The following is a 143353-nucleotide window of genomic DNA, read 5'->3' on the forward strand; positions in this document are numbered from 1 at the left end:
GTGACATCTACTACATTATCTGTACTCAGAGAGTTATCACTGTGTTATCTGTGGTGTTACATAGGACTGCAGGTGACATCTACTACATTATCTGTATATAGAGAGTTATCACTGTGTTATCTGTGGTGTTACATAGGACTGCAGGTGACATCTACTACATTATCTGTACTCAGAGAGTTATCACTGTGTTATCTGTAGTGTTACATAGGACTGCAGGTGACATCTACTACATTATCTGTACTCAGAGAGTTATCACTGTGTTATCTGTGGTGTTACATAGGACTGCAGGTGACATCTACTACATTATCTGTACTCAGAGAGTTATCACTGTGTTACCTGTGGTGTTACATAGGACTGCAGGTGACATCTACTACATTATCTGTATACAGAGAGTTATCACTGTGTTACCTGTGGTGTTACATAGGACTGCAGGTGACATCTACTACATTATCTGTATATAGAGAGTTATCACTGTGTTACCTGTGGTGTTACATAGGACTGCAGGTGACATCTACTACATTATCTGTACTCAGAGAGTTATCACTGTGTTATCTGTGGTGTTACATAGGACCGCAGGTGACATCTACTACATTATCTGTACTCAGAGAGTTATCAGTGTGTTATCTGTGGTGTTACATAGGACTGCAGGTGACATCTACTACATTATCTGTACTCAGAGAGTTATCACTGTGTTATCTGTGGTGTTACATAGGACTGCAGGTGACATCTACTACATTATCTGTATATAGAGAGTTATCACTGTGTTATCTGTGGTGTTACATAGGACTGCAGGTGACATCAACTACATTATCTGTATATAGAGAGTTATCACTGTGTTATCTGTGGTGTTACATAGGACTGCAGGTGACATCAACTACATTATCTGTATATAGAGAGTTATCACTGTGTTATCTGTGGTGTTACATAGGACTGCAGGTGACATCAACTACATTATCTGTATATAGAGAGTTATCACTGTGTTATCTGTGGTGTTACATAGGACTGCAGGTGACATCTACTACATTATCTGTACTCAGAGAGTTATCACTGTGTTATCTGTGGTGTTACATAGGACTGCAGGTGACATCTACTACATTATCTGTACTCAGGGAGTTATCACTGTGTTATCTGTGGTGTTACATAGGACTGCAGGTGACATCTACTACATTATCTGTATACAGAGAGTTATCACTGTGTTATCTGTGGTGTTACATAGGACTGCAGGTGACATCTACTACATTATCTGTATATAGAGAGATATCACTGTGTTATCTGTGGTGTTACATAGGACTGCAGGTGACATCTACTACATTATCTGTACTCAGAGAGTTATCACTGTGTTATCTGTGGTGTTACATAGGACTGCAGGTGACGTCTACTACATTATCTGTATATAGAGAGTTATCACTGTGTTATCTGTGGTGTTACATAGGACTGCAGGTGACATCTACTACATTATCTGTATATAGAGAGTTATCACTGTGTTATCTGTGGTGTTACATAGGACTGCAGGTGACATCTACTACATTATCTGTACTCAGAGAGTTATCACTGTGTTATCTGTGGTGTTACATAGGACTGCAGGTGACATCTACTACATTATCTGTATATAGAGAGTTATCACTGTGTTATCTGTGGTGTTACATAGGACTGCCGGTGACATCTACTACATTATCTGTATACAGAGCGTTATCACTGTGTTATCTGTGGTGTTACATAGGACTGCAGGTGACATCTACTACATTATCTGTATATAGAGAGATATCACTGTGTTATCTGTGGTGTTACATAGGACTGCAGGTGACATCTACTACATTATCTGTACTCAGAGAGTTATCACTGTGTTATCTGTGGTGTTACATAGGACTGCAGGTGACGTCTACTACATTATCTGTATATAGAGAGTTATCACTGTGTTATCTGTGGTGTTACATAGGACTGCAGGTGACATCTACTACATTATCTGTATATAGAGAGTTATCACTGTGTTATCTGTGGTGTTACATAGGACTGCAGGTGACATCTACTACATTATCTGTACTCAGAGAGTTATCACTGTGTTATCTGTGGTGTTACATAGGACTGCAGGTGACATCTACTACATTATCTGTATATAGAGAGTTATCACTGTGTTACCTGTGGTGTTACATAGGACTGCCGGTGACATCTACTACATTATCTGTACTCAGAGAGTTATCACTGTGTTATCTGTGGTGTTACATAGGACTGCAGGTGATATCTACTACATTATCTGTACTCAGAGAGTTATCACTGTGTTATCTGTGGTGTTACATAGGACTGCCGGTGACATCTACTACATTATCTGTATACAGAGAGTTATCACTGTGTTATCTGTGGTGTTACATAGGACTGCAGGTGACATCTACTACATTATCTGTATATAGAGAGATATCACTGTGTTATCTGTGGTGTTACATAGGACTGCAGGTGACATCTACTACATTATCTGTACTCAGAGAGTTATCACTGTGTTATCTGTGGTGTTACATAGGACTGCAGGTGACATCTACTACATTATCTGTATATAGAGAGATATCACTGTGTTATCTGTGGTGTTACATAGGACTGCAGGTGACATCTACTACATTATCTGTACTCAGAGAGTTATCACTGTGTTATCTGTGGTGTTACATAGGACTGCAGGTGACATCTACTACATTATCTGTATATAGAGAGTTATCACTGTGTTATCTGTGGTGTTACATAGGACTGCAGGTGGCATCTACCACATTATCTGAATACAAGTAGCTCAGTAACACTTCCAGCTCTGCTCTATCCGTACATAGACATTGCACACACATCTTACTCACTCATGTCTCTCCTCAGTTCGGGTGGGGTTGGCAGGCAGTAGCCCAGTATTCCTGTAGAGTGCATGGTGGGATCTGACACCCAGCACTGAGGGGGAGAGCTTTATACAGGGGGAGGAGAGACCCTCATAGGGCTGAGAGAGGAGGGGGAAGCAAAAATCCCTCAATGTCCCATTCCATTCACACACTGGTTGTAGATTGTCAGCTCTTGTGACTAGATTTTGTGTCACCCCACCAGTTATAACTGCACAGGTCATTAGTGCATCATTGTGATCCTGCACATGGCATGAGGAGGGGTCGCTGTCTGTACACAGTCTAATTCTATGTTTATATTCACCTAATCTCCATCATTACTCAATTAACACCTTGTTGTCCGCCCCGTCTCCAATAATGTAAGTGACCCTTTATACTGTCCCCAGCTGTTGCCACCACGTCTGCTCTGCCTCCTTGTGCTTGTGTCCTGGCTGTGCTCACACTTTGTACAAAGTACATTTTGGGGGGATAATTGTTAAAAAGGGGTAAAAAAAAACCTTGATCCAACTTGTGTAACAGAATCCAACCCATTTTAGACAAGGATGCTACATATCGGACACTGACCACCAGATCACCAAGGATACAACATTGTATAATGTGATCATGAAGGGGTTAATGATATGGTGCTCAACCATCAAGGAGTCATCAAATTCAATCTGGATCACCAGGAATAGATTTTATTTAAATAGATGACTATAGCATGTCTAGTATCAGAGCGGGCCACCAGGGACCTCATAGCATCACATGAATAGGACACTTTCCCACTGGACCAGCCAGGACAGGGTTATATCCTAACGTTTCACCATAAGCAGATAATACTGAGAAGTATGGGACACCAAGACCAGATAATTCCAAGAAGAATGGGACACCAAAAGAAGTTAAAAGTAGAACTGGTCACTGAGAGCAGATAATACCAAGAAGAACGGGACATCAAGACCAGATAATACAATACGAATGGGGCATCAAGATGATATATTACCAAGAAGAAATGGACATCAAGACTGGGTAATGCCAAGAAGAACTGGACACCAAGACTGGGTAATGCCAAGACAAGACGAATAGAACATCAAGACTACAATACCAAGAAGAACTGGACACCATAAGCCAATAATAACAAGAAGAATGGGTCACCAAGAGCAGATAATACCAAGAAGAACGGGACACCAAGATTGGATAATGGCAAGAAAAACAAGTCACCAAAGCAGATAATACCAAGTAGAACTGTCATGAAGAACATGTAATACCAAGAAGAATGGGACACCAAGATGAGATAATACCAAGACGAATTGGACACCAAAACTGGATAATGTCAAGATAAACAGGTCACCAAAAGCAGATAATACAATACGAATGGGGCATCAAGACTATATATTACCAAGAAGAACTGGACATCAAGACTGGGTAATGCCAAGACAAGATGAATACGACATCAAGACTATACAATACCAAGAAGAACTGGACACCAAGAGATTAATAATAACAAGAAGAATGGATCACCAAGAGCAGATAATACCAAGAAGAATGGGACATCAAGACGATATAATACCAAGAAGAACTGGACACCAAGATTGGATAATGCCAAGAAAAACAAGTCACCAAAAGCAGATAATACCAAGTAGAACTGTCATGAAGAACACATAATACCAAGAAGAATGGGACACCAAGATGAGATAATACCAAGACGAATTGGACACCAAAACTGGATAATGTCAAGAAAAACAGGTCACCAAAAGCAGATAATACCAAGTAGAATTTGTCAAGAAGAGGACATAATACCAAGTAGAATGGGTCACCAAGAGCAGAAAATACCAAGAAGATCGGGTCACAAAGAGCAAATAATATCGAGAAAAACAAGTCACCAAGAGCAGATAATACCAAGTAGAATGGGTCATAAGAGCTCATAATACCAAGTAGAGCATGTCACCAAGAGCAGATAAAACCAATAAGAACGGGAAACGAAGACCAGATAATACCAATAAGAACAGGTAACCAAAAGCAAATAATATCAAGAAGAATAGGTCACCAAGAGCAGATAATTCTAAGAAGAAGGTTTCCCAGTATGTCAGAGGACATTATCTCACTAGATCATGATGAAGAAGATGAAGTTCACTGATCTCTGGTCATGAAGGTATGATCAGCGCATCTTAGTCAGGACAGGTCTGACCATTGATATCCGTGATGTAAATGTTTGAAAAGTAGTAATTTTTAGTTGGACCATACCAAGTATGAAATGGGGGGAGAGACTTTTTGAATATTTTACTACTGATAGTCATGTACTGTATTTTTATCTTGTATTTCAACGTGTCTATATTTTCCCCCTAGGGTGATGTCCTGTGAACGTCCCTGCAGTAGGCCCCATAAATATTTGAGTGCGTACTCCTGCAGCCTGTGTCAATAGAAGTGTTGTCCATTTGCTCAGATCTCTTGGTGTTCTCTCTCTTCAGCTTCCTCTTGGTGTTTTACTTTCTCTCTCCCTCTTGTTATCCCTGCCTGTGATCAGAGCCTGGTCTCCCCTGGGAGGTTGCTGGGTGTGCAGGGTCCTTTAATCTGCATCACACCCCATGTGTCATTATTTGCACCGCTGCAGCAAGTGTGGGAATGTCAAGTGTCCCATCCCAGCAGCAGCAATGACACCAGCTACTCCTGAGTCCTCAGATCTCTGCTTTATGTTTTTCCCAACCCTCATCAGAATGCTCAGCAAAACAAACCCTGGTCCATGAATGATTAAAAATCTGGGATGGTCCATGATGTAAATATGTTCTACAGAGAACCTGGAATGATCAATGATAGGACCTAGAATGGACCATGATGTCATTGAAATCCTGATATGGCCATGATGTAATGTTCTCTGTAGAATCTGGTATGGTCCATGATACAATGTTCAGTGTACAACCTGGCATGGTTCACAAAATAATATTCTATGTACAACCTGGTATGGTCCATAATGTAATGTTCTACACAACCTGGCATGGTCCATGATGTAACAGGGACTACACCAGCAGAATAGTGAGCGGAGCTCTGGAGTTTAATACAAGATGTAAGGGCTCGTTCACATCTGCGTTCTCCTCTCCGTACTGCAGGTTTCCATTTCCTGCATAAAACAGAGCAGGAGACGGAAACCTGCAGGAGTCTCTCTCACCCATTCATTTGAATGGGTGAGAGAGATGTCCAGCCGTGAGCGGCGGTGAGCATTTTATGCTCTCCGGTGCGAAACCGGGTTTTATAATCCGGACACAGAGTCGGACATGCAGTACTCTGTGTCCGGATTTAAAAAAACGGTTTCGCGGCAGAGAGCATAAAACGCTCACCGCCACTCACGGCCAGACCCGGTCTGTGGTTTCCCTCTTCTGGCATGCAGAAGACGGAAACCACAGAACGGAGACCCTGAACGCAGGTGTGAACCTAGCTTAACTCAGGATCAGTACAGGATAATGTAATTTATGTATACACAGTGACTGCACCAGAAGAATAGTGAGTGCAGCTCTGGAGTATAATACAGGATGTAACTCAGGATCAGTACAGGATAAGTAATGTAATGTATGTACACAGTGACTGTACCAGCAGAATAGTGAGCGCAGCTCTGGAACATAATACAGGATGTAACTCAGGATCAGTACAGGATAAGTAATGTAATGTATGTACACAGTGACTGTACCAGCAGAATAGTGAGCGCAGCTCTGGAGTATAATACAGGATAAGTAATGTAATGTATGTACACAGTGACTGCTCCAGCAGAATAGTGAGTGCAGCTATAGAGTATAATACAGGATGTAACTCAGGATCAGTACAGGATAAGTAATGTAATGTATGTACACAGTGACTGCTCCAGCAGAATAGTGAGTGCAGCTATAGAGTATAATACAGGATGTAACTCAGGATCAGTACAGGATAAGTAATGTAATGTATGTACACAGTGACTGCACCAGCAGAATAGTGAGTGCAGCTCTAGAGTATAATACAGGGTGTAACTCAGGATCAGTACAGGATAAGTAATGTAATGTATGTACACAGTGACTGCTCCAGCAGAATAATGAGTGCAGCTCTAGAGTATAATACAGGATGTAACTCAGGATCAGTACAGGATAAGTAATGTAATGTATGTACACAGTGACTGTACCAGTTGTATCTCTACAACTTCAGATTTTGGAGTTGTAGAGATACCAGGTGTAATCCAGTCCAATACATTGGTAGATCTTAGTCCACTCGGCTTCTTATAATAGCAGGATTAATAGAAGGTGGTGCAGTGATCATCACATAGCCCAATTGGATATGGGTTACATCACATGTGGTTATGATGCCCCCTGGTATTTTTATGACAACAATGATGTAAAACTCCATACAACATAGAAATCTAATTTTATGATATAAAATAAGGCATAAACTAAGAACACATCGTAGATCTTATTGTAATCTACATGGGGGTGAGATAGACATAGCTGCGACCTCAGACATCTCGGCACACTCTGGGTGTTGTACAGAGCGGGTGCGATGTCTTCGGGTGTCATGGTAATAATATAAAGTAATTAGCACTAATACAATATACAGTCACTAATTATGTGTGAAGTCCCTAAGAGGGTGTACAGTGAGTACAGGTAGAGCGCCACCTGTCTGCTGGAAAGCCCACACACACTCAGTGCCTGTCTCCTGTCATATAATAGATTAATTTATAGATTGTAAGCTCTTGCGAGCAGGGCCCTCAGTCCGATTGTGTGAAATGACTTTCTTTGTAATGCATCTTTTTGTCTGTATTTGAACCCTACAAATTGTACAGCGCTGCTGAATATGTTGGCGCTATATAAATAAAGTTTATTATTATATTATTATTATACAATATAATCCTTGTACTGAAGTCCTGGCATTATCTCCTGCTCTAAAATTCAACCATTTCTGGGAAAGCTACTTGTGCTAGTTTTTCATATCCATTAAATGTCTGTAGCCTAAGAGCGCCCCCTAGGAGTGGCAGGAACTGCAGATTATAATAGAGATTTCAGAATATATGCATATGCTTTAATATGAGCCTCAGATACAATGTAGACATGATGGAGTCACTAGTCATTGCTGTGTCCAGATGAAACAGATAAAATGACACTATACATGAGTGATATTCTATGGAGAGACATTAAAAGGGATCACGCTACTGAATTAAATGGGAACTATAGTCTGTGGTCACTCCCTCTCTGTAGCTCCCTATTATCCCTATGCTGTGACATCACTGTGTGTATTATCCCTGTACTGTGACATCACTGTGTGTATTATCCCTATGCTGTGACATCACTGTGTGTATTATCTCTGTACTATGACATCACTGTGTGTATTATCCCTGTACTGTGACATCACTGTGTGTATTATCCCTGTACTGTGACATCACTGTTTGTATTATCCCTGTACTGTGACATCACTGTGTGTATTATCCCTGTACTGTGACATCACTGTGTGTATTATCACTGTACTGTGACATCACTGTGTGTATTATCCCTGTACTGTGACATCACTGTGTGTATTATCCCTGTACTGTGACATCACTGTGTGTATTATCCCTGTACTGTGACATCACTGTGTGTATTATCCCTGTACTGTGACATCACTGTGTGTATTATCCCTGTACTGTGACATCACTGTGTGTATTATCCCTGTACTGTGACATCACTGTGTGTATTATCCCTGTACTGTGACATCACTGTGTGTATTATCTCTGTACTGTGACATCACTGTGTGTATTATCACTGTAGTGTGACATCACTGTGTGTATTATCCCTGTACTGTGACATCACTGTGTGTATTATCCCTATGCTGTGACATCACTGTGTGTATTATCCCTGTACTGTGACATCACTGTGTGTATTATCCCTGTACTGTGACATCACTGTGTGTATTATCCCTGTACTGTGACATCACTGTTTGTATTATCCCTGTACTGTGACATCACTGTGTGTATTATCCCTGTACTGTGACATCACTGTGTGTATTATCTCTGTACTATGACATCACTGTGTGTATTATCTCTGTACTGTGACATCACTGTGTGTATTATCTCTGTACTGTGACATCACTGTGTGTATTATCCCTGTACTGTGACATCACTGTGTGTATTATCCCTGTACTGTGACATCACTGTGTGTATTATCCCTGTACTGTGACATCACTGTGTGTATTATCCCTGTACTGTGACATCACTGTGTGTATTATCCCTGTACTGTGACATCACTGTGTGTATTATCCCTGTACTGTGACATCACTGTGTGTATTATCCCTGTACTGTGACATCACTGTGTGTATTATCCCTGTACTGTGACATCACTGTGTGTATTATCCCTGTACTGTGACATCACTGTGTGTATTATCCCTGTACTGTGACATCACTGTGTGTATTATCCCTGTACTGTGACATCACTGTGTGTATTATCCCTGTACTGTGACATCACTGTGTGTATTATCTCTGTACTGTGACATCACTGTGTGTATTATCCCTGTACTGTGACATCACTGTTTGTATTATCCTGTACTGTGACATCACTGTGTGTATTTTTCCTATAGCGTCACATTGCTGTGTGTATTATCCCTGTACTGTGACATCACTGTGTGTATTATCTCTGTACTGTGACATCACTGTGTGTATTATCCCTGTACTGTGACATCACTGTGTGTATTATCCTGTACTGTGACATCACTGTGTGTATTATCCCTGTACTGTGACATCACTGTGTGTATTATCCCTGTACTGAGACATCATAGTGTGTATTATCCCTGTACTGTGACATCACTCTGTGTATTATCTCTGTACTGTGACATCACTGTGTGTATTATCCTGTACTGTGACATCACTGTGTGTATTATCCCTGTACTGTGACATCACTGTGTGTATTATCCCTGTACTGTGACATCACTGTGTGTATTATCTCTGTACTGTGACATCACTGTGTGTATTATCCCTGTACTGTGACATCACTGTGTGTATTATCCCTGTACTGTGACATCACTGTGTGTATTATCCCTGTACTGTGACATCACTGTTTGTATTATCCCTGTACTGTGACATCACTGTTTGTATTATCCCTATGCTGTGACATCACTGTGTGTATTATCTCTGTACTGTGACATCACTGTGTGTATTATCTCTGTACTGTGACATCACTGTGTGTATTATCTCTGTACTGTGACATCACTGTGTGTATTATCCCTGTACTGTGACATCACTGTGTGTATTATCCTGTACTGTGACATCACTGTGTGTATTTTCCCTATAGTGTCACATTGCTGTGTGTATTATCCCTGTACTGTGACATCACTGTGTGCATTATCTCTGTACTGTGACATCACTGTGTGCATTATCTCTGTACTGTGACATCACTGTGTGCATTATCTCTGTACTGTGACATCACTGTGTGCATTATCTCTGTACTGTGACATCACTGTGTGTATTATCCTGTACTGTGACATCACTGTGTGTATTATCTCTGTACTGTGACATCGCTGTGTGTATTATCTCTGTATTGTGATATCACTGTGTGTATTATCCTGTACTATGACATCACTGTGTGCATTATCCCTGTACTGTGACATCACTGTGTGTATTATCCCTGTACTGTGGCATCACTGTGTGCATTATCCCTGTACTGTGACATCACTGTGTGTATTATCCCTGTACTGTGACATCACTGTGTGCATTATCCCTGTACTGTGACATCATAGTGTGTATTATCCATGTACTGTGACATCACTCTGTGTATTATCCTTGTACTGTGACATCACTGTGTGTATTATCCTGTACTATGACATCACTGTGTGCATTATCCCTGTACTGTGACATCACTATGTTTTTTATCTCTGTACTATGACATCACTGTGTGCATTATCCCTGTACTGTGACATCACTGTGTGTATTATCCCTGTACTATGACATCACTGTGTGCATTATCCCTGTACTGTGACATCACTGTGTGTATTATCCCTGTACTGTGACATCACTGTGTGTATTATCCTGTACTGTGACATCACTGTGCATATTATCTCTGTACTGTAACACCACTGGGTGTATTATCCCTGTACTGAGACATCATAGTGTGTATTATCCATGTACTGTGACATCACTCTGTGTATTATCCTGTACTGTGACATCACTCTGTGTATTATCCTTGTACTGTGACATCACTGTGTGCATTATCTCTGTACTGTGACATCACTGTGTGTATTATCTCTGTACTGTGACATCACTGTGTTTATTATCCCTATGCTGTGACATCACCGTGTGTATTACCCCTATACTGTGACATCACTGTGTGTATTATGCCTATGCTGTGACAGCACTATGTGTATTATCTCTGTACTATGACATCACTGTGTGTATTATCCCTATACTGTGACATCACTGTGTTTATTATCCCTATACTGTGACATGACTGTGTGTATTATCCTGTACTGTGACATCACTGTGTGTATTATCTCTGTACTGTGACATCACTGTCTGTATTATCCCTGTACTGTGACATCACTGTGTGTATTATCCCTGTACTGTGACATCACTGTGTGTATTATCCCTGTATTGTGACATCACTACATTAGCATACCTCCCAACCGTCCCGATTTCCGCGGGACATTCACGAATCCGGTGACGTGTCCCGCGGTCCCGGTTGGTGGGAGCTATGTCCCGATCTGAGTTGAATACATACGCGGCTAAAGCAAGGAGCTGTGACAGTTCAGCTCCTTGCTTTGCCGCGTCCTCCGGGCTATTGGCTGTGTAGACGCGATGTGATGACGTCACATCATGTCTACAACTGTGTGCAAGAGAGAGAGAGAGAGGCGCGGAGAGAGTGGCGGGGGAGCGAGGAGAAGGTAAGTGTAATGTGTACACTGAGTTGGAACGTGAAACTGGGGGCAGATGAAGGCGGGGACGGCATGAAACTGGGGGCAGAGATGGAGGGGACATGAATCTGGGGGCAGAGATGTGGAGACATGAATCTGGGGGCAGAGATGTGGAGACATGAATCTGGGGGCAGAGATGTGGAGACATGAATCTGGGGGCAGAGATGGAGACTACATGGATCTGGGGGCAGAGATGGAGAGGACATGAATCTGGGGACAGAGATGGAGGGGACATGAATCTGGGGGCAGAGATGTGGGGACATGAATCTTGGGGCAGAGATGGAGGGACATGAATCTGGGGGCAGACATGGAGAGTACATGAATCTGGGGGCAGAGATGGAGAGGACATGAATCTGGGGACAGAGATGGAGGGGACATGAATCTGGGGGCAGAGATGGAGGGACATGAATCTGGGGGCAGAGATGGAGGGGACATGAATCTGGGGGCAGAGATGTGGGGACATGAATCTGGGGACAGAGATGGAGGGACATGAATCTGGGGGCAGAGATGGAGAGAACATGAATCTGGGGGCAGAGATGGGGGGACATGAATCTGGGGACAGAGATGGAGGGACATGAATCTGGGGGCAGAGATGTGGGGACATGAATCTGGGGACAGAGATGGAGGGACATGAATCTGGGGGCAGAGATGGAGAGAACATGAATCTGGGGGCAGAGATGGGGGGACATGAATCTGGGGACAGAGATGGAGGGACATGAATCTGGGGGCAGAGATGTGGGGACATGAATCTGGGGGCAGAGATGGAGGGACATGAATCTGGGGGCAGAGATGGGGGGGACATGAATCTGGGGACAGAAATGGAGGGACATGAATCTGGGGGCAGAGATGTGGGGACATGAATCTGGGGACAGAGATGGAGGGACATGAATCTGGGGGCAGAGATGGAGAGAACATAAATCTGGGGGCAGAGATGGGGGGACATGAATCTGGGGGCAGAGATGTGGGGACATGAATCTAGGGGCAGAAATGGAGAGGACATGAATTTGGGGGCAGAGATGGGGGGGACATGAATCTGGGGGAAGAGATGGGGGGACATGAATCTGGAGACAGAGATGGAGGGACATGTATTTGGGGGCAGAGATGGGGGTACATCAGCGCCGCACCTCCCATGAGGCGACCTGAAGCGACCGCTTCAGGGCTTCAGGCGGCGCTATGCTGGGGCTCCGGGAGGGGGGGGGGCGGCATTTTTGACGTCCTAAGCCAGTCCAGGACAAGCTGGACTGGCTTAGCGTCACCGAGCGGTGGATTGGGGCAGCCCTGTGGACGCAGCGCTGCTCCAGTGGCCGCCCCTCACGCTTAGCAGAGAGCAGGTCTTCTGCCTGCTCTCTGCCTGTTAACACCGCCCGCTCCGATCCCTCCGCTCCGATCCTCTCCCTACGCTCTGCCCCTTCCACTTGGCTCCGCCCCTCCGCTGGCTCCGCCCCTCCACTCGGCTCAACCCCCTCCGCTCCGCCCCCTCCTCCGGGGGGGGGGGGGGCGGCTTTCTGATGTCCGCCTCAGGCGGCACAAAGACTAGGTTCACCCCTGGGGTACATGAATCTGGTGGCAGAGATGGAGAGGACATGAATCTGGGGGCAGAGATGGGGGGACATGAATCTTGGGGCAGAGATAGGGGGACATGAATCTGGGGGCAGAGATGGGGGGACATGAATCTGGGGGCAGAGATGGGGGGACATGAATCTAGGGGCAGAGATGGAGAGGACATGAATCTGGGGGCAGAGATGGGGGACATGAATCTTGGGGCAGAGATGGGGGGACATGAATCTGGGGGCAGAGATGGGGGGACATGAATCTGGGGGCAGAGATGGGGGGACATGAATCTGGGGGCAGAGATGGGGGGACATGAATCTGGAGACAGAGATGGAGGGGACATGAATCTGGGGGCAGAGATGGAGGGACATGAATCTGGGGGCAGAGATGGGGGGGACATGAATCTGGGGGCAGAGATGGAGGGACATGAATCTGGGGGCAGAGATGGAAGAGGGACATGAAACTGAGGGCAGATGAAGGGTGTATATGAAACTGGGGGAGAGATAGAGGGGGGACATATAATTTACGGGTGACTGTAGGAGGATTATACTGTGTGCGGGCACATGAAAAATTATCGAGTGGGCGGAGTCAACACAAAAGTGGGCGGGGCTAAATTTGCCGCGCACACATTTTGTCCCTCTTTCAGTTCTTCAAAAGTTGGGAGGTATGCAACATCACTGTATACATCAGTATCACACATCATTGGCTTTAATACAATTCAGAAGATAGAATCTCTTATAATATGCTTAGATACAGTACATGCATATCATAGGATTGGATACATGGCTAGGCTTTCTATTGGTTGGTTCGTGTCATTGCCCTTACTCTGTATCTAAATACTTAAAAGTGGCTTGTTGGAGCCTCTGACTCCTTGGCACATGCCCTGATTGCCCAGCTATGCCCCTGGTTTAGCAGACAGTATAATAAAAGGTAATATTAGATACAAAGCTCAGTTGGTAATGTCACACAGCTTAGATACAGCGGCTCATCTGGTGATTTCATGAATCTCATGAACATTACATGATGGGAATGTAGTGATTTGGGTGCTATGAGATTGTATCACACATGGTAAGCTTAGTTACCCCGTATTGTATGAAGAGTTCCAGAATGTACCCCAGTAGAGCAGTCCCCATTCACCCCCATCAGCGCTTATACTAACATGTCTGACAGATGTCCCTAATAACCAGGTGTCATGTGGGTGCAGACTCGGAGCAACTCCTTTGTACTCATTTGACATGTAGGTGCAAACCCCCTCCTGACTACCATGATTAACCCCTCGCTTCCCAATCAGTGCATGACCACAGGACGGCCTGGGGTGAACAAACCGCCAGTAATGAAGCACAAAATGAGCAAGAAATCAGGAGCGTGTAACACCGTACCTCGCACCACCTGCCCGAGAGAGGGCATATCCCCCACAGGACAGGTGGAGACATTATAAAAACTTCCTCATATACAGGGGAATGTGTCAGGGTGCCAACAACATCGCCTGAGCAGTGTATCTAATCCTATCATGTGTGATACTGTATGCATGGCTGATGTATCTAAGCATATCATGCGTGATGCTGTCTGCTGAGCTGTGTATCTAATCCTCTCATGTGTGATGCTGTCTGCTGAGCTGTGTATCTAATCCTCTCATGTGTGATACTGTCTACTGAGCTGTGTATCTAATCCTATCATGTGTGATATTGTATGCATGGCTGGTGTATCTAAGCATATCATGCATGATGCTGTCTGCAGAGCTGTGTATCTAATCCTCTCATGTGTGATACTGCCTGCGGGTTGTGTATCTAATCCTATCATGTGTGATACTGTCTGCTGAGCTGTGTATGTAATCCTATCATGTGTGATACTGCCTCCGGGCCGTGTATCTCATCTTATTCTGTTTGGCACTGTTGCAGAGTTGTTCTATTTTGTCCTATTATGTGCAATACATTCTGCAGAACCAGTGTATCTAAGTAAAACCTGTGTGGTAGGGTCTGTCAGCAGAGACGGGGTTCAGACGGGGTTTTTTGGACCGGAACCTGAAGCGGAGGCTGCCTCAGGTTCCAGTCCAAAAAACAGGTAGCCACGACTGAAAGCCGATGCACTCCACTACGGATTAGGCACAATGACCGGGCCTAGTCCGGAGGAGGGTGTGTCTTCAGGTCGAAACGTGAGGCGAAACGGCCTGAAGAATGAGCACCTCGCCTCGGCTTGTTCCAGTTCCCGGAAAAAAACTCCTGAAATCAATGAGAGCCATCTTTTTGGTCAGGATTTTGAGGCGGATACAGCCTCAAAATCCTGACCAAAAACTATGTGAACTTACCCTTAATACATCCTGTGTGATGTAGTCTGCTGAATTGATGTATCCAAACCTATTACATGTGATACTGTCTGGCCATATATAGGATATGTAATAATGCAGTCCTCTTCTCTTTGCAGAAGGTTCTGTAATATCAAGTTCATTATGAGCCCCTTATCTCCGTTCCCATGTAGCCCCCCCATGTAGTCTGCTCCCATTCCCTCCTCCTCATTCTCCCTGAATTCTGCATTTCCTGACAACTGGTCAAACTGAAGCTCAGAATGGCCATAAAGACCCTTAATAAAGTTTAATTCAGTCCTAATGTGTGAAGAGACTACCCCCAGCAGCCTCCTCTCACCTAGCAGGAGGGTCCCACATCAAAAGGTATAGGGCGGACTTTAAGGAAGAATCCATGTGTTACCCTCACACTAGTGCTTGCCCCCATGAGAAGGACACGCTCATCTTCTGCCTCATTTCTTGCTGGACCTTCATGAAGCTCATACTCCGATCCTACAAACCATGTACCATTCAGAACTTTTCCAGCAATATGGACCATCCTATGCTGTGAGACCACCCCATGCCCTGCCGCCAAATTACCCTGCTACCAGTGGGCACCATGAACCCTACAGATACCCAGGTATGTATGTTTGTATGGAGGCTTAAATTGGAGATGCTGGGGCATCTCTTGAAGTTCCTCATGGTTTTCATGAGATAAATTCTGTATCATACATTCATTCGTGCAGTAGATATAAGATGGGTGTCTGGTGGCCTTGAGTGGCTATAGACAGTCCTTGGACTGGCATCCCATAGATCTGTCAGCCATGTTTCAGTGAGACTCAGATCTTGGTCAGACTAATTTGTCTCAAATCGAGCCGTGGACTTGGTTTTTTTCCATAAGTGATGGTGGGTCTCAACCCAAAAATGGAGTTCATCTGTCAATAAGCAAGGATTGTATCTGAAATGATATATGATATCTGTTCCATGTCCTTATTGGATCCATTTGGTTCTGTCAAGATCACACTAAGGTTATGGGCCATAAAGAATCTTGGGGTAGCAGGCTTCTCCATACTTTCCAGGTTTCATATTTTAAGTTGCTCTGGGGATATAGGAATTTGGTGGTCAGTTACTGGTGGTCCTGAGATATTTGGATCCTCGAGCTGCTGATATTGATGATGGTTTTGATGGAATTGGACCTGTAAGTCCTGTGTTCTTTTAAGGGAATGTTCTGAGGTTCTGGTAAGGTTCTGGTATGGTCAATTCTGTGTGGGATTGTGTTTTACAATATTTTGCCGGCCCTGGACTAATGTTATCGGAGGTTCCATCTTTGTGGTTCTGGTTTAGTTGTAATGTACCACTATATAAGATACAGTATATTAGTGGAGTTCTTCTGGTCTGAAGTCGATGTTGCTCCCGTATTATAGAGGAGTTCTGGTCTCTTGGTAATTGTGTAGATCCAATACAGTAATGAGGTTCTGAGGTCTCTTTGTGGATCCATATAGAAGAAATTCCCGGCGCTGAATAGGTTGAAGAGAATCATAGGACTTCCTCCATACACCCGAAGTGCACCTTTCTCTGCATCCGTATACTGATGAAGGTCATATTTTGACCGAAACGTTTATGTTTGGATGCCCTTAATAAATACGTGATTTCTCTTCAACCTATTGAGTGCCGGGAATTTCTTCTACATGAATATGGCGGCGAGATGCCTTTCCTGAGCACCTGAGTCCCATCATACCGAGTGACAGATCATTATACCCAGGTCTTTGTGGATGCAGTAAGTTATGAGGCTATGGTGTTCCTTGGTTCAGTATAGAGGTGGTTTTGGTGGCCTGAGAACAAAGCTGGTTCAGTCTCAATGGAAGGTTCTGGTGTTTCTTCAAGTCCAGTCCAGACCAGTAGGTCTGAGGTTCTGGTATTCTGATGGTTGGATGGGTCCTGTACAGTTCTGGTATTTTTAGTATTTTATCAGTCCGGGAAAGTTCTGATGTTCTTGTACTTATAGGGTTTTATGGGTCCAGTATAGTTCTGAGACTGTGGTACTCTTATGGGTCTTGTATATTACTGGGGTCCTGTATAATTCTGAAGTTCTGGAACGCCTATATATCTGAGTGTCTGGTTCCATTATAGTTCAGAGATTTTAGGGCCATCTTCAGGATTTGGGTTCTAGGCCATGAATATAGGGTTATCCTGTATTTGACAGTCTTCTATTCCATGTCCTTGTGGTCCACTGTACATTTTGAGGTTCTGGTCTGATGTTCTCTAGTATTGAAGTAGTTGGTATGTGACTTGTTTTGTGAATGTCGCTATTTATTGGGGTTCTGGATGTGCCATTTCAGGTTCAGGTGCTTCCCGGACATCTGGCCTGTATTAGGTTTATTTGGGGAGAGGCGGGGGGGGGGGACGGTGGGGAAGGTTCTCGTGGTTATTACCATAACCCTCTGCAGGGATCCAATTAGCAGGACATGGTGGCCATTTAGCATCTACTTGTCAAGCAGAGCAGCTTGTGAACGACCTGAGGCCTGTGAGACCAAGCCGACCATATTATTCCTTACTGCTATTCTATATTGCTTCCCAGAACAGAAGCGTCACCAGTTGTCACCCAGATTTCCCAGACATCTGACAACAAAACAGTCCATGTAGATACCCATGCATGAGAGGCCAACTCCAGGACCTATGTGGGGGTCCACATTCTGTATGCCATGTTACTTTCATTGCTGTCTGTTCCTACAGAACTTGAGGTCCCACCCAGTCAGCGATATGATGGCCTCTTTAGCGCGCTGGATACTTCCCAAAGGATTCTGGGAGCAGCACCTCTGACACCCCTTTCCCTGCCCCCGGGTCCAGCTCTGAGCTTTGGCCAGCCGCAGCCCCCTTGTGAGGCGCCCCGACTCCCTGGAAACGTGAAGATGACCCTTGAAAACCAAGATCTCTGGAAACAATTCCACGCCATAGGAACCGAAATGATTATCACAAAGTCTGGAAGGTGAGGAAAGCCGAGGCGGGAGAATGACGGAAAGAAAAACGGATTTGTTGTCTGTAGCAACCCATCACCGCGTACACAGAATACAAAATGAAAGCAGCGCTGTGATTGGTTGCTATGGGCAAAAAGGCAGTTTTTGTTTTAGATAGTTTCATAAATCTGCCCCAAATTGTCTTTCTGGCCCTTTAAGATACGGGAATTAGGTCTTTTCTGTGATGGAACGATGGAGGGTTACATTGTCCCCAAAAATGTGCCACTAACAAGCCAATCAGGAGGTGCTGAGACGTGCCCTATCCACCAGGGGGCTCTCTCCTCTACTCCCTCAGTGGGCCCTATAGAGCATATATGCCAACCATAGGGTGCATTCACACTGAGTAAACGCTAGCTTATTCTGAACGTAAAACACGTTCAGAATAAGCGGCGTCTAAAGCAGCTCCATTCATTTCTATGGGAGCGGGGATACGAGCGCTCCCCATAGAAATGAATGGGCTGCTTCTTTCACTCCGTGCAGTCCCATTGAAGTGAATGGGGAGTGCCGGCGTGTACGCTCCGGCATGAGCAGAGCTTGCCGTATACGCCGGCACTCCCCATTCACTTCAATGGGACTGCACGGAGTGAAAGAAGCAGCCCATTCATTTCTATGGGGAGCGCTCGTATCCCCGCTCCCATAGAAATGAATGGAGCTGCTTTAGACGCCGCTTATTCTGAACGTGTTTTACGTTCAGAATAAGCTAGCGTTTACTCAGTGTGAATTCACCCTTAGGGTGCGTTCACATGATGTAACGTGCTGCGTGATATGGCACGTATACGGCGTGTGAGAGTTTGCATGTCATAAACGCATCCAGATTGCAATTGGACTTAGGACCATATACGCCGTGTTAATTTGCGGCCGCAAAATAACGCAGTGTATACGATCCTAACTCCCATTGAAATCAATGGGAGCGTTTACGGCGCGCAAACTCTCACACGCCGTATACATGACATATCACGCGGCACGTTACATCGAGTGAAAGCACCCTTAGCTGGCAGTTGCATAGGAAGGACGGTGTGTCAGATAGGCTAAGCGCCCCTTCCCATGAGACAATGCCCATTCTAGAGACATAATGTGCCCCCTTTTTGTGTCGCAAGTGTGAAAATGAGCTGCCCACTCCCTTTTTTATGAAGTGACTGGTACATACAATGCCCACTTCACATAGACTATCTCCCGGGCCTAGGAGATTTGCCAGCACTTCCAGGAGTCTAGGAGGGCTCCCCTTACTTCAGGAGCCTCTTGCACCTTCCCAGGAGTGTTGACAAATATGCTATAGGGTGTGATTTCATTTCTGCGAGTGAGGGCATTTATAGGGCACCCATTTACGACATGGGCTTAGTACTGGTGCCTGGAATGATAGTAGGATGACCCAATGTTGTTGCCATGTACCCACCATTTTGTCTCCACCTCGTTTCTTCATTTACTCCTTGCGTCTCTTCTAGGAGAATGTTTCCTCAGTGTAAGGTCAGCGTCAGTGGCCTCGAGCCAGACGGTAAATACGTCCTACTCGCTGACATAGTCCCAGTGGACAATTCCCGATACAAGTGGCAGGAAGATCACTGGGAGCCAAGCGGACGGGCCGAGCCGAGGTTACCCGAGAGAGTCTACATCCACCCCGATTCTCCAGCGCCCGGCTCCCACTGGATGAAGCAGCCCATCTCCTTCCACAAGATCAAACTCACCAACAATACCCTGGACCAGATGGGTCATGTGAGTAAAGAATATGGTGGCCATCACAGTGGTCACCAACTATAGCAGTTGTTACCCATTATGGGGTTCCTACTCACGTATTATGTTGTACTTTTGCCTCCTCCTCCAGATTATCCTGCACTCCATGCATCGCTATCAGCCGCGTTTCCATATTGTCCGTGCCCAGGATGTCTTCAGTCGCCGATGGGGTGGCTGCTCCTCCTTCACCTTCCCAGAGACGGTATTCCTGACTGTCACAGCGTACCAGAATGAGAAGGTCGGTAAAAGAAAGGCATATCTTGGAGAATATGGTGGGGGTTCAGGGTTGGCCTAGTGTCAGTGCACACTGATCAACATCTTTTTTCCATAGAAATTAATGGAAATCCTACGAGAAGAGAATTGCATTGGTTACTCTCAGGGTGACTGGGTGAAAATAGACTGTACTGCCTGGCCTCCAAATTGGCCGACAATAACTTTCTGTTTGCTGGAGATCGGGGACGTATTTGGGATTCTGTCACATTTAATATCTTTCCTGTCCCTTGCAGATAACACAACTTAAGATCCAGACAAATCCATTTGCAAAAGGATTCAGGGAAGATGGACTCAAGAATAAGAGGTGGGAAAGTTTATGGCATATAGAACAAAGGTTACAGCATCTTTTTATTGTGGATGGATGGATAGATAGATAAGAGATAGATAGGAGATAGATAGAAAGAAAGAAAGAAAGAAAGATAGGAGATAGATAGATATCAGAGGTTATGGCACCAGCTTGGGATGTGTAGATCAGAAGTTATGCCAGCAGAAGGTGAGGGGAGAGGCCGTTCAGGTGGTGGTGTGGTGACAGTAGTGTTATTGGAGGTTGTGTAGGTGAGTCTTCAGGGCCTTCTTGAAGCTTATGATTGTGAGGATTAGTCTTATATGTCTTGGTAAGGAGCTCCAGAGTATGGAGGATGCACAGGAGAAATCTTGGAGACGGTTGTGTGAGGAGCGGATGAGAGCAGAGCAGAGCAGGAGGTCTTGGGAGGATCGGAGGTTGCGCGTGGGCAGGTAGCGGGAGATTAGGTCAGAGATATATGGAGGGGCCAGGTTATGGATGGGCTTTGTATGTCAGCATTAGTATCTATTCGCTGGGCAACGGGTAGCCAATGAAGGGATTGGCAGAGGGGAGCGGCCGATGAAGAACAGAGGGAGAAATGTATTAAGCAAGCAGCACAGTTTAAGGTGACCTGGAGGGGGGCGAGAGTATTCACCGGGAGGCAATGGAGAAGGGTGTTGTAGTAATCTAAGCGGGAGATAATGAGGGCATGGACTAGCATATTTGTGGTTTCAGGGGTGACGAAGGAGCAGATTTGATGGATGTTCTTGAGTTGGAGGCAGCAGGAGGTGTTGAGGGTTTACATGTGCGATTTGAAGGTCAGAGTCCAGGGTTATCCCGAGGCAGCGGACCCGTAGGACAGGGGTAAACCTGGGTCCATTAACTTTGATAGATGGGTCAGGTAGAGGGGCCGTATGGAGTGTGGCGAAGATGATGAACTCGGTTTTCTCCATGTTGAGTTTGAGAAAGCAGGAGGAGAGAAAGGAGGCTACGGCCACTAGGCACTTTGGCCAATAGAGAGGTAACATCTGGTCCAGAGAGATATATTTGAGTGTCGTCAGCATAGCAATGGTAATGAAAGCCATGAGATTCTATGAGTTGACCGTGGAGGTAGATAGAGAACAGGAGGGGTCCTAGAATGGAACCTTGGCAGAAACCTACAGAAACAGGGCATGGCGAGGAGGTGGTGTGCAAGTGGGAGACGCTGAATGTGCGGGTGGTGAGGTATATACCTTATATTTGATCTAATCCGATATTTTCTTTCAGGGATCGCTCAGTTCGTGTGAAAAGGAAACTGGCAAGTGCAGATCAGGAGGAGGAGCAGGAGCCGTACCCGCCAGGTTGGTGCCACCTATGTCTAAGTCTTATCCCAGAGTAGTCCTTGCAGGTGGAGCTGTGGCTCTCTTTGTACTAATGTGAGGTGTGCAATATGGCGGCCATCATGCCTAGCACCTGTTTTATTTCTGCACATGCCTACCCTCCATTATTCACCATCTACTGTGTTATTTTCTCCTTCACAGCTGAGTGCAAGAGGCCGCTGTATACAGGACCCTGTGACTCCACCCTGGATATAGGAGGGGCTCTTGCTCTGCCACTCCCCAGCCCAGACTGTTCTTTCCACCCAATCACTCCACCAAACCCAACACCCCCCACAAGTGAGGCAGCAGACCCATCCTCAGTCCCAATCACAGCCAATCAGGATCAAGCAGCCAGCTTGGAGCTGAACCCCCAACCTACTGACAACTTCATGCGACCAGAGAGCCAGGCCTACACAGAGATACCAGCCGGCCAAGATGGCAGCATGTACACATGGTGAGTACAACTCTACTGAATGCCGCTGTGCAGATCAGTCATAGTCCTATTTTATTGTATTAAAATACAATTTGCTGCATGATAGGACAACACATAGGGTTTGTCTGTAGTCTGTTACTATGGAGACACTTATATTTACATCACAGCTGCATACACAAAATGGTAGATTTCTATTTTATTATTGGAGCAATACCAATGTACACACCCTTAAAATATTGAACCGTAACACTACACTCTTCTCCATGGACAGCCAAAGTGAATCCCAGGCCCAAGGGATTGGTCGCCCCTCCAACCTCCAGCGCTTCCCGGCCACGTTCCAAGCACCTCCGGAGCCCCCTCAGCTCTACAACAGCCAATCAGAGTACAGACTTTACGGGCAGGACATTGCCTGCCCAGGGGATTATGGCCCCTCCTCCTGCGCCATTCCAGCACCAGGCCGAGAAGAAGAAGGGGGCATCAGAGGATACCCCAAAAACTCTGACATCCGATTCCAGCATTTCCTTCCTAATTCTGGTCCCCAGATTCAGCGCATCTATTCTGGGGGAGGCTGGATATGATCGTAAGAGACGTGTACCTCCGACCGGTGTTCAAGGGTCCAAGATATTGGACGTCATGGGATATCTCTGCCAGAGACTACAAGAAAGCTGCTGCAGAAATGCGATTACTGACCCCATATATGTCACCCCAAGTAGGACTGCTTGGGGACTGGCACATTTGTATGTGACTCTACATGGAAAAAGGAAGATGCTTTACTTTTCTTATCTTCGGTTACATTATGTCTTATCTGCTCCACTCACATCCAGAGCTGCACGCACAAATTTCCTTGCTTCTTCCCTGTACGAAATTCCACCATGGTAGATATGACCTCAATAGCCAAATCCAGCCAGCAGAAAAGCAGATGCAGCTTTGGATGTGACTACAGTAAAAGGAAAGTATTTGTGATGATAGATTTAACCCATAATTTGTTGTATAGAATATATTTTTGATAAACGTTTTGTACTTATTAAGGCGCACACCATCACTACTGTTCTATGGAGACTGTGCCGGATTTAAAGGGCCATTGTTGCCTACAAAGACGACTGGCTGACAACAGCGGACAAATCCTGCATTCACCTTGTGCGTCTTGGAATGCCGCCGCCCTCCGTCTATTCTTGTATTTTATTTATCAGATTTACTTGTTTTTATTCGTTTTGCATTAAAGTGAGACGTTAACCCCGTGTTGTGTGACTAAATCTGGCTGACAGCCAAAATAGGCACCATTAGTGCTCTGACTGTACTGGAACGCAAAGAAAAAGGACTTGGATTGTGAAGTGAACGTGCAGTCTATAACTATCGCCAGAACATTCTGGGAGCTGTAGTTCCCTAGATGACAGATGTTAGTGAGACCCCCAATAGAACAGTCCCTTACACATGTCCGCTCATTAGGATCATCCTGTTTACACCTGCAGCCTCCCAGGCACCATTTGTCCCCCACCCTCCCTCATCCCAGCATCTGTTTTCACACCCCCACATCCTCGCTGCTGCCCCCCACTTCACAGGAACTTGTCAACTTCCCCTCCTCACACCTCTAGGAAAGATGTGAACAGGGTGCTTTAAATACCATCCCACAGTAGACTATGGAAGGAGGTGGGAAGAAATATGGTCTGCAGGGAACCTATACATCTACTGCTAGCACTAAAGGCTCCAGTTTTAAATAAACAGCCCCCCCACATACACACACCTTAATGAAGCAATTTTTTGGATATTTTAAAAGCTCCTGTTGGGTGTAAATTGTATCAGGTGCTTCCACCTGGTGGCCAAATAAGAGAATGCAGCAGCATTCCTGCAGAAAAAGCACAGCATCATGCATTGCAGAGTAGCCATGTTTAGTATTAAAGCTCAATATCATTCATCTCTTATCCTGAACTATATCCTGTATTATACTCCAGAGCTGCACTCACTATTCTGCTGGTGCAGTCACTGTGTACATACATTACTTATCCTGAGTTACATCCTGTATTATACTCCAGAGCTGCGCTCACTATTCTGCTGGTACAGTCAATGTGTATATACATTACTTATCCTGTATTATACTCCAGAGCTGCACTCACTATTCTGCTGGTACAGTCACTGTGTATATACATTACTTATCCTGAGTTACATCCTGTATTATACCCCAGAGCTGCACTCACTATAACACCGCCCCAGACTACAGAACAGACCACAGGACTCTTTCATCTTTCCATTTTTTTTTAATCTTTTTCTCGTTTTATTAGCAGACGTCTGTGGCTTTATCTACCAAAAAAGTAAAATTAAAAATAATAAAAACCTGACTGATCGATGCGCATTATGAGCGGGGGATACTGGAGTCACATGGAAAGAGCGGGATATAAAAGAGAAAAGAGAATAAATTACAAAAACAGGGACCCGGTAGCGTCCCTGGTGGAGAGTTTCAGGCCCTCTAGGGGGAGACACGTGAGAAGTGGGGAGGTGAATGGAAAAGGGGAGAAGTCTGTGGCTTGAGAAGACTTCATATGGCAACGTGTAGGGGACGGCGCACATCTGTCTCAGTCCTGCTGGGGGCGTAGGCCCAGGGTCTGCTTGCACTAAGGCACTCCAAACTATAATCCCAGCAGGGTATAGACCACCACCAGCCGATTCGGGAGGGGAAGGGAAGCTGTGAGGAATGACTGGATTCAGGATTTTTAAAGGGTTGTTTTTTGTTTTTGAATTTATAAAATTGAGAAAAAAAAAAAGTTTCTAAAAGGATTTTGGTTTCCTTGCATAACACTGCCCTGACATACCACCCTTCTTCCCACCTGGTACCATGCTCTGTCACCTCCCCCTCCCCAAACCCAGCAAAAGTCTTGCAGAGCATTGAGAAAACCCCTTTCCTGAGACACGCAGCACATCGCTCCATTCTCCACACTGCAGAGCACTGCTCCTCTAGCCTCAAAAACGAAAAGACTTGTCAAGTGCCCTCCCCACTCAAATGTGCACCCAAGTCAGACGCTCCCCCCTTACCCTTCTCAGCACATTAACCCTAATAAGACTTAAATGAAGAGGAGAGAGGTGAAGTCTGCAGCTCATCTGCCCCCTCGAATCATGTGCTGGTCCCAACGTCAAAAAGAGAGTGGGGGGGAGGAGGAGATGGGGGAAGAGGCCCTTGGAAAAGTTCGAGACACATCAGGAGGAAATAGTGGAGAGGCCCTGGCATGGAAGGGGCAGGTCACAGGAAGTAGTCGGCGACAGGTTTCTTGGAGGGGATGCCCCTGGTCTCTTGCGGTGCAGCTTCAAAAATGATGAATTCCTTCTGAAGGTGCTCGTCCAGCTCAAGAATGGCGGCAACGTTTCCACATCTAGAATGGGTAAAGACAGAGGTGAGAGGGGTAGCCCAGGGAACACAACATGGTCACACAGAACAGGACTGACCTATAGCAGTAGTTTGGCGCAGACCATACAGTCAGGACAGTCTCGTTGAAATGCCATTTATACCCCTCCATAACCAGTTGATGGGCGCGGCAGATCATGTCAATGTTATTCGCCGCATTGAACTGCGCTACGACATCGCTACCGAACAAGTAACCGGCTCCACGAGGGCTCACACCCCACCCAGTGGTATCTGAAGGGTCAAACACAGAGTCAGCAGGAAGCTATGACAAAGATCAGGAGTCACATGGAAAGAACGGGATATAAAGGAGAATAAATTACAAAATCAAGGACCCGGTGGCGTCCCTGGTGGAGAGTTTCAGGCCCTCTAGGGTGAGACCACAGGCAGTGATGAACTCTTACCTTCTGGATCTGACCATAAAAGGTCGCACATGGGGCCGTCGTGAGGGACTTCCTGTTTGCGGTCGATAGTTCGGATCTGGTCCAGGGTCTGTATTGATGGTGAGAGTCCGCCGTGCACACAGAAGATCTGCCATAGGTATAGTCAGATTAAAACATAGAATATGGAGGTTCATGGTGATATTACTTGGGGCGGCCGCGGCACATTTCTCCTGCAGTACTCATTTAGTATTACAGTAATAAATGATTAAGGGCACTAGAAGCCATAAACCCACTGGTATCTGTAAACGTCCTAGTAATCTGTCAGTCACTACCCCCTCCCCACTGGCAGCCAAAAATATGGCAACTAGTCAAACCCCTACTGCCACTGGCAGCCATAAATATAGATCTCAGCTAGTCTCTCCTGTAAATACGCTGGCCACCCCACACAGAAAGCAATTTCTAATGGCTGACCAAGCATGAGCATTCTGGTGCACTCCGCTCATTAGGTGGACGCGCACACGGCTTTACACTCCATACTCTAAATAGCAGAATGTTGGACTAGGTCAGCTGGGTACAGATATTGGTGATTTCTCATTATCTGATCGTCTATGTGTAGCGCTCGGGTGCATCTCAGTCCTTACAATTTCTCACCTTTCCATCAATAATGGCAGACAGGCTAAGATAGTCAAAGATTTCCGTGCAGTACCGCCAAACTGTCACCGAGCCGTATTTGCGCAGACACTCATCGTAGAAACCATACACTTGTGTGATCTGTCGACTTTCATGGTTCCCACGGATAAGAGTGATCCTGTCGGGGTAACGGACCTGTGCAGAGGAAGGATCGCTCATTACTGACAACAAACAAGACAGCATGGCAGTAGAGGAGTAGGCCTGTGTCAGGGTGCGCTGAAGAGTTCAGCCGTGGACATGCCCTTTAACCGGCACTGATAATGTAGTAAGTGGGTACTTTACCTTTAACGCGAGGAGGAGGAGGAATGTTTCGACACTGTAAAAGCCACGGTCCACAAAGTCTCCCATGAACAGGTAGTTTGTTTCTGGGACGTCACCCCCGACCTGAGGCAGAAGGAAGGAGAGGTCAGGATGACATTCTGCAAACACTGGGGGCACGGTGAACTGCTCGGCACCACAGACCATCCATTACACCGGAGACTCACAAAGTGAATACTCACCCGAAAAAGTTCCTTCAGGTCATAGAACTGACCGTGGATGTCACCGCACACCTGACAAGATACAAGAGTATCATATCATCATCACAAGCTAATGGCTGACAAACTGACATGATAGAAGCCCTATATATACAGAAGAGCCATTATATATAAGTTAGCCCCTACCACAAGATAATAGTCAAGATCCGCGCTGATCAAGAGAATAAGGGACTCTATTGACAGAATGGCAGTCCCATATGTCTGTTGCTACTTCATTCTGTTCTATGGGATTGAAGAAAGCAGAGTATAGCGCTCAGCTACCTCCACTAGTCCATAGACTATGACAAGCCACGGGGGCCATCACTGTGCAATAAAGACTTTACCATGTCACTATACAGCTAAACAAAATGGATAGCGTCTCTGTAGGTATAATTGACATACTGTGATTTCCAAAACTACGACGGTTTTGGAAATCGAAGCGTATCCACTACGCATATTTTACTGCACTGTGAGGATGGGATTCCTTAGAATACCATCCACTACACAGTGACTGTAAAATGGTGCATTTTTTCTACGGCGTTCCCCCGCAGGCAAGCCGGCCTTTAGGAGTTCTCAGAATTTTATACTGATGGCCTATGCTGAGTTCAGTCGGGGTCTAACACCCAGCACCCCCAATCAACCATTTTCAATCAGCAGCTGAGCTGCAGTACTCTTGAACGGCCACTAGAGAGCAGACAGAGCATCACCTAAGAACAGCTGAGGGGTTGTGGTGCCAGGTCTTGGACCCCCACCAAGCTGAACTGAGGGGACTAAGTACTTGCAGCGTACTCGGTAAGTAGGGCCATCTACTGCACCAAGTCCACACATGGGGGATGGGGGGGGTAACAATATGTGCGTATAATTTTACGTTACAAGTGTTTGATTTATAAAAACGCATTTGTAAATTTACAAAATATGCTGGGACTTTTGGTTCTCTCTGATCATAGCAGGGGCAGGATTGTGTTTCCAGCGTCGCTCCGACCACTGATGGCCATCTAGGTCATACGTTTTTAGCACTTATTGCCAGGGATCAGAGCGCTTCTTACCGTGACAGGGGAGTCCACCCTCTGGACATTGCTCTCCTCAACCAGAATCTCTCTGTAAAAGAGGAGACATTGTAGTCAGCAGGTCGCACACAGGACGCCATTCTATTACGATATTGATCATACTCACCGGGCCTTGGCACAAAGAGCTTTCACTTCGCTCTCTTTGATAAGCTCACAGCGTCTCAGCTGCTCGATCTGCCGGTCCAGGTCACTGATTTCAGTCATGGCTCCTCCTTACCGAGCCTCTGAAGGGAAAAGAAGAGGAAAAAGTTGTCATGAACAAATAGTCAATACGGCCTCTGCCCTCGTAGTACCTGCTGCCAGGGGTGACACGTGAGCAGCGACTAACATGACTGCGCACTATACGTCTATACAAGTCCACCCCATAGACTTGTCTATATAGTATTCTGCTGGAAGATTCCATCTCAAGACCAAACAAGAGGGGGGTCCCTGATCGCTCAACACTGCAGATATTACAAGAAGTGTTGTCATAGGGACTGATACCCTGACCATGGGGCAGCCAACCATACTAGGACATCAGACCATCATAGAAGTGTCTGCCAGGCAGGACAGTCACCTGTGAGGTGGGACATGAAGGGTTATTCCTCCGCACCTCTATATAACCCCATCAGGTCTGATGCACTCGCTCCTGTATCCGAAACGTGACGCACAGAACTACACAAATAGAAATGAGGCGGGGGAAGAGGTCACAGAGAATAAGGCCTAAACCACACTAGAGGAAAAATAACCTGAAGTCCATGTGTAAGGAGCAGTAAGTCAGCGCCGGCCCCATAATCACAGGCTGCTCCAGTTACATAAGCCGTCACATGCTAGACTGACTACGCCACGGATTAGCCCCCTCCTCAGGCCACAGCTGTGTGTACACAAACAACTCCTTAAAGGGGTGATCCACTTTCTAATATAGATGCCCAATTCTTAGCATAGGTCTTCAATATAAGATCCGTGATGGCCTGACACCTTGGACCACAGAATATCAGCTTCTCCGATGGAAACATGCATTGTACTAAGTGTAATGGAGGCTTTATACACTGCACCACGACCCCATAGACTTCAAGGGGACAGCTGCAGTACCTAAACCCACCACTAGGCTTCTCCTGACATATGGACACTACCAGGAGCTGCTAATGTAACCAAGCTATACCGCACTTAGTGGAGGTCTCCCAGATAAAGCCAAATCCTCACAGAGAAGCGTTCAGGACAGGAGGTAGCTGAGCGGGCATGACCATCGCTAGTCTATTCGTCAGTGGACATCTAAAGTTACGTCCATGGTGTTAACTTCAAAAAGGCTGAATATCACCTGTACCCACTACATCGAGGACACTGCACCCTGTCCCTAGTGTCCCAGAATAACTTAGGCCCCATTCACATCTGCATTCAGGGAATCCACTTGGGGAGTCCACTTATACACATTAAATAGCGGTTATCTAAGGAAACTACACGGACTTCATAGACTATAATGGGGTCCGTGTGGTTTCCGAATGAAACATGCGGAGAGAAAAGCAGCACAGATGCCACACAGATGCCATTATCATCTATGGAGTCCGCGGGTTTCCTTAGGTAACTGCGTATAGGTTTCCATTTGGGGGAGGAGGGTGTCCCCAAGGGGACTCTCCAAACGGAAACCCGAACGCATGTGTGAATGGGGTGCAGTTCAGAAGTGAGATCAGTGAGGGAGGAAGTAGCTAGCTTCTCCTCTATAGAAAAAGGGAATACCCAGGGATGATTCAGACTCTGTCCACACCAGCAGGATTGTATGCCTGGCATCCAGTGATCGGGTAGATTACTAAACCAGTCCAGGTCCTCAATTATTAATAATGAATATGAATATAGGTCACCAGGCTGACGACTCTCACTTACTCCTATCCTAGGTCTGGATGGGTCTAGGTACAGAGGGGGCGTGGTTAATTACTTGTGCACCGCACAGAATCGACTTATCATGCCTGCAATATATGGACAGGAGATTTACAGACCCCAGCAGACATGACTAGTTGATCCTATCAGTGGATAACACTATCTGATATACCCCGGTGTGCGCGCCACTGCCCAGCCATCATAGGGCCTGGACATATTTGAGCAAGGACACCAAGGTGTCCCCATAGATGACCAGTGAGGAATGCAATTTAACCATTGCACCCATCATCCGTGCAGATCACTAGATATTATTGGTGACATGTTTGAAGCCTCCAGGATAAGCCCCAATTACCCCAACTTTCTTACAGGGATTCTATCATTAAAACTAATTTTTTTCTGCCTACCATGTAGGAATAGCCTTAAGAAAGGCTATTCTTCTCCTACCTTTACATGTCTTCTCCGCGCCGCCATTTGGTATATAATCCGGTTTTCCTCGGTATGCAAATGAGTTCTCTTGCAGCACTGGGGGCATTCCCAATGCTGCGATAGAACTCTCCAGCGCCGCCTCCATCTTCTTCAGGAACAGCCTCTTCACGTGTCTTCTTTCGGTGCTGGCTTCAAACTTCTAGGGCAAAGCCAACTGCGCATACCTGCCGGCCACAAGAACGTGGCCGCTTATACAGTATTGTAAGCGGCCATTTCCTTGTGGCCGGCAGGCATGCGCAGTTGGCTGCTGAAGCCTCGAAGTTTGAAGCCAGAGCCGGAAGAAGACGCGCAGAGAGGCCGTTCCTGAAGAAGATGGAGGCGGCGCTGGAGAGTTCCATCGCAGCATTGGGGACAATTATATACCAAACAGCGGCGCGTAGAAGACATGTAAAGGTAGGAGAAGAGTAGCCTTTCTTAAGGCTATTCCTACATGGTAGGCAGAAAAAATTGTTTTAATGATAGGATCCCTTTAAAGGAATAACATGATTTGGCCCCAACGTGCAGATATTCCTCCATTAGCCAGTCAGTGTTGTGTCACGTTACAGAGTCACAATCTGAGAACACCCCCTGCAGTAAAGTATTTTGGGTGTGTAAAGCTGAAAATCTCCGCAACAACAGATTACAGCAAACGTCAAGACGCCGAGGACTCCAGTAAATAACCGGCAGCAAAACCCACTCCCAAAATAGCAGCCTCCCCTCTGGTGATCTCCAGATGCACATCAGGAAAGTAGAGGTTCATAAAAAGAATGTAAGAACTACAGTGAAGACTGACACATGGGTTATGAAGCAGGAAAGGGGGCGCTATGTGTACATCTCCCCTATATGAACTGGTACCATGATGTATGGATGAGACTTGGGCATCTCTGACAGCAGTGGTGGTCCCGAATTCTTAGGGGTCAGAGAGGCCCTTTAATCATCTACTACCCGGACACAGCGCAGGAGTCTGGGACGCTGGCAGTTCATTTTCTGGCATCAATCCTTGCTCGATTTCAATGAGAACCGCTCACAATGTAGGTCAGACCAATTAAAGGGCAGAATTCTGGAGCCAGCGAACAATGTCCTGGAGACACGACCCGATAGTGACAAAGTGACAGGCACCACTGTATTAAGATAAACCCCCCACCCCATAGGAAACTGAGGGGTTACTATCACAGCTGCCAAGAGCCGCCACACAGCTTTCCTAGGTTCCGGAATGGAAATGCTTACTGGTCACATGACAAAATCATCATCTGCCCCTACCATCATTCTCCATTCAGGAAAGATGGGTGATGGTAGATCCAGGCCGTAGGGCGGTATACATATATCGGGGTGCCCTACACATTACCTATGTGCATCATTGAGTCTCCCTCCAGATAATAGGACATCATTACATACATGACCCCTATAGAGATGATATAGCTGGAGAAAGGTTGGAGTTTGCCTCTCTTACTTTGCCACTGCCTGAAGGTTTGCACCCACTGTGCATATCTCCATAGTGCTGCTCTTTATGGTGCGTGTGTGTGTGTGTGTGTGTGTGTGTGTGTGTGTGTGTGTGTGTATATATATATACACACACACATACAGACATATCAATACTGACCCATACACTTCTATATGACCAATAAGGGTAACCACAGCAATACACACCCACAGATCTATAGGGACCTATATACATCTACACATGACAAAGAGCTAAAGTACACCTGTGCATACATGGATAGGGAACCTACACACAGAGCTCCGTATAGATATGCAAAACCCTCTATGGGAAGACACAGGGGACTTTATATACAATCTATAGGGGGTAGATACACAGAAGAGACTATAAAAAGCCCTATAGGGACAGATACAGAAGAAAGCCTCTATATGCAGCTCTATAAGGGAAAGGAACACACTGGAGCCTCCATACACGCAGCTCTATAGGGCACAGGCACGCACTGGAGCCTCCATACACAAATTTCTATAGGGCACAGACGCCCAATGGAACCTATATACACACACAGCTCTATAGGCACAGGCACGCACTGGAGCCTCTATACAAACAGCTCTATAGGGCACAGGCACGCACTGGAGCCTATATACACACACACACACACACACTGGAGCCTCCATACACACAGCTCTATAAGGCACAGGCACACACTGGAGCCTCCATACACACAGATCTATAGAGACAGGCACGCACTGGAGCCTATACACACACCTCTATAGGCACAGGCATGCGCTGAAGCCTCCATAAACGCAGCTCTATAAGGGACAGGCACACACTGGAGCCTCCATACAAACAGATCTATAAGGAACAGGCACACACTGGAGCCTCCATACAAACAGATCTATAAGGAACAGGCACGCACTGGAGCCTCCATACAAACAGATCTATAAGGGACAGGCACACACTGGAGCCTCCATACAAACAGATCTATAAGGAACAGGCACACACTGGAGCCTCCATACAAACAGATCTATAAGGAACAGGCACGCACTGGAGCCTCCATACAAACAGATCTATAAGGGACAGGCACACACTGGAGCCTCCATACAAACAGATCTATAAGGGACAGGCACAAACTGGAGCCTCCATACAAACAGATCTATAAGGAACAGGCACGCACTGGAGCCTCCATACAAACAGATCTATAAGGGACAGGCACACACTGGAGCCTCCATACAAACAGATCTATAAGGGACAGGCACACACTGGAGCCTCCATACAAACAGATCTATAAGGAACAGGCACGCACTGGAGCCTATATACACACACTGGAGCCTCCATACATGCAACTCTATAGGGGACAGGCACACACTGGAGCCTCTATACAAACAGCTCTATAGGGCAGAAGCACACATTGGAGCCTCTATACACGAAGCTCTACAGGGGACAGGCATGCAATGAAGCCTATATACACAGCTCTATAGGCACAGGCACTCACTAGAACCTCTATAGGGCTCAGACACGCATTGGAACCTCTATATGTAGCTCTACAGGGCACTGTCATGCACTGGAACCTGTATATGCAACACTGTAGAGGACAGGCACGTATTGGAGCCTCTACATGCAGCTTCTGTTCCTTAGCTGCTATGGACTCCCAGTATATTTTCTCAGCATACGTGTGCCTACGTCTGTAATATATTACTGTGTATTATCCTGTATCTGTATTACTATGCTGCTGTAACCTGCTGAAATTTCCCCACTGTGGGACTATTAAAGGATTATCTTATAAGGAACAGGAAATCATTTCAGCCTCTATATACAGTCCTATAGGGGGACAGGCACGCACTGGAACCTCTATATGCAGCTGTATACGAGTCAAGCACACTTTGGAGCCTCTATATTCAGCTTTATGGGGGACAGGAACGCATTTCAGCCTCTATATAGGGACAGACACGCATGGGAGCCCCTATAAACAGCTCTATAGGGGACAGACACGCATGGGGGCCTCTATATACAGCTCTATAGGGGGCAGACACGCATGGGGGCCTCTATATACAGCTCTATAGGGGACAGACACGCATGGGGGCCTCTATATACAGCTCTATAGGGGCAGACACGCATGGGAGCCTCTATATACAGCTCTATAGGGGACAGACACGCATGGGAGCCTCTATATACAGCTCTATAGGGGACAGACACGCATGGGGGCCTTATATACAGCTCTATAGGGGGCAGACACGCATGGGAGCCTCTATATACAGCTCTATAGGGGACAGACACGCATGGGAGCCTCTATATACAGCTCTATAGGGGGCAGACACGCATGGGGGCCTCTATATACAGCTCTATAGGGGACAGACACGCATGGAGGCCTCTATATACAGCTCTATAGGAGGCAGACACGCATGGGAGCCTCTATATACAGCTCTATAGGGGACAGACACGCATGGGGGCCTCTATATACAGCTCTATAGGGGGCAGACACGCATGGGAACCTCTATATACAGCTCTATAGGGGGCAGACACGCATGGGAGCCTCTATATACAGCTCTATAGGGGGCAGACACGCATGGGGGCCTCTATATACAGCTCTATAGGGGACAGACACGCATGGGGGCCTCTATATACAGCTCTATAGGGGACAGACACGCATGGAAGTCTCTATATACAGCTCTATAGGGGGCAGACACGCATGGGAGCCTCTATATACAGCTCTATAGGGGACAGACACGCATGGAAGTCTCTATATACAGCTCTATAGGGGCAGACACGCATGGGGGCCTCTATATACAGCTCTATAGGGGACAGACACGCATAGGGGCCTCTATATACAGCTCTATAGGGGACAGACACGCATGGGGGCCTCTATATACAGCTCTATAGGGGACAGACACGCATGGGAGCCTCTATATACAGCTCTATAGGGGACACGCATGGAAGTCTCTATATACAGCTCTATAGGGTCTCGTTCATACACAATAGACTCTATAGTGCGGTACGTACAGCGCCCCCTCACACAGCTGTATACGTTCCTCACACACGTTGCCCGGCCGCCCACACATCCAGCATACAGGAGGGGCCCTTATACTCGCCGTCCTCGGGTACGGACCGGTAACGGCCACCGGACATTTCACAGACGGCGGAGTAGAACACGCGGATATCCAGGAGCTCGATGGGGCTCTTACCTAGGCCCAGTGTCCGGTGTAGCTCGGGCGGTGACGGCGCTCCCTCCTCCGGTGTCTCCCGCTTCCTCCTCCACACACCGAGAGCGAAGCACCGCGACAGGATGACGTCACCACCTCGTCACCGGCACCTCCCCCTTCAGCCCTGCCTGGCAACCGGCCGTGACGCAACTAAGGCGCGAAATCCTTGATTTTGAATTCCGAAGTTTTATTGATAGCTTCGCGAACAATTCCAGGCCTGACTGACTTGTGGGCCTTATATCCTGGCCTCCTGAGGGCGCCACATACCAGAGCAGACAGTGAGGGAGCTTATTATAGCGGAGCTCTGACAGTGCAGGCCATGCTGGGACCTGTAGTGCCACACATGAAATCCTTGGCAGGTATAAAATAATCTATTTGTTCCTTCCCTCATAGTAATGAACTCTCCAGATCTTGTAAACCAGGGACTATCTATGTGACATCTATGGGGATCATATGACGTATCTGTGCCAGAAACCCAGGTAAAAGAAACCTAGAAAACTGTACAAATGTGAGAAATATAAAACCGCAATATAACGCAAAGTGTGAACCTGTCCAGAGAACTGCTTATAGTGACAACCATCATGGCTGCCACCCATCACTCCCAAACTCCAGAACAGCAGCACAATCATACAACCCTTAATAATAATAATAATAAATTTTATTTATATAGCGCCAACATATTCCGCAGCGCTGTACAATTTGTAGGGTTCAAATACAGACAGAAAGATACATTACAAAGAACGTCATTTCACACAATGGGATTGAGGGCCCTGCTCCCAAGAGCTTACAATCTATGAGGTAGAGAGGGTGACACAAGAGGTAGCAGGGGCGGCATTGCTTATACAGTGGTCAGACAATTCTGTAATAGAGGTGACTGTCATTACACAAACATAAAACTTTATGAGCCGTCACCAGTTGTGTCCTATAACATGTGGATGGTGCTTGGACATATAGAGTTAGCCTGAGATCGCATCATATCATGTGGGGTAATGTGGGAGCGGGGACAGAGGAAGGTTACATTTTGGGGATTCTAATTATAGTACGGAAGGGTTTACATTAGATATTGTGATAGGCCTGTCTGATGAGATGTGTCTTTAGTTTGAAACTGTAGAAATTGGGAGTTAATCGGATTGTCCGGGGTAGAGCATTCCAGAGAAGTGGTGCAGCTCGGGAGAAGTCTTGTATACGAGCGTGGGAGGTTCTGATAATAGAGGATGTAAGTGTTAGGTCATTGAGTGAGCGGAGAACACGGGTTGGGCGGTAAAAAGAGATGAGGGAGGAAATGTATGGAGGTGCGGTATTATGGAGAGACTTGTGGATGAGAGTAATAACTTTATATTTTATTCTATAATGAATAGGCAGCCAATGTAGTGACTGGCACAGACCAGAGGCATCACTGTAGCGTCTAGCCTGATAGATGAGCCTGGCCGCTGCATTCAGAATAGATTGTAGAGGGGAGAGTTTAGTGAGGGGAAGACCGATTAGTAAGGAGTTACAGTAGTCAAGGCGAGAATGAATAAGAGAGACAATAAGTGTCTTTAGTGTATCTCTGGTGAGGAAAGGGCGTATTCTGGAGATGTTTTTGAGGTGGAGATGACACGATCGTGCGATTGATTTAATATGAGGGGTGAAGGAAAGGTCTGCGTCAAACATGACCCCGAGGCAGCGGGCATACTGCCTAGGAGTTATAGTAAGGCCTGAGACTTATAACCATATAACCATAGATTATGACCATATGACCATATAACCATAGATTATTTGCTTCCAGATTCCAGGAAAGCTGGGTGATGGAGGTCACCATACCCTGATTCATTAGCCTCTTCAGTCATCTCCAACATGTCAAAAGTACAACTCTCAGCAACTCTGGAGATCCTGACATGCTGGGAGTTGGTGTACACTATGTCTATAGGGGATTAGGTAGTTTTCCGTTATCGGACAAGCAGCAGCGCAGTTCAGCACCAGCATCGGGACAGCAGTTCCGTTCAGCATCGGAATTACATCCAAGGACTGCTGGCCCAATGCTTGTGCCCTGTGTCTAGTAGCCAGTACATCGATCGATGCCCCCATCCTCCTCCCAGTGCTGCCCCCAGCTCTCCTTACATCTGCCCCGTACCCTCTTCCCGCCACACGACTAGGCTTCACCGTAAATCCTGACCAACACTACTAGTTAGTCGCCAGACGCTGCAGGAAGTTTGTCCCTCTGGCTCACTGTAGCTCCCCGTTCCTATGGTCGGCACGTCCCTTTCAGGGCCTGGAATGCGCCCCGGTGTGTTTCCTTCAGGTCTCGGTACCGGCCATGGCGGTGAATGGACAGATTGGGAACACCGAGGTGAGGCCTAGTTGTGTGGCGGGGAGAGGGTACGGGGCAGATGTAAGGAGAGCTGGGGGCAGCACTGGGAGCATCGATATACTGGGTACTAGAGACAGGGCTCAAGCATTGGGCCAGCAGTCCTTTGATGTAATTCCCGAAGCTGCTGACTGCTGCTGTCCCGATGCCGGTGCTGAACTGCAATGCTACTGGCCCGATAACGGAAAAGTACCGGGGATTATATAGGTAGTGCATGTGCAACTAGTAAGACGTTTTATTTGCATTTCAGGAAGTGGAGACGATGATTCAAGACAAATTCCAGAATATGGAGTGATGACGAAAGACAAGGAAATTGGGAGCAACGCGAGAGTGGAGGAATAAGGTCAGCGACATCACTGGGCTATGTAAATGAGCAGTGACATCACTGGGTTATGTAAATGAGCAGTGACATCATTGGGTCTGTGTAAATGAGTAGCGACATCATTAGGATTATGTAAGAGAAAAATGACATCACGAAGGTTTTGTAAATGAGCAGTGACCTCACTAGGATTATCTAAGAGAGTAGTGACATCACTAGATTTATGTAAATGAGTAGTGACATCACTGGGTATGTAAACGAGCAGTGACATTCTGGACATTTGTAAATGACTAGTGTCGTCGCTTGAAGTATAGAATAAAAACAAAAGGGGGGCGCTCCCGCTATAATATCTATGGAATAGATGAAAATGTATCAATGAAAAGACTTTCACCCAAATAATCAGACAAGCGCATGTGTAGGATCCACGATCATGAAGCCACAAAAGTACGAGTTGCTGCTTTTATAGTCATAAAGAATGTGTCTATTAAAAAACACCTGAAGAAGTGGGAAGGGTCTCACCAAACGCGTCGTACTTATGTATTTTTATTTCTTTATAAACAAATTCTTTTTGACTATACAAGCCGCGCCTCATACTTATCTCATGTCACTTGGATTATGTAACGGAGCAGTGACATCACTTGCCAAATGTCCAACCCCACAGATGACATATAACCTGTGATTTGTGCTTGAGGATATTCACATGGTACGGTAAGATTGCAGTTTATTACCATAAAATTACATCAGGTTGCAGCGGTATTACCACAGTTTTGCAACTACTGTAGCGCTTTACTGCCATTTTTTTCAGCGATTGCAGCAACAAACTGCCCTTCCTACTTGGGACAGCAGGGACTTCTGTACAGCACTGCAGAATATGATGGCGCTATATAAGTATGCAAAATAAGTAAGAATTATGTCATGTACAATCTGACAATATATGCTCACCTCTGTGTGTTACAGGTCTGGGAAAGCTGAGTGACAGTCATCATGGTGGGCATTTTAGTTCTTAATGGGTTAGGCTAGCACGCGGACCTATTATTTTCTATGGCCGCGTACACATCACAACACAGGGCTTATTCCTCTCCATTTTTTGGTCTGGGTTCATTTAATGAAATCTATAGGTCGGTGAAGGACACGGACAGCACACAGATATCATCATGCACGTGTCCTTGTAGCCTTAGTCACCCAGCTTTTCTAACAAAATGGCCCAGTTTAATTACCAGGAAAAAAAATAAACATATCTATCTATCTAGAGAAGGAGCTTGATCTTCACTGGGCGCCATCCTGAATTATAGTGGATCACTGCCCAAACAAATCAGTCCTAGACCTCTACTTGTTCTGAACCGTGAGCTATCTTCTTCTTATGTCAGTCCAGTTTGTCTCCTGCTGCCTTGTAGATGGGTTTAGCAATTAGCTATATTACAGCAGCCATTTTTCTGGAGCCATCATATAGTCAGAGTCATCTTGGCTTTATAGAAATGCACAGCCCCTCCTCATACTATGTTGTGTCTGATCTGTGGAAGTGATGGTACAAAAAGGTAGAAAGCTTCAGTTCAGTATTGTACTGCAGGACCCAGAGGACATGCCTATGAGATTTACATTCATAACCGAGGAACCACTTTAAGTTAATTGACCCACCACTAGAGATGAGCGAGTATATCGAATACCTCCCCTGCATAGTTATTGGTGTAAAAAAAAAGCGGGAGGGGAATTAAATTTTTCCCGCGTGGTATTTGACCGAGTACACCAATAACTATGCAAGGGGAATACTATTCGCTCATCTCTACCCACCACACATAACTCCTTGATAATTAGTGTGATTCATTGAGCAGCCAGTAGATGGCGCAGTGTGCGTACAGAACTAGCTGAGCTCTGTGTATCCTCTGCTGGCTGGTTCTGGGTCATCCAGTTCCTCTATAATAGCCCCAGACCCCATAAGAAGAGCAGACGTACACAGCGGGTGGTTCAACTACCTGCTTTATTGAGGTTTCACCAGTAGTGACATAAATTAGACGTGACTCAGAGCCGAGAACAGAGACATGAGCACACTCACTCTAAACCCGGTCCATTGCACTCACCATTCATACACACAACAGCCAGCAGAGCGGCGACACTCCACCGATCACTCTCGTTCTTCAGCAAGGGGAAGGATTACCGTGTAACACTTTGCAGGTGGTAATAGCAGTACATGGCTTGCTCTGCAGAGGGGGGGGGGGGCGCTCACACTACGATATACAGAAGCGACCGCCAGTGACACCAACACAGAGTGAGGAACAGGAAATTTAATAGGCATGGTTGGACACAAACAGAGACTCTCCAGCTGCAGCTCCTGCTTGTCCGCTGGGCACGTACTTGCCTTGGCAAGCCAGGCTGTTGGCCTAAGAGGAGGAGAAGCAGTAATGTTAGCTCCACATTTGGATTGCTATTCCTGGCCCTTCCCATAAAATGCTACATCTCCCACAATGCAATGCAGCACCTGTGCCAAGCAGATTGGGGTGAATCTATTAAAACTGAGCTATTGGTATTAAGCTAAATTGTGACTGCAGCTCTGGACTATATAGTAGAAGGCATGATATAAGACCTTATATATAACACCTATCAGTCACGTGGAGTGCTGCGGGGATGGACGTACCAGTGCACGCTTGGTGTACTCCTCTTGAGCGTTCTTGACGTTTTCCTTCTTGCCACCCCAGGCTTTGAGGGCAGAGGCCTGCAGGGCACGGCCATAGGAGAAGGTCAGGGGCCAGGGCTTGTGCAGGGGGCACTTGTTGATGGCGTTCAGATGAACTGTGGCTTCCTCCTCGCTCTGACCTCCAGACAGGAAAGTGATACCTACACCAAGGAGACACCATAAATAACAGCCACGAATCTACCTCCTCACACAACCACCTCTCCTAACCTAGCCTCCCCCCTCTTACCGGAGACTGCAGGGGGCACGGTGCGCCTCAAGGCAGTAACTGTTGCCATTGCAACCTCTTCTGGGCTATACTTCTTGGTGCAAGCATGGCCAGGTGTCACCATGTTGGGCTTCAGCAGAGTTCCCTCCAGATAGACATGGTGGTCACTGAGGGCTTTGTACACAGCAGCCAGGACCTAAAATGATAGCAACAAGGTTAGAATGCCAAACATGTCACTTGTGGTTCCTCCGCCCGCTCCGACCGCAGCTGCTCACCTTCTCAGTGACATACTGGCACCTCTTCAGATCGTGTTCACCATCAGGGAGGACTTCAGGCTCCACAATGGGGACAATGCCATTCTAAAAAGGAAGAACATGGTCATAAGTAAGGGGGAGGGACTGTGACAACTTCATAGGGATTCTGTGGGAAGTTACAGTAATGGTCGTGTGGCGATACCTGTTGGCAAATGCTGGCATAGCGGGCCAGTACGTTAGCATTCTCAAGGATGGCGAGGTGAGAGGGTGTGGTGGCGGAGATCTTCAGCACACAACGCCATTTGGCGAAGTCGGCACCGTCCTTCTTGTACTGAGCGCAGCGCTCAGAGAGGCCATCAAGACCTGCAGGCAAAAGAGCAGAGTAAGAAATAGGAAAAAAGTGGGATGATGGTGATAGCAATCATCCTAGTCTTTAAAGGGCCAGTCCAATCTTATGCATCAGATGTGCCCGCTATATAACATGGCATACATCGTTCCTTACCCTGGGTTGTGGTCTCGCCATTGGTTCCAGCAAGAGGGACAACACCTTTGTCAACCTGAAGACAAAGAAAAGAAACCAATAACACGGATGAGAGGGATGTGGACAGCCACCGGATGGCACTATACCAACCCCACAGGCAGCGCTTACCTTAATGCCTACGATGCTACCCTTGTCCTTGATGACCTTGGTGAATGCATTGCCATTATCAGCCTTGTGGTAGAGAGTCTCGTGGAACAAGATGACACCACCGATGCAGGGGTTGACTCTATCGTCGGCGGTGAAGAGCAGCTGACGGTAGAAGCGGCGGTTCTCCTCGGTGTTCTCCACTCCGATGGAACTCAGGCGCTTGGCAATGCTGCCTGCAAGGAGCGACAAGGGGGTGGGGTCAGTTGTACTACAGTGCATGAGCGCCAACCGGAGGACAAGAGCAGTGGAGAGTCCGCGCCGAGCCCCAAGTAATATTGGAAGGGCTGGAAATTATTTTTTTTTAGGTGAAATTCTGCTTTAAGATGAGTGAACCCCCCCACCCCCAGACTCCTTCCACCATCTTAGATCCATCGCTGAGACTCACTTTACTCCACCTAGACGCTTTCCCCAAAATGGAGTATTTCAATCCATAAATTGTACCCTTAACCCTTTAAGGGTTAAACTCTGACATTACAACTAATGTATATCAGGATCCCCTCCCTGTAAGCTGGCCACGCACGAAGTTCAGTAATGAATGGCATAAGGACACACCTGGATTCCAATATGGCTGACTTTTGTTGTTGGTTTCTATGGCAGTAGACAGGCTACAGCTTTCATTAACATGGTTATAGATCAAAATACACGGTTGCTTTAATCCAAAAACAGCGCCACTCTAGTAAGTGGTTCGTGTCAGCACTGCAGCTCAGTTTCTTACAGCGAACAGCCATGTTTTTTCTGTGCCGGGGTAGTAATGCAGACATATATGTGCAGACACATGACACACGCTTACCTGTGGACTCATCGGCGGCCAGGATACCCTTGCCGGTAGCCACAATACGCGTTGCGATGTCATGGAGCTCCTTCTTCTGGTCAGCAGTCAGGGCGGGGTATTCGGTAGGCATGGTGCTGCGTTCTGTGGAGACAGGGGGTGATCTTAAAGGGACAGCGCTTCAAATTCTTTACAGCAAATCCTATAAAGTACACACAGGACTGCTGACGCGTTACGCTATACCAGTCCTTTATGACAGAAGGGCAGGGCAGAGTACGCGACACACCTACACAGCAGTACCGAGCCCTGACAACTAAGGTTAACCTTTCCAGTGCCAAGAGACTGCACCTAGTACGTTGGTGTTATCTATAGCATCCTTCACAGCGCACCCTGCAGGGTCTAAAAATAATCCAGGGCACCATTTACAAAACAAACAGGCGATGTCCTGACCACCAAGGAGACCTAGAGGACAGACAGACCTCAGCGGCAGCCCAGGGGTTAAGGATGCCGGCCTGCAGTGCGATATGTCACGGCACTTCCTTCTTTATTGCACGGAAATGATGAAGCAAGAAAAAAAAGTTGCAGAATCCTTGAGGGCTGGGAAGGAAACGGAGCAAAAACCCAGAGCACAGCACTCCTCTCCAAGGTGGCAGAGGCCTGGTACACGCTTAACCGCTGCCCCACCAGGCCTGGAGGGCAACCTACACATCTACCCTGCAGAATCCTACTGCTGGATATTAACCCTCTGTGCACCTGATAGTCATGGCATCTATTCGGTGCCAAATGATACAATGTATCTGTATTATGTAACATCATGTTCTGCCACAATAACCCCAGGACCTTCAGCATCACCCACTTCATAACCCCATGGATCTTCCTGGTCATCTCCATCATGCCCCTATCAGGAGGTCCACCATCAACCTCCACCATAATGGTCATTATTTATTCCCATGTCCTCCCTCATCCCCATTCAACCTCATCATCTGACACTTCTGATCACCCACATATCCAACCCACACCACCATGTGCCCTCCCTAATACCCCTCAACGCTCTGGTCTCACATCTACCCCTCTTCCATTACCACTTCCATGCCCTCCCTGATACCCCTCTACCCCACCCCTGGTCTATCTATACCTCTTCTCTTGCCACCCTCATGCCCTCCCTGATACCCCTCTTCCCTACTACTTCCATGGCCTCCCCAATATCCCTGTTTCCCCTGGTCTGACATCTACCCCTCTTCTCTTAAGACCCCCGTGTCCTCCCTGATACCCTCCCATGCCCTCACTAATACCCCTCTATCTCCTGGTATCACATCCCACCCCATACCCTGTCCCTCCATCGTGTTGCCCCCATAGTCAGCTCTCACCTCCTGCCTTTTCTCCAGCAGACTGTTACTCAGTGCTCTAGCTCAGAATGTCATGTAGCTGGCTGAGAGGGCGGGGCTTCCACTTAAAGGGCCACACACCACACAGAGCACTATTATTTGCAGCGCCTGAAGGTCAATCAGGGTTATAGCAGCATCTGCGGACGTGAGGGGTGGGCTCATTTGTCAGGGTGGGCTTAAACTTCTAGTCCCACACAGCACATTATAATCAGGGTAGGTCTGGGATATACGTGCGCCACTACAGGCCAGACATGGATGGAACACATGACACATACATGCACCTGATGACGTTACCAGACGTGACACAAGTCACAGCTCTGATGAAACCTGCAGTCATCTCATTCCCCACCCCCCAATATCCTTCCGGTACCAGGCATCACACTGCAGAACATCTCATACACACTGTACTACTGCAGAGTATCTCAGAGACTGTACTACTGCAGAGTATCTCATACATACTGTACTGCTGCAGAGTATCTCATACACACTGTACTGCTGCAGAGTATCTCAGACTGTACTACTGCAGAGTATCTCAGAGACTGTACTACTGCAGATTCTCAGAGACTGTACTACTGCAGAGTATCTCATACATACTGTACTGCTGCAGAGTATCTCATACACACTGTACTGCTGCAGAGTATCTCAGACTGTACTACTGCAGAGTATCTCAGAGACTGTACTACTGCAGAGTATCTCATACATACTGTACTGCTGCAGAGTATCTCATACACACTGTACTGCTGCAGAGTATCTCAGTTTCCACATGTGCCGTCTCTATTACAGTGTGTCATCTCCTTGTGTACTTGCCTCCTATAAACACTGTATCTGATTTTCCTCTCTTTTCCTAGCATCCTTGTCCTAATACATGAAATTAGGAAAAAGAAAAATTCTAGCTGCGTTGGCCGGGAATTGAACCCGGGTCAACTGCTTGGAAGGCAGCTATGCTCACCACTATACCACCAACGCCTGCATGTCTGCTGCTGTCTAGAACCTTTCCTTCGTTCTGGAGTATTTCCTCTGAGACTCCAGTGCACCATTCCTTACATCTATGTCTATCATTTCTATGTGAGGATAAGCCGGGAAAGTGACTTTGGGGTCTTAGAGGCCACAGCCGGGTGTGGTGACATCCACTGACACAGCATAGACCAGGAGCCAGGCCATGCCAAGCTGTCACTTTATGCCTGGATGAGCCATGTCTGAGCATTTGCAGCAAAGGTGTGAACAGACGAGGGGGGGGGGGGGGGGGCAACATAATTGCCCCCCCTTCAGGTCACAGAGATACCATGATACATGGGGGTCAGTATTTGAGCAGCTGTTAAGTGACAGAAACTGAGCCTCTATCTCTAAGGCCTAGAAATAGCCGTGACCTTTACCAGGCGCAGCAGCTGAAAGCCGGGGTCATCCGGTGTGCAAGTGTGACATGACCCCGCCAGGTTATGTCTCCAAGTGGGCAAGACATGGCTGACTTTGTATTTAGGTCTGTCTCATTTATGACATAATGGGCCTTAATATGCAACCCCTTTAAGCTTTTCTCCTTTATGATATTTGGTGGAATCCCCCTTTAAGAGATTGAGAGACAGACAGAGAGCTAGATAGATAGATGATAGATAGATAGGAGATAGATAGATAGATAGGAGATAGATAGATAGATAGATAGATAGATAGATAGATAGATAGATAGATAGATAGATAGATGGATGGATGGATGGACGGACGGACGGACGGACGGACGGACGGACGGACGGACGGACGGACGGACGGACGGACGGACGGACGGACGGACGGACAGACAGACAGACAGACAGACAGACAGATAGATAGATAGATAGATAGGAGATAGATAGACAGATAGATAGGAGATAGATAGATAGATAGATAGACAGACAGACAGACAGACAGACAGACAGACAGACAGACAGATAGATAGATAGATAGATAGATAGATAGATAGATAGGAGATAGATAGATAGATAGATAGATAGATAGGAGATAGATAGATAGATAGATAGATAGATAGGAGATAGATAGATAGATATATCATAGATAGATAGATGATAGATAGATAGATAGATAGATAGATAGATAGGAGATAGATAGACAGACAGATAGATAGATAGATAGATAGATAGATAGATAGATAGGAGATAGATAGATAGATAGATAGATAGATAGATAGATATATCATAGATAGATAGATATTAGATAGGAGATAGATAGATAGATAGATAGATAGATAGATAGATAGATAGATAGATAGGAGATAGATAGACAGACAGACAGATAGATAGATAGATAGATAGATAGATAGATAGATAGATAGGAGATAGATAGATAGACAGACAGATAGATAGATAGATAGATAGGAGATAGATAGATAGGAGATAGATATATGATAGATAGATAGATATTAGATAGGAGATAGATAGATAGATAGATAGATAGATAGATAGATAGATACGGATAGATAGATTAGATAGACAGACAGACATAAGAGCTATCTTTGGTGGAATCCCCCTTTAAGTTCCCCTTCTCTCTCCCCTCTGTGGGTGGAGATGAGTACGAAGCCCTCAGGGGATTTGGAAGGAGACAATACGAGAGGTCTGGACACGTCCCTGCAGTTTTGTGCTAAGGGATTAAAGGCAAAATCCGGAATGTGCCAGTCAGCGGGATTATGAGGAAGCGCAGAGAAGCGGGGGGCTGTGACATTGCCCCCCAAGTGTCCCATACACTGCTGTATATTACACGTCATGCTCCTGAGCCTCACTGGTGACCGGGGGTCTGCTGGGTAATTACGGTACAGATGAGTAATTACGGTAAGCAGGGATGTGGTGTATGTGATGACTCTCACGTACTCCACGCTCTCATACAGGCAGGGAGAGGGGAGATGGCTTGTCACCGGCTCAGGAAGAGGCACATGGGGGGGCTGGCAACTCCCAAATAGTAAACCAGGGTGCAGCCAAACACCAGGTTTACAGCAACACCCCATCCTGGATCCAGGCCCACTTATCTAACCCGGGCACTCACCCAACCAGATACAACGGGGCAGTGCAAACACATGGCATACAAATGGGCAACTGTACTAACACCCAGCGCCTGGCAGCAGCTGACGCGGCACTTTCTATGGTGCTATTAACTCTTTAACAGCAGCTCCTTCTACAAACAGGAATTAGAGGGGTTAGATGATTATATGCTTCATGGCACACAAAGAAGCCATCATCTGTACCCGCCAGACAGCCGCGGGACTCTTAGTCAATGGGCTGTACATGATATAAGAAGATAGAACATTCCCCCATAAAATAATACTTTATTAGTTTCTGGGAAAGCTGGGTGATTGCCCATATGGCTGCCACAGAGCTGTCACCAAGATCCTAAAAAAAAACGGCTCTGCCATGTAATACATTGATACGGCTCCTGCGCACATAGAAGAAAATCCAATAGGAGCTGTAGTGGCAGCCAGATGAACGCGAACCCAACTTTTCCAGGAAAAGATGTAGCTAAGAAATGGTAAATAATGTAACTTCATGAAAGAGAATGACGCAAGGCTTTTGGGGGTGACCTCTTTGGGATAAATGGTGTATTTAGATAGGTGGAGACTTCTCACCGTCCGCCTGGACCCAAGAACTCGCGCAGGACATGACACAGGGCACAGGTCTAGGTGACAACTACTCTATTGTCTAGGCCTTAGTTCACATCTGCATTGCAGGTTCTGTTAAAATGACTGGACAAGATAACTGACGGACACATTATAGTCAGTGGGCTCTGTCAGGTGCCATTGGTGTGTATCAAGCAACAGATCCAGAACAAAATAACAGAGAACTAGACAGGTGTGAACAGAGCCCGAGCAACATTAATGACACTCACTGGAGGCCAAGTCCTGATGTTAGATAATATACTGTGTAAGAGGATAGATAGATAGATAGATAGATAGATAGATAGATAGATAGATAGATAGATAGATAGATAGGAGATAGATAGATAGATATGAGAGAGGTAGATAGATAGATCGATAGATAGATAGGAGATAGATAGATAGGAGATAGATAGATAATGGAGAGATAGATAGATAGATAGATAGATAGATAGATAGATAGATAGATAGATAGATAGATAGATAGGAGACAGATGGATAGAGAGAGAGATAGATAGATCGATAGATATTAGATAGATAGATAGGAGATAGATGGATAGATAGATAGATATTAGATAGATAGATAGATAGATAGATAGATAGATAGATAGGAGAGAGATAGATAGATGATAGATGATTGATAGATAGATAGATAGATAGATAGATAGATAGATAGGAGAGAGATAGATAGATGATTGCTAGATAGATAGATAGATAGATAGATAGATAGATAGATGATAGATAGGAGATAGACAGATAGATAGATAGATAGCTAGATAGATAGATAGGAGATAGATGGATAGATAGATAGATATGAGAGAGGTAGATAGATAGATCGATAGATAGATAGGAGATAGATAGATAGGAGATAGATAATGGAGAGATAGATAGATAGATAGATAGATAGATATGAGAGAGGTAGATAGATAGATAGATAGATAGATAGATAGATAGATATGAGAGAGGTAGATAGATAGATAGATAGATATTAGATAGATAGATAGATAGATAGATAGATAGATAGATAGGAGAGAGATAGATAGATGATAGATGATTGATAGATAGATAGATAGATAGATAGATAGATAGATAGATAGATAGATAGATAGGAGATAGATAGATAGATAGATAGGAGATAGATAGATAGATAGATAGATAGATAGATAGATAGATAGATAGGAGATAGATAGATAGGAGATAGATAGATAGATAGATAGATAGATAGATAGATAGATAGATAGATAGGAGATAGATAGATAGATAGATTAGATAGATAGATAGATAGGAGATAGATAGATAGATAGATAGATAGATTAGATAGATAGATAGATAGATAGATAGATAGATAGATAGATAGGAGACAGATGGATAGAGAGAGAGATAGATAGATCGATAGATATTAGATAGATAGATAGGAGAGAGATAGATAGATGATAGATGATTGATAGATAGATAGATAGATAGATAGATATGAGAGAGGTAGATAGATAGATCGATAGATAGATAGGAGATAGATAGATAGGAGATAGATAGATAATGGAGAGATAGATAGATAGATAGATAGATAGATATGAGAGAGGTAGATAGATAGATAGATATTAGATAGATAGATAGATAGATAGATAGATAGATAGATAGATAGATAGGAGAGAGATAGATAGATGATAGATGATTGATTGATTGATAGATAGATAGATAGATAGATAGATAGATAGATAGATAGATAGACAGACAGACAGACAGACAGACAGACAGATAGATAGATAGATAGGAGATAGATGGATAGATAGATAGGAGATAGATAGATAGATAGATAGATAGATAGATGATAGATAGATAGATAGATAGGAGATAGATAGATAGATAGATAGGAGAGAGATAGATAGATAGATAGATAGATAGATAGATAGATAGATAGATAGATAGGAGGGAGATAGATATTAGATAGATAGATAGATGATAGATAGATAGATAGATAGATAGATAGATGATAGATAGATAGGAGATAGATAGATAGGAGAGAGATAGATAGATGATAGATGATTGCTAGATAGATAGATAGATAGATAGATGATAGATAGGAGATAGACAGATAGATAGATAGATAGATAGATAGATAGATAGATAGATAGGAGATAGATGGATAGATAGATAGATATGAGAGAGGTAGATAGATAGATCGATAGATAGATAGGAGATAGATAGATAATGGAGAGATAGATAGATAGATAGATAGATAGATAGATAGATATGAGAGAGGTAGATAGATAGATAGATAGATATTAGATAGATAGATAGATAGATAGATAGATAGATAGATAGATAGGAGAGAGATAGATAGATGATAGATGATTGATTGATAGATAGATAGATAGATAGATAGATAGATAGATAGGAGATAGACAGATAGATAGATAGATAGATAGATAGATAGATAGGAGATAGATAGATAGATAGATAGATAGATAGATAGATAGATAGGAGATAGATAGATAGGAGATAGATAGATAGATAGATAGATAGGAGATAGATAGATAGATAGATAGATAGATAGATAGATAGATTAGATAGATAGATAGATAGATAGATAGATAGATAGATAGATAGATAGGAGACAGATGGATAGAGAGAGAGATAGATAGATCGATAGATATTAGATAGATAGATAGGAGAGAGATAGATAGATGATAGATGATTGATAGATAGATAGATAGATAGATAGATAGATAGATAGATAGATAGATATGAGAGAGGTAGATAGATAGATCGATAGATAGATAGGAGATAGATAGATAGGAGATAGATAGATAATGGAGAGATAGATAGATAGATAGATAGATAGATAGATAGATAGATAGATATGAGAGAGGTAGATAGATAGATAGATAGATATTAGATAGATAGATAGATAGATAGATAGATAGATAGATAGATAGGAGAGAGATAGATAGATGATAGATGATTGATTGATAGATAGATAGATAGATAGATAGATAGACAGACAGACAGACAGACAGACAGATAGATAGATAGATAGATAGGAGATAGATGGATAGATAGATAGGAGATAGATAGATAGATAGATAGATAGATAGATGATAGATAGATAGGAGATAGATAGATAGGAGAGAGATAGATAGATAGATAGATAGATAGATAGATAGATAGATAGATAGATAGATAGGAGGGAGATAGATATTAGATAGATAGATGATAGATAGATAGATAGATAGATAGATAGATAGATAGATGATAGATAGATAGATAGGAGATAGATAGATAGATAGATAGATAGATAGATAGATAGATAGATAGGAGATAGATAGATAGGAGATAGATAGATAGATAGATAGATAGATAGATAGATAGGAGGGAGATAGATATTAGATAGATAGATGATAGATAGATAGATAGATAGATAGATAGATAGATGATAGATAGATAGATAGGAGATAGATAGATAGATAGATAGATAGATAGATAGGAGATAGATAGATAGATAGATAGATAGATAGATAGATAGATAGATAGATAGATAGATTTCCTGGCACAGAACAGATATTTTTGCCCCTTGTTATTCTATAGCTATCACTGCCATGCATAGATATTTTCTGTACATTTCTCTGGGCCCGCAGTGGCCCCTGTGGCCCCTCACATCTTACCTGGTGCTGTGGAGCAGGCGGGTTAGTCAGTGACTCAGCTCTGAGTGCCCGCTCTCTGTTGCCCTGTTGCTTTATAAAGGCGGCTGCCTTGGCATGAGGAGCTTGTCTCTGACCTTCAGGGAGAACCCCTGACCTTTCCCACCCGTGTAAATATAGCCTGAATGTCCTCGGCATGTGTAACCCGAGAAACGGTGACATTCACAGGGCGCGGTGACATACTGGTCAAGGTGAAGAAGGACCCTCGAGTCTGCCAGGGGGTCTCAGAGCAGGGCATCTTTAACCTCTTTGTTGCCTAGTACCTCAAGCCTCCCAAGCAGCCCATAATACCTGTCAGATCTGAACACTGCCCTCATGGAGACCTGTAAACCACTGCCACAGACCTCCGAGTGCCCGGGGCCCTGTTGGCCCTTACCATCCATGATACAATGATACAAATGGTCAGCGTGGCACTTGGGGTCCTACATACTGCCCAGGCTCCCCCAAAACTTGAATTAGAGTAGTGTCCTAAACATTGGGGCTGGGTACGTTCAGGTGCATTATAAGTTGACCTCAGTAGGAGATTCTGCACAGGTCTAGGATTCTTTAAAATGAACATCCCCTTTAAATGTCCGATGAGGTCACTTTCTGGAGGTAAAGTCACAATGCCGATGTCACCCACAAGTCGTGGCTCCCAATGTCAGAAAGAGGCATGCAACCACTGGGCCCAATATTTAGCCCTGTGGCTCCAGGGTACTGACCCACCAATACCTTCTGTAGCCTATAGAGGTCACTATCTATCCTCATGTGGCCCTTGTACATGACGAGTGTCGAGGCCACACATCAATCAGAATACTGACTGTTCGCTTTGTGATCTGATGTGGAGCTAAAATACAAGGAGGAGGAGCTAAAGTTTGGCCTTTAGAGAGTCACATAGAGAGTCACAACCTTTACACACCATGAACTACTCCACATTCACAGCACAAACTACTGTTCTCTGTTATCAGTCATGGCAGAGGTGGACAGTCCTTGTGATCCACTGGTATTACTGTGAGGTGTGGAGAGATCCTTCCAAGACACGTCACGCCATATCTATCTCTCAGACTGTTTCTACGGAGCTGTTTGTCACGTGTTTTGCAGGTGGTCACAGGGACTACTGCACATAAAGGGCCGCTGACCTATAGTATGATGACGTGTTAGCTGTATACAAGTGTGCTGTATATAGCTGTCATATATTATTGGCTATTCTTCGGAGCACTACATTTGGCAGAGCCCATCTGTAATACTTCTGTGAAAGTCCAGCCCTGGCTGACTACGTGATTGTCTACATGTCAGGCGGTCACAGGGGCAGCAAGTGATGATGGACGTTGTACAGTATATGGGTGCATGCACACTACGTAACGCCGGGCGTGTATGAGAGCCGTACACGCCGGCGTTACAGCAGGGCTGCCGAACACTTCCCATTCACTTCAATGGGAGCGCTCGTAAACGCCGCTGTTATGAGCGCTCCCATTGAAGTGAATGGGAAGTGTTCGGCAGTCTGCTGTAATGCCGGCGTGTACGGCTGTGATACACGCCCGGCGTTGCTCAGTGTGCATGCACCCTATGGCAATTTTTTTTTTAAACTCGTTTTATTGAAGAAGATATAACAAAATAAACAATACAAACAGGAGAGTGCATACGCAATACAAAATTAAGGAAAAGAAAGGGTTCCAAACAAACAAACAAAGATCCGCCACAGCGCCACCCCAACCCAGGCCTGACCATTTTGCATAAGAAAAGTGAAACGGGGGCTACAGCTCCATCAACAAGTCTCCCTCTCAGGACTCAAAAGCGCCCAATGCGGAGCGCAGCAAGGGGGCAGAGTACTGGGTAAGAGGAGAATCGCACCACGCTCCCAAAACCTCAACGAATTTCTGGGGGCAGCCCCGACCTTTATATATAATCTGGTTGAATGGGAGGATTGAATGAACCAATTTCTGCCATTGAGACACAGAAGGGGGATCGTGAGGCCATCCACTGCAGGGCGATGGCTTTCCTGGCATAAAATAAACACTCCAGAAGGAAAAGCCGGGTATGATGCAACAATTCCTCCTCATCCAGTACACCGAATAAACAAACTTCAGGAGAAAACGGGACAGGGCAATTTAGGACAGCTGTCAGGAGGTCTACCACCTCCCTCCAGAAATCATGTATAACCGGGCAACTCCATACCATGTGCCAGAAGTCTGCCCGGGGATGTGGGCACCTAAGACATTTTGGACTCGACAGCTGACCCATTTTGTGAAGACGGTCCGGGGTCAAATAGCATTGATGCAGAATGAATATTTGGATCAGTCTGTTATTGGCCGAGGGTGAAACATACAGGGGGGATTCCAAAATGTCCTGAAATGTCTCATTCGTCAGCTCGGGAATATTGGTGCGCCAGCGTGTCAGAGCCGGGGCCTCAGATATGGATTTCTTTGTGTGGATTAAATGATCATAGAGAGACAAAATGAGGCCCCCAGGACCCTGAGAGCGCAGCACACCAATCAGCGGATATTCGGAGATAGCACTTGGCTGGGTGGGGAATAAAGAGGAGAGGGCCTGGCCTTTGTACATGGCACTTTGGTTAGTATTTTGGTAAGTATGGTGCCCTCTAGTGCTCCCCATGAGTGTATAGGATGCTGTATACTGTGTATGTGAAAGGGAGGATCAGTCAATGCCCATTCATCGGGGGGGGGGGGGTGTCTAAATTTTGCACAGAAGCCCCTTAGGACAATGCCCTAGGATTGGTAGGGAACTACACGGTGACGGGTCCCAGAAAGCATGACAATAGCGGCGTCGTGTTCCTCATGTGGACTATGTGGCTACTTGTATATAAGGCTCCAAGCACATTTATGCTGTGTTGTCTTAATGCATGGCAGACTGACCCATTCTATATATATATATAGTCCTACTAGCCTCTGCCCGCGACTTCATCTGCGTGTTGTTGGTGTCGATGATCCACCAATATTCAGCAAGTTGCTGCCATTGATGGTTCGCCTGCTCCGGCGTTTTGATAGCTCTTAAGCTGTCCTTCTGCTGAACTTGTTCCTCACGCCCAGCCACATAGAGACTGTAAGTCTAATCCGTTCCATATTCCAGCGTGCATCTGCCTTCCTTCGCCGGTAAGGCCCAGTTCACTTCTGCGTTTGGGTTTCCATTCGGGGAGTCTGCTTGGGGACCCCTGTCACGGAGAAAAGGTATACGTCTTCCTCCGGATGGTCTTTTGAATCAACACGGACGCAAGAGGTCGGGAGACAACAGCAATTTATTGTAATCCACAAAGTTAGTAGCCGGCGGCGGTCACATCAACCGTAATAACAATAAGTCCACAGAAGTCACAATCCAATGATAACTTTGGTTCCTTGGTCCTGTAACTAAATCCTGGCTCTCTGCAGAGCTGTGCACAGGCCGGCTAACTCATACTAACTCCAGCTACAACTATATACTAAGACTGTTACACCTATATCTGTGGGTGGGAAGGGCTGAGTCACAGATCCTTCCCCCCTCACCTATACCAAGGAGAGCAGACTCCCTGTCTACTATGGACAATGCACCATCCAACATCTTCTTGGAGACACTGATCAGATTATCTCCACCCATTGTCCTCACTGGTCCTCACTAGTTAGCGGTATTTGCATACAATGTGCTAACACACTAGACCCTAATCAGCCAACTACACATTGATGTATATAACAGGTTAGAGAATACATTTCACATGAAATATATATTACACATTGCCTATAGTATAGACTCTAACCATCCCGTGACAACCCCCTGAACGTAAACCTATCCACATAAAAAATCGGATACCTGGGAAACCAGCGGACCCCATAGACTATAATGAGGTCCGTGTGGTTTCCGCTCGGTGCAGAGCTTGCAGGACTTTTCTATCCACATATTTTTTGTGGATAGGGGAACGGAATGGCCCAAATGCAGATGTGAACAGGGTCTAAGCTGGTACCAGGATTAGTGGATGGCAAACCCTGACCCCTTCAGGAGGCTGACAGGTCTAATGGGGGCGCTACAGTACAGCCACCAATAGCCTGTGTGGGGCACCTGCATTACCACTCTGTAAGAACTGTGCGGGTGTACTAGAGGCCTATGTCCGCACCATGGCCAGACTGTCCCCCGCTCCCTCCTTGCTGTATTAGTACATACTACAATATTAGTATTGCTGTACGTGACTCCTAATAGTATGGCGGTCGTGTCTGTGTGATTGTAGCCTACGTTGTGTCTATGGCATCCGTGAGCGGCAGCTCTGGGGAGACATTACCGCAGCCACTTCCTGCTAATTACATTAATCCACTGCTGCTCGTCCTGCGGCTGCGTCCCCCGGGGTCACCTCCTCTCCCATTACCCCGGCCCCGGGGAGCCGCTTCCTGCACATCAGTAATTGAATATCTATTTATAACCAACAAGACGCCCGATCAATATGTTCTCGTAAGTCTGAGACGGCGGCCGCTATATATACAAACCGGGCCTTGCGCTGAAGGTCACTGCCAGGGGAACCTGTGGTCACACACTTAACCTCTGCCATGCCAGCTGACTACGGGATTGTCTACATGTCAGGCCGGTCACAGGGGCAGCGGGTGATGATGGAAGTAGGCAAGAGGCGCCCACTAGTGCTCCCTATGAGTGTGTAGGATGCTGTATACTGTGTATAGGAGAGGGAGGATCAGTCAGCGGCCATTCATCAGAAGGGGGAGTTCTTTCTAAATTTTGCATGGAGGCTCCTTAGGACAATGCACATGGTAACATTGCTTGTGATGCTTGCTGGAACGTTACCCCCTCCCCCACCACATTCCTGCAGACACACAATATCACAGTTCCAGCGCCACCTGCAGGCGGCCTGTGCTCATAACATATTACAATGTATTGCACAGCCAGCTCAGATCTCGCTCTAGCGCCACCTGCTGACTGTGCTTGTTACACGTTACATACTGTTGTACAGTCAGTTCTTTGTCCAGCACCACCTGCAGGCCGCCTGTGCTCATCACATCTTACTCCCGTATTGCATAATCAGTTCGGACCCATCTCTCCAGTGCCACCTGTTGGCCGACTTGTGTGATCACACCTTACAGACTACAGTACACAGTCTGCTCTATATCCAGCAGCACCACCTGCAGGAGGCCTTTCTTATTACATCCGCTGACGGACGCCATCATGGTGATTACTATCACAGGCATTGTCAGGAGATTATGTCGTATCAAGGCGACAGAGAGGCCTAGAAAGGGAAAAATATCATCAGGATAAGAATCTGAACAAAGTAAGAAAATAAAAAGCAAAACATTTTGGAGCCGCCCGAACAGGGACTTGAACCCTGGACCCTCAGATTAAAAGTCTGATGCTCTACCGACTGAGCTATCCGGGCTCCATAGGAAACAACTGTGCTATCTGGGGTCTATAGGAAACGTCCGACCGCGTGCCGACAACTGTAAAGAGAACTGACTCTACTGACCAAACTATCCAGGGTCTATAGGGAACATCCCATACTCTACCGACTGAGCTATCCGGAGTCTATAGGGAACATCCCATAATCTACCGACTGAGCTATCCGGAGTCTATAGGGAACATCCCATAATCTACCGACTGAGCTATCTGGAGTCTATAGGGAACAGTCATCAGGAGTGACCTGTAAACATAATGCCTCCACTGATACATTGTAACAGATCTGCTTTCTCTTTACTACAATATTTTCACTTGCTACAAATGTTGCACAAGGATGACGTATAACAGAGCGGCAATGAGCCTGTTCACATTACAGTTACTAGCTGTAGGAATCCCAACAGCATTTCCCCAATATACGTCCCCTATTGTATGTTATCGCCCTCACAGCTGTGGAGAGGAATGGGTGTCCATGCCAAGAAGAGTTTGGACTACAAACAGTTAAAATTAATTATTTAATATACAAAAAAATATATAAAAATTAACAATAGACAAAATGTATAAAATGATCTGTACAGTAGAGGGCGCTGGTGGTGAGGAGGAGTACGGGCACATCTGCACCCAATAATATATACAGGGGGGTGGGCACATCACTGGGCATGAAGGTAGGCACTGAGTACGGGGGCCGCGCTGTTCTGTCCTCATCACCGCATCTTGATCTCACAGCAGATACAGTTTATGATGCTGCAGTCCGGAGGCTGATAGACACAGGCGAACCCGCACGGACAACTGGAGAGATCGCGACATCCAGCGCAACTCTGCCGAAGAGAGAGACATAAGAAGCTGCTATTAACAGGGGTTCACTTACTTTACTCACAAGTGCCGCCCCCTAATAACTGAGCTAATATCCCAGAATGCAATGCACCTCTGTCTCCAATTGGGGCACAAGACATGACGAGGAGATCCGGGTGTGAATACACCATAAGACATGATGGAGCAGCGTGTCACAGTGGTTGTGACTACAGGAAAACAGCAATGTAGCAGCAGAATTGTGGACACAGCTCCGGATGTGACTGGAGCACAAGACATGATGTAACAGAAGAACTGAGGATGCAGATATGGATGTGACTACAGTATAAGACACAATGTAGCCACAAAATTGAAAATGCAGCTCTGGATGTTCCCGAGCATAAAACATGATGTTGCAGGAGAATTGAGGCTGCAGCTCTGGATGGGACTAGAGTATAAAACGTGTATCAAGAGAATTGAGAACGCAGCTGTGGATATTCCCGAGCATAAACCATGATGTAGCAGGAGAATTAAGGAAGAGACTCTGGTTGTGACTGGAATATCAGACACGACGTAGCAGGAGAATTGAGGCTTCAGCTCTGAATGTGACAAGGGTATAATACGTGACGTAACAGGAAAACTGTAGATGCATTCATGGATATGACCAGAGTATACGACAAATGAGACAGCGGTATTGTGAATGCAGCTTTGGATGTGACTGGAGCAGAACGCAAGATGGAACAGGAGACTTGTTTTCATACATCAGGTTTTCCTGTAATGTTTCTGTGGTCTCCTAAACCGTATATTGAGGACTATGGAAGAATACAGGTCACCATGTGCTGTGGACAGGGCTCTGAGGAGTCCGACTCTTACCGGCTTGGTAGGACAGCAGTTATCCATACAGCTGGTGACTGTGGGAACCTTACAGTCACATGACTGCGCACAACTGGCACACATATCACAGAAGCCAAAGTCGCCCACTTTCTGCCACCCCATACAAGACGGGCAGCAGCCGCGAGCCTGAAAAGTAAAGAGGAAAAGTTACAGCAGAAAAAGTGATGTGACGCGATTTGCCCATTGTAACATAAAATACCGCACTGTAAAAAGTCTGCCCTAGTGTGAAATGGAGAGAAAATTCTTAAGCCGGGGATACCCCAAGTGCCTACTGCAACAAAAGTGGTCAGAAGAGGAGAATAATGGAGAGTCCCTTTATACACAGAACTGACCAAGTAGTCAGGAAGCACGGGCAAACCCCAGGCCCCATAGAGGGGTAATGTCACACAGAAGCTGGTATTTCAGACAAATACCCTCCAAACAGAGTGAGTGCGGCCTCCCGGAGGTGGGAACTTTCTCTTGTGACATATTTTGGAACTCCATAATATTGTTTCTATGTAGCCTGCATGCCATAAATACTAAAGGGGGCTTTCTGGCCCCTAATGCATGTTTCATACTCATGACCTATACACAGGATAGGTCATCAGTATTTGGCCTCTAGGGGTCTGAACCTGGACCCCGCACTGATCCGTAGATCCAGCTAACCTGGAGCACTGGAAGCTACAGCAGAGGATGGGGAGTGGTCTATTCAAGTGATAGGTGCAGAGCCACCACTATACAGTGTACGGAGCCACCACAACACATTGTACGGAACCACCACTATACAGTATATGGAGCTACCATTATATAGTGTACGGAGCCGCCATTATACAGTGTACGGAACCACCACTATACAGTATATGGAGCTACCATTATATAGTGTACGGAGCCGCCATTATACAGTGTACGGAACCACCACTATACAGTGTACAGAGCCACCGCTATACAGTGTATGGAACCACTACTACACAGTGTACGGAACCACCGCTATACAGTGTAGAGAGATTCCGCACTACTCCTATTACATGAATAGACTACATTCACTCCTGCAGCTTGTCCAACTAACAGCTGCAGGGTCCGGGTGGCAGACCCCCACAGATCACACACTGAGGATAGGTCATCAGTATGCAACATGCAGTGGCGTAACTACGGTGGTAGCAGTGGTAACAGCTGCCACAGGGCCCAGGACATTAGGGGCCCGGCGACAGCCGCTACCCCTGCGCTTTTTTTTCCCCCTTAATAGGCTCCTTAATATCCCCACACCCTCAAGGGTCCCATACCTTCCCTACCATAAGTAGAAGATCGGCTTCTTGTAAAAGCTTCTGCACACAGCAGCTTCCTGTTCCGCCCCTCCCCCTCCTCAGTATCGGAGTGTGAGGGGAGACATCCTGTGCGATGTATCTGCTCTCTTCACTCATAGACAGAGCTGCACAACCACATGTAAGTATATTTTTGGATAAAATATGTATAGATGTGTATATGTGTTTATATTATGTGTCTTATATGCTGTGTGAGGGCTGTATGTGTGTAGATAGGTGTGTGTATATGTTGTATATGAATGTATGTGTGTGAGTAGATGTGTATAAGTGTAAGTATATAGAGCATATCAATGTCTATCTATCTATCTATTGTAGAATTGTATTTTATAATGTGATGTTTAGGCGTGGTTCACATCTGCATTCAGGTTTCTGTTCGTGGAGTCTACTTGGTACCCCCCAAACAGAAATCTATACGCATTAAAAAGCGGTTACTTTCAGGGTCTCCAATTATTATACTCTGGGGTATGAAAATACCCCAGAGTATAATAATTGTTCATGGGTGTTCATTATGGGGCATAATGGTGTGAGTGGGGCCACTATGGGGCATAATAGAGCGTGCAGGAATTTGGCGGAGGTCGGTCGGTCAAGGTCTTTAGTGTCATGTCAAAAGTTCGCCACGGGGCCCCGCCATTTCTAGTTACGCCACTGGTAACATGCACTAGGGGCTGGATCACCCCTTTAATGAAGCAGTGGATTTACTGTTCTGTATACCCAGACCTGTCTGTTTGACATCACCCACCTGGAGACACTGGTGAACCAAAAGGAGAAGCAGCAGCACAATGAGATACAGCGACACGGCCAGGAATATCACACCCGGCAGAGGGATGCTGAGTTCTGGGGCGGCCGCCGTAGAAGACGAGACTGCAGGGAACGTCAGAGCCTGGAAGAGACAACATTGAGTGGTTCATGGAGGAAAAAGACCACAGTGAGTGGCTCATGGAGCGAAGAGACCACAGTGAGTGGCTCATGGAGGAAAGAGACACCAGTGAGTGGTTCATGGAGGGAAGATACACCAGTGAGTGGTTCATGCAGAGAAGAGACACCAGTGAGTGGCTCATGGAGAGAAGAGACACCAGTGAGTGGTTCGTGGAGGGAAGAGACACCAGTGAGTGGTTCATGGAGAGAAGAGACACCAGTGAGTGGTTCATGGAGGGAAGAGACACCAGTGAGTGGCTCATGGAGAGAAGAGACCACAGTGAGTGGTTAATGGAAGAAAGAGACAACAGTGAGTGGCTCATGGAGGGAAGAGACACCAGTGAGTGGTTCATGGAGAGAAGAGACCACAGTGAGTGGTTAATGGAAGAAAGAGACACCAGTGAGTGGTTCATGGAGGAAAGAGACGACAGTGAGTGGCTCATGGAGGGAAGAGACACCAGTGAGTGGTTCATGGAGAGAAGAGACACCAGTGAGTGGTTCATGGAGGGAAGAGACAACGTGATGAGAAACCTGCTGTGGTGACATCTGTGTCACCATGGATGGGCACCAGATACTCACCGCCATCAGCTCCACCGTACCCAACCCTAGGAGAGAAGATTGACAATGGTAAGTGCCAGGAACAGCGGGTGACATCGCCCACCCTGCAGAAGAACCGCACCATGACGTGATTGTCACAGGTCAATTCTGCACTTGAACCCCAGGAGGCGCTTAACGTTACCTAACGGTGCACTATAAGGCGAGTGTGGTGACATAGTGTAGTGTGGTGACATTGTGTAGTGTGGTGACATAGTGTAGTGTGGTGACATAGTGTAGTGTGGTGACATTGTGTAGTGTGGTGACATAGTGTAGTGTGGTGACATTGTGTAGTGTGGTGACATAGTGTAGTGTGGTGAAATTGTGTAGTGTGGTGACATAGTGTAGTGTGGTGACATAGTGTAGTGTGGTGACATAGTGTAGTGTGGTGACATTGTGTAGTGTGGTGACATAGTGTAGTGTGGTGACATAGTGTAGTGTGGTGACATTGTGTAGTGTGGTGACATAGTGTAGTGTGGTGACATAGTGTAGTGTGGTGACATTGTGTAGTGTGGTGACATAGTGTAGTGTGGTGACATTGTGTAGTGTGGTGACATTGTGTAGTGTGGTGACATAGTGTAGTGTGGTGACATTGTGTAGTGTGGTGACATAGTGTAGTGTGGTGACATAGTGTAGTGTGGTGACATTGTGTAGTGTGGTGACATAGTGTAGTGTGGTGACATTGTGTAGTGTGGTGACATAGTGTAGTGTGGTGACATTGTGTAGTGTGGTGACATAGTGTAGTGTGGTGACATTGTGTAGTGTGGTGACATAGTGTAGTGTGGTGACATAGTGTAGTGTGGTGACATAGTGTAGTGTGGTGACATTGTGTAGTGTGGTGACATAGTGTAGTGTGGTGACATAGTGTAGTGTGGTGACATTGTGTAGTGTGGTGACATAGTGTAGTGTGGTGACATTGTGTAGTGTGGTGACATAGTGTAGTGTGGTGACATTGTGTAGTGTGGTGACATTGTGTGTAGCTTCATTGTCTCATTGTTTCCATCTGTGGCCATTGTGTATTCTATACATCCTATCCCATACACTGTATCATCAGTCATCTCCAGTATGACGCCCCCAGCAGGCGCAGGCTCACACTCACAGCTTCCCCTCAGAACCCCTTTGTCATGCTCTCACCTCCTCTTGGGGTACAGTCGCTGTATGGCGCTCAGCTATCGCGAGACTTCATTGCGCGTCCTTCGTTTCCATGGAGATGAGGCCGCAGCCTGCAATGCTGCCGAGCTCTACGGCGGCCCCTTGTGGTCAACCTTCCTCCAGCGAAGTCAACGTGCCGTTTTGAAGGCTGCAGTGTGACTGCGGGGTCCCAGGGAGTGACTTTATAAGGGAAAGGGTTAAATATACAACCCTGGGGGGTATTACTAGTAAATCAGGGACAACTGAGATGACACCTAATCTCTTGTCAGGCTGAGGAAATGACTACATTCATTAAAGATGTCCTCTAATATGAGGGCTTCTATAGAACTGTATTTGGTGTTGTTCCTCTGTCCTTCCTCCTGGAAATGTATGACTAGACTGATAATTGGGCGCCCCCCTCCCCCTGTCACCTAGTAGTGATCCTGAGCGCAGCCTCACCCCTGCCGTAGTATTGATGCAGAGGCCGCCTGTTATGACACCACAGGACACTAGAGGGCGCTGACATCCCAGTGAAGATTTCCCGATAGCCGCAGTGTCCTGAGGATTTCTATATGTCCATCAATAAGTTACCAGGACCTACCACCCTGTGTCCTGGCCCTGATAGGCATCACTGCCAGCATCAGGCCCAAACACACTGTCTACAGTATCATTGTCTGGCCTCAAAGGGTCATAGACTCAAAAACACTGACCCCGAGCAGATACGTTTGTACAATTGCAATTCTTCTTCCCGCGTATTTTCAATAATGGGACACAAAGCCATACAGTTTATGAAGCAAAGGGGGCGAATATTTTTTCAATTTGATAGAAATCGATCATTTTTTTAAAAAAATGTCCTATTCCCTGCCCCAGGACGCCACCCGACCCCTCACTCTGCATCTTCCTTTCCATTTTGCAAATCAAAGCTTCACTATGCAAACGACACTTTGCATAAAACCTCAGTGCCTGCGTATTAACCCCTTCGTCCCCTGCCGCCCCAGTCTTACGTTGTCTCCTCCAATTGAAGACAAAAAACGGATGCAGAGCAATAATGATTGTTCACAAAATGGCTGCCAAGAGTGCACTAAACGTAACTGACCCACTTGTGTGTGTTTTCTTATGTGTTTTGGCAGGTTTAAAGGAAATCTCATATTGTGACAATCCCTACCCCGCTGTCAGGACCCCTCAGTGATCTGTGGAGGAATCAGACAGGAAGTGTTCAATATTCTGCAGCACCTCCGCAGGTGAGATGAAGTATTACATTGTGCCTACGATAAGGGGAATGTGTTAGGTGGATGTTGGCTCCTCCAGAGGGAGGCGCTCTTGTAACCACTCTCTACTGTGGCCAATTTAAGAAGATGGCCATTTATTAACTAGAATTTCCCAACTAGGTGAGTTAGTAACCTCTGTAGTGGTAATATGGTGTGTTACAGTGTACAGCGCCACAGCAGATGTGTGAGCCATCTGTCAGGAGATTAGTGTGATGAGTCCACATGTAGAAGGTATCAGTGAGGGGGAGAGGAGAATTACGTAAAGGGGCTTATTCTGCAAGCTGCCAGTAAAGCAGGAGTCCACACAAGGCCATTATCCCGCAGCAGCGCTGTGTGCGCACAAGAGCTGTATTGGTATCCACAGGATTACAGCAAAGCAAGCAAAATCCGGAGAAGTGCACAACGGCCGGCGAGCCTGATATCAGCAGAAGTTACGGGATCAATGTCTGCGCCTCGTAATATAGGAAAATCAATTAATACGAAAGGTTCTCAGGACGAGCAGAGAGGGATGGAGGAGGGGGCCGCAGCATACAGGGGTCTGGGGGAGGCCGGGGACTGGATGGAAAGGCAGAAGAGTCCTGGAATCTGAAAAAAGTCCAATAGTACCGAGAGATAAGAAGCAAAAGCTGAGGTCCTCCAGACACATCACATGACTGCAAAGAGCAGAATACTGAGCTCAGTTATGAAGTATAATACAGGATGTAACTCAGGATCAGTAATGTAATGTATGTACACAGTGACTGTACCAGCAGAATAGTGAGCGCAGCTCTGGGGTATAATACAGGATAAGTAATGTAATGTACGTACACAGTGACTGTACCAGCAGAATAGTGAGCGCAGCTCTGGAGTATAATACAGGATGTAACTCAGGATCAGTACAGGATAAGTAATGTAATGTATGTACACAGTGACTGTATCAGCAGAATAGTGAGCGCAGCTCTGGGGTATAATACAGGATAAGTAATGTAATGTATGTACACAGTGACTGTACCAGCAGAATAGTGAGCGCAGCTCTGGAGTATAATACAGGATGTAACTCAGGATCAGTACAGGATAAGTAATGTAATGTATGTACACAGTGACTGTACCAGCAGAATAGTGAGCGCAGCTCTGGAGTATAATACAGGATGTAACTCAGGATCAGTACAGGATAAGTAATGTAATGTATGTACACAGTGACTGCACCAGCAGAATAGTGAGTGCAGCTCTGGAGTATAATACAGGATAAGTAATGTAATGTATGTACACAGTGACTGTACCAGCAGAATAGTGAGCGCAGCTCTGGAGTATAATACAGGATAAGTAATGTATGTACACAGTGACTGTACCAGCAGAATAGTGAGTGCAGCTCTGGAGTATAATACAGGATAAGTAATGTAATGTATGTACACAGTGACTGTACCAGCAGAATAGTGAGCACAGCTCTGGAGTATAATACAGGATGTAACTCAGGATCAGTACAGGATAAGTAATGTAATGTATGTACACAGTGACTGTACCAGCAGAATAGTGAGCGCAGCTCTGGAGTATAATACAGGATGTAACTCAGGATCAGTACAGGATATGTAATGTAATGTATGTACACAGTGACTGTACCAGCAGAATAGTGAGCGCAGCTCTGGAGTATAATACAGGATAAGTAATGTAATGTATGTACACAGTGACTGTACCAGCAGAATACTGAGCGCAGCTCTGGAGTATAATACAGGATGTAACTCAGGATCAGTACAGGATAAGTAATGTAATGTATGTACACAGTGACTGTACCAGCAGAATAGTGAGCGCAGCTCTGGAGTATAATACAGAATAAGTAATGTAATGTATGTACACAGTGACTGTACCAGCAGAATAGTGAGCGCAGCTCTGGAGTATAATACAGGATGTAACTCAGGATCAGTACAGGATAAGTAATGTAGTGTATGTACACAGTGACTGTACCAGCAGAATACTGAGCGCAGCTCTGGAGTATAATACAGGATGTAACTCAGGATCAGTACAGGATAAGTAATGTATGTACACAGTGACTGTACCAGCAGAATAGTGAGTGCAGCTCTGGAGTATAATACAGGATGTAACTCAGGATCAGTACAGCATAAGTAATGTAATGTATGTACACAGTGACTGTACCAGCAGAATAGTGAGCGCAGCTCTGGAGTATAATACAGGATGTAACTCAGGATCAGTACAGGATAAGTAATGTAAAATAGTGAGTGCAGCTCTGGAGTATAATACGGGATCAGTATAGAAGATATTGTTTGCTGTCTGGTCCATTTCAACTCCCACATAGGTTGTGTTCCAGCTTTCCTGGAGTCCTGACGGGTAAGCCCTCCTAGCTATGCAGTGATTCGTTCTCTGCTTCCTTCCTCCTTCATTCATGTCGGGTCCATTCACACAATATAAGGATCTCCCCACAAATTCTCAGTGACTGGAGCTACAGAATTACAGGATAAGATTAGTAGTGATTGTAAGCTCTTCAGACCAGTGCTGCCTGTGCTCCCCCCTGGTGACCTCTCATAATGGTACATTCTGCATTACAATGGATTACTATTATATGAGGCCATCAGTGTGTCTGACATGGTGTGATATTTGGGGGTGCATCCGGCAGCTGTCAGGAGGGGAGGTGTAGTACTTTATAATGAGGATTACACTGAAGACATCTGAAGCGGGATTATCACAGCCCTGGGCAGCGTGCTCCAAACACCAAATCCATGCTGTGCCTTTAAATCCCTCCTCCTGGCGGTGCCATGCCTCCCCTGTCCCTGTGTCACTGACAACCTCTGTGACTGTCTATGTGCTGGCTGGAGAGAGAGCAGCATCCATCCCTCATCCCTGATCAGCAGGGTACCACACTCATCCATCTCCCCCTCCCCTGCCACTCCATGCCCCCCTCCCTGCCTCTCCCCCTCTCCCCATTGTCTCTTTGTCTTTTCCTAGGACTCTGCCCCCTTTTGTCTGTCTGTCTGTGTGCCCCCCTCTCCCGCGTGTGTGTGTGAAGAGTGTCCCCCCCTGTGCTGTGTCTCTCTGTCTCCCCCTCCCCCACCCCCACCCCCCCATCCCTGTCTCTCGTCTCCATCCTCTCCACTGCCGCAATGGTACATGTCCTGGCCGCTGGCAGCCTCTTCTTCCCGGGTCTCTTCCTCCTCTCTAAGGCCGGACTGCGGAGGCTGAGGCTTTTTCGTGGGGAGGAATCCAACACCGTCATAGTGTCAGCCAGGTACCGGGGGAGAGGGGAGGCAGGGGGGCTGGAGGGCACTGATGCAGCACCAGCCTGCTGTCGGGCGCAAGGGCTAAGCTGTCTGCTGCAGGCGCTGCTGCCCAGGCTGGATATATATGTATGTGTGTGTGTGTGTGTGTGTATATATATATATATATGGAGAGAGAGAAATATAGAGTGTAAACAAACATGGCAGAACCCAGCATGGGGGTATACGGGGAACACACCTATATACCCTGCAATGAGAGGTGCCCCGAGCATGGTATGGATGACTGCCACTACATGTATACGTGTTACTAGATGTGGGTGATGCTGATGGGTTGTGTTACATTGTGTACAGTTCTATGCAGATGTAGCAGTGCTGAGTTGGTAAAAAGTACCAATAAAATGTAATTTACCTCATGGTGATGTCATTGTCTGTGGTGTTACATAGGACTGCAGGTGACATCTACTACATTATCTGTACTCAGAGAGTTATCACTGTGTTATCTGTGGTGTTACATAGGACTGCAGGTGACATCTACTACATTATCTGTACTCAGAGAGTTATCACTGTGTTATCTGTGGTGTTACATAGGACTGCAGGTGACATCTACTACATTATCTGTACTCAGAGAGTTATCACTGTGTTATCTGTGGTGTTACATAGGACTGCAGGTGACATCTACTACATTATCTGTACTCAGAGAGTTATCACTGTGTTATCTGTGGTGTTACATAGGACTGCAGGTGACATCTACTACATTATCTGTATATAGAGAGTTATCACTGTGTTATCTGTGGTGTTACATAGGACTGCAGGTGACATCTACTACATTATCTGTATATAGAGAGTTATCACTGTGTTATCTGTGGTGTTACATAGGACTGCAGGTGACATCTACTACATTATCTGTACTCAGAGAGTTATCACTGTGTTATCTGTGGTGTTACATAGGACTGCCGGTGACATCTACTACATTACCTGTACTCAGAGAGATATCACTGTGTTATCTGTGGTGTTACATAGGACTGCAGGTGACATCTACTACATTATCTGTACTCAGAGAGTTATCACTGTGTTATCTGTGGTGTTACATAGGACTGCAGGTGACATCTACTACATTACCTGTACTCAGAGAGATATCACTGTGTAATCTGTGGTGTTACATAGGACTGCAGGTGACATCTACTACATTATCTGTATCTGCATTTATTGTATATGAATGCAGTGATGTCATTCAACTCCGCCACATCTATCTGTATATGTAACATACTAGATATTATATAGCTATAGTGTGTTTGTTGTTCTCTATGTCACCTATGGGGTGTGTATGAGATATATATTACATATAAATGGTATGTGCTGCCAGTAATCCAGGTCAGTGAGACAGTAGGCAGCGCTGAGGAGTGGAGTGTATTGCTGTCGGCTGTCCCAGATCCATTAAGAAGGGGACAGAGTCTATTGGTGGTAGTGGTGAGATCATCAGGCATCTTCTCTCAACATGAGGTCATTGTGTCAGTGCTCAGTGATGTCATAGGCATTTTGGTTCTCTAGGTAAATAAAAAAACAAATAGCTCCCCACCCTGCCAACTATAAAATCAGTTCAGAATGGTTGGGCTGCTGGGAGAGGTTAATGGGAACATCCCTCTGGTCTTCGGTAGTGATTGGGTTAATGGACACATTTCTGAGTCCAGTCTCAGGTCTCCAGAGGTCACTCACCTACTTAGGTTCCAGCTAGCCTGATATTGCAGGATCCCACCATACAGACTGCTGGTTGTGAGGGACAACATATATACAGGCCACATCCCCAAGCATACTGCGCTCCAATCACAAGTACAGTTGTGACAGAGCCAGCGTCCACACTGTTTGAGTTGTCTGGTTTACATTTCAGAACGTAACAACTGGTACTTAGGTCTTAAAATGAGATAAATTTGACCTCAGAAGAACAACAACACCCAGAAGGTCCCACCAGGTCATTATTTATTAAAAAATGAATTAGGTCAAAATGAGAAGCAGTGTGAGGTCCATCCTCACTGCCACTATAAGACTTAAGAGGGTAAGTAGTAGTCGGGTGTTGCTCATCAATTGAATAAATAAAAGCGTAAGTTTTGGCAGTTTGCTGGTCTGGAGCATTGAGGTGTGCGATAACACAATGCAAAGGAGGAAAGACATCAGCAATGAACTTAGAGAAGGAATAGCTACTGACCATCAATCTGGGAATTATTATAAGGCCATTTCCAAACAATCTGAAGTCCATCATTCTGTAGTGAGAAAGTTTATTCACAAGTAAAAAACATTCAGGACAGCTGACAACCTCCCCAGGAGCGGACATCGTGGTAAATTCACTTGAACCTTACAAGGCTCAGAAAAACCGCAAAATACCAAGAGCCACGTCTCAAACTCTACAGGCTTCAGTTAGCATGTTACATGTCCAAGTCCATGATGGATTAGAAAGACTGAGCAGGTATGGCTGGTATATAAAAGTTGTCAGGACAAAGATTGCTTGCATGGACAGGTTGTCAGGAGAAAGACTCTTCTGTCTAAAAAGAACGGCATGGCTTAAGTTAGCAAAGCATCTGCACAAACCACAAGACTTCCGAAACAATGTACTTTATAGACAGACAAGACTGTAGTAGAGATGTTTGGCCATAAAGTACAGCAGCATATGTAGTGAGAACCAAAACTGGGTCATGTGATAGGAGAATAATCCAAGGCACAGCAGAAAATCTACAACAAAATGGCTGAAGAAGGAAGGATCTCAGACCACAGAAGCATACCTGTCAACCGTCCTGGATTCTGTGAGACAGTCCCGTATTCTGGGTCGTGTCCCGCGGTCTCAGTCAGTGGGAGGTATGTCCCGGACTCAACTCATCTGCATCTGAAGAGGACGCAGATGAGTAAAGCAGGAGCAGACAGTTGCAGCTTCACCAATGTGCTCCTGTGTGATCCGGCTTCAGGAACTGTAAACGCAATGTGATTCAACTCATCTGAATACAGCGGTTAAACAGGAGCAGACAGCCCCCGCCTTACCACTGTGCCCCTGTGTGCTCTGGGAGATGTAGGCGCGATATGATGACATCATTCACGTCGCGCCTGCAACTCCCTGAACTCCGGGACAAAAGAATGCCAACTGTGCAGCAGGGAATTGAGGAGATGTATCAGTGTTTTTTATGTTAAGCTTCAGCAGATGAAGAGGGACATTAAACTATGGGGGTAGATGAAGGGGGGGGGACACTAAACTGGGGTGGCATATGAGGGAGACATTAAATTGAGGGCAACTGGAGGGGTCATTAAACCCGAGGGGTAGCTGGAGAACATTAAAATGGGAACAACTGGAGGAGGACATTAAACTGGGGACAACTAGAGGGGGACATTAAACTGAGCAGGACATTAAACTGGGGGCAGCTGGTGAGGGACAGTAATGTCCCCCTCTAGTTACCACCAGTTTAATGTCCTCCTCCAGCTGCCTCCACAGTTTAATGTCCCCCTCCAGTTGCCCCAGTTTAATGTCCCCCACCAGCTAACTCCACAGTTTAATGTACTTCTCCAGCTACCCCAGTTTAATGTCCCCCTCTAGTTGTTCCCAGTTTGGCAGCTTTAGGGGGACATTAAACTGTTGGTGCACCAGGAAAAAGACGTTATACTGTGGGATCAATTTGAGGAGAACATTATAATGTGGGGGCATGTAATATTAAGGTTATTGTGTGGAGAGCACAGATAAATGGATAAGAATGGGCGGGGTCAATTTAGAAGTGGGCGGGGTTAAATGTATCGCATATTTTGTCCCTCTTTCTGTACTTTTAAAGTTGGGGGTATGCAGAAGTAATGCCTGGAGTGTAAGGGATCACAGGAAGTTTATTTCACGAGATGAGGTCACGTGACACTGATATATGGGGGGGGGGCGCGTGATAGGGCTAGGTTTAGACTTAGAATTGTTTGGGTGGTGGACATGGACTACGAGGATCACTTGTAGGGGGCTAGACTCTCCAAGGACCCTATACAATTTAGTCACAACCCTTAACAAGCGGCTCACACTCTCCTTCTGTGTTGTGAGGACCTGCACACATATGATCATGTGAACAAAGGTCCTTCTTACAGGTTCTGCTGAAATATAGTCATGTGACCACAGTTGATGCTGGAATATGTAGGCTGCTAGTAGTTTTTGACATGGTATTCAACCAGTAGATGGCACTGCCTTGGCTCTGGCATGTTAGGAGCCTGGTACCCTCCACCGTGACATTTGTTGTTGCAGCATGGTCGCAGGTCAATAAGTTAATATGCTTCTCCTAAATGCAACCCTGACCCACCTGCTATGACATGGACACAGGGGGTGTAGCCTAACAGAGAAGTGGGCGTGGACAGAGCTAGTGGTACTTAAGGTAACTTTGAGCCCAGACACTCTAGGATCTACCATGTGACCACAGTTCCTTTTACAGTATGAGGTCCTGCACAGTTGTAGTCATGTGACCATAGGTCCGTCTACAGTAACAGGGCCTGTACAAATATAGTCATGTGATCATAGGTCTGTCTACAGTAACAGGTCCAAAACTGATGTAGTCATGTGACTTCAGATCCAGCACAGATGTAGTCATGTGACCATAGGTATGTCTACAGTCGCAGCGTCTGCACAGCTGCAGTCATATGACTATAGGTTCATCTACAGTAGCATGCCCTCTACAGATATACCATACCTCCCAACTATCAAAGGACAGAAAAAGGGACAAAATGTGTGGCGCGCTAGGTAAGCTGCAGCAAATTTGACTGCCCCTATTCCCAACTGTTTCTCTTGGTACTCCCCACACAGTATAATGGTCCTACAGTTACCCTAATATTATATGCCCCAACATTATAATGTTCTCCTCAGATTGACCCCACAGTATAGTCTCTCTCCTGGTGCACCCACAGTTTAATGCCCGCCTCCAGTTGCCCTAGTTTAATGTCCCCCTCCAGCTGCTCCATAATTTAATGACTCCCTTCCAGCCCCAGAGGGGGCAAATAGAGGGGGGCATTAAACTGGGGCAGCTGAAGAGGGACATTTAACTGTGGGGTTAGCTGGTGGGGAACATTAGCCTGGGGGAAGCTGGAGGGGGACGTTAAACTGGGGGTGATTACAGGGGTACATTAAAGTCCACTTCCAGCTGCCCCAGTTTAATGTCCCTCTCTAGTTGCCCCCAGTTTAATGTCCTCCTTTATCTGCCCCCATAGTTTAATGTCCCTCTGCAACTGCCAAATTTTAGCATAAAAATCACTGATACTCCCCGCTCCTCACTCCCCTGCTGTGCAGTCTACAGTCTCTTGTTCCGGAGTTCAGGTAAATGCAGGCACAATGTGAATGACGTCATCACATGGCGCCTACAGCTCCCGGAGCACACAGGGGCACAGTGGTGAGGCGGGGGCTGCTGCTCCTGCTTTACCACTGTATTCAGATGAGTTGAATCTGGAACATGCCTCCCGCAGGACAGGACCCAGAATACGGGACTGTCCCGCTGAATCCAGGACGGTTGGAAGGTATAGATATAGTCATGTGACCACAGGTATGTCTACAGGTACTGGGTCTGCACACATGTAGTCATGTGACCACAGCTCCATCCACAGTAACAGGTCCTGCACTTTTGTGTCAATTCGTTGTAAAAACGCAATAATAGTATGATGTTCGTTACGTTGTTATTTATGCCCCCTATCTGTGTTGTGAGGTAGTGCCCTATGTGATTCTCCATCCTAATCTTCCCCTTGTCCAAGTCATGAAGCCCCACCCTGGTAATTGCCCAGACCATGGTATTAATAAAGGGTCATCCATCAGAGTCTGTGGGTGCGACACAAGTACATTGGGGTCCCCATACCTTTAGCCGTATCATTTTAGCCAGGGGGGGGGGGTGGAATGGAAAATGGAAAATCCCTTTATTATGCTTTAGTTAAAAGAAGTGGAAAATACATGGGAGGATGTGAGCGCCCCTCGCTGTGTCCCAGGAGGAATGACTCACGTAAGACGATATGACGAGGAATTCATTAGGAAGGTGCGAACCTGACGATTATTAACAGCAGCCAAATAAATCTGAGGGTGATAGGGCGGTATCACAGCTGAGAGGCTTAGATACACAACACAGCAGACAATGCCACACATTAGAGGTTTAGATACACAGTCCAGATAGTATCACACATGATAGGATTAGATACACAGCTCAGCAGACAGTATTACACATGATAAGATTAGATACACAGCTCAGCAGACAGTATTACACATGATAGGATTAGATACACAGCTCAGCAGACAGTATCACACATGGTAGGATTAGATAGACAGCTCAGCAGACAGTATCACACATGAGAGGATTAGATACACAGCTCAGCAGACAGTATCACACATTATAGGATTAGATACACAGCTCAGCAGACAGTATCACACATGAGAGGATTAGATACACCGCTCAGCAGACAGTATCACACATGGTAGGATTAGATACACAGCTCAGCAGACAGTATCACACATGATAGGATTAGATACACAGCTCAGCAGACAGTATCACACATGACAGGATTAGATACACAGCTCAGCAGACAGTATCACACATGATAGGATTAGATACACAGCTCAGCAGACAGTATCACACATGATAGGATTAGATACACAGCTCAGCAGACAGTATCACACATGATAGGATTAGATACACTGCTCAGCAGACAGTATCACACATGATAGGATTAGATACACAGCTCAGCAGACTGTGTCACACATTAGAGGATTAGATAAACAGCTCAGCCGCACTGCCCTGGAGGTGACGTATCTCAGCCACTATACAGATCCTGCTCTCTATAGATGGATCTTCAGTCTGGAGGTTTCCTGTGCCTCATGCCTCTTCACAAGATGGCCACTTTTGCTGACTGCTGACAGTTTCCTGGCGTTATATTTAGCTCGGTCAGATATTGTGGGAAGCGGGAACATGTAATACATGGCTAATGACCTTTGTGGCAAACGCTAGAAGTGCAGACATTACATTTCAGAGTAACATCAGCCAAGGGAAGGATCGAAGCACTACAACCCTCAACGTAGGGACATAGTCATGTATGTGGAGTCAATGAGAAGTACAATAGTACTGGTTATATGTTACTGCCTGCAAATATTACACCTCCCACAATGCAATACAGCAGAGTATACACATGGTGAGACCAGCAAGATAATACACTGTATACCGACTGTACATATATAATTATATACAGGAGATCCCCAGGTGATACCAGCATGGTCCATATCACTATATACAAGAAGATGTATAACGTATACCAGTGTACATATATATTATATACAGGAGATCCCCAGGTTATACCAGCATGGTCCATATCACTATATACAAGAAGATGTATAACTTATACCGGTGTACATATATAATTATACACAGGTTATACTGGCATGCTCCCTATCACTGTATACTCTTGTGTCTGCTGTGTCTCTCGGCTCTGCGGTGCGCTCCTTAGAGTGGTGTATTCTGGGTAATGTGAGGATCAGTGATGACTTCAGCTCGCACTATCAATCAGGTTTATTGCGGTGTTAATGTTCGGAGCTTTTACCTTTTCATCTTTACTGCTGTAACTGGAAGATAAATGGCGCGGCAGCAGCATTACGACATACAGGCGTCCGGGATCTGCAGTTCAGAGCACAGGTGCTATACCCCTAGCACCCCTCACTCCATGTATTCCCTGGACCCCTCCATGTATAGGATGCACCTTGTCGTGGCCCATCAGATTCACTGAGCACCCCCAGGCAGTCCACTAGACTCCTAGGCAAGCTGGGCATATATGTGTGGCATATGTAGCAGCTGTTTGACACTGAAGCATTCATCATCATCATCATTAGCATTCAACGCAGATAAGTTGATTTTCGCTCCCAACTCATTTTTTGCTCATTTTCTGACACAGAGCTCCAAATCTCCAACTTATACAGTCACATAGTAACTATCCGACTTCCCACAATCACCACTAGAGGGAGCTCACTACAGATATTTATACATAGGCCTCAATAGTTAGTAATGAGCTCCCCCTAATGGTGGCTGTGGGAAGGTAGAATGTTATTATGTGACTATAGGTCTATGCTGGGATATGATGATAATTTCATTATTTATATGCAAGAATGATATTGATGTTGTTGCTGATGGGAGTCAACCCTCCTCCTTCCACATTTTTGTATACTGAGCACTACCACTGATAGATGGCGCTCTGCTCTCAGTGTCACATACCTTCGCACCGATTTATGTCATGGTTGGTCCTCGTGTGCAGTTTGTGCTGTGTGTTGTATCTCCTGTTCAGTGACATCTTTTTTATATACAGTTACAGCTGTAAGTGTTGACACCCCTAAATTTTTTTTACACAAAAAGAAGTATTTCTCCCAGAAAATGGTTGCAATCACACGTTTTATCATACTCTGGTTTATTTCTTTTGTGTGTATTGGAACAACAGAAAAACAGAGAAGAAAACGCAAATTGGACATCATGTCACACAAAACACCAAATATAGCCTAGACAAAATTGTTGACAAAATAACCTTGTTTCTAGTATGTGATGCTAGTAACAGGTGTGGGCAATATGAAAATCACACCTGAAACCAGATAGAAAGGAGAGAAGTTGACTCAATCTTTGCATTGTGTGTCTGTGTGTGCCACACTAAGCATGGAGAAGAGAACTGTCTGAGGACTCGAGAACCAAATTGTGGAAAATTATCAACAATCTCAAGGTTACAAGTTCATCTCCAGAGATCTTGATGTTCCTTTGTACACAGTGCGCGACATACTCAACCTATGGCACTGTAGCTAATCTCCCTGGACGTGGACAGAAGAGAAAAATTGATGAAAGGTTGTAAGGTAGGATAGTCCGGATGGTGGATGAGCAGCCCCAATAAAGTTCCAATTAAATTCAATCTGTCCTGCAGGACCGACGGTCACATATGGTGGAGGCTCAAAGATGTTTTGGGGTTGTTTTCGAACCTTGACATGAAATCTGAAGATTACCAAAGGTTCGCAATTTAGGGTCCAGTGTCAGAAAGCTGGGTTTGTTCCATAGGTCATGGGTCTTCCAGAAGAACAATGACCCCAAGATACTTCAAAGAGCCCCCAGAAATGGATGGAAAAGGTGAGGGAGAGTTGTGAGGCGGCCAACCACAGGGCTGGATCTAAATCCCATGAACATCTGTGAAGAGATCTTAAAATTGGTGTTGGGAGAAGAAAAAGCGTCCGCCAAATATGAGAGGCCTGGAGCAGTGTCCAGATTTCCAGTTGAGAGGTGTCAGAATCTCGTTGATGGTTATAGGAAGCTATTGATTAAGTTTAGGGTGCCAGTAAATTTGGTCGGCCCTTTTTTTGGAGTTTTGCATGAAATTATATGATTTTTGGCTTTTTTTTTTCTGGTTTGTTTTTTGTCTTGTTCCAATACACACAAGGGAAATAAACCCGAGTATCACAAAACACATTTAATTGCAATAATTTTCTGGAAGGAAGACTTCATTTTCTGAAACAGTACGCTGTATATGGATTATGTTGCAGTTGAATGCTGTATGTATACGGGGGTGGACTGATAGGTCTCCAGCTCCGGGCTAGGATTAGTGATGTCACCACACCTATGTTCTGTTGTCATCCGTATGGGGTAGGTAGGCCAGTAGCCGCCACAGTTGCCAGGCCCTTGAGCACTGCTCAGTCCACCCCTCTATGGCCAGTAGAATAATACAGTACACATTGGTGTCTTTTTATATGGCAGAGCGGTCATTGGGCCCCTTGGCGCCACCTTTGCACCCCCTATAGCTAAGCAGGATTTTACACTGCCTTCTTCTTTGCCTCCCTTACAGACTGGTCTCCTCCATACAAGCGGTCTTGGCATCCACAGCCGGTTATATTGTGGCCTCCTCCTGTAAAGATGTCATTGAGGACCGGTAAGTGTCACCAGCAGGGAACACACGGGAGGGGGGGGCAGGTTGTCAGAGATCAGCGGCGCTCATAGGCTGCCCGGGAGGCAGGGAACATAAGGAGTCATTAAATATGTATATAATCTGATGTACCCTGCGGAGGAGAGGTGTGCGCTCAGAAAGTCACAGCTCCGTGTCTGGAGAGCCATGGTGTCACAGAGCCAGCAGCGCGGTCTCATTGTGTGACACTGGCGCCTGAGCCGCTATATCACAATATCACAGTTATAGCAGAGCTGAGTCACCCGCAGCACGACGCTACAACCTGTGACTGATCATTGTGCAGAGAGACATGGGGGGGAGAACAGCAATATGGGTAATCCAACAGTCCAATGAGGGACCCATAGACGCCATGACAAATCCAAACTGGAGGGCACAACTATTTGTGTCCATAGAGGGGTGACCCCATGGCGAATATATACAGGACCTATCTGAATGAGGGCAGGGAAGGTGCTGTGTTGCCATTTCAGGCTGGTGGGGGGCCAGAGTCTTATGGTTAAGTCACACATATGTTGATTTTAAAAGGAGGTTACCAGACTGTACATAATGATGTCATAGTATTGGTATAAGGCACACAGTGATGTCACAGTACAGGGATAATACACACAGTGATGTCACAGTACAGGGATAATACACACAGTGATGTCACAGTACAGGATAATACACACAGTGATGTCACAGTACAGGGATAATACACACAGTGATGTCACAGTACAGAGATAATACACACAGTGATGTCACAGTACAGGGATAATACACACAGTGATGTCACAGTACAGGATAATACACACAGTGATGTCACAGTACAGGATAATACACACAGTGATGTCACAGTACAGAGATAATACACACAGTGATGTCACAGTACAGGGATAATACACAGTGATGTCACAGTACAGAGATAATACACACAGTGATGTCACAGTACAGGGATAATACACAGTGATGTCACAGTACAGGGATAATACACACAGCGATGTCACAGTACAGAGATAATACACACAGTGATGTCACAGTACAGGGATAATACACAGTGATGTCACAGTACAGAGATAATACACACAGTGATGTCACAGTACAGGGATAATACACACAGTGATGTCACAGTACAGAGATAATACACACAGTGATGTCATAGTACAGAGATAATACACACAGTGATGTCACAGTACAGGGATAATACACACAGTGATGTCACAGTACAGGATAATACACACAGTGATGTCACATTACAGGGATAATACACACAGTGATGTCACAGTACAGGGATAATACACACAGTGATGTCACAGTACAGGATAATACACACAGTGATGTCACAGTACAGAGATAATACACACAGTGATGTCACAGTACAGGGATAATACACAGTGATGTCACAGTACAGAGATAATACACACAGTGATGTCACAGTACAGGGATAATACACAGTGATGTCACAGTACAGGGATAATACACACAGTGATGTCACAGTACAGGGATAATACACACAGCGATGTCACAGTACAGAGATAATACACACAGTGATGTCACAGTACAGGGATAATACACAGTGATGTCACAGTACAGAGATAATACACACAGTGATGTCACAGTACAGGGATAATACACACAGTGATGTCACAGTACAGGGATAATACACACAGTGATGTCATAGTACAGAGATAATACACACAGTGATGTCACAGTACAGGGATAATACACACAGTGATGTCACAGTACAGGATAATACACACAGTGATGTCACATTACAGGGATAATACACACAGTGATGTCATAGTACAGAGATAATACACACAGTGATGTCACAGTACAGGGATAATACACACAGTGATGTCACAGTACAGGATAATACACACAGTGATGTCACATTACAGGGATAATACACACAGTGATGTCACAGTACAGGGATAATACACACAGTGATGTCACAGTACAGGATAATACACACAGTGATGTCACAGTACAGGGATAATACACACAGTGACGTCACAATACAGGATAATACACACAGTGATGTCACATTACAGGGATAATACACACAGTGATGTCACAGTACAGGGATAATACACACAGTGATGTCACAGTACAGAGATAATACACACAGTGATGTCACAGTACAGAGATAATACACACAGTGATGTCACAGTACAGAGATAATACACACAGTGATGTCACAGTACAGGGATAATACACACAGTGATGTCACAGTACAGGGATAATACACACAGTGATGTCACAGTACAGAGATAATACACACAGTGATGTCACAGTACAGGGATAATACACACAGTGATGTCACAGTACAGGATAATACACACAGTGATGTCACAGTACAGTGATGACACAATACATACATTGGTTAAGACTATACAGATGTTGTATACAGTACAGGTGACCATGGGGCTCTATAGTAAATCTTATAATTGGGTCACATTCAGTTTTCATCCCATCCCTGGATCATCACTAACTGCACATTAGACGTCAGTGTTAAATCACTCCCCCTGGACATTGCGCCCTCTAGCTGCCACCCTGCTAATCGTAACCATTGCAGAAACTGCAGAACCTCCTCGTCCTCCATCGTCCTTACTAGATGAACCATATATCTAGTGAGACCCTCCAGAGACATTTACATCCGCCCGTCCTCGGATGTAAAGGTCTGATTCTGTGTCCGTTCCCATTGACACTAATATAGACAACATGACAGAAGCCATCTTCCATCATGCTTGTCTTCTTTTGTCCATTCAGATCTTTTTCTTCTTCTGTGACAAAGGTAAACAAACATGACTGAAGATGGCTTCTGTCATGTTGTCTACATTCGTGTCAATGGGAACGGACATAGAATCGGTCTGCGACTATTCTCTGTGACAGTTTAATGTCCGTTGCTGTCATCCTGTGACAGAAGACAGCAATGGACGTTAGTAACGGTAGTGAGAACTCCCCCCGACACTCCTGTATTATTATTAGCGTGCAGGTCCCTTTAAGGAGCTTCACTTTACACCTTTACATGGCTTCCCCACACACGGCTCTCACTGTGCAGCAATAATCTCAGTTGAGGTAATTCCTCCGCGCGGTTGTGGATCTGTACAAACATACAATTATCTAATGAAGTAAAGCTCGCCGTGAGTCACTTCATGAGAATAAAGCGCTGTCCATTCATCGCTCAGCCACACGTACTACAAGGTGCTATACGATGTCACTGTCCGTTACACAGGATCGATGCCATGGGCCCCTGACATCATAGACTAATGTCAGCCCCCCCACCCCACACTGCGACAGTACAAGCTGCAACCGCTCTATTACATCGGATGTGGAGCCACCTGGTGGCAGGTCCTGAACGCAGCGCTGAGGTTTAGGAAAAATAGAGACGTTCCATCTATGTATTTGCCATCGATTTTACTAGTAAAACACATGAAAGGATTGGCAGGAGGGTTTTTTTTTTACATAACAAGTGCGAAGATGTTTTCTTCAGAAATTCGCCATAAGAGCGGTTGTCCTAATAATACAACCAGAGGTCACTCGGCTCAAGGTTAACCCCTCCCGGCCTGTAATCTGTGTTATTTGTAAGAAGTAATAAGTTTAAAAGAGATTACCGCCCTCCCCAACCAGCAGCACCCCCCACCAGGCCGGCCAGTCCTGGCAGATGGAGATTAAATCAGACTATAGGATGGGGATTAACCCATCTGACATCTGTCTAATTGGCACAGTTATTTGGGTGTCACCTCATGTACTCACCGTACACTTCATAGAGGGCGGGGGAGCCCAGGAGTGAAGGGTAGAGGAGGCTGCTGCTTGTGGTATTAAAGGAAGGAGGACAATATGGAGGGTGATGGTCTGCTGAAAATAATTCACTAACAGTCTCTTCTTTCATTGACAGACATTGGTTGGCCGCTACCTACACACGATTTGCTGTTCCATACTTTATATATGACATCTACGCCATGTACCTCTGCTACTGGCACAAGCACAAGTTGAAGGGTCACCCAGGAGGCTGGCAGCTTACCAAGGCCTACCTGCATAAAGAATTCCTCATGGTCCTGCACCATGTATTTATGGTGGCCGTCTGCTTCCCTGTGTCAGTGGTAAGTATTACTGCTCATATGTACAAGAATATAACTACTATAATACTGCCTCCTATGTACAAGAATATAACTACTATAATCCTGCCCCATATGTACAAGAGTATAACTACTATAATACTGCTCCTAACTACAAGAATATAACTACTATAATACTGCCCCCTATGTACAAGAATATAACTACTATAATACTGCTCCTATGTACAAGGATATAACTAATAATACTGCATGTATGTACAAGAATATAACTACTATAATACTACTCCTATGTACAAGAATATAACTACTATAATTCTGCCCCCTATGTACAAGAATATAACTACAATGCTACTGCTCCTATGTACAAGAATATAACTACTATAATACTGTTCCTATATACAAGAATATAACTACTATAATACTGCTCCTATGTACAAAAATATAACTACAATAATACTATCTCCTATGTACAAGAATATAACTACTATAATTATGCTCATATGTACAAGAATATAACTACTATAATACTACTCCTATGTACAAGAATATAACTACTATAATTCTGCCCCCTATGTACAAGAATATAACTACTATAATACTGTTCCTATATACAAGAATATAACTACTATAATACTGCTCCTATGTACAAAAATATAACTACAATAATACTATCTCCTATGTACAAGAGTATAACTACTATAATACTGCTCCTATGTACAAGAATATAACTACTATAATACTGCCCCCTATGTACAAGAATATAACTACTATAATACTACCTCCTATGTATACGAATATAACTACTATAATACTTCTCCTATGTACAAGAATATAACTACTATAATACTGCCTCCTATGTACAAAAATATAACTACAATAATACTATCTCCTATGTACAAGAGTATAACTACTATAATACTGCTCCTATGTACAAGAATATAACTACTATAATACTGCCTCCTATGTACAAGAATATAACTACTATAATACTGCCCCCTATGGACAAGAATTTAATTACTATAATACTGCGCCTATGTACAAGAATATAACTATTATAATACTGCTCCTATGTACAAGAATATAACTGCTATAATACTACTCCTATGTACAAGAATATAACTACTATAATACTGCTCCTATATACAAGAATATAACTACTATAATACTGCCCCCTATATTGTATTTGCTATAGCATTCCTGATGTAACTGGAGTATTTCTGTGTTACAGCTGTGGAGAGAAGGGAAGGGCGACTTCTTTTTGGGGTGTATGCTGATGGCTGAGGTCAGCACCCCATTTGTTTGCCTGGGTAAAGTCCTTATCCAGGTGAGTGCAGTATTGGGTGTGGAGGGGGCTGCTGCATCCTGTTGTAGTCAGCCTTTCCCTCTGGCCATCTCTTCATACTTAGTTGATATTAGATACGATCTCTTATTATTTATTCATGGTGACTTTATTGCCCCTCCCCTTTTCTCTCCGTCATCTTGCAGTATAAGAAGCAGGACACCCTTCTGCACCGGGTCAATGGCGTCATGATGCTAGTGACTTTTTTCTGCTGTCGCTTGCTGCTCTTCCCCTACATGTACTGGGTGTACGGGCAGCGGGTGGGTCTGCCCCTCTACAGAGTCCCCTTCAACCTCTCCCCGGAGTACAACATTGGTGCGGCCATCCTCATGGCTCCCCAGGTCTACTGGTTTTACCTAATCTGCCGAAGAGCTTACACTTTGTTCCAGCAGTCTAGGATGAGCCAGCGGCCCAGGAATGGACATCCAGTCAGTGACAGCCCCTCAGCCAAAGAACAGGACTGTTCACAGTGACCCTCATAGACGCTCATCCCCAATCCTGAGACTCAGTGTGACCACTGCGGCATAATAGACTGTGCCTTGCTGGATGCATATATGCGGCACGGTGTCCTGTACTGCTGTAGGGGGTCACAGGAGGTCTCTAGGGGGCGGTAGGAAGACATGACCTCTCTCTGATGGATCTCATCCACAGTGTGACAGTATTAATGGATTCTACTACAGGTTTATCCTCTGCAGTGCTCTTAGTGACCACTGGGTGTCACTGTCACTCATCCTTCCCACAACCGTGCAATATACTCCGTGTCCACCATGGGGCAGTGTTATTGTGCAGTCCACAGCATGGTGACACTGCAGGGGACCCACACTGGATATATGATTAGGGCATTTGTTGCAAAGGATGGCGGCAAATGCATAGTGTACTACTCACATTGTCCATTAGGGGGGGTTGGGGTACAGCTCTGTGTTATGAAAACCCCATGATGGGGGTTATGCTCCAGTAACGCACAACAAACTGGCCGAACTATATAGTAACGTCCCCCCTCCTCCTGTAGCTATGTGGGTGAGGGGTCCATGCTTTCTGCATCCCTCCCGGTAGATATGGGAGCGTACTGGGCAGCAGCATGTTAGGGGTTAAGTCTATCTGCCCGGACAATTAGGGAATGGCTGCAATGATATAAGCAAAAAAAAAAAAAAAAAAATTAAAAAAAAAAAAATTGCTCCAAGCTGCACATGTAAGGGTTAAGCATGGCGAGATATTAGCCAATCAGCCAGCTGTGTTTGCCTTGATCAGAACCTGTAGACCCCTGAGCGCCCCCTATCCCCAGACCTCTGCGCTTTTAAACCCCTTTCACTTATCTCACCGCTGATAATTCTCCATATTTTATTTTTTATAGGAATGTGTCCTATATGTTACATTTTTTTTTAGATTTCCCCTCCCTGTGATAATGGTTCAGTCCACAAAATGGCCACGGTGTTTAAACCGTAAAGATGGCTGCCACCTGTGAAGGAGTGAAACACTTCCCTTTAAATTACTTCATAGTAGCCGTGTCTAAGCAGGGGAGGGTCTTCATGATAATGTAGGCGGTGCTAGGGATTCAGGTAAGTTGTAATGTGTCTGTTGTTCACTAGGGGGCGACAACTAGTAACGAAATGATGTCTATTTTTTATAAGTTGCTGCTATTCCAGGGTTTGTGAGCGGTTCTGATAAGCGAGCTCAGCGTAGACGCGCATAGACGTCTCCGTTCTCCCCTCCCCCGCAGAGCCCTCCGTCCTTATTTATTTTTATTTATTATTTATTCCACTTATTATTATTATGATTTTTTTAATGAATGTAAATATATTTCAGCCGAGCGAAATGTTAGTAAATGTAACGCAATTTATAAAACGTGTACAAAGGTATTACCGAGATTAAACGCAAATCCAAAGACCGCCTGCGGGGAGTGCCTCATTGACTGAGGGGGGATGGGAGGCATGATGGAAGGCTGCAGGGATCCTAAGTTTGCAGTGTGTGTGGCAATGCTTCATGGGAAAAAAATATGGAAATGATCTCTTTAACACGATGGTAAAAGTCTCCACACCACTAGAGGGCGATCTGTACAGGCTGCCTTGTAGTTACACACTAAAAGGAAGTAATTTTGATTTATTGGTCATGAAGACTTCAATAGGGATAAGCGGCGCCTACACTAGGTCTGAGCCCTTGCACTGGGCGGAGCTTGATGTGGGCGGAGACCATCTTCATACTCCAAATGCACAAAACCTGCGGATAGGAAGAGAATTATGTCAAGTCGGAGAACGGGGAGACCTGGGGGGTGAGTTACGGCCTACCAGTCTTTATCTTGTGCTCCAATCACATCCAGAGCTGCAGTTACAATTCTACTGGTCATATATGAACCTCTCATTGGGAGATAGACAAGTGTTGTTTGGCAATAGGCTACGTTAAAAGTCATTGGACTGCCCTAAAACATGTACTGTATACTCCAGTCACATCCAGAGCTGCATTTATAATTTTCTACATTATGCCTTATACTCCAGTCACATCCCAATCTGCTGTTAGATCCCGCGTATAGTCCAGTTGCAGTTCTAATGGCTTTCTATTACATAGTGTGGGCTGTATGGCTGCTGCAGTGCATTCTGGGACTTGTAGTTCTTGCTCCCTAATACTGTTTCAGCGAATCACTTCTGAGCATGCTCTGTACAGACACAGAACCGGCAGGAGGGACCGAGAGCTAACAGTAAAGTGGACTGCAGCTTTGGATGTGATTGTAGCATACATGGAGAAGAAGGAAGTGGAGGATATAATCAAGAAAATGTGAGGTTACTTGAGATACTCACAGCCGGCAGAAGATGTGATATAAGATGAAGAAGAGGAGTACGAGCACAGCGCAGAGCAGCATGGCCTTCAGGATGTAAGACGTCTTCACTGCAGCACAGAGGACACAGCTGACACCCGCCGCCATCATCACACAGTATAGGCCCGAAAATGGCCTCTGTTACCCATAGTAACCAATCACAGCGCAGCTCTCATTTCTCGAGCTCAGACTATGACAGGAAGCTGCGATGTGATTGGCCGCTTTCACCCATAAGGACAGTTTCAGAAAAGTCCCCGCTTCTGAGGAAAATTAGCATCTTGACGTCACCCAACTTTTGCCCCTCGCAATTAACTCTTCATCTACTTGACATGTGGATGTTACCATTTATCTCGGTGACAGAGGATTCTCCGATGATTTTAGAAATCTCAGCGGTCTTGTTTAGGTCGTCATCGGCGTAGTCGAAAAACAGGGCGACGCTGGGGGTGGCGTCATGGGACGCAGTGGTCACAAGGTCTCGTGGACGTCTGGAGCCTGGGGGGAATAAGGAGCAGTTCATGGGAACCTACCCAATGGGGGCGCATTTTTAGCTCCAATTCTCCCCTATGTGGGCGGAGCTTAGTTGTCACATGACTGTGTGAGGCTAGGAAAGTAGTGGTGGGGAAAAACAGTCGCCAGGGAGGAAACATCTGTAAGAATCAAAAGCCTTTCCGGGGGGCGAGCATCCTGTCTATCAGCAACTGTGGCCAGTACTGTATGGATTAACCCTTTCTTTCCACAATCATCATGAAGCGACTTACCTGTGACCACTGCAAGTCCTGAGAGGATCAGCCAGCAGAGGGCAGCAGCTAACATCCTCCTTCCTGTTTAGATTCTGCTCCGCCCATCTGCGTGACATCACAGTTTGTTCAGTGACATCATCCCCAGGAGGGAATCCTGTAGATCGCTCAGCCTAGATTGTGTGTCCTGGAATTTCATGGTGTCATTCATCCTGACCTAGGCCCACCCACCCAGCTTATGGTTCGCAGCAGTGTATCAGTCCAGGATTGCTCATTTGGGATAAAATTGTAACAATCCCTCAGCTGTGAGAAGTATTATTGTATATGAGAGGCTGGCAGCCTATAATAGCAGACTTTGGATTCCTGTTTGTTAGGTAGTGCCCTCTACTGGTGTCGGCACACCCCCGCCCGCCCCTCACACAAGACGCCACACACGGATGATGTCAGGTTTCTGGATTTATTGGTGATTTCTGCCTCACAGGAGGCTCAAGGCACAAATCAGAAACCGATAAAGCACCGGATCTGCCAGGGTGATGAGCAGGAAGGATGGAGAGGATGAGGGATGGGTAACTGCTGGAGAGCAACTGCCAACAGGTACAGAAAACACAGGGCATTGCTGGAGAGCAACTGCCAACAGGTACAGAAAATACAGGGCAAAGCTGGACAGCAGCCACCAACAGAAGTGAAGTAAAAAGTATAGTGCACTGCTGGGGAGCAACTGCCAACAGAAAGTGCAGCATAGTACAGGACAGCGTTAGGGAGCAACCAACAACAGGAGTGCAGAATAGTACAGGGCATTGCTGGAGAGCAACCAGCAACAGGAGTGCAGAATAGTACAGGGCATTGCTGGAGAGCAACTTCCAACAGGGATGCAGTGAATGAGTAATAGGGCAATGCTGGGGAACAAGTACCAAAAAAAAGTGCTAAACAGTAAATGGTGGAGAGCAACTACTAGCACTGGTGTGGTACAGTATATGGAACTGCTGGAGAGCAACCACCAACAGAACAGTGGTATGGTATATAGCACTGCTAGAGAGCTCAGACCACCATGCACTGGGCTGGAGAGTGGGGAGGGGGCAGAGATCAGGGCTAATCACATGACAGAGTGGGGCTGGGGTTGTGGTCACTTCTCCCCCTCCTTGGGATGGGGCGCAACGTTGGGAAGCCCCAGGAGTCCAGTCGCAGTGCTGAAGAGGTTGATGGGTGTGACGCCATCTGTGATCAGAGTCGACTGGATGCCCAGACCTTGCAGTAGCTTCACCTGGTAAAACAAAGGGTTAAATAGTCAATACCACAGACGGAAGTAACCATCGAGCACAGTGTGGGGCTTGGGCAGGGTCACTTACCTGCAGCTCCGGCCCGGCCAGTGCGATGTCCCTTAGGGTGCCCGCTCCGATAGCCTCGGTCATTCCCCGGAACTTCTTGATGCTGATCTCGGCCATCTGTTCCTCCTTCTCGATCTCCAGCTTGTTCTTCTCCTGCAGGTACTTGAGCTCCTCACTACGGGCCTGGCGCAGCCGCTGCAGCTCCGCCTCCTGTGTATGATGGAGAAGGGTCAAGAGACGACCCCATAGGAACCCATCACATCCCCGCCTGGCACCGCCCACCACATCCCACTAACCGTTTCAATGGCCAGTGCCTCCGCTCGTAATTTGGCCTGCAGCACGGCTCCCTCGCCTTCAATCTTTGCGGCTTCGGCTTTGGACTGAGCCTCTGCTTTGGCAGCTCCGGTGCTCTCTACGACAGTGCTGATGATGGAGAAGAGGGAGTTAAAGGAGTACTCTGAACATAGGCATTGATATGAATACTGGGGAGCCCATTACCTACAGAGGGCAGTTTACAGCCAAGTCATGGGATCCCCATACACCCCTACCAATCACCCTAAACTGACCTCAGAGCTTCCAGCTCCAGCAGCTCCTTCCGCGCTCTCTCGGCCTCCGCCTGGTCAGTGATGCGCTGCCGTTCCAGCCTTCCTTTTGCCTCTTGTTCAAGTCTTTCAGCTTCATGCCTGCAGAGTGAGGACAGAACAGGGGTCAAAATGAGCATCAAAATGCAAATTACCACCTGGTACTGTACCCAACTTCACCACAAGGCAGCACTGCAGGCCCAGAAATGGCTCAACATTAGGAAATTCACAGACTTCTGTGTTAACCCTTTCGTTTTACTAAGGCCAGTGTAGAGAACCCCCTATGAGGCATAAAGCCCCGACTGATACATTGTAACGAAATATGAGGGCAAAAGAGAGAATTGTCTAGACTGGATCCCAGTGTAACAAACCCTCAGCTGTGAGAAGTACAGCGGCAGAGAACTCATGATGTGTTCGCCAGTGATAAAACAAGCCCTCAGGTCACCTGGCCGTGGCCTCCTGGGAGTTGGTGGTGATCTCGATGGCGAGCTGGACGCTCTTCTGCAGGGCATCGCGGGTGCGCTGGTCCACAGGTTCCACGGACTGGATGTCCACACTGGTTATGACCAGATTATTCTGTGGGAACTGGAAGGAGCTTCGGATTTTTACTGAGTCGTCAAAACCGAACACAGCCGAGCAGATGATGCGGTTGGAGTTCTGGGGATGAGAAGAATGAAGATGGTCAACTGGGGCAATGTGGGCACCAAAAACCACAGGTGGCATCTCTGTTAATTATTGTGAAATATTTGGGGGGCCCTGGAAATGTCATCTTTGGGGCCTCTTACCTTATGGAAGTCATCAAACTGCACCGAGGCCACGGCTCCTCTGATCCGGGATGCAATGGCTTTACAGGCGTCACCCACGAAATCCGGAACGCTGAAAATCTTGGAGGCCTCCAGTGGATCCTGCTTATCCTTTATCTGGAAATGCCTGCGAGAGATGGAGTTAAGGTCACATGTCGTCCCCCAGACCTGCAGAGGGCGTGACTGGGTGGGGTAGTGACGGCTCATCATAGCACCATTTTTCACCTAAATGATGGTTTCTACAATACTATTGTATTGAAGCCAATCGCACCCTTAGAAAAATGGAGCGCAGACAATCGCACCTTTAGATAAATGGAGCGCAGACAATCGCACCTTTAGATAAATGGAGCGCAGACAATCGCACCTTTAGATAAATGGAGCGCAGACAATCGCACCTTTAGAATGGCCATCTAAACAAGCTCCGCCCCTACTATGTGATCATGTTATAAATCTCAGCTCTGCTGATTTGCTTATTGATGGGGAGGGGCTTATATGACCAGATATATTCAATCACATAAATAGCAGCCCCCTGTCCCACCAGTGACCTATGACCTCACTATGATGACATCCCCTTGACTCGTTTGGTGTCTCACCAGTTGTATGAGAGCTGGATCTGGAGCCGGGCGTGGTCCGCTGTCTCTATGTTGATGAGATCGGTGCAGAAGTCGGGCCCCAGGAGGAGACAGATGGCCTTGATAACGTTAGAGCGTTTGGGGGTCCCGCCTGAGAGACTGAGAACTGTGAACTGTTCATCGGGCCCCAGGATCACCAGTTCAGGGCCAAACACCACCCTGTGGGACAGAAAGAAAGTTAAATACAATCCTTGCAGACACGTGACATCACTCCCATTAGCCCTACAATGTCCCATGATGCCTTGCTCAGGAAGGTGAGGCCAGACAGAGGCGAGAGGTAACCCCAGTAGAGGCAGCAGGCTGTCATCACCACATTCTGCCAGCGGCACTGGTCGACTACATCACAAGCTGAACCCGCTCACCTGGCCTTCTTCTCTCGGTAGTCATATACTTGGACAGCAGCGTTATGTGGCACTCGGTAGGTGACCGCCCTGGTTTTGTCACGTGGCTGCGTCTCTTGTGCTCTGCCCCCGCGGTTGGATCTGTCTGCTACAGGGTCTTTCCCAGAGGCCAGGAGAGCCTCAACATTAGAGGGAAGCTCCTTCTCCCACAGCTCCTCGTCTTGAGTTAACATATAAGTGTGTCCAACGACAGCACGCACCTAGACACAAGAGATACGGTAAGTGAGAACGCAGGTGGAGACATCTTTGTGCATACGTAAAACTCCATGAATAAAATTTACATCAAGTCCCTGGCTTCCTATCTGTAGTCCAGGACCTCTCCAGTTCAGGGGTATGAGGGGTTTTATAAAGCAGGAGAGTTGTACATGTCAAGAAAAGGTTTAATCCAGAAATTGTGGTGATGATGATGATGATGACGACTATGTCAGCTGTCGAGGATTGGGGTGCAGCTCGGCTCCGGTTTCACACATGTTCTATTCTTAGCCACAATGTTGAGTGATCAATGGCACAAGCAGAGCGCAGCGGCATTCGTATCTCCAGATTATGGGAACAAACATGACTAGCTACCTGGATGATGGCGGTGGTAGTCATACTAACCTTCCCAGTCTTGATGTCTCGCACATAAATCCCCTCATTTTCATCCAGAGGGATGGAATCTCTCCGCACCATGACCTCTACCTCTACTGGGGGAACATACTCTATGGGTCCCCTGATCATCCAGCGGTCTCCAGGCTTTCGCTCCACTTCATTCCCGTCCTGTTAGAAGATACAAGAAAGAGAATGATGGTCCATGTGAACCTGAGTGCTTGAACTAGTCCACCATTGCCCTCCAAATTATGAGTGGAGATGGGGCAGGACTGCTCTCTTCTTCAGGCACTTCTCGAGCAGGCTTGTAGTCTGTCCCGGGCCACTCACCCTCTTGGTGGCCATTCTACTACTACCATCCACTCTAGATTCACGATACCTTTGTAACCACATGAGAGTCTTGCTTCCTGACAGATGAAGGGCTGAAACCCTTAGCTGACTTGGTTGACTCTAAGAGCTCACATTGCTGGGCCCTCTACACAAACTGACCATATCTATCACACTTTTTCAGCCTTTATACCTTCCACCCTCTGCGCCTTCACCAACCATTTCTTTCCTGTCCTGCATGTTGCGTTCGGAGGACATAGAGAACTCTACACTAAACTGGGTAAGACCTTTTCGGCCGATCAGTAGAGCAGAGCTCATACCCACACCCAAAAACACTCAGAGGAGGAATTAGACAACAGAATTGTGACCCAGTGGTACAGGACCCCTGAAAAACTACATAAGATTTACCCTCAGGTCTCCTCTGAATGCTGGCCTCCTCTCTAAAATGAAAGAAACCCTCTTAGGTCATTACCTAACAGCGACCCTGCAGGTTATCCCTCTTTGGGGAGGCCACAAGAAGCCCCCTTGCAAATCATGTAGGTTGAGGCTTTGAACCATATCGGACACATGGAGGAGTTGGGTGCAGTGACTAATGAGAAGCAAGAAATGATCAACTGTTTCTGGAAAGCATTTCACTTTTCCCAGAGCTTTGGCCTCTGGGTCTCTGAAGGCCAAGTGATGCCCATGGGCATAAAGAAAAGGGGTTGGCCTGGTTGCAGAGCCCTTCCGGTACCCCCCCTCCTTATTCTCTCTTCTCCCTCCCAGTGGCATCCTTACCACCTACTCCTTATACTGTCCCCGATTACCTATCCATGTGCCTTTAATTACCGCATGTCGCTTCTCTGTCTGAACCCCCCCACACACACACACACACCTTCTACCCACGGTATAAAATAGACATTTACGCTCAGTTCACACCTACGCTCTGGTTTCCATTTGGGGGAGCACTTGGGGACTTCCCCCGAATGGAAACCTAATCCGCTTAAAAAAGCGTTTACCTGCGGAAACCCCCTGACCCCATAGCCTATAATGGGGTCCGTCAGACTTCCACCTGCATTTTTTTGAATGGGTTTGGGGATGGAAACCCTGAACAGAGTGCAAGCGCTGGTGTGAACCGAGCCTTATTTATGTATTAGATGCTGGTCTGTGTCCTACTCCTTGATTTGCTTTGTGCCTCTAAATAAATTAAAACATAAGAAAGAGAATGAAGGGAGAAAAACGTAAGAGGAGTCAATGATCGTCGCCATGTGTCATACCCACCTCGTCCTTCTCCTCCAGGGCCTGCAGAGCTCTCAGGACCAGACCTTCCTCCTCAGATAGGATGTAGACATCTTGGATTCCTGACTCTAGGCTTTCTCCAGGCTGCAGGAAGAAGGACTTCTCCCCCTGAAAAAGAAGATGGAGGATAACTTACATACTGATCTACTGAAACAGGACTAGGCCAGGAGAAACAATTGGGTATGGCACGGGCTGAGATTTCACCCACACGGGAAGATTCACAGCCTGCCCTAGTTCACCTCACATGGGGTGTGATGACAATTTTCTCCTCTTTACCTTCACAACCTTCTTCTGGCCCAGTTGTGGTTTCCTATCTCCTCCCACAGGGTCTAGGATGACACAATACTGCTGGCTATTGAGTGTTGTGATGTCCACCACTCCCACCACCTCTTCGTTCACATTGGGGATGTAGGCCTCTGTGTCATCCATGGTGACCAGCCATTCCTCTCCAGTTCTCCTTAGGTTCCCCTTCTCATCACGGAAAGTTTTGGTGGCTCGGATGTGCAGGGCATTCTAGAAAAGACATACAAAATGTATCATTATACCTCTGTTCTATCTTTTAGAGCTCCCCCCCCCCCCTCACACAGGACAGAAGGCTCTACAAATATAGTGTGTGCTCAATGTCAGGTGGACTGTGGAAAGCCAATATATCGGAGTCAACCAAGGATGCCGATACCCTGCACCAAGTGTAGGTTACCTCTAGTGTTGGGTGGATATCACAAACCACAGACAATTGATGATTCTAAAGATGATTTAGTGGTCATTGAAGTAGATTGTTTCCAACAGGTCAGTGGGCACCAGGCTGGAGTCATGGACAGGGTGCCCAAAAACCATGTGCACAACTTATTAACAGCCTGATACGTGGATGTGAGAAGTTGGGACTGACCCCGCTGGGATTCCCTCTATCATCCATTTTATGACTTTAGTTACTTATTTTATAGTCGATGAGGTCACTTTCTGTATAGGTGGAGAGGGTGCGGCGCGGCACCCTGAACCTATTTACAACCAGTCACATCACCACCAACCTTTACACTTGTCTAATAAACATGGACGTGGCAGCTCCGGGGCCCAGGAGATCCAGGGGCCTAGTGCTGGACTCCACATGAGCATGTATGTGTCCCAGAGAGATATATCAGTGGGTCCTGTAGTAAAAACTGAAATGGGGCCCTCTTCACCATGACCATAAGTCTAGTTTCTATGACTTAACATCATCCAGAACAATAAGTGTGTCTCTCCCTCGTGCTTTACACTGCAGCTCTGATTGTTAAGATTGGTTGCAGCTATGCTGAGGTACCACTGCGGTGCTGGGACAGATGGTGGTGAGTCTGGCGGTTACCTTGTCTGTTAGGACAAAAGCATCCACAATGTCCACGACCTCTTCATATACACCAGGAAGATACGCTCCGACCTTCTTCACCAGCCATTCCTCCCCTACAAGATGGAAAAAAGTCTGATCACTACACACTGACCACTCATATACAGCGTGACCACTACACACTGACTGCTCATATACAGCGTGACCACTACACACTGACTGCTCATATACAGCGTGACCACTACACACTGACTGCTCATATACAGCGTGACCACTACACACTGACTGCTCATATACAGCACGACCACTACACACTGACCACTCATATACAGCGTGACCACTACACACTGACCACTCATATACAGCACGACCACTACACACTGACCGCTCATATACAGCACGACCACTACACACTGACTGCTCATATACGGCATGACCACTACACACTGACTGCTCATATACAGCGTGACCACTACACACTGACTGCTCATATACAGCACGACCACTACACACTGACGGCTCATATACAGCGCGACCACTACACACTGACTACTTATATACAGCACGACCACTACACACTGACGGCTCATATACAGCGCGACCACTACACACTGACTACTTATATACAGCGCGACCACTACACACTGACTGCTCATACACGGCATGACCACTACACACTGACTACTTATATACAGCGCGACCACTACACACTGACTGCTCATATACAGCGCGACCACTACACACTGACTGCTCATATACAGCGTGACCACTACACACTGACTGCTCATATACAGCACGACCACTACACACTGACTGCTCATATACAGCGTGACCACTACACACTGACTGCTCATATACAGCACGACCACTACACACTGACTGCTCATATACAGCACGACCACTACACACTGACTGCTCATATACAGCGCGACCACTACACACTGACTACTTATATACAGACTGACTACTACTCACTGACTTATCCCCTCATGCATGCACTCACTGACCGGTGACTCTGGGGTGGTCCTCTCGGTCCTGGCACTCTTTGCGGGCCCGCAGACGGATGGCCTGGTTGTGTCGGATCACTGTTGCCTGGATGGTCTGTACCACTTCTACCTCCTTGCGGGGGATGTAGGTGCCTATAAGTGGGTGATATGCCACAGTTCAGTGCCTGCTTTATACCCGGGTCACTAACCACCACATGACATCATACCTGGACCTTCGAACAGCCACTCGTCTCCAGCCACAAACTTCTCATTGTCATCCTCAAAGTCCAGCAGAGCTTTCAAGTGGAGGGCGGTGTTGGCGAGGACCACGGTCAGCAGGGTGATACCCTGTGTCCAGAGTAAAGAGTTAAATACATTCCAGGATCAGTACAGAGGCTTCACAATCTGACTGGTGGAGGTCGTATACATACCTGCTGCAGATCCTCCCCGGGGTACAGAGGGAACGGGTCCTGGGCCAGCCGGATCTCCTGGTCTCCATGTCGCAGTTTGGCCTGTCCTATGTCATCAAATTGAGCATTGAGTCCGGCGTCCCGCACCACGGGGTTCTGAATCACACAGTAATGACGGGGCGGCACCATGACCATGCGAACCGGATGGAAGAGAACCCTGCAGAACATTGCGACATCATATCAATCATGACACATAATTCATCAGGGGGTAACTCCTCCCACCACTCTGGGCTCATCCTGGGGCATGATGGGATCGTGAATATTCAGGAGACTATATAATGGGATTTACTACACCGAATATATAATATGTCTGCATCATGTGACTCAGGAGGGGTCCAGCATTGCTGACCATGAATCCAGCTTCGACTGGAGCAGCCCTTTAAATGTGTATATAAAAGGTGGTCACTGGGACTCTGGCTTTCACCCTGGACTCATGTCCTGCCCCCCAGCCCTGGGCCAGGCTCCGGCCTCACCTCTCATTGTCCTGCCGGATGTAGGTTTTGGGTCCAGTCTCCACGCGGGAGATGTTGCTGTTCTGGTCCAGCACATGGATGTAGTGATAGGGAGGGATACGGATGATGGATTCTTCTGTCATTCTGGAGCAGCCTGGAAGGAGAGAGGGCACAGCGTATAGTGATGGAGGGTCCACACCATTATATACCGTACATGTCATCTATATACCACCGCACGGCCTGTATATGAAGTTCTAGTCACTATTGTGGTCACTTACATTGTCCCTTTACTTCCTCCTGTTTCCTGTGAGTGGTTTGGAGGATTTAGTGTCTACCTGTGTATACCCCCTGCTAGATCGGACACGGAGGCAACCGTATGACACTCAGCGAGTAGCGACCAGAGCGGCGGCATTGGACCGGCAAGGGATGGAACAGAATTTTTAACAGGTCTCTTGTACTATACTCACTAGGTATTGTATGGCTGCCCTGGAAACCATAAGATGATCAGCTATGTCTCTGTAGGGTCAGACAGAAGAGTCTGTACAGTATAAGAATCCTACACGACTGATATAATTGGGGGGGTGGCTTAATATATGACATCATCAGGGTAATGGTCGACCATGTCAGACATCCCCACCACCGCCAACACTTACCCAAACATTAAAACAACTGAAACTCTTAAGATTCTGAACACTACTGCCCCCTATAGACCACTGGCAGCCATATACCTGACCGGGAAATAGGTGGGAGGATTGGAGGGAGCACTAAAGAAGACTCTACCTGCACTGCAGTACACACATGGGCTGCTCTGATATACACGGGACCCCTCCCCACTCCCCTCCTTAGATTATTTACATTTCCAGGAAGTTCAGTGGCCGCCCCCTACCCAATCCCCTGTACCCGAAGAAATGCACAGAGTGACCCAGAGAGATCCCAGTTACCTTCCCAGTACACCCAGTGCAGCAGATCCCGATGAGGAAGTAGAAGCAATGGGGGAGAGGTCAGTCAGCAGCCACTCCTAGTGTTAACTCCTAGTGGGTGCGCTGACTGTTTGTATGGGGAGGCGCTGTCATTACTACTGCAGTGCACCAAGGGTTAAAAGCTTGTGTTGTGTTCCTGGCAATGACTCGGAGGAGGGTCCGGTGACACAGCCAATGCCCACATGCACAGTCACTGGGTATTATCTAAGTCAGGAGCACTTTAAATAAGAACAGCTGTGTTAGTGGAGGGTCTGAGGCCCCATGTGGCCCCCCGGGTGCAGGACTGGACATAGATCATACGTGAGGGGGTAAATCAGCAGCATTGGCGCCATGGTGGGTTGTACATCCTGACCATGTGTCATGGTTAGACGCGTAACTGCGGGGTCGTCCCACAATCACTACGTAACACAAGTGTCCGCAGGGGTCGCTGAGATTTGGGGTCTTGTATCCCCCAATCAAATGGCTTAATGGTTATAAGTTCACACGATAGGTCTATTTAAAGGCTATAAGGCTGATGAAGAATGATAAGCAGAGCGCAGCGGACATGTCCCATCATACTACACCTCCATTCTGGTGATCAGTAATGGTCCCAGTGGTCAGACTCCAGTAGTCACATACATAGTGGTTTGGATGGGAAGTTGTGATTGTGGGGATGATCCCTTTAAATGAGAAGTATGCTACCGAGGCTGGAAGCCGACTCCTGGTTACACAGCTGAAGGTTTGCTACAGTGTATTAGGGTAGGCACCCTGTGTGTAACTCACAAACACGGGTGTAAATAGGAATCAATGGGCCCCATGACAAAGTCAGGGATGGGGCCCCCAGCACCTGGAGGACAGTAACATGAGCAGAAATGAAGCAGCCCCCATAGATATTAGATGGTCAACCGGTCCGACAAAAACAGTCTCCTTACTCTAATGTGTACGGTGACTTATCACCTCAGGCTAGGTTCTCATCTGCGTTGGAGTCTCCGCAGATTATGGCGGAGAGAAAAGTCGTGCACGTAGGACTTTTTTCTCCGCCGGTTCCAGTATAATAATGGCGGAAACACAGAAGACCCTTTTATATTCCATGGGGTCCACAGGTAACCACTTTTTTTAGTGGATGGGCTGAGTGTGATCGTCGTGTAACCTGAGGCAAGTGAGGATAGAAAAGGCATCATGGTGAGGACATGTGATCAGTGCGGTCAGGGCGCGGCATTATTGTCCGCTATTCTAGGGATTACAAAGTTGATTTTCCCCAGGCGGTGGCCGTCCTCCGATTCACTTGAGCTGGTTCTGCCACATTTCAAGTTTAGGTGGAGAATGGGGAAGATAAAGGTCGTTCATCGCTCCGAGGCACTGAGGGGATGGGACTGGGGGCAGCCATTGTATAATCATATTTATATATATATATATATATATATATATATATATATATATATATATATACACACAGTATATATATATATATATATATCGGATCGGCTGATCCGAACAGTACTCGCTCATCTCTAATATATATATATATATATATATATATATATGTGTATGTGTATATATATATATATATATATATATATATATATGTATATATACCACCTCTCTTCTCTATTTCATATATATATATATATATATATATATATATACACACACACACATCTGTATATTACATGTAGTCTCCTTACAGTGACAGGATGTCGTTGTGGTCAGACCAGAGCAGCGCTGGTTAAATAAGGCGGGGCTGATATAATTCGTATTCGCACCTTCTGACCACATATACTGTCAGTGGAGCCATCATTTACATCTAGAGGCTCTGATGTGTTTGTTACAGTGTGTCAGTGCAGGGACTCCTCGGCCTCACTGACACACTGTGACAGCTGTGTGTACAGCCTGTGGAGATCTCTGAGTGTTTCTTATTTACGGACAGTGAACGGCGATCTCCTTAATGTCGAGGAGTCGGCCCATATTTATTACCACTGTCCGCCATAACTCCTCCCCCTCTATAACCCATAGTAACCAATCAGAGCTCAGCTTCATTTCTTGAACAGCCTTGTGATTGGTTGTTATGGGACACAGAGATGGATTTATGACAGACCGCCCTGATATACGAGGCCCATAGAGCGCTCATCACACGTGTTTAACTTGTTCATGGCTGGTGAGGTGGCGCTGCCCTGTCATCCAGGCTCCTGTTTACACTGTTACCTCCGGTTGCTAAGCCCGAGGTGTGTCACGCACGCTATTTATATACACACCCCCCCCCCAACTCTCTGCTGTATTTGCATAGGTTTTTTTGTAAATATTTAACCGTTTAATTGCTGCCCAGGACTCCGCAGGTGGTTGAGAACAAGGTGCAGCCAAGATTCCGACTATTATTATATCATACTGATATGTAATATCTACTGCGAAACATCTAACTATACACACCATCAGCAACACCCCAGCCATATCACCCAATATTACCTAGGGGGCATCACCGTACCACCCCGAGAGGTCTCCGAACACCGCCCCAGACACATCACCGAATACCACCCAGGGGAGATCACCGTACCACCCCGAGAGATCACTGTGACACTCCAAGAGATCGCCGAACACCACCGTGCCACCCCCGCGAAAGAAGAAAGAGCCTCCTCACCTGGAAAATGTCCTCGCCGGTATCACCTGGAGAGAAAAGATGTTACGTGACAGGTACAGGACAGGTGCATTCATCCAGAGACCGCCCCCTACAGGAGACTCCACCTATAGAATCCATACAGGAGATCGGCTGACAATGCTGTGATGTGTGATACTGTCTGCTGAGCTGTAAGGCCTGCTTTACATCTGTGTTCGGTAATCCATTCGGGGAGTCTGCATGGGGACCCCCCAAACGGACTACCGAACGCATTGGAAGGTGGTGTGCAGTGAAAGCACACGGACCCATAGACTATAATGGGGTTCGTGTGCTTTCTGCACGAGTCACGTGAACAGGTAAGTACATTGTGAAGTACTTTTCTATCCGCAAGTTCCGTGGTCCGAATGGATTACCGAACGCCGATGTGAACCAGGCCTTATCCTATTCTGAGTGATCCTGTCTGCTGAGCTGTTGTATCTAATCCTGCAATGTGTGATACCGTCTGCTGTGTATCTAATCCTATCCTGTATGAAACTGCTGAGCTGCGTATCTAATCCTGCAATGTGTGATACTGCCTGCTGTGTATCTAATCCTATCCTGTATGAAACGTTCTACTGAGCCATGTGTGATACCGTCTGCTGTGTATCTAATCTGCTGAGCTGTGTATCTAATCCTACCTGCATATAAGCTTTACTATACCTCAGTACGCAGAGTTTACAGCAGTCCCATTAGACAGTATTCTGGAGCTGTATTCACCTCCTCCTCTGCCTCAGGTGCAGGATTTCCTCCTGGTATTTGGGGATTGCAGTGACTCATTCACTATCAGTCACCAGATGATGGAAGTTCATCCCTCCCTGCCACCTTGTGGAGACTTGGAGCATTGCAATATTAATAGGAAGGCATCCATATACCTTAGCTGTTACCTGGCAGCTATTCCTCTCACCTTTGCCTGTACACATGCACGCTGTACTCAGTAAAGGGCTGGGCATTGAAATTCCATAAGTTAAATCATTCTTTCCCTGTCAGGCCTGTCCTCGCTGATAGGCGCTTGTGCTCCCCATGAAATAACAAGCGTCCTTTCCGTTCGGTGTGCCTCTTACCGTTCCTCTGTTATTCAAGTAAAACCAGAGACGTCCATACAGAGTAAGTTATGTGAGTGCATGTGGGTTACCAAGGGGGGCAGCTAGGAGGAAGCCAAATATAAACAAGGGGGGAAATAGGTATCTCTGCGGTATCTCATTCACACTTGCGCCTGCTCTCCATCCGTTGTGAATCCACCAAAATTGCAGAAAACAGATTGGGTTTTTATACGGACCATTTGTAAGCCGTTGCCATTCACTTCAATGTATTTTTAAAGCAACCTGAAGGTGTCCATTTGCAGCCTCTCTGCCGTGAAACTGATTTTTTTTTTGGACCAAAACAAAGTCAGACATGAAGGTTCCCAAGTGGAGAGGAAACTAGAAGGGACACAGGCCCCAACTGCAGAGCTCTTCCAATTTGTAGAGTTGGTTTTAACCATTTCCTTCCATTGGGGGATGGAAGGGGGGTCCGCCTCGAGCGACATCAGGGGGCATTCACACGTAGGAAGTTGCCGCTGATTCTGGCACAATAACTCGCGTCAGAATCAGTGCTGTAAAAAAAGTCTCCCATTGACTTCAGTGAGTTCTTCACGGAAAACATTGAAGTCAATTGGAGTCTTTTTTTCAGTGCTGACTCTGCCGCGAGTTATTGTGTCAGAATCAGCGCCAACGTGTGAATGCCCCTAAGAGGAATCAATAGTTTGGCCACCTGAATGAACCATGTGATAAGGCATGCCCGGCTGGGGGAGAGGATGCCCAGAGCAAAATGGTTTGGGGTTGTAGCTTTAAATCTACATGACAAATGGACTTAATTGCTCTCTCGTTCGCCTCCAGATAGGGACTAATTTTGGGACATGCGACACAGATGTGCAAGAGGGAACCTTCGGACAATCCACAACGCCAACAGCGATCAGAAATAGAAGAGTCAACTTTATGGAGAAAAATCAGGGTTCAATACCAACTAATGAGCAAATTCAACAAGTTTTCCTGAATTCTGACACACCCTAGAAAAACCATGGAGGCATCACAGGATATGTTTGATATCGGAGGGCGAGAAGAGAAGGGAAGGGGAGGGTGGTGGTGGGGGGTGATAAATAGTTATATAAATAGGAAATGGATCTATTCCGGGGGTTGTTGGGGTCAGGGACTTTCTCAAGCCAGTTGAGATCCCTAAGTGGAAGGAGGATAGAGCAGGAGAAGGACCTATAGGAGAGTCAGAAGGACAAGGAGTGGAGGAAGGTCACTCTATGGCAATCCCTCTCAGGCAGGAGGGAGGGTAGGGGAAAAGGGGTCTGCGTCAATCAGTGAAGAGCAGATAAGGACATGGAGGAGGTGAGTCCAAGAGAAAGATAGGAAAGGAGTAGGGGAGCCCCAGCTAGTGAGGAGGCCTAAAGCCATTCGGGAAGAGGGGTAAATACAGTGGGATAGTGTGGTATAAAAGGCCTGCCATACATGAATAGTGCCCCTGGTGAGGCTGCTAAGTACTAGGGAGGCATTAGGGGTGTAACAAGGAGACCAGAGGAACCATTGGTAGGGAGCGGCAACAAGTGCCATTCCAGGGAAATATGGCGGAGGGGAGTATCAGTGGAGACCAATTCAAGCCATCTCACAAGGTGGACGGCCATGTAGTAGGATTGTATGCCAGGGAGTGCGAAGCCGCCCTGCGTTTTGTGGTGGGTAAGGGGGGAATAGGCGAAGCACGGGCGGGAGATCTACCACAGAAATAAGAGGCTACGGAGGATTTTCAAAAAAGAAGTAGGGAGGATCATGGGGACTGTCTGCAGAACATAGAGTATCTTAGGGAGGATATACCTGTATGTCTTAAGAATATTTTTCTGCCCATCCAGGAGACAAAGGGAATGTGCCTTTTATTTAGCTGCTGTTTGAGGTCAGTCAGGAGGGGGCGTAGTTGGGGGAGTAAAGCCGAGTTGGGTCCGCAGGAATCCTGACTCCCAATACTTTAATGGCGTGGAAGGACCAAAGAAAGGAAGTGGAGGTTTTCAAACATTGGGGCATTGACATTAAGAATTTCGGGCTTATCTCAAAGCTAGACACTTCTCCGAAAAGGGTGACTACACGGAGTACCTCGGGGATAGCAGAGGAGGGATTAGAGAGGGGAAGTATTACAGTCTTGCCCCCATTCTTTAGTTACATTCACAGTCTCCCATCCATGGAGTCTCCTCTTTCAGAAGGGCCCTCAAGGGTTTAGGGCAGGTGAGGAAGGGGCCAGATTCTTTCATCTTTAAACGGCCACTAACCTTTCAGACAACTCAGTCTCATTTACTAGAGCATGGATCGGGACTAGAGATGAGCGAACACTGTTTGGATCAGCCGATCCGTACAGCACGCTCCCATAGAAGTGAATGGAAGCACCTGTGACGCTGACTTTACCAGTGGCCAGCCAGCGTCACAGGTGCTTCCATTCATTTCTATGGGTGCGTGCTGTTCAGATCGGCTGATCCAAACAGTGTTCGCTCATCTCTAATCGGGACCAAAATTTAATGCACTTTAATTAAAAATGTGGTTCCTGCCTAAAAAACCTCACCAAGTCCAGGGCCCCACGTGACATACAAACGTTGCAGCTCGCCCCCGCCACAGAAACACTGAATAACAAACCATGGCATTTTACAGTCGCATTAAAGCAAATCCTATCCCCACTTTGCGGGAAAATACGCTGTGCAGACATGTGGCGATTCCAAAACTTTGCGGTTTTAGAAATAACAGCACGTACATTATATCAGGGGTAGGGAACGTACGGCTCTCCAGCTGTTGCAAAACTACAACTCCCAGCATGCATACTGGCTCTGCTGTTCTGGGAACTCCCATGGAAGTGAATGGAGCATGCTGGGAGTTGTAGTTTCACAGCAGCTGGAGAGCCAAAGGTTCCCTACCCCTGCATTATATCTACAAAAACACCTATAGATAGGATTGAAGCAGAAAGTCCGCAGAGGAAACCTCTGCGAACTCTCTGTGCAAAGTGCTGCAGGGTTCCTGCATGTGTTGTGTTGTGATGTGTTGCTGCCGTGGGTTTTCCCGCAGCACTTTTATTTTGCTGCGGGACACCAGGTGTGGCCTTAACCCTAAATTCTTGCAAATTAGTTACATGTTGCATTTTACTCTAGGGAAGTTTGTTCATAGATACATACATGGTGGATTCACAGTGAGTGGAGCGTCTGTTCTCTCTTCACACAGTGGCTGTAAAGGGGAGGGGCTTATTCTCCTCACAGCCTGCACAGACATGTCTGCAAAATGTTGCTCTGTGCACTGTACTAAACATTCTGCACATCTCACAATGTAAGAAAAGTCTTCTGTGTACTTGTATCTACTTCTGGCTTGTGTGATTACAGATGAGATCACAGTCAGCAGCAGTTTTACTATCTCTGCTCATACATTGCTCCTTTCCAGTGTCATGCCTGCATAAAGTACACTGTCGTAAATTCATACATTTACGCCGTTTTAAACTTGGTCTAGTTTACATAAGAAAATCTGCGCCAAAATTGTTCTTTTTTGCTTATAAATGTGAAGTTAGATACTTCGAAATGGTAGGAAGGGGAAGTGGTTATAACCTGCAGGTGACTGTGGGTGGAATAGTCCGTGCTGGGGGATCAGATCAATCACCAGAAAAGACACAAACGTCTAGGAGGGGATTTAAGGGGGAAGGGTTCATTTATTTACACAGGAGTGGCGGTCACTGCATGGGCCTTCCATTTAGTAGAACTACAAGTCCCAGGTATCCACGACAGTCAGGGCAGGCCAAGTCCTTGTCACTTCCTCAGAAATGTAGGTGAACACGAAATATTTACGAACATAAGACATCAGCCGCTGCCCGGCACTACAGTGTGCGAGTGACCAGCGGACTACGTGCAGTACATGGAAGTCTCCACAAGATGGGGCTGTATTAATCCCAGAGTCCACTGGTAAGTTCTGTCATAGTCAAAGCACAAATTCCGGCTGTTGTTGCTAGTACTTCCGCTGGCGAGGGAAAATGGCAGACGAGCGTTTTGGGGTAGGCACAGAGTCAGGGTCCATGTCGAATAGATCACGTCCGGTCTTCAGGATCTGCTCTTCGATCTTCTTGTGCCGCTTCATGTCGGAGAGGACTTTGTCCAGTCGCGCTTCTCTCTTCTGACTGCGGGCCGAGCTCCCTAATAAGCAGAAGACAAGAAGTTAATTAATAAGAAGTCCTTAAAACACAAGTGTTCACCAGGCAGCGCGCACCCATACTGTGCCCATCCCAGTCACTAATCTTATCATTATCTTCCTGCTTCTCTATCCCCCATACTTTACACCACTGCTGTTGCTTCCCTTCAGCTCTGTTCAAGCTATGATCAGTCTCTAGTTTAGCTATAAATACGGTCTCATCAGAGGTCCAGGGCGCTGTTCACTGTCCACCATGCTTTATACTGCAGCTCTGCTCCAAGTTACAGCTACAATCATAGAATCACTGCCTTTATATCGGGGATTAACAGAACAGAGAATCTGCCAGCAACCTGTACTCTGCAGGCTCCATCCCTCCGCCATGACTTACCAGGGGTTCGTCTTCTGTCAATTAACGAGTTTTTCGGAGTGACTGGCTCATCATCAAAATCGAACTCTGTGGGGGGCGGAGTCCTGGGGAGGGTAAGACAACAAACATCAGACGAATGACAAGTGGAATCCGACAAATCACTACAGGCAACACCAGTGACGTCATCACTAGAGATGAGCGAGTACTGTTCGGATCAGCCGATCCGAACAGCACGCTCGCATAGAAATGGACGTAGCCGGCACGCGGGGGGTTAAGCGGCCGGCCGCCGTCAAAGCGGAAGTACCAGGTGCATCCATTCATTTCTATGGAGCGTGCTGTTCGGGTCGGCTGATCCGAACAGTACTCGCTCATCTCTAGTCATCACTGCTACCTCACATACATCAACGAAGATAACCCCTATGATAATGGCGCAGCCCCCCTCCCCCCAATGACGGCGTCAGATTATCATCCGCATGCTGCCAATGAGTGAGAACATGGACTGTCCTGACTTCATTCTGTTCACAGGTGAGGGTTTGTTACAACTGTATATAACAATGTGGTCTCCAAACTGATAAACTGTAACAACCAATCGGTTCACACGAGAGTTCGGGATTCCGTCCCCCGTTCCACTTAAAATATCCGGTGAGAAAAGTCCTAAAAACAGAATTTCTCTCTACGTCGATTTGTGGTGGAAACCCAGCGGGCTGGAAGAACGGAAACCCAAACACTAGCGTGAACCTAGAGCCAAACCTTCAGCTGTGAGAAGATTTCAATCAGGACGGGTTCGGTGCACACATTACGGCACATGATGCAGGAGACCGTTTTGGCGTTGGTGTCGCCCCGGGGTCACTCACGATTTTTCTTCCTCCTCCTCTTCCTCCTGCTCCTGGTCTGACTCCTCGTCCAGGGGGTCTGGCTCAGGGGTGGGTGGTCGGCGCAGCAGGATGTCCACCTGTAGGGGCAGCGTCTTCTCACTGGCGATCAGCTCATACAGGCGTTTTATCTCCTCCGGCGCTGGCGTCCAGCCATCAGTCTCATCCAAGTCATCATCGCTGCAGGGGATGCACCAGTCTTCCTCATCCTCGTCCTCCTCCTGCCGCCGCTCATCCCCTTCACCCTCCTCATCTCCTTTCTCTCCTTCATCCTCTTCTTTCTGACCCTCCTCGGCCTCTCTCGCCTCCTCTTCTTCTTCTTCCTCCTCTCCTTCTTCCTTCACGGCCAGGGACTCCATGCCAGACGTCACCTTCTCCTCGCCATCTTCTGAGGCTTCCTGCATCTAAACATAGGCAGGGTGTAAAGTTTATGTTAGTTAAAGGGGTTGTTCAGGAATTACAGCTATGGACCAAGAGGGCGGTGAGGACACTCACTTGTACCCGGTACTCTGGTGTCACCAACGTTGTCCGATCTAGCAGCGCCCAGGGGCTTGGTCTGGCACAAGTAGGAGCAAAGGACGTCACCAGTGGTGTATGTGTGTGACGCTCTAGGACCGCTGATCAGCCTCAATGGCCGCCGAGCGCTACTGCCAGAACAAGCCTCCAGGCGCTGGTGGATCAGACATCAGAGCGCCGGCCGGGGACAGTTTCATGAGGTTTCACCTTCCTTGCCCCTCTGGCCCAGAACTATAATCCCTGGATAATATGATAGGAGTCCTCCACTGGTTATAATGAGCTAGTAGTGACGTCATCACTACACAGCCGCTGTATTACCGGCTACATCATCCAAAGTGCTCAGCAGCATGATTATAATGGCCCCCTGCAGGGTGAAGTCATGCAAACAGCGCCCCCTCCGGTCACCACTCACCGCACTGCCTGCACTGATCTCCCCTCTCAATAAAATCCAGCGCTCTTCAGGATGATGAGGAGGCCGACATCTTGTCTGATTCTGTTTACCCCGCCAGGATCGTAAGACATCACTTCCGTTCTTAGTCCTCTACTTGCTATGTTCTGGGCCCTCCACGCGGTGGCGCTGTGTGGTTAAGGCTGTGTCGGCCATCTTTATTTCGGACCGTAGCACTGTGGACGAGGCTGCAGCCAGTCTACACAACATTCTCCGCTCATTTGGCGGATTCTTAGAGACAAATTCAATGTTGGAGAAGAAGTGTACACGTGAGGACCCCGGCAGCTTGTGGGAATCAGACGCAGAATGCCCACAGTAAACATGGCCGCGCCAGTCATGTGACCGCAGCGACAACGGCTTAGGCCTTTGAACTGGCCAATGAGCATTGGTTTGCGTTCCAAGCCTTTCATCGTCTGCGGGGTTTGAGCGTCACGTGACGCTGTGGAGGCTTTCCTATTGGCTGTTGACGAAGGCGGCCGCCAAATACGAAATAGGGATCGAGTAACCGATGGTTTACTGCAGCTGCTGAGGCCTGAGACCGGGAGAGAACGAGAGGCGGCCGGGAGCGGGAGTGTGGCTGTCGGGGAGGTAGGCCTATGCGGCGGTATAGTATAGAATAACTATAGGATTCCTATAAACCTGCAGGACAAAGCTTTACCGTTCAGAGCTCTGGTAAAGCTGGGTGCTGTGCCGTGTATCCTCCCCGGGCAGGGGGACTGGAGCGCGTCACCTGAAGACATCCAGACCTGTGGGGGGTTTAGTGCCCGTCTTGTCATCTCTGGCCGGGCAGTGACTGATGAAACCTCCGCCATGTGCCCATGAGCACCATGTTATACAGCGGGGCCATCTCAGTGCTGACAGGCTGGGGTCCTGTGTGGTTGCCAATGGATATGACTATGCATAAGGGAACTTTATGGTTGGTCTAGGCTTGTCATACAAGCGGCCGTGGCTTACACCAGATCCTTATAGCTCGAAGTGGCTTATTCCTTATTATTATTCTGCGGCGATGACGTCATGTGACGCTGCGACCGATCGCTGGTCTGTGCGGTGACTCTCGCGCAGTAGAGAAAATATCCCAACACTGTCCCCCGAAGTAGCGATCCCTTATTATGTCCGCACACGTTTTTGCAAGCTGATAAAATCTGCTTCAGGAATTAGGAAACATTTTTATACATGATACGTTTTTTTGTTGCGTTATTTGACATGGTTTTAATTGCAGATTTTTTGCTCTAGCGCACTGTATGGACCTGGAAACTTCTCTTTCAAAAAACGCTGGTAATTTTTCTGCCTCCCATTGACTTCAATGGGTTTCTCAAGGCAGAGTCCGCCTGAAAATCTATGTCACTTTTTTTTCCTGCTACTGACTCCCATTGAAATGAATGGTAGGCGGATTCCACGTCAACATTCGCTTGCAAAAAAACTCTGTGTGAACATACCATTATTAGGGCCCGTTCAGAGGGGGCGGATTATGGCGCGTAATACATGTCCTAATCCGCCCTCTCACAATGGTGGTCCGCCTGGTTGCTGCAACCTCCGGAGTCAGCCCATTCATTTGAGCCGACTCCGGGGGGGGGAGGGGGGGCAGCTGCGACAGTCGTGGCAGGCAGGTTTTGACCAGAGAGTGACGCGGCTCACCACGTCATTCTCGGTGCCAAAACCCGTTATACCGCCCCCCGTGTGAACTAGCCCTTACTATTAATGAAAATAAGGCTTTTACTGTGTTTTTGTTAATTATGTAACGGCCCCCTCAATGTCCCCACATGTAGTATAATCCCACCACCGGTGTCCCCACGTGTAGTATAATCCCACCACCGGTGTCCCCACGTGTAGTATAATCCCACCACCGGTGTCCCCACGTGTAGTATAATCCCACCACCGGTGTCCCCACGTGTAGTATAATCCCACCACCGGTGTCCCCACGTGTAGTATAATCCCACCACCGGTGTCCCCACGTGTAGTATAATCCCACCACCGGTGTCCCCATGTGTAGTATAATCCCACCACCGGTGTCCCCACGTGTAGTATAATCCCACCACCGGTGTCCCCACGTGTAGTATAATCCCACCACCGGTGTCCCCACGTGTAGTATAATCCCACCACCGGTGTCCCCACGTGTAGTATAATCCCACCACCGGTGTCCCCACGTGTAGTATAATCCCACCACCGGTGTCCCCACGTGTAGTATAATCCCACCACCGGTGTCCCCACGTGTAGTATAATCCCACCACCGGTGTCCCCACGTGTAGTATAATCCCACCACCGGTGTCCCCACGTGTAGTATAATCCCACCACCGGTGTCCCCACGTGTAGTATAATCCCACCACCGGTGTCCCCACGTGTAAAAGAACACCCACAGTGTAAAATCCTAAATACTTAGGGATTATTTTACAATATTTGGCTAAACCTGCGTCTTTCTAGGGTTCAGCTAAATCTGAAATTTTGGGGGGGTTTGTCTCCGGGAAGGCAATCAAACATAAAAACATTGTTACCTGTTCTGGGCTATAGAGCTGTTCCCTGGGCTCCTATAGAGATCTCTAATCCCTGCACAAATTGCCCCCCGGATAGTGGGAAGTACCCCGCCTTGAGAACCTCTTCTCTATCTTGTGTGGTGTGTGAGCGGCTGCCGAAATGTTCGTGTTCAACTTCTGGGATTTGAAGCTGAATTATTTTTTTCTACTTGAGAGTTTTTCTGCCTCCACTTCAATGGGAGTTATCTGGTGAAATCCTGAAGAGCAATCATGGCGCTTATATTTTCTGCAAGGGTTGTATTGAATGTGAGGCAGATTGTAGGAAAATTCTGGAACTAATTCTCAGACCAAATCAATCTGATATTTGGCTCCGGATTCAGTTGTATGACCCTCCCCTTACAGTACGGTGGATGGCGTGAGGCGGCGTGTTATTACAGAGCGCTGCTCGTCTAGTTGGTATTACACATTTGATGGCCATGGCTGTTTAACCTCTTAGGTACCATAGTCAGAGTTGACTGCAGAGTCTGGGTGTTTTGAGGGAGGGGCTCCCTTTCACTTCAGCTGCCCTTGAGGTTGCCCGTACTGTCCCTTATTGGACGTGTCCACTGTACTCCGCACCTTCTATCAGATGCCGTCAGTTCTATTCCAGGTCGCCAGGTGCACGCTGTATAGGCCTTCTCATAATACACAGACAGACCCCAATGTGAGGATGACTGTGCCGACTTCACCTCCATCACATGTGCTAGTGTAGATGCATCTTCTGACCCACTCCCTTCCTTGTTGCTTTCCCAGCGCACTGCCTGATGACCGTAGGGCTACATGCACACCTCAATGCTTTACTTGTGTATTTTGTTGCAGATTTTATCTATTATTACAGGAGGAGTAATCAAAGAACGTCCATTTCTGCATGGAAAGTCTGCTGTGTGTGAATGAGGTTTTAAGACTTTTAGGTTTTGCTAGCTTAAAGGGATTCTACCATTAAAACCTCTTGTTTTGTGGATAAGACATTGGAATAGCCTTTAGAAAGTTTATTCGTCTCTTACCTTTAGACGTGGTCTCCGCCGTGCCGTTCCTTAGAAATACCGGTTTCTACCGGTATGCAAATTAGTTCTCTCACAGCAATGGGGGCGGACCCAGCACTGAAAATGCAATGGAGGCGTCCCCACTGCTGCTCGAGAACACGATCCTGCGACGCCTCTATCTTTGGCTGGATCCTCCCCATCTCTGTCGTCTTCCTCCTGCGTCACCTCCGACGCTTGCGCAGTTGGCTCTGGCAGTGAAACATTAGTAGAGCCAACTGTGCATGCCGGCGGCCATTTTTGGGAGGCCGCTCTTGCTCTTGTAGTTCAATGCGGGAGCCGGCTGGCATTCGCACTCAGCTCTGCTGGTGTCTCACTGGCAGAGCCAACTGCGCAGGCGTCGGAAGTGACGTAGGAGGAAGACGACAGAGAAGGGGAGGATCCAAACGAAGATGGAGGCGTCGCAGGATCGTGTTCTAGAGCAGCAGTGGGGATGCCCCCATTGCATTTTCAGTGCTGGGGCCCGCCCCCATCGCTGCGAGAGAACTAATTTGCATACCGGTAAAAAAAAACTGTATTTTTTAAGGAACGGCGCGGCGGAGATCACATCTAAAGGTAAGGGAATAGCCTTTAGAAAGGCTATTTGTCTAACATCCACAAAAAAAGAGGTTTTAATGGTAGAATCCCTTTAAATATCTCTGTAGTCGGCACCACAAGCACTAATTCACACGGAGTAACGCAAAGTGTTTTTTGTGCTTATTTTTACGGCCATAAAAAGACGTTTCCATTGAGTTCTATAGTAAAATACTCCTGTATTTTTACGTCCGTAAAATAATGGACGTAAAAATACAGGCGTATTTTACTATAGAAATCAATGGAAACGTCTTTTTACAGCCGTAAAAATAAGCACAAAAAACGCCTCGCGTTACTCCATGTGAATGGACCCTTTAATGTGAAGGAAGGAATACATTTTACTCACAGAATTTCTCATTCATTCTGAAGGTGGCGCTATTTCCTTATGTAATCCGCCACTGAATTTGTGACTTCTGCTACATGAGCATGTATGGGGCTGTACGCCCGGCCTCACTGAATCAAGTTAATGGGTCCTCAGAGGCCCATCTGTAATACCCGCCATTACTGGTGGCTATTTTTTTTTCACTGTCATGTGCAGCGGCCATGCTGGCGTATATTCCTCACCATAGAGCTGCCTGCTGTTGGATAGTTACATACGTTTATATGCACGCTGTAATACTGTCATTAGGGAATCGTCTCCAATCTGAGGTAATACTACAACTCCCAGCATTCCCAGCCTGTTACTGCACCTCTGTGGCTCTTGATCTGTCCAGTGTTGTGGCCATCCCTGGTCTATGTATGGGTCTCGTTACTGCTCTCAGCTATATCCCAGGCATCTTTCTGTTTGTGCCTATGATAGTTCTTCTTGTCGGACATATATATGTCATTATATTATTCTCATTCTGGTTGCTGTTTTTCAGGTGACGTTATTAGATCTGTGGACCCCCTGTCACAGAGGAGCTGGGGATCAGTGACTATCGGCCACTACGTGTGTCCTGTACAGGTGAGCGGTCATATCTTTAGGGTCAGAGGTTGTAATGACACCTGGGCACTTTAAGACCTGAGGGGCCCAAAGATCCTTCTGCCACTAGAGAACACGGTGCTATAAATGACATGATGGTTGTGGGGTCCTGGTAGAGACTTTGGCTTTGCTGCTTCAGGTGATGTCTCTCGATTCTTATGATGGCGGTCACTTGGGGCAGGGGATGTGGTAGAGGTGTAAACCTTTGTAGTTTGCTGTTGGGACAGGTGGACGGGCCTCCTGCAGGTTTTAGCTGATGTGCTCATGAATCCATTTTGCAGGTAACATATTAAACATGGCAAAGAGAGTGAGCATGATGGATGGCCATGTGGTGAACAAGAAGCCCTCGCCTTCCCGGGTGCGAGTAGCGGTGCGGCTCCGGCCATACATGGAAAAGGAGGAGGATAAGGCCTGTGTCCGGGGCCTGGACTCTCAGTCACTGGAGATTGTGAACTGGAGGAATCAGCTGGAAACCATGCAGTACCAGTAAGTGACCAGTCACCTGCTGGGGGCGCTATGGGAGTTACATATTGATCATCCAGGACTATTGTACTATAAAGCAGCCAGTGGCACTACTACTCCCAGCAATGCCCTATTAGCCTGAAGCTTTCAGTGCATCTTGGGCGTTGTAATCTTGTAACCTCTGAAGAGCCGCAGGTTGGAGATGGCTACATTAGAGTCATCTGCCAGGTAGTGGACGTCATGTCTTCTGCTATAGACTTCCCTATAGTTGTCCCCTAGCTTTTTTGGCTACAGATATAAGTAGTGGCTGACTTTATACAGGACTTTGTTCTCAAGGCCTTGTGTAAACCAGTTTTGTTTTAACCCTTTCTTTGCTCCTCAGATTTGATGCCTTCTACGGGGACAAGGCCACCCAGCGTGAGATCTACACCGGGTCTGTGTGTCCAATTCTTCCTCACTTATTAGTTGGGCAGAATGCCAGTGTGTTTGCCTATGGACCTACAGGCGCAGGTATGTGGTGTCCTGTCTATGACGGAGGTTTGGTCTGTAGAAACCGTTCACTCTGTGTAACAAGTCGTCTTCTTCAGGTAAAACCCACACCATGCTGGGCAACCCAAACCAGCCAGGCATCATACCACGAGCTGTAAGAGACCTGCTGCAGATGACCCGGGGGGAGAATGGGAAACCTGTGGAGGAGAACTGGATCTACTCCATCACCATGTCCTATGTGGAGATCTATCAGGAAAAGGTGGGTGACAAACGTCATGAAGTGCGGCTGGATGTCGTCTGTATCCTCTAGATGTGTCTGACACTTGATCCCTCCTCAGGTGATGGATCTACTGGAGCCCAAGAACAAGGACCTTCCAATCCGAGAAGACAAAGACCACAATATCCTCATCCCGGGGGTGACTGAGAAGACAATAAACACCTTCTCAGACTTCGATGAACATTTCATTCCTGCCAGTCAGAACCGCACAGTTGCCTGCACCAAACTGAACGACCGCTCCAGCCGTAGCCATGCCTTACTGCTCATTAAGGTGAGGGGGCTTATTGGTTTACTACGGAGGGTTCTCCTTCAGTCACATATCACAAGGACAGCCTCAGGCTATGATAGAAGACCAGGAGCAGCCATGGCTACTTCCCTCCTCAGGTTGATGTTCATTGGGTGTTCTGGTTCACATTGTGCAGTAGATGGACCTGCTCTCCTGTCCACACTGCATTAGGGGCGAACTCTGACTTACAGTCCTCGTTCTGTACGGTAATGGGATTATGGCGCATTAGCTTTGAAGACTGCAGGAAATTTACCGTAATGACTCCCAGAGGGTAGAAATGGCACTTATGAGAATGCAGATTTTCCAGAGCTTGTTTAATGTTTGATTTATTGTGTGGTGAGCTGAGGGCTGGATCATGCACTTTTCAAGCAGTAGGTGGCACCAGTGGTCTGTGGTATAAATAGTGACAACCCAGTCTTAAAGGGAATCTGTCAGGGCAACTTGGGACACGAAACCACCTACAGGCCTTGGATTGGGGGTTTAGTGTTCCAAATCGGCCTGCAATGAAGCCACCCGTGCCTGCAACATACATTAAAAAGCTTTATCCTCACCCTGCCGCTTGTATTCCCTGTCCCAAATCAACCTGACAGATTCACTTTAAAATCCTGCTAGTCTGACACCTTGACAATCCAGGATGATTAGATATTCTCCACCATTAGATGCTTCACCCCCATACCTGAGGTGTTTACCACAAGCATTGGCACCAGAGACTTCACTGTGTCTCACCGGTGAAGGTGGAAGGTGGAAGTTTCCACCTGTCAGGTGGAAGTTTATTGCCTGCTCGGATTCCAGTTTTTCACGACCCTGTGAAATATTCAACAGCAAGGAAGGCGCCATAAGGTTCTGCAAATCGAGGATGTAGCTGCTTGTGGATGTGCCGGTTATCACAGAATCCTTGTACTGAGACCTTGGTTTATGAGCAGTGGTCAACGTGGTGAGTGTCCTGGTGTTTGGGAGAACAAGGATGAACTGGAATGACACCAAGAGGTCTGTGGAGTTGACCCTTGGGATTGGGAGAACGGCACATAGTGTTCCAGTCTGTACTGCAAGAGCCAAGTCTATGGAGACAAACCATCAGAAGGCGCTAACACCTCACTGGGCTACAAGCCACACATCCACCTGAGCTAATGTCTACCATGGTGCACAGCGACGGAGACTTAAATAGAGGCCTCTGCTTCTGCTTTTGTCCTGAATGCTATGATGGCCAGGGTTTGGGCTGGAGACCACGTGAAGAACACCATGAGGGGCCTTCACAAGAGGATGTCGATTAAGATGTGGGCTGGTATGCTGTACAATAGCTGCACCCCTCTAGTCTACATTACAGGTACTCTTGGCATTACATTCATTTGGAGCGGCCATTTCTCCAAAGTGTCCCGGAAGACGTTTCCATCTGGACAACATCAGGCCACGTGTTCCTGTCAGCAATCTGCGGAGGCCTAGACGGACTGCCTTGGCCTGCAGCATCTCCAGGCATATCTCCCATTGAATACATCTGGGATGTCATTAGTCGCTGATAGTAATGTCAGCTGTCATGGGCATTTTTTGATATGTGTGTCCAAGTGCATTCAGCATGACATAGCGTTCCTTAGACGCCATTAAGGAGAACCTGCTAGACTGATGTGGGACACTAAACCATCCACAGGTCCTTAGACCTGGAGATTAGTGTCCCAAATCACCCAGTTATAAAGCTGACAGTGCCTGCAGTAATAACTAACCCTTTATACTTGCCTAGAGATGAGTCTGATGAGCCTTAGCGGACTCTTCCCTGGTGCTCCCGGCGCCTGCGCGGTTCTTTAGTGAAGCAGAGGATGAACACTCTGGCTTAAATGTGCATATAGCAGGGGTACGGGGCATTTGTTTGGTTGTTTTTTTTTGGGGGGGGGGGTACAGGGCGATTTGACAATCTAAACCACCCACAGTCCCTTATGGAACAGGTGTTGAGTGACCTAAGTCACCATGACAGATTCCCTTTCATCACCTCCTAGTGCACCAAGGTGTGTAAGTGCAGGGATTCCTGCGGGTGGCACTCCAACTAAATACGGAATAAAGAGGTTTTGAATATTTTATTTCCATTTTTCCATCATTCTGCATATCCTTTACCATTTAGTAAGGTCAGTCCATGTACTTAAGGAGGTCACTAAGAGCTCTTGTATGGTGTTTTGTGCAGGGACTCCATAGCTACTGTATTATACACATGGCACCAGTGTCCGTGTGTGTTTGTTTTTTGTTTGTTTGTTTTTTGTTTGGTTTTTCATTTTTAACAAGTGATCAAAACGTTAGACGTTCCCACAAAATGGAGCCAATAAATGACCTTAATTCACCTCTATTTATGGAAATATAAAGACATTACAGACGTCATATGATGTAACATCATTTTAGATTATTAGTTTATTAAAACAATCATTTGGTATTTCCGTATGGACTGACCCGCCAAATTTACATAATGACATTTTCACTGAACCAGAAACGCCATAAAAATAAAACCTAAGAGATGGCGGCTCATCTGCATTCCCCCACCCCAATTTTACCTCATTCTAAATTACTTTTTGCATATTAAATGTTACCATTAGGAAATGCAGTCTGTCCAATATGATAAGTTATGGCTTTTGCAAGACATTAAGTAATAGACATAAATGTTTTGGTCAGGGGTGTCTCCATTCTGGGATTTCAGTCATTCCAAGTCTTTTCCTTCTTGGTGTACCTTTCGTGTAGTTAGTGTCTGATACTGAGGACCTTTTATTCATCCTTCCAGGTACAGAAGACTCAGCGGATCCCTCCTGGCCGGCAGCTGACAGGAAAACTTTATCTAATAGACCTAGCGGGGTCCGAAGACAACCGCCGCACCGGAAATCAGGGCATCCGCCTGAAGGAGAGCGGCGCCATCAACTCGTCCCTCTTCACACTCAGCAAGGTTGTGGATGCTTTGAGTCAGGGGCTGCCCAGGATCCCGTACAGAGACAGCAAGCTGACCCGGCTCCTGCAGGTGAGTGCACGTGATAACCTGACGTATCGGAGGGCTCTGCTATATTGCACCCACAGCCAGGATTGGGGGGGGGGGGTTATCCATAGCAGGGTTTCTACAGCGTCTTGGATATCACGTGTCTAATGTTTATTGGTTTTCGCAGGATTCGCTTGGTGGCTCCGCCCACAGCGTCATGATCACAAATATTGCTCCTGAACAGAAGTATTATTTTGATACACTCACTGCGCTCAACTTTGCTGCTAAGTCTAAGCAGATCATCAACAAACCATTCAGCCAGGAGACCACACAGGCACCAGGTAAGAGGCCATCTCTGGGGTCAGACATTGGGGAACGGTCTTATAGACAGAAGGGTGACAGGAGATGCAGAGTTGTGTGATCTCATGTCTTCTCTTCCCCCTCCCCAGTTCAGTCCACCTTGAAGAGACCTCGAGATGATCTGGAGAATTCAGCGCCATCTAAACATCCTAAAAAAACCAAGACAGATTCTGCAGAGGAGTCTCCTGATACATCCAGAGAAAAGTACGACCCGTTGCCGGTGGGTATGGCTAGCTGCGCGTCACTGAGCTTACTGAGCTCCCTTCTGCTTTTTTACAGGAAGAATCTCCAGATTGCCGCCTTAGACTCAGCAGTGGTGGAGAGACTGCTGAAACTGGACAAGATCCTGAGCGAAAAGGGAAAGATGGAGAACAAGTTACTGAGCACGCCCAAACGGGAGCGAATGGCCTTACTGAAAAAGTGGGAGGAGAGTCAGCTGGAGATTGAGGTGAGGCAGGATCTTTACCTAATGAGATGCTAGTTATAGGAATTACCAGGAATTTAAAGGGATTTTCCAGTCTTCTGACAGTAAAACATAACTGGGGGTTGTACTCCAATGGTGGCGTTAGTGCTGTGGCCTCTGCATTGTTTACAAGTGTCCGGACGCTGGTTCGCACTGCAGGAGGCCGCGCTAGTGTTTGCGGTGCAGGGTTTTGCAATTTTCTGCTTTGCTTTGTGGTCGTCTTGTGTGCCCGCACCCTCCTGCAGATCGCCCATAGATATGACATAAAGGGACACACATTAACCACTTATTACCTTTCCTGGTTGCATTAATCTCCTGCATGTCTTCCCATTCCTCCTCAGAGGCTGAAGGAGAAGCAGAAGGAATTGGAGGAGAAGGCTCTGGCAGCAGAGGCCCGTATGGAGAAGTCTAACAACTCCGACTTTGAATTCTCTGACTCCAGTGTGAATGAGAGTGCGTTCCGGGCACCCCTGAAAACTCGCGCGACATCCACTGCTAAGGCCAAGAAGGTGCTCCGTGTCCTGCCCTTGCAGGGTGAGAATCTTGGAGACTTGAAAGTGGAGGGAGGCACAGGCCTGGGTAGGGGTCAGAGCTCCTCTGTTAGTAGTGTGTGTGGGGGTGATGGCGGGGGAGGGTGTGTACTATTAACACAGACATTTAGATGAAGTGTTTCCTGCAGCTGAACTCTTATGTGTCTGGTTTTGTCCAGGTGTCAACCAAAATGCAAAAGAAGAAGGGATCGCAGTAGTCGAGAAGAAAAAACGGGTGAGTAACTCTTCCAAATGTTCTCAAGAGGAAGCGGAGGGCCACCTAAAATCAATATAGCAGCAAGTCTAAACCTCAGTGGCTGAAAGTTGTCCTTGGATAGTTGTATCTGGAGGTTTTCTTATCTTATCTGTCACTTCCACAGAAAGCCCATGCAGGCCGTGAGAATGAGCCCAGCTGGGAGATGAACGTGAGGACGGATCTGCTCAAGAATGGCAGAGAGAAGATTCTGAATCTGCTCAACAATGGCTCCATAAAAGAGCTGAAGTCCTTGCAGAAGATCGGGGACAAGAAGGCCAAGCTGATCGTGGGCTGGAGGGAGGTCAACGGGCCCTTCAAAAATGTAAGGAAAAAAGCAAATTCTGACCCATTGTATGGCTATGTACCTGTACTGTGCGGCGGGTATCATCAGACTCAGCTTAGTCTTGCTATGCCTTAGTTTAGCATATTTTAGGTTATTTTTTTAGATAGAATTTCCATTTCTAAGACATTTTAAAGGGATTATTCAGTTTCTGACATTGATGTTCTATCCTTAGAATAGGCCATGAATATTAGATCTACAGATCAGTGGTCACAGACAGTGCGGCTCTCGGTATTGTTTATATAGTACGATCCAAGCTGCACACTAGTGGTGAATGTAGGTACTGCACTGCCATACCTACACATAGTGCTGTCTCAGTACCAGTGATCTGCAGGGGATAGGCCAGCAATGTCAGAAATGTATAACCCCTTAACGGCTTACATTTTGGAACATAACATGTACCCTTTATATTTTAAACTTCTTGATCATCCTGTGTTTTGGGTCAGGGCTCTTAACTTTTCAACGAACATGTCATAAATGAGTAGTGCAGGAGAATATAAGGAAGTCCTGTGATGTCTTATCAGAAATTCTTTCTCCATGTACAGGCCACTTTATTCCTACTTCCTAAACAGATATTCTCTCAAAACTTTGCCAAAGCTATCTTGGCCTCACAGGACAGACTGGAAATCACTGACTCTTCAAGCTATAGCTTACAATAGAAGTCTATGGTGATAGGAGGAGGTGATGAATGTGCATGCCTGTCCCTTTATGCAGAGTTTCTTTTCAGTGTATTGCTCAACAAGGTCTTATCTGGACGTCTGTCACTTTGTCAGCTGGCTCAAGCCTGCTCTTTAAATGCATATTGGTGCACGTTTAGAGACCTAGACCATGTGCTTTAAATGTACAGCCGAGGTGTTGCCCAGTAATGCTCTTCTTAGGTCACTGGAGATTAAGAGATGACTTCTTTCTTTCAGGTGGAGGACCTGGCCTCTATGGAAGGGATGTCTGTCAAACTAGTCACTTCCTTTTTAAAGGTAAGATCCAGGCTGTGTCTTATGTATATTAGCATTGGATCAGAACCTATGACTGCTATATATGAGTAGGTCTGATCCTTAAATTCCTCTCTCCCCACAGGCCAACATCCTGAGCATAGTAGCGAGCTGAAGCTGCCCCCGGACCTTGCACTTCTCTCGAGAAGCCTCCCCCTCATGGATTCTATGAAACCTCTTATACACCTGCCTCTTGCACAATCCTCTGGCCGACTGGTAAATGAGGTTTGTGCGGCAGTGGGGTGTCCGGCACCTGGTGACCCTTCCACCATACAGATCACTGTGCAGAGCGGTGCCATGTTATATGATTTAATAGTGTTTTATCTGTGCTGTGAGCCTCCGGACCCTACAACAGGCATCCTACAGACGTGTCCATAGGGTCTTGTATGTATTGTGTATGCAGCAGTTACACTTAACCACTCGTGTATATAGGACCAATGAATTGACAGAAACTTTGTACAGACTGATCAGCAGGAAGCGAATGTCTAAAGGACTCGGCCATAGAGATTGTGGTATATTGTAAATTATTTGCTCGTCTCTATAGATAGACTTCCATGATTTTCTGTGTTTTACTCTGCCCTCCATATGCCCTGCCGATGAATCCCATATGTTATAGTTATACCTGAACTATGTATTTTTAATAAACTTTTGAGCTTTTTTTATTTAAAGCTTCTCCAAATCCTTTCTCTCCAGGGTTACAATTCAGAGATCCCAAGGTATGAGTAGTGATAATGTCCAGTCACAGACAGCGAAGAGTTAAATGCAATGTACAGAGAACTACTGGCTGGGTATTATGGGGATGGGATCAGACAGGGCTGAATCTTTTGCAGTAAAGCGTCCAGAACATGGCAGCTCTTACACTAGAGAACCCCTGTGTAGTTGCAGTTGACATCCCTTATTATTGAAGACCAATACAGATGTCAGTCCTGTGATAGTTACTTGCTTTCACCTCTGCTATAGGGGGCGCTGCATTTATAATTTTAGTTTTGTGGGGTTTGTTTTTTGGGGGGGGTTGGCTTGATTATAACTGAGCCTTGGTGTGGATCAGATCTGGCTTAGTCTGGCCTGGAGAATTCTACAGTATATCCTATATTCTCCTTCCATATAGGTGTTGGGCTGGCTACACGGGACAGTCACACATCTATTTCACGCTCAGTCCTGTTTGATACACGAAAAATGGAAGGATAATAGAAAAGTGTCCATATAAATGGCCTGCACATTTTCATGTTACAGTCATAGAATCCAAGTAGTAACCTGTAGGGGGCACTATAGAGCAAATACTAGTAAAAGTCAAATGAATTTGACAACTGGCCATCATGTGACTTCACTACAGTCAATGCAAAGCTATGGACCTATTCACATGACTGTTTACTTTCATTCTAACAGATCGCGCCGTAGACGAAGTTCATGAGAATCTCTGAAAACTGATGCAATACAGATGTGCAGGGGTGACTACAAATGGACTGGCCCCATAATACATTCACCAGCAGAATAGTCCATTTAGTATATGACTGAGGCCGTATCACACATTAGCGGCTTAGATACAGAAGACGGTATCACACATTAGTGGCTTAGATACAGAAGACGGTATCGCACATTAGCAGCTTAGATACAGAAGACGGTATCGCACGTTAGCGGCTTAGATACAGAAGACGGTATCGCACATTAGCGGCTTAGATACAGAAGACGGTATCGCACATTAGCGGCTTAGATACAGAAGACGGTATCGCACATTAGCGGCTTAGATACAGAACACTGTATCACACATTAGCGGCTTAGATACAGAAGACTTTATCGCACTTGATATGGTTTCTATAGCCCTGGGCTCAGTGATTGACATATTACTGGTGTGTAGAATCTTGCTGACAGGGCACATGTCCAAAAAAAGTCTAGCTCCCATATTGGTAATCTCAGTTCTGATCTGTCTACATGATTTTTCTACATCAGGTCTTTACAATTTCATTGAAGCCTCAATGTGATTTGCTTGCTGCAGATACAGAGTGCCGATAGATTATACTGTATAAGGCTAGGTTCACACCTGTGCCTTCACTCTGCCTGGGGATTCTGTTCCCCATTCCACATTTTTCGTCCTTTTCGGGCAACAACCCAGCGGATCCCATTATAGTCTGAGATTCCAAAGGTAACCCGTTCTATAAGCAGATCCCCCAAACAGAAACCCGACTGCAGGGGGTGAACCTAGCGTAACACGTTGATGGTCTACCTTCTGCTCTGACTTTTTACATAGTCCGATGCAAACTTAGTGAGCCGCTGGGACGGATTGTAAGCACCTGGGAAAAGTAATTGATTCCAATCTATGTACTGTACAGGGGGTTCACTGATGATCACGATCGTGTCTGCCATCTCTAGTGAGGCTCCACAGCTCTGCCGGCCCAAGACAGGGCAGCAGGACTCTTAGACCTGAGCTGTCAGTCATGTTGTGGTATTGGCAGTCAGGGTGGAACAAAGCCACAGGACTTGGCACAATACGGGACAGAGCTGGGCACCTGGTGCAGGGCAAACCGCTCTGTTCACACTGAGAAATGTTGCAGATTATGCCCAGAATCAGCCTCTCATTTTTCTCGATAGGAGGTGGAGATTGCAGCAGCGGGCTGAAGAAAATAAAAAAGCCGTGGACGCGTGGCTCAAGACTCCCTGCCATTCATTTGGGCCTAATGAGGAGGGGAAAGTCATGTTGAAATGCTGATGCCCTACATTACCATCCCGTCATGGATAGCCTGCGGCCGAATACGACGGTGGAAAATGAAGAGGCATTTTCTGCATTTAGCTAGACTACACAAACTGGTTTCCGCCTCATACTTTATGTACTTGGGCTCCATCAGAGAATATGGAGTGCACTCTTCCTTCAACTTAAAGGAATTATCCAGGATACACAGTTTTCTGCAAAGTGGCCAGGGAAGGTGGAGAAAAAAAGAAGAAAAAAAACACATAAAAAACCTCTTGTCTGTCCCCCTATGTGCCTGTGGCCCCTGCAGAAGTTCTCGCTTCATGTGACCACTAAGGCCAATTATCAGCCTAAGGAAAGGAACCAGGACATCGCTCACATACGTTACCTGTGATGTCCCATATCCTTTCCTGATTGTCCCCAGTGGTCATGTGTGGTGAGGACTTCTGTTGGAACAAGATCCCAGAAGCGGCAGAGCTGGGGTGGAGACAGGTGAGTATATGAGGAGGGTTTTTTTTCGTTTCTTTCATCTTCCCCAGCCTGCTTGCGGGACAACTGCATATCCTGGACAACCCCTTTTAAGGACCTGGAGCCCTGGTGACCACAGGCTGCACAGTGCATTGACATTGTAGTCCTGTGTTTACACTGCATAATAATCTAGTATCTGAGGGGTTTTCTTAAAGTAAAAGCAGGCCCTTTCACCATTTGGGAGAAAAATGCACAAATGTTGTCTTGCTGAGCAAGGAACTTTGACAATATAAACATGAATTACAACTGTCCAGAATATATTGGGAAGAGAGAGCTTCATGATCATGTGGTCTGTGTGATCCTGGTTTTTGTTTGTTCTCCCATTATAGTAAGTAATGGCATAGTGGTAGCAGATCACTCTGACTGCTGGACCCGTACTCATCCAAAGCTCTCTCTCTCTGTATCAGAAGCCAAGTGCGGTATGCCATCTGAGCTTGCTATGGCAGTAGCCAAGTTATCCAAAAGTACTGTCCTTCCCAAGAAAGAGGAATCCAGTCTTCAGGATAGTATTGATCGACGAGCCTCAAAATATAACGTTTCTGGACTACCCAATTGGATAAACTGTACAGCCTGGAACTCAAAAAGTTAATAGAGGTCTGGCTGCTAAAAAAAAAAAAAGGCGGCAAGTCTCTTCTGCCGTCCAGAGATGTTCCAGAGGAGGTGGATCGTCTTAAAGTTCCCACAGGGGTCCCGTTCTAGGGACTCCAACAAGGGGAAGAATCCCAAATTCTAATGCCAATTACAATTCCCTGGGATGCCGCCATTCGGCTTTTCTAGACACCTGGCTAAATTCCATCTCAGACTTGAACATCATTCAGAGCAGCTATGACTTAGATTTTCTGAGCCTTCCCTTGGACAAGTTTGTCCTAACCAGACATACTGCGCCAGTAAAGCAGAAAGTTTTAGAGACATTGGTAACAAAACTTCTCTTCAAAAAAAATGTTCTGGAAGAGGTTACAGTTTCCGAGCAGGGTTTAGAGGCGTAGTCACTTGTTTTCCTTCTTCTAAAGCCCTCAAGACACTGGAGAACCATCACAGCACTTGGATATCTCAATCATCACATTCGGAAGATGTTTTGCATGGAGACAATCAGGTCTGTAACTCTTATCCTAGATCCTGAAGACTTCATGGATATGTTGGACTTGAAAGACGCCAATCTCCATGTTCCAATTTATCTTCCGCATCAGAGATGTTTGCGTCACCTTCAATTCACAGCACTTCTCTTTGGGATCTCCTTCACAAAAGTGGTGTCAACCATGGCAGCAACTGAAGTTTCTCTATTGCCCCTCATTTAGCCAACTGGCCACCATCTCCAGTGCACTCTCTACTTTCTCCAACAACTGGGTTGGATAATAAATTGGAACAAGTCTAACAGAGGAACAAAAACATGACCATCTCTCTTTCTCCACTCTGAAGAATAAGAGTCATGGCTGCAGCAAGATTTCTGTCCATACCCCGATGAGAGCCTTGGGCCTCATCTTGGCGACTGCGGATGAAGTTCCTTGGACCCTGTGGCATCTTCAGGCCTTGCAAACAGATGTCCTAAACATCTGGGACTACAACCCTGCTCCCTGCGTCTTCTGGATGTTCATAGCTCCGTCATGTGATGCAACCACCTCAAGGATGGAAAGCCCATAGTTGAGCCCAGTTGGATCGTTTTGACTACAGATGTACCCTTTGTAGGATGGGAAGCCAATCTGGATGAAATTCCAGTGCAAAACTCTTGAGGAGCAAATAGCATCCCATCTTAAGGAACTCTGACCTGTCTGCCTGATACTCCTTCATTTTTCTCATCTGATCAGAGGAAAAACTGTATGAGCAGCAGACAATATGATCAGTCAGGAATATCAACAAGCAGGGATGCGTTCCATCTCTACCCCTTCTCAGAGAAATGAGATGATCCTTGCATTGGCAGACAACAAACTTTTCCATCTCTCAGCCTTGCCCATTCAGTGCTCCCTCAACGTGGTGGCAGACTAACTGAGCAAGGTCAACCTTATCAGGAGAATGGTCCCTGAATCTGAAGATCTTGCCCCAAATCATTTCAGGCCAAATACTGACCTCATAGCAACGATGTTCAATGCCAAACTGTTTGGACAAAGGTCTCACGTGTCTTGAGAGCACAGACTTCAGCAATGTTCAACTTCTTAGGCAGGCAATTATCTAAATATCTACGTATCAAGAGATTCTGCACAGGGCTCTGTATGTCAGAAACCCATCATCATCAGACCTGTCTCTCAGTGAGACCTGGATGTGGTCCTGAATGACTAGTCTTCATCTCTTTGTGAGCCTGTGATGACCTCAAGTATCTTTCCCTTGAGAACTCTTTCTAACTGGCGATAATATCAGCTAAGAGGATAAGGGAACTTCAGGTCCTCTATTCAGTATCTATAACTTAAGTTTCCTTCCTGATAAGGCAGTTTTTAGATTTTTTTTTTTTTTTGCCACATTTTACTCCTAACATCCTGATCTTTATTAACAAAAATCAGGTCATTTAATTGCTTGTTTTCTTTCCCGATCCAGAACGAGTAGTATAAACACCAATCCTTAGACCTTTCTAGATGCCTAAAAGTTTACCTAGCTGGGTCTAGAGACTTTAGGAAGCTTGAGAGGCTTTTTATCCAGGTTTTTTGGCAGAAACAAAGGCCTTAAAACCAACCCTATCTCGTTGGATTACGATGGCAATCAGTACAACTTTTGTGTCCCAGAACTTGGACTCTCCTTTATAGATCAGGGTCCCCTCTACCAGGTCAGTCTTTATCTTGTGGACAGAAGTCTCCACATGATTCCTGTGTATCAGATTTGTTGTGCATCTTCTTGACGTTCACACTTGACCTTCCTCAACCTTTAAGGGTGAATGTTCAGGTCTCATAGGCAACCACTTTTGGGTGGTCACTCCTAAATGCTGTTGTTCAAGACTGTACCCTCTAGGGTTGCTTTTTGCTAATTCCCCATATTGAGATGCTTTTATGACTAAGGGAAAGCAAATGGACATCAGCAATCCAGGCTTGGCCTTGTACACAGGTCCATGCAAATCCCATGGTGGAATAATGACCAGACCCTGTACGGTTTCACTCTGTACGGTTTCATTGTTAGCCGGTAACATGTACATGTTCACACATGCGCTTCTAGGAATGACTTTTGGTTTCCCTTTAAAATTTGATAACCCGAAAGCCAAGTACTTGCCCATTTGTCACCTTTATACGAGCCAGCTATTGTATCAACAGTGATTCTTGCATAGATTTTCGGCTTAAGGGCCCATTCACTTGACAGAATCTGCCACTACTACGGAGGTGAATTCTACCCCCGTTGTATTGAATGGCCGCCACAAATTCCTCATTTTCTGACGTGTAATCTTGCCCTAACTCATAGCATGGTAAGTACTCTGGACCGAATCTACACTGTGTGAACAGCCGCATAGGGCTCAGGCACATGGCAGGGCAAGGCTCAGGCTACACAGAGACTTTGACTGCAACGCAAGTTGTTACAACGACAAGAAATCCATTACGTCTGATTTTTTTCCAATCGTTGTGTCAATTTGCAATTGCCTTTCCTTTCATTAGATGTGACGTCGATAGGGCGATACTGCGAAACTGTCCTCACAGTGCCCTGGCGTTATGTCGCTGCTTTATATGGCGCAGTAGTACGATGCTGAAGCTCTGCCACAGACGGCACCTATGGAGCACCTATGGAGCAGACAGCAGGACCCCATATAGTGTCACAATCTATTACATAACATTCCCCCTATCACTTATACACTGTAGCCTTGTGCAGCTTCCCTCACAGCTGGCTTGTTCTTACTATGTAATATCACCCACAGCCGCCATTGTATGAAATACACCAGCGAAAGCAGCCGTTGTCCCCTTAATAAACAAGCGCTCAAAGTATCTGCCGACAAATAAATATTTCAGCCCGGAGGGAGGAGGAAGAGGCGGCACTCCCCTTTAAGAGCCAAGCGGCTCATCAATGCGGGCAGACGAGACCATTATTGCACGGTGGGCGGGGGTGGCCCGTGCTGCTGCGCCTGGTAACCGAGCAGTAACTGATGTCTGAAGCCGCTACTAGTGTCCTGTCCGGGGCAGGGGGCCGAGTATAGGGGGCTGGGGCTGCGGCTCGTCCCCTTTGTGAGCAGCCGATGATTTAGGAGCCTGCCTCCTTTCCCCGTGGCCCCTTCCCCTCGGCCCTCCATGACACAATGCCCAGGCTCCATCTTGCTCTCCGGCAGGACTCGGCTCCCCCCTCCCCTGTTTATCTTTAGTTCAGTCCAGAGCTGCAGGAAAATAGATACAATGTTGCCAATAGCGCTCTCTCCTTTGTTGTTGCCGCCGCCCCCCGCCATCTAGGGCCCGCAGTTTTGGGGGCTTTTTTTTATTTTATTTTATTTATTTTTTTTAATTTTTGCAGATGGGGGTTGGGGAGCGGCGAGGTGAAAGGTCACAGTCGGTGCCATATTTTGGATAGTAAATAATGCACAAATAATCAGGAGGAGGGAGCAGAGAAATTTGGGGAGGGGGGGAGAGAAAAAAAAATTCCTCCTTGCAGAGCTGTCCATCCTGCTGAGTGCAGGGGGTGAGGAGGAGCAGGAGGAGGAGGGGTGCATGATGTCACTGCAGCCCTGATCATTCTTTATTCAATGCTGTGTGTATTTTATTGGGTTTTTTTTTTTTCCTCTTTTAAATCAGGAGAAAAAATCCGCCTTTAGGGGGCACTGATCTGCCAGAGAGACAGAGAGCAGGCAGACAAGGAGGGAGGGGGAGTCCTCAGCCAGGGAGAGGGGGGAGAGAGAGCAGGACACCAAAATATTTATAGAAAAAAAAGAGATTTTTATTTTTCTGCACTATGGATGCAAACTGGACCAGCTTTATATTCCAGGTAACGGTGTGTGTGGGGGGAGGTGGCAGCGGCTGCTGTGGAGGAGGGAGGGGGCGCCTGCTGCTGCTGCTTTGTGCTGCTTCTGCTGGTTGCATGCATTGGGTCTCTGGCTTTTGTGGATAAAGGGGCTTTAAATGGCTGCAGAGGCGAGAGCAGCGGAGCCCTGGAAATTTGCATCTTCTTCTTCTGCCTTGTGAGTGTGTATTTTTTTGCAGGGAGGGAGGGAGAGGAGAGAGAGATGGTGTTGGGTGTTTAAATCACCACCCCTCCCTCCCATCGTTTTCCTCTCCCTCTTTCCTTTCATAGAAATAGCAAGGCTCGCTGCGAGGGATAATATTATATGCTCCCCGCGTGGAGAGGTCCTCACCTACAGCCTGCATGGCCTGTGCACCGTAATAACATACATGGAGCCATTGTGTAATGCATTAATAGGATTTGGTGCGTGGAGGGTGGACGCTGCGACGGTGGCAGCAGTAAACGGTTAATTGGGCCGGTATTAGTTGGGGGGGTTGCGGCAAAAGCCGGTATTTGGGGTCCTATATAAAGCTGCTGAGCTGTATTCAAAGTGAGCACATGTTTGCTGTAAAGTATAGGCTGGGCACATATATACCATATTTAGCATCGTCCAAATAGCTGAGGGTAGCGTTGGGTTACACGGGCTCAGATTCTGACTATTACATGGATGTGATGTTTATATGTGGCGTATTCATACTAGGCTGCATTTAATATGTGCGCATGTGTTCTGTAATGTATAGACAGGCGGTATATAGTATCGTCTTAAGTCTCTGAGGGTAGTGCGGGCTCAGATTCTGACTATCACATGTACTATTACATATGTAGTGTATTCATCTATACATCTGCTACCTGGAAAGGACCATAAATCTTATCAGCCTTGTGTGTAATCTGCAGAGCTTGCGCTTGTCCCTGTAAACTGCGGCGAGTTAGTAGATTTTTGGGTTATGGACCATAGTATAACCTCTTCTTATGCCGGATACCGCCATGTATAGTTGCAGAAGTTCTCCAGTCACTCGGAGAAGTATCGACCATCCCGTGGTCTGTTAATCTGGACATATATATGGCAGGATAGACAGGTGATCTAACATGCACAAGGACCTGACTCTTCCTGGGCAGCAGATGTGGATGTGCAGCTGCATTTTAACCCTTCTCATTGAGATAAACATGTCCGCTCACTTTGAGCCAAGCGTTTGTGTTTATGGTGGAGTGAGTTCTTGGCTAAATTCCTGTTCTTTTATCTTGCGTTCATGGATGGCTTTATATATCTTTGCAATGACCCTAACAAATATGAGGTGGGGATAACTGGATGCAGGATAGGTTTGTGTGGCCGGTTGGCGAGAGAGCCCCAAACCTTCCACTCATTCAGTTAATTTGGGTAGTAGTACTAAACATGCTTTTATCCATTTTTGTTTTTTCTCCACCTTTAGACCCCTCCACCACCCCCGGCTGAGCCCTTACAAGTTGAACTTTTACCTGTATTAGCAACTGTTACTGCACCACCAGATGGATCCCTCACTTCACAAACTATGGTGCACACTATGGCACCCCAACACCCTTCCACAGTTGACACGGCTGCCCTCAAACAAGTGGTGCCAGGTCTGTCCGTCCCACAGCAAGTGGCACCGACTCAAGTTACATCTCAGCCTTCCCCAGTTTCCACTGCGCTGCCTTTGCACCCAGTCATGGAACTTCCCAAGAAATCCAAGAGCCGAGGCCCCTACATATGTTCCTTGTGCTCCAAAGAATTTAAGAATGGCTATAATCTACGGAGACATGAAGCAATCCACACAGGCACCAAACCTGCTCGAGCACAGCCTGCCGTCAAGATGCCGACCATGGTTCCTCTCAGTTTGCTTAGTGTTGCTGGGACTCTTGGGACTGGTACAGAATCCCTGGAGGTCCCTGCTTCCCCTTCCACGTTGCCTCTACCGGGGCCATCACCCACAGCGAAAAAGGTCCGAAAAAACCATGCCTGCGAGATGTGCGGGAAAGCCTTTAGGGATGTTTACCACCTAAATCGTCACAAGTTATCACACTCCGATGAGAAACCCTACTCCTGCCACGTGTGTCAACAACGCTTTAAGCGCAAAGACCGAATGACGTACCATGTCCGTTCCCACGACGGAACCGTGCACAAGCCGTACATATGTAGTCACTGTGGAAAAGGCTTCTCCCGGTAAGATGCTGTGCAGTTTGGAGCTGGTACTTGTCACTTTCCTTGGCTCTGCCAATATTATTTCCTCCCTCTCGTATCATTTTGAATAAAAATGTATTTTTTAAAGTTTGATCTTTTTGTCTATTGCAGCCCGGATCATCTGAACAGTCACGTCAGACAAGTTCATTCTACAGAGCGTCCCTTCAAATGCCAGGTGCTTCCAAAATTTTGTGCCACGTTCGACCCACTGTGATGGTGTATTGGTTGGTGTTTTGTTTATGTTCTCCTTCTGCCTACAGACCTGTGAAGCAGCTTTTGCAACGAAAGACCGGCTGAGGGCCCATATGGTGCGACACGAGGAGAAGGTTCCTTGTCATGTTTGTGGGAAGCTACTCAGCGCTGCCTACATTACCGACCACATGAAGGTCCACAACCAGGGCCCCAACCACGTGTGTGAGCTGTGTAACAAAGGTAAGTCTTCAGAGGTGTGTGTTTTGTGTTACACATGTATCAGCCGCCTAATCCAACACCACACCACTACACGTCTAAAGCCCCCTTAATCTGGCATATCCCAATATCCAGCGATGCTCTTCACGGCCATGTATGAACACGTTTCTATAATGGGGTGGGTGGTCTTTGTTCGAGAGCCTTTGAATTGTTTTGAGTGTGGTCTTTTCTACAGATGTGAATGACCTATGTTATTAGTGTGAATGGCTGCCTGATCGAATGGAAGGATTCTCTTACTAATGTGGGGAAGAAGGTTTTCTGTAAAAAAAGGTATTGAGAAAAAAGCTCTCAAGAAGGAACCAATTATAAGAAGAGTAGAAAAACTAAAAGGTCCTTCATGTCTGTCCTGTATATTGTAAGAACTTAAGTACTGTGTAGTTCTTGCTACAGATATCAAAATAAACTTAGCTAGAACACAAAATAAAGTTTTGTTATCGCAAATGTTAAAGTAAGCACAAATGAGATCCTTGGGGGCAGGGCATGGGGAATGTTAGACTCCTCAGGGGTGGAGCCTGGCTATGTATATAATTAAAGAACCAGTAAACAAATGAGACTCCTTTTTCTTAAACACCTCATGCCTAGTAGTGACACCAACACCTTCAATTTTCCTTTTAGGAGCTTAGCTAAGAAAATTAGTTTCTAAAACTACAAGATCTATTGAGACATTTTAGCTTGATTCCGTCTTGAACATCTTCAGAAAATCTATTGAGGGATTTAAGTAAAAATATCTTTGTTTACTGGTTCTTTGTTGGGGTAATAGCTCTTTGCAGGATGGTGTGGGTGCAATGATGAGAGGATCACTTTCTTAATGATGGAGCGATGCCTGTGGCCCGGCCTAAAAGTGGCGTGTGCTTCTCCTCCCGTGTAGGTTTTGCCACGGCCGCGTACCTGCGGGTCCACTCGGTGAAGCACCACGGTCTGGTGTGCCCACGGGCAGACAGCTTCCTCTGCAAGTTGTGCAGCGTTCACTGCAAAACCCTGGCACAGCTGAGCGGCCACATGCACACACACGCCATGTCGGGGGCCACGGGCCTTGCTGAGGGACCCCCACTGCAGTGACCACAGCTAAGGCAAGAGCCTAGTTACCTTTTCCCTTCCCTTTCCTGGGGATGTATGCATTGTGGTAGCTGGAGCCTGTGCTGAGCATTGCTGGGTTTTGGGGTATGCCCTCTAGTCCTCCATACCTCCTCTTGTAGCATGCTTGTTATGTCATTCAGTGGTTGTTTGGAGATTCCCTTGTAGCCTCTGCTCCCACTGCCCCCGCTCTGCTTATTTAGATGCTTTTTTTTTTTTGTACTTTCTGTTTTCTCAATATGTTTCTCAAAACTCAAATTTTTGTAAATTTTCTCTCTAATTACATGACTTTCTCCTCCCAAAAGTCGCAGCCAAAGCCAATAATTGTCTCTTGTGTCCTCCCCCCCCCCCCCCTTCTCCTTCTCCCACAGGGACCTGCCAAGTCTGCCCACTTGCGGATCCAACGGCCGCCGTAACCGCTGTGCTTCCGAACACTGGTGTTCCTGGCATGATGTCCACACAGCCCTGGTGACTGGCTCTCCTGGAGGGGGGTGCAGACGACGATATCTCTCTCTTCTGATCTTTGTGTACAGTGTTGGGGGGTGTACCTTCCCCGGCTCAGACACACATGTGTTTTGAAGAGTGGTCGCATGTTGCCCTCCTCCCACCTTCTGTCCTCCAGGCCATAAAAAGCATGAGGCTATAAGAAGGTGACAAGGGATATAGGAAAATGACATCTATACCGACAGCTTGGCCCTTAAGGATGACTTCTGAGTACCCTAATGCCCCAAGTTCACCACTAGCCATTGTCCAAGTTGGCAGCGGCTAGAAGCCTGATCTGTACACTACACACCCCTGTGTCCTTGCAAGAGGAGTGTAATGTTTGTAGGACTTGATGTCCGTTGTGACTTTCCATCCCCACTGTGAGCAAAGTGTCTGGCATGGACGCCTTGTATGGAAACCACTGACCTAGCAGGCACTGATGGGTGTAATGAGCTGCGCCAGGCCAGGGCATGCAAGGACAGTGACAGGGCTTTGCTCTGCAGGGATATTAGAAAGATGCAATGACATGTGCAGATTGGCAGGCTGCTCTCGTAATGATTAGTATTTCTAGACACTAGACGTGTGAACAGTGAATCTTTATTTTTCCAGTTAAACACCAGGACATTGTGGGCACTAAGCTAGAGATAAACGTGGAAAAGAGAAGGGCGCTGTGGCCATAGGACACCAAAAGTGGTGTGTGACGGCACTAGTCAGGTGTGGGTCTCCGGAACGTCAGAGAGAGGTGAATTGTGTTGGATAGCTATGGGACAACGTGGGTTATAAGAGCAGCAAGAAGAATTGGTAGACATCTTCTCTATTTCAGCTGTGGATCGCTCTTGGTCGTGGTAGCTACGTACCACCATCCCAGTCCTCCCTATGTCTTGGACACATTACCTCTTCCACATGAATCTGGCATGTGGAAGCTTGTGGTTAGAGTTCGGCTCCTGGCAGATTTGACCCATCAGGTCACAAAAGTCCTTATGGAGGAAGATCAGGGGCTTTTATTACAATATGCATTCACTATGCTCCAAGATATCCGGTCCCCTGAAGTGCTCAGTGATCTTGTCTAGTATTCTCGGCCCAGAAAGATGAATTCGGGAAAGGTGATAACCCTCAGGCTGGCCATACGCAATGGACTAGTGTCGGCTGGACCAGACTACCCAGCTTGCACCAGGTGCTCCTGACACTTTCCCCAATGGCAGGTGTTGGGGGAGTGAAGGATTCACTGACTGGAGCATAGCAGCGTCTATACATAAATCCCATGTATATGGGGGTCTGTCTTCTGTGTATGGCCTGCCTTTCCTTAGGTACATGACCTTGGTCTGGCATCAGCTCTGCAACCATCTAACATAACCTGAGAGTTTAGATTAGCGCCACTGTGCCATGTCTATGAGATGTTCTACAAGGGAGCCGCCATTGCCCTGTCGATCTTTCTCACGTATAGAATATCTTCGGCTGCTCGGACTTTGACGGTCAGCGGTGTTGTAGCATTCTCCGTATTCCTATATGAGTAGGAGCTTCACTGACCCGTATGGTGAAATAATAGGCTACCCAGACTGGTGATCCCATCTTGCACTACAAGTCCACTTGTCATCTACTGAGGATATCTTTTAGGAGCATGTCTAGATGTTGAGAAACGCAAAGTTTGGCTGAGATACCTGCAAGCTCTACGTCTGCTGATGGTCTAACACTCTGGTGAACAAATAGTTTACGGGGTTTTGTGTAGAAGTCGTAGGTTTTAACCCTTTTAGTTTTCCTATAATGTTTAAGTTTTTATGTTTCTTAAAATTAGAATATAATATAAAATAACATGAATGAGAATTATAAAAAAAATGGGCAGATTTAGTTTAGTAAAAGTATACATATATATTTTTTACCAGCTACTGAGGCTGTTCCACCCTGGTGCTCCCATGACTGTGAAACTTGTTCTTAATGGGGAATTCCAGTTAAATGTATTTTCTGCCATAAGCCCAGGTAGAGGGGCTTTGACACCGTGGCCTATGGCACTGCACACAGGTTTCCGCCAATTATGTGGTTGAGATAACCCCTTTAATTGGAGGTTACCTTCATGATTTCATCCCCCGTTGGGTTTTCTTCTGCCATAAGTTAATGTTTGTGTTCAAATTGCATCTGGGCTTCTGTATAATGTGACGTTGTCGTCTCAGCAGGTGGGTAACAAAATAAAATCTCTTCTGCAGTGTGGTATGACTAGAACGTTGCATGTCTGTACTGGGTTGGGCTTGATGCAGAGTTTGAGCTTTTAAAGGGGCGTCCCACAGATGAAAGTGAGTTACAGACCAGTGGGATGAGAACACAGTGATGGCAGCCTACAGTACAGCCTTATGATGCGCCTTGGTGGTATCGGTCCAATAACGATTGGAAATATCGTATCTGATCATGGATATAGTGACGTGTCGCATGTAAAACCTGCATTTACTAAGGTTTTGTCGGATATGGAGATTTATTACGAAACGTTTAAGAGCATTGCAAAACCTTTCTCTGATGGGATCTGCTCCTGTTGCCTATGGATCCTACATAGGAAGGTCAGTTGGTGCTGGTCATGGGCAGGTATTCTCTGCCGTGTTCAGGGACCCTTAGCCTACAGCTCGGTGCAGGATCTGCCTTCATCTTTCTCTGCATTTCATGGACGCCACTACATGTGACTCTCTTCCCACTCCGGCAGCTGTCATCATTGCTCATCGCAGACTTCAGCACCAAGTCCAAACCAGCCCTGAAGTTGAATTGCATCTCCTGGAGCATTGGCTCCTCCTATGAGACGCAGTCACCAGTAGCCATTTTCCTTTATTTTATTTTTTTCCCTCTTCATAAGGTTTGGAAGGGCCTGATGATGAAGGCAGCAGTTTTCTGTACAAATTTCTATGTGTATATACTTTCCAGAAGGAATGCCTGTGTACATAACTTTATATAGACTCTGTCCATGCTCATTTCACCTCTGTTGTCTCTGCAGTGTCTGGCCTTGACTTGCCCTGCATGTTGTCCTGGAACCTATACCTGGACCCTAATCTCTTAAAGGGCAAGCTGCGACCTACCCTTTACTTGGGACAGGATCACAAAGCAGTATTTCAGGGCGTCCCAGAATTCCCCCCCCCCCCCCCTTTTTTTTTTTTATTTTCTTTTTGGTAACACACAATGGGTATGCGTGTGCACAGATTTGATAATTTGATGTTGGGTGCATGAGACCTTGTGTATATAGTGTGTACAGGGGGTAGGTTACAGGCTGTATATAATGTATGTGTCACATGCATCTCGCACTGTAAATACTGAAAACTGCTGGAAATCTGTCATTTTGATAACTGTTAAAAAAAACAAAAAAAAAAGTTAAAAAAAACAAGTTTTCTTATCTGTCGGTGTGGTGACGTCTCTCCTCTCACCTCCACGTCCCCTCTGTACGTCACTGCGGGAATTTCTTCTTTTGTTCTTGATCTCCCTTAGTAAATAACATGTTCTTCCCTCCTCTATGTTCTCAGTGTCATATAATCTGTCTCCGTATATAAAGTATTCCACCCTGTCTCACCTCTCATTGTTGCTTATGAACCATGAATTTTAGTAAAAATATTAAATCCCACATTATTGTGCAGTGTTTTATTTCTGGGCGTTGAGAAGACCCAAAATATTATGTGACATGGTTACAGTCTGTACAGTCCAGGATTCTCGCACACAACATCATTACACATGAAGGTGACAGTGACTGGCATGTAATGGGTGTTGTGACAAATTTCCTTCTGGTCTGGATGTAATGTAATGACGAGACCTGCTGTAATGATGGCGCCTCCGGTGTCTGGATTGTGGGCAAGGAAATTGCGGGAGCTGCTTGTCAGATAATCGAACAATCTGATCTTGTGGTCTGTGCTGTTCACCACGTGTGCAACCTCACATACCGTAACTACTGCCCTAACACTAACAGAGAGCTCAGAATGGTCTAGATCAGGGGTCTCAAACTTGCAGCCTGCAGGCCAACTGTGGCCCTCGGGATGATAGTTTGCAGGTGCCAGGTGTTTAACTATGGTGGCCACCTGGGAGTCAGGCGTCCGCCATAGCTGCCAGGTGTCACAGTAGACACCCAGCGCTAATGCCTCCGGTTGGTGCCCACACTGATTGGAGGCATTAACCCCTCAGGCGCCTAGGCCATTTTGCCGGTGATCACCGGAACATGCTCCAGGGCCGACATCACGTTGGCATGACAGCCAGTAGCCTTGTAAAGGTTCCCTGGCCGGTCTGCAGTGATTTTCTTTTACAGGCTGCTCTATGCAGCCTGCAAAAGAAATGACAATTTATTGCAATGCATTAGCATTGTAATGCATTGCATTAGTGATCAAACCCCCTGGGGTTCAAGACCCATAAGGGGTGTAATAAATGCAAAAAGAAATTTAAAGTTTTTTTAAAAAATTTTTTTAAAAGTTTTAATTCAAATCACTCCCCTTTTCCTAGAACACATATAAAAGTAGTTGAATACTGTGAAAGACATACATGTGTCCGAAAAAGCCAGCTCTACAAATCTATAAAATATTTTTCCTGTACGGAAAAAACTGTAGTGGGAAAAAAAAGTCAAGAGTGCCAAACCGCCATTTTTTCACTGTTTTGCCTCTGATAAAAATTTTAATCAAAAATGATCAAAGCAAAAGCAATTCCCCAAAATGGTAGAACTAAAAAGTACACCGGCCCCGCAAAAAAAGACGCCCTATACATCCCCGTACATGGACGTATAAAAAAAAAGTTACGGCTGTCAGAATATGGCGACTTGTAGAAAAAATTGAGATAACCTGATGCAGCCCAGCCTCACCCACACTCTACCTCCAGCGGCCCCTGGGTAAATTGAGTTTGAGACCCCTGATCTAGATAGTGTCACTTTACTGAATAAATCATCCTGCTTCTCCCAGCCCAATGATGCCACCTCTCGGAGTCTGTTAACTGAGCAAAGTGACTGCCAGTGTGTCGTACAGTAATGTCTAGTAACGGCTCTCAGCTTACTATTGGTGAGAGGTCACTATCACCACACTTGCACTGCATTCACACATATGAGTTTCACCTGTGTATATCTGGACATAGGAATAGTATTATAGTAGTTATATTCTTGTACATAGGAGCAGTATTATAGTAGTTATGTTCTTGTACATAGGAGCAGTATTATAGTAGTTATATTCTTGTACATAGGAGCAGTATTATAGTAGTTATATTCTTGTACACAGGAGCAGTATTATAGTAGTTATATTCTTGTACATAGGAGCAGTATTATAGTAGTTATGTTCTTGTACATAGGAGCAGTATTATAGTAGTTATATTCTTGTACATAGGGAGCAGTATTATAGTAGTTATATTCTTGTACATAGGAGCAGTATTATAGTAGTTATATTCTTGTACATAGGGGCAGTATTATAGTAGTTATATTCTTGTACATAGGAGCAGTATTATAGTAGTTATATTCTTGTACATAGGAGCAGTATTATAGTAGTTATATTCTTGTACATAGGAGTAGTATTATAGTAGTTATATTCTTGTACATAGGAGGTAGTATTATAGTAGTTATATTCTTGTACATAGGAGCAGTATTATAGTAGTTATATTCTTGTACATAGGGGCAGTATTATAGTAGTTATGTTCTTGTACATAGGAGCAGTATTATAGTAGTTATGTTCTTGTACATAGGAGCAGTATTATAGTAGTTATATTCTTGTAAATAGGGGGCAGTATTATAGTAGTTATATTCTTGTACATAGGAGTAGTATTATAGTAGTTATATTCTTGTACATAGGAGCAGTATTATAGTAGTTATATTCTTGTACATAGGAGCAGTATTATAGTAGTTATATTCTTGTACATAGGAGTAGTATTATAGTAGTTATATTCTTGTACATAGGGGTAGTATTATAGTAGTTATATTCTTGTACATAGGAGTAGTATTATAGTAGTTATATTCTTGTACATAGGGGGCAGTATTATAGTAGTTATATTCTTGTACATAGGAGTAGTATTATAGTAGTTATATTGTACATAGGAGTAGTATTATAGTAGTTATATTCTTGTACATAGGAGGTAGTATTATAGTAGTTATATTCTTGTACATAGGAGGCAGTATTATAGTAGTTATATTCTTGTACATAGGAGGCAGTATTATAGTAGTTATATTCTTGTACATAGGGGGCAGTATTATAGTAGTTATATTCTTGTACATAGGAGTAGTATTATAGTAGTTATATTCTTGTACATAGGAGTAGTATTATAGTAGTTATATTCTTGTACATAGGAGGTAGTATTATAGTAGTTATATTCTTGTACATAGGAGCAGTATTATAGTAGTTATATTCTTGTACATAGGAGGTAGTATTATAGTAGTTATATTCTTGTACATAGGAGGCAGTATTATAGTAGTTATATTCTTGTATATAGGGGGCAGTATTATAGTAGTTATATACTTGTATATAGGATCAGTATTATAGTAGTTATATTCTTGTACATAGGAGCAGTATTATAGTAGTTATATTCTTGTACATAGGAGCAGTATTATAGTAGTTATATTCTTGTACATAGGAGCAGTATTATAGTAGTTATATTCTTGTACATAGGAGGTAGTATTATAGTAGTTCTATTCTTGTACATAGGAGGTAGTATTATAGTAGTTATATTCTTGTACATAGGAGCAGTATTATAGTAGTTATATTCTTGTACATAGGAGGTAGTATTATAGTAGTTATATTCTTGTACATAGGAGGTAGTATTATAGTAGTTCTATTCTTGTACATAGGAGGTAGTATTATAGTAGTTATATTCTTGTACATAGGAGCAGTATTATAGTACAGTGATACCTCGGTTCTCGAACATAATTCGTTCCGGGAGGTCGGTCGGTCGAGAACCAAATTGTTCGAGAACCGAAACAAAAAAACCCATCGGAAATAATGGAAACTGGATTAATTCGTTCCAAGCCCCAGAAAATGCCTATTTACTGGCCTAATTTGTATATAATATGTAGAAAAACATGAGTCTCAACAAGAAATAAGAAATAAAAGTGTATTTATTAAAACAAAAAAAATAAAATGTATTGTACAGTACAGTAAATTGTGTTTCATTTACTGTACCTGTACCAACCTTTATGGCAGGAGGGAATGAATGTGGAGGGAGGAGGGAAGGGGGATGGTTATTGTTCTGATGGGAAGTCCTCTTCAATAAAAACAGAGGGTAACTGCTCTTCGGGTGTTTCTGTTCTCTGTCTCTTTTGCTGAGGAGAATCAGAATCTTGCTCTGCAGTTGCTTGTCTGATTTCTTTACGGAAGAATTTGTCAATGGTTTGCTGTTTTTTTCTCCTTTGCAAAATTTTGCGGAAACTGGACATAACATTGTCATTAAAAATGTTAACTGCTCTATTTGCTACCACTTTATCAGGGTGATGTTGTTCAACAAAATTGGCGATTTCTGCCCATTTAGCACACATTTCATGAATAAGGCCACTAGAAATATCCTCCACTCTCTCCTCTTCTTCAGAAGAAATTTCTTCAACCATATCCTTCTGCTGCTGTTGTTGTAGGTGCATCAGTTCCTCGGTGGTTAACTCAGCAGCGTGACCTTCCACAAGTTCGTTGATGTCATCTTGTTGAATGTCAAGGCCCATGGTCTTTCCTATGGCCACAACATCATCAACCACAGCAACATCTTCATCAACGACAGGAGCTGACTCAGGTTCTAAAGCCTCACTGTCCCTTTCGGGCCAAAGTTTTCGCCATGCAGCATACAATGTGCGATGAGTGACATTACTCCAAGCAGTGTCAATCAAGTTTACACAATTCAGGATGTTGAAGTGTTCTTTCCAAAATTCCCTCAGAGTTAACTGTGTGTCATTTGTCACTTCAAAGCACTTCTGGAAGAGGGCCTTTGTGTACAATTTCTTAAAATTGGATATGACCTGTTGGTCCATGGGTTGCAGAATAGGGGTTGTATTGGGGGGTAAGAATTTTACTTTTATGAAGCTATAGTCATCAACTAGATCTTCTTCTAAAGCTGGGGGGTGAGCAGGAGCATTGTCCATCACTAATAGACATTTTAATGGCAAATTTTTTCCTGTCAGGTATTCCTTCACTCGAGGTGCAAAAACTTCACGCACCCACTCTGTAAAGAATTGTCGGGTAACCCAAGCTTTGGTGTTAGACCGCCACATCACAGCCAATTTACTCTTCATGACATTGTGCCTTTTGAATGGCCGGGGATTGTCAGAATGATAGACAAGCAAGGGCTTTACCTTGCAATCACCACTTGCATTTGCACAAAACAAAAGAGTAAGCCTATCTTTCATAGGCTTGTGCCCTGGTAGTGCTTTTTCCTCTTTGGTTATGTGGGTGTTGGCTGGCATTTTTTTCCAGAATAATCCGGTCTCATCGCAGTTGAAGACCTGCTCAGGAACAAACCCTTCTGCCTTGACATAGTCACTAAATTCTTTTATGAAGCTATTAGCAGCCTCCTGGTTTGCACTAGCTGCCTCCCCATGCCTAGTGACGCGATGTATGCCACTTCTATGTCTGAAATTCTCAAACCAACCTCTGCTGGCTTTAAACGTGAAAGCACCTTCACCACATGTACCAGGTGTTTCTGTGTTCAGGTCACTAAATATTTGGAGTGCTTTCTCACAAATAACGACCTCATTGATGCTGTCACCTGCTAACTCTTTTTCTTTAATGAAAATAAGGAGCAGCTTCTCCATTTCCTCCATTATCTGAGGCCTTTGCTTAGTTAACAGTGTAACACCTTTGGCAACACTGGCAGCCTTTATAACAGCTTTATTCTTAAGGAAGGTACAGATGGTTGATTTTGGCATGCCATACTCTGCAGACAGATCCGACACACGTGTGCCCTGTTCATATTTGCCAATGATTTCTTTCTTGAGTTCAATCGTTGTTCTCACAGCTTTCCGCTTACCTTTGTCTGCATTACCACTTCTGGCTTTCTTTGGACCCATGTCTAAGGGTTAAATTCAGTGTACAGTACAGTACAGTAATTTGCAGTACAGTGCAGTACTCTCTCTCTCTCACTGACTCACAATGATGACGCAGGTAAGGCGCTGGGCTGAATGAACGCCATTCGGCTCACCTCGGCTAATCTCGGAAGTTCGGCTGTTCGAGTTCCAAATATTTGTTCGGATTCCAAGACAAAATTTTCTCGAATTTCCTGTTCGAATACCGATTTGGTCGAAAGTCAAGGCGTTCGAGAACCGAGGTATCACTGTAGTTATATTCTTGTACATTGGGGCAGTATTATAGTAGTTATATTCTTGTACATTGGGGCAGTATTATAGTAGTTATATTCTTGTACATATGAGCAGTATTATAGTAGTTATATTCTTGTACATAGGAGGTAGTATTATAGTAATTCTATTCTTGTACGTAGGAGGTAGTATTATAGTAGTTATATTCTTGTACATAGGAGCAGTATTATAGTAGTTATATTCTTGTACATAGGAGGTAGTATTATAGTAGTTATATTCTTGTACATAGGAGCAGTATTATAGTAGTTATATTCTTGTACATAGGAGTAGTATTATAGTAGTTATATTCTTGTACATAGGGGGCAGTATTATAGTAGTTATATTCTTGTATATAGGATCAGTATTATAGTAGTTATATTCTTGTACATAGGAGCAGTATTATAGTAGTTATATTCTTGTACATAGGAGTAGTATTATAGTAGTTATATTCTTGTACATAGGGGGCAGTATTATAGTAGTTATATTCTTGTATATAGGATCAGTATTATAGTAGTTATATTCTTGTACATAGGAGTAGTATTATAGTAGTTATATTCTTGTACATAGGGGCAGTATTATAGTAGTTATATTCTTGTATATAGGATCAGTATTATAGTAGTTATATTCTTGTACATAGGAGCAGTATTATAGTAGTTATATTCTTGTACATAGGAGCAGTATTATAGTAGTTATATTCTTGTACATAGGAGGTAGTATTATAGTAGTTATATTCTTGTACATAGGAGCAGTACTATAGTAGTTATATTCTTGTACATAGGAGGTAGTATTATAGTAGTTATATTCTTGTACATAGGAGCAGTATTATAGTAGTTATATTCTTGTACATAGGAGCAGTATTATAGTAGTTATATTCTTGTACATAGGAGCAGTATTATAGTAGTTATATTCTTGTACATAGGAGGTAGTATTATAGTAGTTCTATTCTTGTACATAGGAGTAGTATTATAGTAGTTATATTCTTGTACATAGGAGCAGTATTATAGTAGTTATATTCTTATACATAGGAGCAGTATTATAGTAGTTATATTCTTGTATATAGGAGGTAGTATTATAGTAGTTATATTCTTGTACATAGGAGCAGTATTATAGTAGTTATATTCTTGTACATAGGGGGCAGTATTATAGTAGTTATATTCCTGTACATAGGAGTAGTATTATAGTAGTTATATTCTTGTAAATAGGAGTAGTATTATAGTAGGTATATTCTTGTACATAGGGGCAGTATTATAGTAGTTATATTCTTATACATAGGAGTAGTATTATAGTAGTTATATTCTTGTACATAGGAGAAGTATTATAGTAGATATAGTCTTGTAAATAGGAGCAGTATTATAGTAGTTATATTCTTGTACATAGGAGCAGTATTATAGTAGTTCTATTCTTGTACATAGGAGCAGTATTATAGTAGTTCTATTCTTGTACATAGGAGCAGTATTATAGTAGTTATAGTCTTGTACATAGGAGAAGTATTATAGTAGTTATATTCTTGTATATAGAAGTAATATTATAGTAGTTATATTCTTGTACATAGGGGGCAGTATTATAGTAGCTATAGTCCTGTACATAGGAGTAGTATTATAGTAGTTATATTCTTGTAAATAGGATCAGTATTATAGTAGTTATATTCTTATACATAGGAGTAGTATTATAGAAGTTATATTCTTGTACATAGGAGAAGTATTATAGTAGATATAGTCTTGTAAATAGGAGCAGTATTATAGTAGTTATATTTTTTGTACATAGGAGGCAGTATTATAGTAGTTATATTCTTGTAAATAGGAGCAGTATTATAGTAGTTATATTCTTATACATAGGAGCAGTATTATAGTAGTTATATTCTTGTATATAGGAGGTAGTATTATAGTAGTTATATTCTTGTACATAGGAGCAGTATTATAGTAGTTATATTCTTGTACATAGGGGGCAGTATTATAGTAGTTATATTCCTGTACATAGGAGTAGTATTATAGTAGTTATATTCTTGTAAATAGGAGTAGTATTATAGTAGGTATATTCTTGTACATAGGGGCAGTATTATAGTAGTTATATTCTTATACATAGGAGTAGTATTATAGTAGTTATATTCTTGTACATAGGAGAAGTATTATAGTAGATATAGTCTTGTAAATAGGAGCAGTATTATAGTAGTTATATTCTTGTACATAGGAGCAGTATTATAGTAGTTCTATTCTTGTACATAGGAGCAGTATTATAGTAGTTCTATTCTTGTACATAGGAGCAGTATTATAGTAGTTATAGTCTTGTACATAGGAGAAGTATTATAGTAGTTATATTCTTGTATATAGAAGTAATATTATAGTAGTTATATTCTTGTACATAGGGGGCAGTATTATAGTAGCTATAGTCCTGTACATAGGAGTAGTATTATAGTAGTTATATTCTTGTAAATAGGATCAGTATTATAGTAGTTATATTCTTATACATAGGAGTAGTATTATAGAAGTTATATTCTTGTACATAGGAGAAGTATTATAGTAGATATAGTCTTGTAAATAGGAGCAGTATTATAGTAGTTATATTTTTTGTACATAGGAGGCAGTATTATAGTAGTTATATTCTTGTAAATAGGAGCAGTATTATAGTAGTTATATTCTTATACATAGGAGTAGTATTATAGTAGTTATATTCTTGTACATAGGAGCAGTATTATAGTAGTTATATTCTTGTTCATAGGAGGTAGTATAGCAGTTATATTCTTGTACATAGGAGGTAGTATTATAGTAGTTATATTCTTGTACATAGGAGCAGTATTATAGTAGTTATATTCTTGTATATAGGGGCAGTATTATACTAGTTATATTCTTGTACATAGGAGGTAGTATTATAGTAGTTATATTCTTGTACATAGGAGCAGTATTATAGTAGTTCTATTCTTGTACATAGGAGCAGTATTATAGTAGTTATGTTCTTGTATATTGGGGCAATATTATAGGAGTTATATTCTTATACATAGGAGCAGTATTACAGTAGTTATATTTTTGTATATAGGGGCACTATTATAGTAATTATATTCTTGTACATAGGAGGTAGTATTATAGTAGTTATATTCTTGTAGATAGGAGGTAGTATTATAGTAGTTATATTCTTGTATATAGGGGCACTATTATAGTAATTATATTCTTATACATAGGAGCAGTATTATAGTAGTTATATTCTTGTACATAGGAGCAGTATTATAGTAGTTATATTCTTGTATATAGGGGC

The 143353-nt window shown here is 45.7% G+C and overlaps 9 protein-coding genes, 2 long non-coding RNA genes and 2 other non-coding genes across 16 annotated transcripts; 6 read left to right on the forward strand and 7 right to left on the reverse strand.

The window, feature by feature from the left end:
- The first annotated feature begins 16071 nt into the window (after positions 1–16071).
- Positions 16072–23216, forward strand: LOC142216252 (T-box transcription factor TBX6-like). The gene is made up of 8 exons (XM_075283939.1): positions 16072–16189; positions 18283–18535; positions 20006–20273; positions 20383–20529; positions 20798–20868; positions 22114–22187; positions 22368–22659; positions 22910–23216. The coding sequence occupies exons 1-8, from the start codon at positions 16072–16074 to the stop codon at positions 23214–23216; spliced, it is 1530 nt and encodes a 509-aa protein (XP_075140040.1).
- A 2135-nt stretch (positions 23217–25351) lies between these two features.
- Positions 25352–35755, reverse strand: PPP4C (protein phosphatase 4 catalytic subunit). The gene is made up of 9 exons (XM_075285065.1): positions 35615–35755; positions 28788–28905; positions 28661–28712; positions 27600–27650; positions 27382–27483; positions 27061–27234; positions 26431–26557; positions 26071–26260; positions 25352–25997 (listed from the first exon to the last, which is right to left on the reverse strand). The coding sequence occupies exons 2-9, from the start codon at positions 28883–28885 to the stop codon at positions 25868–25870; spliced, it is 924 nt and encodes a 307-aa protein (XP_075141166.1). The 5' UTR covers positions 28886–28905; positions 35615–35755; the 3' UTR covers positions 25352–25867.
- Positions 35756–35887: 132 nt separating this feature from the next.
- LOC142217055 (uncharacterized) lies at positions 35888–39179 on the forward strand. Its single transcript, XR_012717376.1, has 3 exons — positions 35888–35991; positions 38230–38322; positions 39104–39179. It is a non-coding gene; the product is annotated as an uncharacterized LOC142217055 (long non-coding RNA).
- A 1075-nt stretch (positions 39180–40254) lies between these two features.
- On the reverse strand, positions 40255–51691 carry ALDOA (aldolase, fructose-bisphosphate A). The gene is made up of 9 exons (XM_075284837.1): positions 51579–51691; positions 42925–43047; positions 42096–42307; positions 41949–42003; positions 41649–41809; positions 41468–41551; positions 41214–41388; positions 40928–41127; positions 40255–40673 (listed from the first exon to the last, which is right to left on the reverse strand). Exons 2-9 carry the CDS (start codon positions 43034–43036, stop codon positions 40578–40580), a joined length of 1095 nt encoding a protein of 364 aa, XP_075140938.1. The 5' UTR covers positions 43037–43047; positions 51579–51691; the 3' UTR covers positions 40255–40577.
- TRNAG-UCC (transfer RNA glycine (anticodon UCC)) lies at positions 45183–45254 on the reverse strand. The gene has a single exon. It is a non-coding gene; the product is annotated as a tRNA-Gly (tRNA).
- Positions 51692–56879: 5188 nt separating the features above from the next.
- TRNAK-UUU (transfer RNA lysine (anticodon UUU)) lies at positions 56880–56952 on the reverse strand. The gene has a single exon. It is a non-coding gene; the product is annotated as a tRNA-Lys (tRNA).
- A 675-nt stretch (positions 56953–57627) lies between these two features.
- On the reverse strand, positions 57628–61463 carry LOC142216715 (uncharacterized). Its single transcript, XM_075284750.1, has 4 exons — positions 61442–61463; positions 60687–60827; positions 58629–58775; positions 57628–57784 (listed from the first exon to the last, which is right to left on the reverse strand). Exons 1-4 carry the CDS (start codon positions 61445–61447, stop codon positions 57671–57673), a joined length of 408 nt encoding a protein of 135 aa, XP_075140851.1. The 5' UTR covers positions 61448–61463; the 3' UTR covers positions 57628–57670.
- A 5087-nt stretch (positions 61464–66550) lies between these two features.
- On the forward strand, positions 66551–84273 carry TLCD3B (TLC domain containing 3B). Its single transcript, XM_075285873.1, has 5 exons — positions 66551–67069; positions 76878–76961; positions 80869–81073; positions 82278–82373; positions 82535–84273. Exons 1-5 carry the CDS (start codon positions 66945–66947, stop codon positions 82859–82861), a joined length of 837 nt encoding a protein of 278 aa, XP_075141974.1. The 5' UTR covers positions 66551–66944; the 3' UTR covers positions 82862–84273.
- Positions 84274–86158: 1885 nt separating this feature from the next.
- Positions 86159–86830, forward strand: LOC142216913 (uncharacterized). Its single transcript, XR_012717368.1, has 3 exons — positions 86159–86525; positions 86569–86662; positions 86710–86830. It is a non-coding gene; the product is annotated as an uncharacterized LOC142216913 (long non-coding RNA).
- Positions 86377–98774, reverse strand: MVP (major vault protein). Of its 3 annotated transcripts, none has more exons than XM_075285018.1 (17): positions 98678–98774; positions 95108–95240; positions 94596–94791; positions 94392–94512; positions 94186–94317; positions 93200–93294; positions 92140–92376; positions 91846–91971; positions 90271–90429; positions 89635–89873; positions 89234–89431; positions 88623–88767; positions 88283–88494; positions 87823–87939; positions 87553–87679; positions 87278–87466; positions 86377–87192 (listed from the first exon to the last, which is right to left on the reverse strand). In XM_075285018.1, the coding sequence occupies exons 2-17, from the start codon at positions 95227–95229 to the stop codon at positions 87055–87057; spliced, it is 2553 nt and encodes an 850-aa protein (XP_075141119.1). In that variant the 5' UTR covers positions 95230–95240; positions 98678–98774; the 3' UTR covers positions 86377–87054. The 3 variants fall into 3 exon arrangements, with proteins under 3 accessions (XP_075141119.1, XP_075141118.1, XP_075141120.1); XM_075285017.1 differs by lacking the exon at positions 98678–98774 and adding an exon at positions 96028–96136; XM_075285019.1 differs by lacking the exon at positions 98678–98774 and adding an exon at positions 95365–95454.
- A 4605-nt stretch (positions 98775–103379) lies between these two features.
- PAGR1 (PAXIP1 associated glutamate rich protein 1) lies at positions 103380–106146 on the reverse strand. The gene is made up of 4 exons (XM_075285537.1): positions 106040–106146; positions 105094–105515; positions 104261–104343; positions 103380–103877 (listed from the first exon to the last, which is right to left on the reverse strand). The coding sequence occupies exons 2-4, from the start codon at positions 105513–105515 to the stop codon at positions 103693–103695; spliced, it is 690 nt and encodes a 229-aa protein (XP_075141638.1). The 5' UTR covers positions 106040–106146; the 3' UTR covers positions 103380–103692.
- A 469-nt stretch (positions 106147–106615) lies between these two features.
- KIF22 (kinesin family member 22) lies at positions 106616–118737 on the forward strand. Its single transcript, XM_075285898.1, has 15 exons — positions 106616–106663; positions 111056–111138; positions 111438–111642; positions 112001–112128; positions 112206–112366; positions 112446–112655; positions 115423–115653; positions 115796–115949; positions 116058–116172; positions 116248–116416; positions 116773–116965; positions 117141–117196; positions 117342–117539; positions 118472–118531; positions 118632–118737. Exons 3-15 carry the CDS (start codon positions 111452–111454, stop codon positions 118659–118661), a joined length of 1896 nt encoding a protein of 631 aa, XP_075141999.1. The 5' UTR covers positions 106616–106663; positions 111056–111138; positions 111438–111451; the 3' UTR covers positions 118662–118737.
- A 7089-nt stretch (positions 118738–125826) lies between these two features.
- Positions 125827–134444, forward strand: MAZ (MYC associated zinc finger protein). Of its 2 annotated transcripts, XM_075285059.1 has the most exons (6): positions 125827–126629; positions 128072–128820; positions 128950–129013; positions 129099–129270; positions 130175–130376; positions 130752–134444. In XM_075285059.1, the coding sequence occupies exons 1-5, from the start codon at positions 126597–126599 to the stop codon at positions 130363–130365; spliced, it is 1209 nt and encodes a 402-aa protein (XP_075141160.1). In that variant the 5' UTR covers positions 125827–126596; the 3' UTR covers positions 130366–130376; positions 130752–134444. The 2 variants fall into 2 exon arrangements, with proteins under 2 accessions (XP_075141160.1, XP_075141161.1); XM_075285060.1 differs by lacking the exon at positions 130175–130376 and having other exon boundaries at positions 125834–126629.
- Positions 134445–143353: the final 8909 nt, after the last annotated feature.

This window comes from Leptodactylus fuscus, chromosome 8, assembly GCF_031893055.1.
Source record: "Leptodactylus fuscus isolate aLepFus1 chromosome 8, aLepFus1.hap2, whole genome shotgun sequence".
Lineage (NCBI taxonomy): Eukaryota > Metazoa > Chordata > Amphibia > Anura > Leptodactylidae > Leptodactylus > Leptodactylus fuscus.

Bases quoted from the DNA above. Each gene is read 5' to 3' on its own strand.
- TLCD3B (XM_075285873.1), top strand. From the start codon at position 66,945: ATGGTACATGTCCTGGCCGCTGGCAGCCTCTTCTTCCCGGGTCTCTTC. The intron at 81,074-82,277 runs GTAAGTATTACT...TCTGTGTTACAG, and splicing joins TCTGCTTCCCTGTGTCAGTG to CTGTGGAGAGAAGGGAAGGG. The intron at 82,374-82,534 runs GTGAGTGCAGTA...GTCATCTTGCAG, and splicing joins TGGGTAAAGTCCTTATCCAG to TATAAGAAGCAGGACACCCT.
- ALDOA (XM_075284837.1), bottom strand. From the start codon at position 43,036: ATGCCTACCGAATACCCCGCCCTGACTGCTGACCAGAAGAAGGAGCTC. The intron at 42,308-42,924 runs GTAAGCGTGTGT...CGCTCCTTGCAG, and splicing joins GGCCGCCGATGAGTCCACAG to GCAGCATTGCCAAGCGCCTG. The intron at 41,128-41,213 runs GTAAGAGGGGGG...TCCTTGGTGTAG, and splicing joins CGTGCCCCCTGCAGTCTCCG to GTATCACTTTCCTGTCTGGA.
- MVP (XM_075285018.1), bottom strand. From the start codon at position 95,229: ATGACAGAAGAATCCATCATCCGTATCCCTCCCTATCACTACATCCAT. The intron at 91,972-92,139 runs GTAAAGAGGAGA...CTTCTTTTTCAG, and splicing joins GCCAGAAGAAGGTTGTGAAG to GGGGAGAAGTCCTTCTTCCT. The intron at 87,467-87,552 runs GTTAGTGGGATG...CATCATACACAG, and splicing joins AGGCACTGGCCATTGAAACG to GAGGCGGAGCTGCAGCGGCT.
- PPP4C (XM_075285065.1), bottom strand. From the start codon at position 28,885: ATGACTGAAATCAGTGACCTGGACCGGCAGATCGAGCAGCTGAGACGC. The intron at 27,651-28,660 runs GTAAGAAGCGCT...GTATCTTGTCAG, and splicing joins GGGTGGACTCCCCTGTCACG to GTGTGCGGTGACATCCACGG. The intron at 27,484-27,599 runs GTGAGTATTCAC...CTTCTGCCTCAG, and splicing joins ACCTGAAGGAACTTTTTCGG to GTCGGGGGTGACGTCCCAGA.
- LOC142216252 (XM_075283939.1), top strand. From the start codon at position 16,072: ATGTACCATTCAGAACTTTTCCAGCAATATGGACCATCCTATGCTGTG. The intron at 20,869-22,113 runs GTGGGAAAGTTT...ATTTTCTTTCAG, and splicing joins GATGGACTCAAGAATAAGAG to GGATCGCTCAGTTCGTGTGA. The intron at 22,188-22,367 runs GTTGGTGCCACC...TCTCCTTCACAG, and splicing joins GCAGGAGCCGTACCCGCCAG to CTGAGTGCAAGAGGCCGCTG.
- KIF22 (XM_075285898.1), top strand. From the start codon at position 111,452: ATGGCAAAGAGAGTGAGCATGATGGATGGCCATGTGGTGAACAAGAAG. The intron at 112,367-112,445 runs GTGGGTGACAAA...ATCCCTCCTCAG, and splicing joins TGGAGATCTATCAGGAAAAG to GTGATGGATCTACTGGAGCC. The intron at 115,950-116,057 runs GTAAGAGGCCAT...CCCCCTCCCCAG, and splicing joins GGAGACCACACAGGCACCAG to TTCAGTCCACCTTGAAGAGA.
- PAGR1 (XM_075285537.1), bottom strand. From the start codon at position 105,515: ATGCAGGAAGCCTCAGAAGATGGCGAGGAGAAGGTGACGTCTGGCATG. The intron at 104,344-105,093 runs GTGAGTGACCCC...TACCCTCCCCAG, and splicing joins GAGGAGGAGGAAGAAAAATC to GACTCCGCCCCCCACAGAGT. The intron at 103,878-104,260 runs GTAAGTCATGGC...TCTGCTTATTAG, and splicing joins TGACAGAAGACGAACCCCTG to GGAGCTCGGCCCGCAGTCAG.
- LOC142216715 (XM_075284750.1), bottom strand. The intron at 58,776-60,686 runs GTGGGTGATGTC...TTTACTTTTCAG, and splicing joins TGGTTCACCAGTGTCTCCAG to GCTCGCGGCTGCTGCCCGTC. The intron at 57,785-58,628 runs GTAAGAGTCGGA...TCTCTTCGGCAG, and splicing joins ACTGCTGTCCTACCAAGCCG to AGTTGCGCTGGATGTCGCGA.
- MAZ (XM_075285059.1), top strand. From the start codon at position 126,597: ATGGATGCAAACTGGACCAGCTTTATATTCCAG. The intron at 128,821-128,949 runs GTAAGATGCTGT...TGTCTATTGCAG, and splicing joins TGTGGAAAAGGCTTCTCCCG to CCCGGATCATCTGAACAGTC. The intron at 129,271-130,174 runs GTAAGTCTTCAG...CCTCCCGTGTAG, and splicing joins GTGTGAGCTGTGTAACAAAG to GTTTTGCCACGGCCGCGTAC.